Raw genomic sequence first — 144,179 nt, forward strand, 5'->3', positions numbered from 1 at the left:
CTACACATTCAATGCAATCCCCATCAAAATACCATCCACTTTTTTCAAAGAAATGGAACAAATAATCCTAAAATTTGTATGGAACCAGAAAAGACCCCGCATAGCCAGAGGAATATTGAAAAAGAAAAGCAAAGCCGGTGGCATCACAATTCCGGACTTCAAGCTCTATTACAAAGCTGTCATCATCAAGACAGCATGGTACTGGCACAAAAACAGACACATAGATCAATGGAACAGAATAGAGAGCCCAGAAATGGACCCTCAACTCTATGGTCAACTAATCTTCGACAAAGCAGGAAAGAATGTCCAATGGAACAAAGATAGTCTCTTCAACAAATGGTGTTGGGAAAATTGGATAGACACATGCAGAAGAATGAAACTGGAGCACTTCCTTACACCACACACAAAAATAGACTCCAAATGGCTGAAAGACCTCAATGTGAGACAGGAGTCCATCAAAATCCTAAAGGAGAACACAGGCAACAACCTCTTTGACCTCAGCCGCAGCAACTTCTTCCTAGAAACATCGCCAAAGGCAAGGGAAGCAAGGGCAAAAATGAACTATTGGGACTTCATCAAGATAAAAAGCTTTTGCAAAGCAAAGGAAACAGTTAACAAAACCAAAAGACAACCGACAGAATGGGAGAAGATATTTGCAAATGACATATCAGATAAAGGGCTAGTATCCAAAATCTATAAAGAACTCATCAAACTCAACACCCAAAGAACAAAGAATCCAATTAAGAAATGGGCAGAAGACATGAACAGACATTTTTCCAAAGAAGACATCCAAATGGCCAACAGACACATGAAAAAGTGCTCAATATCGCTCGGCATCAGGGAAATCCAAATCAAAACCTCAATGAGATATCACCTCACACCAGTCAGAATGGCTAAAATTAACAAGTCAGGAAAACGACAGATGTTGGCGGGGATGCGGAGAAAGGGGAACCCTCCTACACTGTTGGTGGGAATGCAAACTGGTGCAGCCACTCTGGAAAACTGTATGGAGGTTCCTCAAAAATTTGAAAATAGAGCTACCATATGATCCAGCAATTGCACTACTGGGTATTTACCCCAAAGATACAAAAGTAGGGATCCGAAGGGGTACGTGCACCCCGATGTTTATAGCAGCAATGTCCACAATAGCCAAACTGTGGAAAGAGCCAAGATGTCAATCGACAGATGAATGGATAAAGAAGAAGTGGTATATATATACAATGGAATATTATGCAGCCATCAAAAGGAATGAGATCTTGCCATTTGCAACGACGTGGATGGAACTGGAGGGTATTATGTTGAGTGAAATAAATCAAACAGAGATAGACATGTATCATATGATCTCACTGATATGAGGAATTCTTAATCGCAGGAAACAAACTGAGTGTTGTTGGAGTGGGGGGTGGGGTGGGAGGGATGGGGGTACTGGGTGATAGACACTGGGGAGTGTATGTGCTCTGGTAAGTGCTGTGAATTGTGCAAGACTGTTGAATCTCAGATCTGTACCTCTGAAACAAATAATGCAATATGTTAAGAAAAAAAGAAGAAGAAGAAGAAGAAGGTAGCGGGAGGGGAAGAATGAAGTGGGGGAAATCGGAGGGGTAGACGAACCATGAGAGACGATGGACTCTGAAAAACAAACAGGGTTCTAGAGGGGAGGGGGGTGGGAGGATGGGTTAGCCTGGTGGTGGGTATTTAGGAGGGCACATTCTGCATGGAGCACTGGGTGTTGTGCACAAACAATGAATCATGGAACACTTCATCTAAAACTAATGTTGTAATGTAAGGGGATTAACATAAGAATAAAAAAATTAAAAAAAAAATAGTCACTAGCTTATATGAAATCATATGAAATCAATAGGGACAAATAGCAAATAAAACATTTACAGAGCACATCTAGGTGTATGATAGGCACAGACACAAAACAGGTAAGAACAAAAATGGAGAAGAACTAAACAAAGCACCCAGATCAAATAAGGCAGAAGTTTTTCTTTTTTCTTTTTCCTTGCCTTCCCTCTTCTGCTTTCTTTGGTAGCCTGATTGATTTACATTGGAACAGAAGCATCCAAGAAATTTCACTTGTCTACAATGTCAACTCAAAGTGTCTCAGACAGGCTTTCAGCCATGGGCCAGGTCCAAGCTGTAAATGCTGGGACCACCATACAACATACTCATGGGCTCAAGGCTTAGATTAAGTTACAGTTATAGTACAGGGATATGATCTTTCTATAGGAATGTGGAAGATCACAAATGGGAGCAAGGGGGCGGGGAGGACCAAGGGCTCAGAAACCATGAGTTGATAAAGAATTTCTACATTTTATTCTGAGAAGGATGCTTGGTTTTAAGTAGACTGACTGGCTCTAAGGCTCAAAGTTTAACCCACACAAAAAAAATTTTTTTTAAATGTTTCCAGCCAAAAGATTTAAAGACCCCAAGCTAAACAATGCAGGTGAAGAAGCTCAAAATGGTGAGCCAAATTCAACTGTGGGAAACATGAGATACCAAGCGAAAGAAATTCAGGTATAAGGGTTACTTGAAATAACAAGATCCCAGACATGGTCCAGGATATATCAAATGACAGTAGCTATAGGTTCATTGGTGTGGGAGTCTGAAAAATGATCTTCAAAGATATCCAAATCCTAATCCCTAGAATCTGTCAGTAAACTGCCTTTCCTGGTAAAAGGTGCATTGAAGATGTGACTTAAATTAAGGATTTTGAGAGGGGAGATTATCCAGGATTATTTTGGGTAAACACGAATCTTATAAGAGAGAAGTAGAGGATCAAAGTCAGAGGAGATGATGTGACTATGGAAGGAGAGGGAGGGAGATATATATAGAGGCAGGGGTCAGAATGATGGAGGGCCACAAGCCAAGGAATATGGGGAGCCTCTGGAAGCTAAAAAGGGCAAGTAAGCAGATTCCTTCCAGCACCTCCAGAAGAAATGTAGCTCTACCAAACCATTTTAGACTTCTGATCTCTAGAACAGAAAGATCCAGCATTTGTGTTGCTTCATGGTTTTTTTGTGGTAATTTATTACTGCAACAACTGGAAACTAATACAATAGGAATGGTGTGACATGAGTCAGAGACCCAGGCAGGGAGACACAGAAATAAAGGTTGGAAATCACATATTTGCATAGAGGTAATAATATAGGAACCCAGGTACAGTACGGTCTGGACGGTGGGTCAGTAAGGAAAAGTCAATAAAAATGATCTGTCCTCTTATTTGTGGCAAGAATTGCCTATATTTTCCCTTCCCATTGATAAGACAAAGCTAAGGCAATAGATATGCCTGAATAAAGTAAGGTTTATGGGTATGGAAGACAAGCAAGAGCCTGAGCTAGGAGTTTGGGAGGTAACAAAGTCCAAATAGTGCTCTTTTTTGTGTCATCAGCTATGGAGATATCCATCATCCACTAATTTATGAGAAAGATTGCTTTACTTCCCCATAAGGGACAGAATGACTCATCACCCCTCCTCTCTCACTTTCCTTTCCTACCTTGAGCAGCTATTTTTTCAGGTAAGTTTCCACTAAAATGCCCTTCATTATTCATTTTGTATCTTAAGAATTTAGCAAGAACACTGTCTTACAAAGCTTCACGGCAGGTTGCTGGCATGTATACCTTTCAATAAAGACTCACTAACCACACACTAATAACCATGATATAAATAATTAAACACTCCCAGGGCACTGGCACCCTGTTATTCTAAGTCTAGAGAGGAAAGCAAATAGGATTTTCTCTTTTTTTAAAATGTTTTATTTATTTGTTCATGAGAGTCAGAGAGAGAGAGAGAGAGAGAGAGAGGCAGAGGCAGAGGGAGAAGCAGGCTCCCCGCCTAGCAGGGAGCCCATGTGGGACTCGATCCCAGGACCCTGGGATCATGACCTGAGCCGAAGGCAGATGCTTAACCATCTGAGCCACCCAGGCGCCCACAAATAGGATTTTCTTATATACAAGTGTTTTGTTTTGTTTTGTTTTGTTTTGTTTTGTTTTGTTTATAATCTTGGTATACCCTAGGAATAACTTCCAACTCACCCCAGACATAGTATTTCTAAAGTCCTCCACTTATAACTAAAGTAGTAATAATGCCCCACTGGAAAAGAAAGGCCAAAGGAAGAATTGGCAGAGAGTGAGATCTTTGAGTAAGATTAATTATAAAAGCTTGTCTGACTTCTACCCCAACTGGCTGACTTTAAGAGTGAAGCCTTCCCTCCATTCCCCACTACAGGGTGAGCCCTGCGTTGGGAAGTATAGTCTATATGTGGGGCAACTCATGCTCCTCATGCCTACGATGGGTATTTCCAATCAGAATGCAATTTCTGTATAAATCTACTACACACAGTTCAATTTTCCACTCAAGTGGGTGCACAGCCACTTAACCATTTTCATTATAGCAAACTAGACAACTATTACCATTTGCTCCCAATGCCCACTCCAGATGTAGCCTATTTTTCTTGGTGGACTTCTCTCCATGTTCAAATCTAGGACTAATCTACAACATTAGGAAGTGGGGAACTATGTGTCAGTTGTTCTCAAGCACATCCTATTTCTGTGGCTGGCTCTGAGGTGACCTTGCTGCTCTCTCCATTCCTTAGGCAGTTTTCAGTTGTGTTCTTTGAGGGTTGTCTCTGGATCCCAGTGCTGGCTATTACCAGTGCTAACCTCATCTCCCACGTTGAGGCCACCATTGGTAAAGTACCATTATTAACCAATCTGTTGAAACTGGCATTCATTCTCTCTGGTAGACCACCTTTACTGACCTTAGAAGCTCCATCATCTGCAGCCTCAGACTCTAAGAACTAAATTAGAGTGGCAATGTCCTTCTATTATTCTCTTACACAGATTCCCGGCAGAATCAGACCTGTTTGTAACCTTTCAATTCCTCCCAAACCCCTAGCTCAGTCTCACCTTTCCTAGAGTGGCCATTCTCTGACACAGGTGATCTTTTCATCAGCACCTATTGTTGATATAGCTCAGCTAACAGATAATTGCTTCATGGTTCAGGGATGCTTTAGTGACATCAAAGGGGAAGAGGACAAGAATGAAGGGACAATGAACAATTAGCAATACTTTTCAGCACTGCTGAAAAATCGTACACCGATGACCCCCTTACCTCTGAGCAAGGGGTATCTCAGGGCCTATCTCTGAGTTTTCCCCAACACTCTGTAGTTGCTGATGATTAATTAGAGAGACCTGTGAGGATGCTACTGAATAGCAAGCACTCATCTTATTATATTTGGCTGTGGTAAGAACATGAGGTTCAATGCTGTATAGTAACATTTAATTATTTTAATGACAGCGTGGTATGTGCACTGATGGTCCTTAACACCATTTTTATATGAAGTAAATTTAGCAAGTCAAGTGGAATTTTGCAGACTTACAGGCCGCTGACATCTATTTATTTACAGGAAAAAAAGATACCTTAGCCCTAGCTCATGCAGAACATCTTTATTTGATGTTGATAGTGGCCAAGGAGCAGTTGGCCAGGAAAGGTGGTTCCTGTCATATGCTCTGAAGTTCCGGACTGGTCTCACCACACCTGTTATTGCAGTTTTCAAGGGGGAATGGATAAGGAATCTTAAAGATCAAAACTAATTTTTAGGACCATCTGCCTTAAATTATTATTATTTTTTAATTTTTTTTATTCTTATGTTAATCCCCATACATTACATCATTAGTTTTAGATGAAGTGTTCCATGATTCATTGTTTGTGCACAACACCCAGTGCTCCATGCAGAATTTTAAAACAAGTTTTGTTTAAAGAAACTAGCATACATAAATACATGCATATTGATATATAAAAATATATAGAAAATCCTTGCTTTGTATGTTTTAATATGCATGAATTTCAGTTACCACAGTTTAGTGAAATAGTACCACTCTCTTAGCAGTCCAAATTTCAGTTACCAATGTATATTAACTATAAGTCATTACATCAAGTACAAACTTCATTGCTGGCTCTTAAAGTCCACAAATCATTATATGAATGACAGATATACATCATCATCAGTGACTAATCACATCACTTCCTTCCAGATTTGTCAATAATTATTTACTGCCCATTTGCTTGTTATTCAGTTTACACACCCAACAAAATGCATAGTTGGGTTGCCTCTGTGTCTTCCAGTGACAAACCCACATATAATTTTTACAAAAACAGGTAATTGGAAAAGGGCACCAGCCAACAATGATGGAAATGCAACCAAGAAATGAAAAATAACACCAAAAGTGAAACTCAAATGGAACATAAATGGATTTGGAGAAGAAATGCTGGCTATGGAAATGTTTTTACTGCTCCTATTCTAGAGGTAGCTGGAGGAAATTAGTGAAGGCAGACTTATCCACACAAATGAGGAACATAGTTGTGATAAGGATGAAAATATCCTAGTGGAAGAAACACTGGAAAAATACTTTACAGTAAAAGACCTCTCAGAGATATCTTAGAATGTTGAACACACAAAGGATAAAGTGTTAGAAGTTGATCCCAACTTAAAAAAGAACACGATAATTTACCAAGTCATAGAAAAGGTGCTTGTTCTGTAACTGTGTAACAAGAAGGCAAACACTATTCAAAGCATCCTTGACAGTTCATTTCTTTTTTGTTTTTTAAAGATTTATTTATTTATTTTAGGGGGGGCAGAGGGAGAGGAAAAGAATCTCTAGCAGACTCCCACTGAGTGCAGAGCCCCGTTGGGTTCAATCCCACAACCCAGAGATCATGACCTGAGCCAAAACCAAGAGTCGGACACTCAACCTACTGAGCCACCCAGGTGCCCCTATGGGATCAAGACCTACCTCAGGCTTCATGCTCAGTAGGGAGTCTGCTAGAGATTCTCTCTCTCTCCCTCTCCCTTTGCCCCTCCCCCTCCACTCTCTAATAAATAACTCTTTAAAAAAATAAAATAAGATACCGAGTTCTCAATGTTACTAATTTTTAAAATTACAATGTACTAAATAAATATTAGTTTTACTAATTTTTAAAATTCCCATACATTTATAACCAACAGTATGAGAGTTTTTGATGTTTGGAGAAAAATATCTATAAAGGTGACAAGACATTTTAAATTTTGCTCGTTGATTATTGAGATTACTTTATACAGTTTCAGCTTGCATGGTCATTTTATAGTCCTGCACTACCATGCTTAAAAAGCAAGGACCGCTTCTACTTAACACTATATGTTCTCACTTGGAGATCACATCACTCAGGTAGGTTCAGTTAAAGGATTCTTTTTTTTTTTTTAAGATTTTATTTATTTATTTGAGACAGAGAGAATGAGATAGAGAGAGCATGAGAGGGAGGAGGGTCAGAGGGAGAAGCAGACTCCCTGCCGAGCAGGGAGCCCGATGCGGGACTCGATCCCGGGACTCCAGGATCATGACCTGAGCCGAAGGCAGTCGCTTAACCGACTGAGCCACCCAGGCGCCCCAGTTAAAGGATTCTTAAATCTTGAGTTGATGGCAAGATAACTACATATTTTTTTTAACAAGTAAATAAGCTGCAAAATCTTGAGTTCTAAAGGGCAGAAATAGGGCAGGAATAGCCGAAACCACGTGACCTACCATGAATCAAGAGGAAGAAATTGTAAAAACGGCTCAGCCTCATAGACTGGAGAACTGAGGTCTATAAACCTGGATGGAGAGAGAAGAAGCTGGAACCCCACTAATGAAAGTATATATTTATATAAGTATGTGGAGTAACGGAGAGACAAATACTTCTGTAATTATGCTTGGGCCCTCATTCTTCCCTATGTTTGATATCCCCTGAGGGAAAAAGAGGAAAGAATGTGGGAAACATGTCCCTCTGTCTCTCTCTCTCTCTCTCTCTCTCTCTCTCACACACACACACACACACACACACGTGTGTGTGTGCACATGCACAAAAACACTTACAATGTGTTACTGACCTAACTTCATGCTCCATATATTAAATGAGTTTATCCACCTGGATGCCTTAAAATCAGTACATCAATTTTGTGTTTTTATTTAATGGGAAATTAATTTTGGATTTGGAAATATAGAGTCAGTAAGAAAGACACTGTAGACATGTTGGGATGAAAAGTTCTGAAAAATTACTATAATCACATCCACAGTGAGTGAATTAATATTATCTCTTGATCTTTTGTGAGGCTTCATCTATTTGTCCTCCTTTACTACACAGTGAAAAATGAGACAAGGTCTACCTTTGTTTTGTGAATTGCATTATCTTGAGTATTGTTGAGGGTTTTTTAAAAACTAATTTTGATGTATTCTGAATAATTTTCTATGTGCATCCAAGGGAGTAATCAATATACCTTCCTTTTAAATTGAAAGCTGTGCTCAGCAGCTCCCACAGTTCTGTAAATTCCAATTTTATCTCTGAATTCAAATAAGAAGCAAAATCTCGTAAGTGGACACAGTGTACAGAATAATAAATGACCTGCTAGAGAGGAGCATCGCTTGTCATGAGGATTCTATTCTTCATGGTTTGGAGAGGAATTGGCCTGTAGTCATCATTCCCACTTACCTTTTCAGAATTGCTGACCTGATCTATTCTCTGAAGCAAGTGATGTGATGAGATAACTCATGGGGTAAGTCACTCCCTTGCCAAGGCAGCCACCAGCAGGCATTGTATGGCTGAGCACCTTCACCTGGAACTTTAGCACAATAAAGACTGTAGTTAATACTCAGTCCAGGAGGACTCAGGCTAGCTAGCATTCTTCCAGTTCATTCCAAGCCTGTCTATGTTGGGTTGTAGAAGGTATTACTTCTGACATGATCTGTGTCCCTGGAGTCAAGCCACTGTCCTATCTCTGAGTCTCAGTTCTTTCAACAGTAAAATAAATGTTTGATGTATTTTACCTCTAAGGTGAAACATTCTCTGATTCTGAGTTTCACTTCAGTCATACATATATATGTATGTGGGTGTTATATGTATATTCATAAATATGCATATATACGTACATTCTTCTAAGGTTTACATTTTTTACTTCATCTTTAAAATACCACTTCCTATTAGTTCATAGAGAACTTCATTATTTTTATGGCTGCAGCATGCTTTATTGTGTCTATGCATAAGAACTGATTCAACTCATCTTCTAATTTGAACATTTAGAAGGTTAAAAATATTTTGAAGTTTCAAATAGTACTGAAATAAAAATGTTAGTTCCCCCATACCATATACCAAGATAAAGTTCAAGTCCAAACGGGTTAGAGATTTAAATTTAAAAAATGAAAGTATACAGTACTAGAAGAAAATAGGAGTGAATTTGTCTTAATCCAGGTATATTGCAAGGCTTTGACTCTTCTGAACACATAATCTGCATAATATGGGGACGTTTAGTCTTTGAGAGACATTTAATCATAGTGAGTTCATCAGTACAATAGATGTTAGCTGCCTTTCTTTTTTTTCACACACATGGTACTTCTTAATTTGGGGTATCTTTTACTTGTTTTAAACAGCTAGTCACCTGCTCTTCTGTGTCACTAAAGCACATAAATATCATCATGTGATATGGTAGTTATTTGTCTATATGATTTCTTTACTTAAACCAGGGATTCCTAAAACCAAAGTGTTCATTTTCCTTTTCCATGCACACCTCCTCCCACTTTCTGGTTCTAATCCATCTATGCTGATGGCCAGAAATCTGCATTTTAACCAGACCTCAGGAACTTTGACATAGGTGTCTTCAGGAACCATGTTTTCCCAATTATATTAGGTTTTGAGCTCCCTGAAAGCTAAAACTATGCCATATTTATTTTTCTCCTATAATTATCTCTCTAACACACACATAAACACCAAGACGTAATAAGTACACAATAAATGTTTTTGACGGATAAAAAAGTAATTAGCAGTTGATGATTTAACAAGAATGAATTAAAATATGTTTAACAGTGACTGTCAAGCTTTCAAGACAATATAGTTTAGATTATTTTCTTTCTTCATAAAATTTAGTTAACTCTGGAAATACTTTGCCCACTGTAAGAGCTAATTTTATATGTCAACTTGTCTGGGCCATGGAGTGCCAGATAGTTGATCAAACATTATTCCCAGTGTGTCTCAGTGAAGGTATTTTTGGATGGGATCAATAGTTGAATAAAGTGAGCAGAGCACATTGCCCTCCCAAATGTGGTTGGACTTGATCCAATCAAGTGAAGACCTGAAAAGAACAAAAAGGATGAGTGAGAGGGAATGCCTCCTGCTTAACTACTTGAGCTGGGACATTGATCTTCTTCTGCACTCAGACTGAACTTACACCATTGGCTCTCCTGGTTATCAAGACTTTGGGTGACAACTGAAATTATACCATTCACTCTACCAAGTGTCCAGCTTGCCACACACAGACCATGGGGGACTGCTCTACCTCTGTAATTACATGAGCCAATTCCTTAGGATAAGTCTCGCCCCCTCAATTATTTATACTTATATTTATATAACCATCTCCATTTTGGAAAACCCTAATATACCCACCCAGGCCATTTTAATGGAGATTGAGTTTAAAACAACCCCAAACAGCAAAAATAACAAATCTATGCTTCAAATTATGTTTTTGATGTTGTTTCTTTCTTTCTTTAAAACTTCATGTCTTTTCAGGGCACCTGGGTGGCTCAGTTGGTTAAGCGTCTGCCTTCGGCTCAGGTCATGATCTCAGGGTCCTGGGATCGAGCCCCACATCGGGCTCCCTGCTCAGCAGGGAGTCTGCTTCTCCGTCTGACCCTCCCCCGCTCTTGTGCTCTGTCTCTCTTTCACTCTCTCTCTCAAATAAATGAAGTCTTAAAAAAAAACCTTCATGTCTTTTCTAGAATAGATACACTATTTTATAGTAAAAATAGACATACTATTTTATACTATATGCGTCACTAAAAATAACTACCTAATATCTCATTTGGGCTTTGCATACAAAAATCTCACTGAACTTTTATTTTTAATTTCCAACATGGTTATTATAACATATGTATACTATATATACATATATTTACATGTATATGAAATAATGTTTGTGTACATAGAGATAAATAGGTAGATAGTATATTAGAGTTCTCCAGAGAAACAGAACCAATAGGATGTATGTAGGTATCTACGAAGAGATTTATTATAGGATTTGGCTCACGTGCTTACTAAAGCAGAGAAGTCCCATAATCTGCCTGCTGAAAGCTGGAGAACAAAGAAAGCAGTAATATAATTCAGCCCCAATCTGAAGCCCTGAGGACCAGAAGGCCACTGGTGCTAATCTTTTCCAGAAATACTCTCACAGACACACCCAGAAACAATGTTTTACCGGCTATCTGGGCATTCCTTAGTCCAGTCAAGTTGACACATAAAATTAATCATCACAGATAGATGGATAGACAGATTTTTCATGTTCTACATATATACACTCAACACTACTCAGAGAAAAAGAAATGTGTAGAAGCTTTTATGTGAGACTAACTTTTAAAATCACTGATGTATCCAGTTCTGTAAGTTTGAGGATAAATGTATATAGCCCCTATCTTTAGAATCAATAGAGAAGAAACCCATTAGTATAATTCTTTGAGGAAAAAAATAACATTTTTGTCTGGAAATATCAAGGAAGTCGACAAGAAAATGAATAGCAGGGAAAACAATAAATTTATTTGATGCAGCCAAATGTTGGCAGATACAGGGAATTGTAAGGCAAGACTGACAAAAATGTGATGGCAAGAAAAGAAAGATGTTAACTTAGAAATAAAAAAAATCAACCTCTGCTGGTGCCTGTGTAGCCTGAACAACCCCATAAAAGAATCTCATGCAGTGGTTTCTTATTACTGGCTCTGTTTTCAGAGTGACACACCCGTCCTTGTGCTGCAGACTGTGCTCATCCAGGCAAAGTAGGAAAGATATGATTGAATGATTAACCAATAAATGAGATTCATGCAAATGACCTCTTGGAAAATTCTCAAGTCAAAATAAATATTTTATGTACTGGGCAAATTTTGTATAGTTAAATAATGTTCATGGTCTATAATTTGCTTCATCTGTCTGCACATACATACACACGACTAAGCCAAAGCAGAGTGGACAAGTGCATTTCTGACATCTTCCCCTTTTCTGGCACCCACATGCCTTTTTTTTTCATCCCTCTGCCATCCCAATTCATGGCCACCCTGATCTTTTCAGAATGTTATATGGTTGGAATCATATGGTATGTAGCCTTTTCATAATCATTCATTCATTTAGTAATACATGTTTAAATTTCCTTCATGTCTTTTTTTTATTATGTTATGTTAATCACCATACATCATTAGTGTTCCATGATTCATTGTTTGCGTATAACACCCAGTGCTCCATGCAGAACATGCCCTCTTTAATACCCATCACCAGGCTAACCCATCCCCCCACCTCCTCCCCTCTAGAACCCTCAGTTTGTTTCTCAGAGTCCATTGTCTCTCGTGGTTCGTCTCCCCCTCCAATTCCCCCCTGTTCGTTTTTCCCTTCCTGCTTTTTTTTTTTTTTTAACATATAATGTATTATTTGTTTCAGAGGTACAGGTCTGTGATTCAACAGTCTTACACAATTCACAGCGCTCATCATAGCACATACCCTCCCCAACCTTCACGTCTTTTTATGGCTTGATAGCTCATTTCTTTTTAGAACTGAATAATATTCAGTATCTGGATGTGCATGGTTTATTTATCCATTCATCTACTGAAGGACATGGTGGTTGCTTCCAAGTTTTGGCAGTTATGACTCAATCTGCTATGAACATCCATGTGCAGGTTTTTGTGTGGATGTAAGTTTTCAACTCCTCTGGATAAATACCAAGGAGTGGGACTGCTAGTTGAGATGTTAAGAGTATGTTTAGTTTTGTGTCAGAAACCACCAAACTGTCTTCTGAAGTGGCTGTACCATTTTGTACTCCCACCAGCAGGAAATGAGAGATCCTCCACATCCTTGCCAGCATTTGGTGTTGCCAGTGTTCTGGATTTTGACTATTCCAAGGGTATCTCAATATTCTTTAATTTCACATGCACTTTTAATGCCCTTTGCTGGTTCCATTTCAGGGGGACTGGGTTTTGTCTTGCTGTCAACTGCCATCCTTAGCTCCTCTACAACCTGAAGTGTTGCCTGTTAAGATTTTTCATGTTCTAAAGTAATTTTATTAAAATTAGAGGTTTCTGAGCCAAGAAAACAACAAAAGAAATTGTGCTAGGAGAGTGGAGTTTCAGGTAGGTATATTAGTCTTTATTTTTCAGGCAGAAGCCTCATACCATATCGAAAGCCTGCCTACTTTGTTGACATTTCATGACACTTATGCACCGCGATGCTTTGAAGGAAAAAGTACAGATGTTGATACCAGAACAGACCGAGTTTGAATCCTGACAGTCCCATCTAGTGGCTGTTTGACCTTAGACAAATTATCTAATCTTTCAAAGACTCATGCTCTATAAAATAGGAGCAAATATTTCCATGATACTGTTTTGAGATTAAAATTTAAATTAGGTAATACATTTCAAACACATAGTAAGCACCTGGTTTAGTACTTGAATGGCAGGTACTTAAATGGGTTGCTATTCTTCTTATTATTAGTTATTGAGCAGCAGTGTTAATGTTAGAAGTGATATTTTTATTTATATGGGTTGTTTGAGGATTCAATTAAGTTATATTTGAGAAATTTTCTGTCACAGTACATGGCAGATGCATCCACTGAAATGGATCTTCCATTTACAAGAAGCACGGGGTGAGATTGCTTTTAATCTTACCGTGTGCAATAGTTTGTAAGCAGTTTCTGAGAGCTGAACTGCAAACCAAAATAGCCCCTTTACTACAGGGATTTATATTATTATGCCATGCTTTTGGATTTATCTCCCTTTATTTCTTAGTTTCCTCCAATCTTTCATTTCTACTTATTAAAAAAATTCAGACAAGGTAGTGGTTTCCTCTAAGCTTCTGGTGACCAGGATCAAAGATACTGCTTGAGTCTAAACCAAAAAGGAGGGTGAGTTTTTGTTCTTGAGTTCTTTACAGAAAACATAATTTGAGATCTCTTTGTATTACGACCTTCATTTATAAAGAAATAACTATTTTTTATATTTAGATAAAATACATTAATGTTTTCTATATCATAACTGTGTTCAAAGATCTTAAAAGGTAAAATTAAACTATTAATAGTGGCCATCTTTAGTTGAAGGAAATATATTTAATTATCTATACATAAATGTTACAAAATGGATAATATTTTTCTTATAATCAAGGAAAAAATTCTGACATCACACATTTTCAGGAGTTGCTCTCTCTTTGCTACAGACTTTTGAGTTTTGAGTGATTTCTGAACCAAAGGGATTCCTAGATACCCTCTCAAAAGGTAAACATTCCTGAAACCTCACTATATGTAAATGCTAAATTTTAATATTTAAAGGCTATGTTTGTGGCACAAATATTCTTGTTTCTGAAGGCTTTATTAATGTAATTAAAAAAATTTACCCTGACATTTGCTCAGAATTATAGTTCAACTAGATCTAAATATGAAACTTAAGTAGTCTTAGTCTATTAAACATATTTTATATATTTCCAATTTTCTCAAAATATTTGCAGCAGTATTCATTCACTTTTCTATATAGCATATTCCTTTTCCCTTTATCCTTAAAGAGCCTCCCAAATTACTAACTTCCTAACGTAGACATGAAAACATCTGGTTTCCTCATCTTATGTTTTTGTTTTCAGAAGATAATCAGATTTTAATCATTAACTTCTAAGGAAGGATTGAAGGAAAATCAGATTATTCAGATATTCATGTGAAGTTTACTAAAATGGAGATGATAGTTTAAGTAGTTGAATTGGTATCTAACTTTTTTCTTTTTATTTCATTGATTTGTATGTGTCACCATAACATTACCAGTGACTAAATAAATCAGGTTCATCTTAATACACCTGTATTTCAAAAAGGTCATTGAATTGTCATTGTACAATAAAACATTCAGGAAACATGACCTTGGGAGTCCTTTTCTCTTCTCTTTGTGTGGAGATGAACAATTTTAGTTCATATTGTAAAAGGGCAAATTTGCATATACTCAATATTTTGGTTTTGGGTTAAGATATTAGGCATCCCCTCACCCTCTACTCCCTGAAGAAAGAGCAAGGCATCTTTCCTCTTCAATTGCTCTAGCCTAATAAAAGCGAAAATTGTAACTGCTGTGAATCATAGACAGGGCTTTTACCACTGCATGTATTCTAAACACATCTTCAAGTTGGCTGGCAACCTTGTTCCCTAACCCAGAGCCTGCATACTAATGTGAAAAGTCTGACATTATTCAGGCCACATAGAGACTGCTTCCCCCCGAGCCGAAATACCACCTTGTAAAGATACCAAACACAGTAAGTTATACGTAAAAGGTAAATATTAAAAATAATGTCGCTGTCTCACTCAGGAAGGGTGTCAAGTTTTCTGGATCAAAATTTAGTTGACTGCATGTGAGAATGACATATTGCATATCAGAGTTAGTCATATACATAAACAAAAACAGGTGGACATCACTTGAGGGATACTGTGTTGTTAGCTATCTATACCAAGCCTCCATAAGCAATGTCCCAGATTTCCTGAATTTCCTTTTTCTGGAATTATTCATTTGGGTTATTATTTTCTCTAGAGAGTTCTTATTAAAAAGCAATTGTTAGCTTGCAAAAGAGGGTTGATTCATTACAATAAATTATTTATGAGGTTGGTTAGGTTTTACTTTGGGGAGAAGGAATAAGGATGTAGATGATGTAAAACAGAATCTCCAGGAAATTATGTTTAGGGTTTGTGTACAAGATAATAACTTCCACCACATGGTAACTCTTTGAAGGCAAAGCCCTATCCAATTTATTTTTATATGCTCCATTTTGCTCATTAGAGCATAATACATCTATTTCAATATAGAATTTAAGAAGCAATTTCAACTGATAGAAGCATTAACAAAGATGAAAATTTTTCTATGCAAGGACTGCTTAAGAACATCTTGAAAATGATGATGGCCAAGCACAGGCATAGGCAAGAATGAGGCCATCTACCATATAGTCAGCTGTTCTTACTTTGGTCTTTTTTAGGAGCCTACCCAGATCCTTAAATAATCAGTCTCCAGTTGGGGGAAGAATCCAGTTCAAGGGAAAATAGATTAGCTTCATGCTCTGCTTACAGTCATACTGCGATAGAAGGAAAGTGCTTAATCCCTTTGCAAATGCTCAGGAAAATCTACTTTTGGTGAAGTAAGCTAATTAGAATGGATTGATGGGGCTGGATAGTGAGGTAAACAAAGATTTTGCAGTGTCTCACAATGGGGCATTTGTGGGGTAGCAAGAGGAGCATAGGCTCTGGAATCCCAAGATCTGAGGTTAGTATCTTGGCTACATGGGTCTTTGGAGGTGTGCGTTATCCCCAAAGAGAATCCGTTACCTTTTCAAAAATGGAAACACTGACATATATGTCACCAAATGAAACAAAATGATCTTTGTCAAGCACCAAATCTGGCTTTAAATAATAATGGCTTCCACTCTCACCTCCCCCAGCATGACACTCCAAAGAACACAAAATCCCTGTTCCACTATAGTTATGTGCAAATTCAAGGAACTTCAATTAAAAAAATATGATTCTTAAAGAAATTCTGTTTTCTTTTTGTTCAATAGCAAAATAAAGAAAGATCAAACAAAGATTGCCTCCATTTCTTGGCTTCCCAAAAAAACGTTCATTTTCCTTTCTATTCTTTTCCATCTCTATCATAAGTTTACGTTAGGGCCACTTAACTCGCTAATTTCTGATTTCTCTAAAGTCTATAACATATACATGACCAGGTTAAAAAAACAAGTAGAACTGCTTTGAACAGACTAGGAACTGGTTTTAAATTGGGCGGCAGTGCAGGTGTGTTATGCATTTTTTTCTTGTTGCTGTTTTGTTATTGTTGTTGTTGTTGTTTGTTCTATTCTATTATTTTATCTTATTATGTTATGTTAGTCACCATACAGTACATCATTAGTTTTTTATATATTGTTCCATGATTCATTGTTTGCATATAACACCCAGTGTTGCTGTTTTGTTTTTAACAGATTTCAACCATATTCATAAACAAATAAGCACTGGAGTATATGCTGCTGGATGTTTCTGGTAAGGACAAGAAACAGAGACAGAGAGAATGCTAAAAGTGTTGATATAATCACTGGAGAATGTATAGAAATAAACTACACACAAAAAAAATTCAAAGCCAGAGCTCTTCCTCTGCAAAATAGCATTGTAATTGGTATGACTTTTGATGCCTTTCCATCCTACTTTCTCTGTTCCTTCTTTCAAGACCAGCCCTACCCCAATACAGATAGACAGATGAACGTGCACACGTGCACACACACACAAACACACACCACACACACAACTGATGTTTATAATAAAAACTCACTTGGCTTACTTTCTGTTTCCTCACAAGGCCTTGCTTTTTATTGGGCTGTTTTAGTAATATCTCTTTAAACTAAAAAAAAAATAATAATAATGTATAAACAATCAAAGAGCAGTGGAATGAGTTTGGGTAATGCTTCCTTTAAACTTAACTCACAACATATAAACAGTTAAAAGATCAGTCCAGCATCCAGCACTATCACTCTACAGCCCAGATCAACTTTGATGAGATGCCATTTACAGAAGTAGGATCTCTGACCTCCTGAAATGAGGATGAAAATCCCATATCCTGGGAAAGCTTGGAGAATGAGAAAGGGATTAGTATGGGGAGAGTAGGGTGATCCTTTGTAACTAGGACACCTCAATATTTGTTCTTCCAGGAATCCTTTAAAGATGGAATTAATGGTAGGAAGGTGAAAGAAGTAATTGAGTGTTGGATGTTCTGGATGATACTGATGAATATATACATAGATATACATATGATCTAAAACAGAAAAATAATTAGCTATAGAGATGTGATTGCACATTTGGGTTAAGGGGGATTCAGAGACTTCCCACAAGCTGCCTATTTCTTCAGGTACAGGAAGGAGATTGCTACTTGCCCATGGTCATATCTTGGCATAACAGCAGATTAGGGATATAAATGCAAGGGTTTTTGACTCAGAACAGTTATTTTATTAATGCAATAATCTAAAATTTTATAAGTCAAAAAGTTATTTACTTTAATTCAGTTCTAATGAAGCTAAAGTAAAGAAAATTCTGCTCCTCCTGTCGTGATTATTCCCTGTAGAGAAAGAAAGGACTGTTTCATAAGTACTTTAATTATATGCAGCACCTTCCTAAAATAGAGAGGGAACTTTAGCAGGGGATTTATCATGACTTTCCCATTTATTTAACCATACTGATTCTTTGACGAATGTGGCAGTGTGAGCTCTCCCCACCTCTTCATCTCAAATCTACCACCAAGTCTTCACATTTAATTAAGTTTGTATTTACGAAGCCCTCCTGTCCTGAGCAATTCAAAGAAGACAGAACTAATACAAAATCGCTAAATGTCAGCCTCCAGAGAAGTGAGATTTCTTCATGAGAACCAGGCTCTCTGCCCACATTCCTCAACCCACACTGATACACCAAATGACACCAGTTATATTGCTGATCTTATGAAATCTGTCTTAAAATAAATGCATGCAAGACCTTACTTTTATTTCTTTTCATCTATGAAGAAACCAAATTGCCAATTTTCAATTTTGTATTTGAGAAAATGTTCCCACCAATTTATATACAGACTTATGTTGAAAAATATTATTAGGTCCCTGTCCCTTTTCATTTGAATATGCCAGATGTCCCAGATGAGGCGACTTTTGAGTCACTTTTGGCTGGCCATTTAATACCACTCCATCTAGAGTTTAACTCTATTTTGTCTCCCATTATTTGCATTCTCCTACTTTTCCTTTTCTCCCTATTTGCTCACTTTCTCTTATTCACCCATTTTTTAAATCACTTCCTACTCACCCCATTGATGAGGGAGGGTTTCCCATCCTACGGCTATGGGGATGGCCACGGTCACACACACAACACCAATTATTAATCACCATAATTGCTACTAATTGCCAATTTATTAAACACATATACTCTCATTCTGGGGAAGAGGACACCATACACCATGCAGGGCCACATGGGGTTGTACTTGGGAACAAAGTGAACAAGCACTGTGGGAGGCAGGCTTTGTAGTATCAAGAGGGTGAGGTGACTCCTGATTCCCACAGGATAATGTAATTAACTTGTCTGAATAATTCAAAGGGCTGGCAATGAACAGAAACCTGAGATATGTTCCTCATGAGAGGAGGGTTGTTTGGCTAGGGGACCTTATCCGCAGAGCAGAGTAGGGAAGGGAACTTATCATTAGGCCATTTGTAGCCCCCTTACATTTACCAGATGTCAAGGCAGCACATTAATATAGGGCTTTAAATTTAGGCTTTACATGACATCCATCTTCTCATTTAAGTTAGCAAATATTTACAGAGTACCACCATGTCCAAAATAAGAGGCTATATCATCTCTGTAATAGCTACGGTCTTGGGCCATATATTACCCAATTTTAGTTATTTTTTTATTTTTTTAAAATTATTTTTATTTATTTGAGAGAGAACAAGAGGAAGCACGAGCAGGGGAGGAGGGGCAGAGGGGCGCTGAGCAGGGAGTCTGATGTAGGACTTGATCCCAGGACCCTGAGATCATGACCTGAGCCAAAGGGAGACGTTTAACCACTTGAGCCACCCAGGAACCCATATTACCCAATTTTAAATATTATTTGTCTTTGGGGTGCCTGGTGGCTCAGCATGGAGTCAGCCTGAGATTCTCTCTCCCCCTCTACCTCTTCTCCCACTTGTGCTCTGTCTCTCTCTCTCTCTCTCAAATAAATAAAATCTTTTTTTAATTGGGTTTGTCTTTTTATTATAAAAGTCCTTTATATATTCTGATTACAAGGCCTTTGATGGACATTTGTTTTACAAAATCATTCTAGTCTGTGTCTTGCTATTTTCTTAAATAAAATCTTTTTAAAAAGATAAATAATATTTGTCCTCAACTGAGTTATACCAATAAGGCAAATATCATTTCACCCATTTTATAGATGAAGAAAAATTGTATTTAGAGAAATCATGCTTTGTCTAAGATTCCACAGCTAATAACTACTTGTATGTGGGTTTGAAATTAGGTCTTCATTCATTAGATTATCACACTTCTTTTCTTCCTCTATTTGTGCTTCGAGTGTATCCATGGTTGCTCAGTGGACTTAGTCAGCTTGTTAGACTTTGGGTTAAGAACATTCTCATGCAATCACCCAAACATGAAGAAGGACTGACAGAATTCCATTTTAGGAGATGCTGCTCAGGGTGCCCTGATCTCCTTTTTTCTAGCAGCACACAAGTCCCTTGTTATACTAAACACCTGGGCTGGGATTCGTGGAGAAGTATACACGCCCGGAGTTGAACATGCCATCATATATTCAAATCTTCTGCTGGACAGCCAAGCACTCTGGTAGAAGCAGTACCCCAAAGGACAATAGGCAAATATATTTTGTTTCATTTTTTAAAATGGTCAGGTGGCCTTGTACCAAAACTACAGAAGAACACACAGGCATAATTCTGGCTGCTTGTACTCAGATATACATGATCTCGTACATGATCTTTGAATGCCTGAGAAAGATCTAAATTCTTCCAGAACTGCACTGCCAGTGTGTCTTGAGCTGGATTCAGTGTAAAGGTAAAGAGGAGCCAATATAACACTTAGAAAACATAAAGATTGTCTGAAAGCTTCAGTGTCTTTAGTATCTCTTGAGAAATTTCAGAATTTAAATAGGTCAGCAAATAATGAGTCCTTCAATTGTAAAATCTGGAAAGATGGCTTCCTATGCTTTTCATTGGATGAGCCAGATACTTTAAAAAGGAAAGTTCATTGAAAACAAATTTTTAGGTTTACCCAATACTGATGAACATGACAATCTCTAGGAGAAAAGGCTCTCTTCTCTTATTTACTCTGTGTGTGCATGTGTTTGTGTATGTGTGAAGTGTGTGTTTTCCTTATGAGGTAAATAGAAGTTTCTGGATTTATTTCTGTGACTTCTCCCAAAGCAACAATTTTTTTTTTTTTGGCTTCTCATGCCAAAACCAAATGGAGAAGACCGTGGAAAGCTTTTCCAAAATTGCTTATGGGGGAGAATAAATAGAGAAGATTTGCAGCAGATTTATTATTTATTATTTTATTTTATGCTGGTTTGTGGAGTGTCTCCCTTTTGAAGCACTTCCCTAACCAATTGGTTTTCCAATTTTGAACGAGACTAAGAATATAGGAATTGACATATATATTTTATCCTGGGCATTTTAATAAGTCCCAGAAGAAAAGCAAAGGTCCAAATAACTATAATATGTAATTCTAATTCAAATAAAATACCTGAGTTCAGTTTCCTTTAGGATTGTTAACCACCTTGTTAAAAATAACTTTTGGGAAATAAGCTGTCCTCCTGTGTATGCCATTTTCGCGTAGCACGGATGAATATTAACAAATAATATGTTTTCAAATATTCCCCAATCTGTAAAGAACCCAGATGAGCTTTTTAAATTAATACAACTTCCAAATTTCTATTTACATGAATTCAGACAGAATCTTGAAGCTTGGACTACTTCAGCTGTTTATCTATAGTTTCATTGACTCTATTGCCTATGTCTTGGGAATGAGGAAGGCTCAATTCTTTTAATTTAAATATAATATAAATTAAAACTCGTGATAATCCTGAATTCAGTTTTCCTGATCATCACAGAAAAAAAGAGGGTTTGTTTGTTTGTTTTTGGTGTTAGGGTGTATGTGTGTGTGTGTGTGTGTGTGTGTATGTTCAGAAGTAGTATTGGCAAGGGGATTCTCAACACACGTGACATCATTCAATGTAACTAAAGTTCTCCTACACGTTACTTTTCATACTACAAACATGCATGTACCCATGCACATGCACGCACACACACACACATATGCACTCACATTCACACACCCCATGTAAACATCCCCTGGAGTACACATATCTATTAAAGATTTCACTAGTTAAAAGGGACAAAAGGTTTTCTGCAGGGATAGCTGAGATTAGTTAGTAGTGTCAGATGATAAAGAGAACCCAAGTCAAGTCCTAATTATTTTTTAAAGACTTATTTATTTATTTGAGGTAGGGAGAGGAGCAGAGGGAGAGAGAGTCCCAAGCAGACTCTGCACTGAACACAGAGCCCCACACAGGGCTCCATCTCACAACTCTGAGATCATGACCTGAGTGAAAATCAAGGGTCAGAGGCTTAACTGACTGTACCACCCAGGTCCCCCCAAGTTGAGTCCTAATTCTTTGCTCTTCTAAGATTGGTGATAGCTCACAACATCATAACTCTCTAAAGGCAAGATTTTTTTTCTTAATGCTTAGTGTGAAATAAATTTCTTATGTGATAGGAATTTCTTTTTTTGCTCCAGAGAAACAGATATACTTTTTCTCATGGACTGGTATGGTTTCCCATTATAGTTTGTCTGCTGGGAAACTTGGAAACACATCTGCTGCCCAGTACCAGTTCTTGAATTGAATCTCATGGCCTACATGTTAACTTTCCCTGTTTGGTTTTATCTTTTATAGTAGCCATATTTTCAATGCTCTAATAATATGCCTAACTCACTCTATTTTGTTTTGGAAAGTTGTAACAGACAATCAATGCTATGTCCCTCATTTTTCTATGCTAAAGACATTGGATCTCAAGACACGTATTTGTGCTTTAATGTGCACAAACTGAAATAACTGTGTTGGTTTAAGATACTTAGTTAATTTCTTGATCATAAGACTTGTGTGGATAAAACTGGTAACTTGCTAGAAATATATGATATACAGAAAATTTAAATTTTCTTCCAATAAAATGGATACTATGATCCTCTAAGATATAAAGATAGCACCTATGCTTTAAAAGCAAAATAATAGTATATATTTTACTGGAAACCTTTAAAAAAAATCCCCGAGTCCTTATTCAAGCCATGTGATATAGGGATTATTATGTCTACAATAGAAATAACAGCTACTTTTACTGAATTATTTACTTGGCATCAGACACAATACTAAATGATTTTTAAAATCAGTTATCTTATTTAATCCTCACAGTAAACTTGTATATTGGGTAGTCCATTTTTATTCAAAAGATGAGAAAACTAAGGACCATATGTTAAATTTATGTGCATGTTCATAAAGTTAACAAATGACAGAGCTTGGATTTGAATCTATATTTGTTAGGAATAATTTTATTTATGGTTATTACAAAATCCTCAAGTGATAAAGTTTTAAACAAGATACGGGTTTATTTTCTTTTTACTGTCAAATTCTAGTACTATGTAGTTCAGAACTAGGATGAAGAATGTGCTCGAACCATCGTCAGAGCTCTGGGCATCGGCAACTCTCTATTATCTTCAGGTATAGTTGGTGTCCTCCTGCATTATGTGTCAGGGAGCAGGACTGCAGGAGAGAATAGACTAAGAAAGGACAAAAGATATACTCCAGATGTCTCCTAAGGAAAGTTCCAGGAAGCTGACTAGTAACATTTATGCTTATATCCCAGTGGCTGTAATTGGCCAGATGGTCCACTACTAACTGAGCAGATGACCGCTAAGCAGGCCTGTAGCCCACGTTACATCCTAAGAAACAACCCTTGCCAAAATGACATTCACTGAGGGATGCTACTTAGCTGGATTTCCCACTTGGTACATCAAGATCTTAACTAGAGGAGACCATATTTTTTTCTATAATAATATTTGAACTTGTTTCTTACTCAACTTTTTATGAAGACAGCAGAAGAGCCATATGACAGGATGATTATTGCCCAGTGGTGCTCAGTTTACCAAATGAATGGCTGAATGCATTCATAAAATGAGAACTGTGTAATTTTCTTCACAAATTAAACATAAACATATACAACAAATTAAAAAGAATGAACAGAAACATTTTAATGTGAGCTGCTGGTTTCTCCACACTAAGCAGAGAGTGAAAGCCCCTTTAACACATAAAATATGCATTTATCTATTCATTCATTCAAATTTTTTTTAAAGATTTTATTTATTTATTTGAGAGAGAGAATGAGAGACAGAGAGCACGAGAGGGAAGCGGGTCAGAGGGAGAAGCAGACCCCCGCTGAGCAGGGAGCCTGATGCGGGACTCGATCCCGGGACTCCAGGATCATCACCCGAGCCGAAGGCAGTCGCTTAACCAACTGAGCCACCCAGGCGCCCCCATTCATTCAAATTTTTAAAGAACCTATTATGCACTGGCCCTTTTCCAGATGCTGGATATCTGAACAACAACTAAAGAAAGACCAAACAATCACTACTCTTGCATAGCTTACATTCTAGCAGGAGAGACAGTAATGCCACAGTACGTGAGATACTTATAAAAGCACTATGTCGAAAAATAATGCAGGAAGAGGGATAATAGCAGCTAGGGGAATATTCTTCGGTGGATTCTGAACGGAATGGATTCCCAGCAAACAAAAATAATGAGGCCACAACAGTTCCTGTGAAAAACTATAACGATTTCTCCTGGATTCAGCAATTTGAGAATGGAATGGCAGGAGGACAGGGGCTAGGTGGGAAGAGGAAGGCATCCTTTTTCTCACCAGTTTGTGAGCACTTTCGCATAAGCTTTTGGATTTTAAGTGCAGGTGCAATGCTATTGTTTCCAAGGACTGTCTCGACCTCTTGCCTTCACTGATTTGAAAAAGCATTTGACCTGTGCTTGCAAGCTTGTTTCTACCTTCTACTGAAGTATGTATAGGGTATCTGAAACCCTAGCAAATAATACTTCTCTAGTTTTGCCAAAGATATTTCGCAGGGAACTTGGACTGTCTTTTAGATTAAATAAATCAGGAAGAACGATATATGGAGAAAGAGCTGCTAACATACATTGTTTTGAGGCAAATGATACCTACTTTTTAACTTACTTACGGTTAACTTTATGAGCCCTGATAAAGGGAACAAACAGTTCATTTGAGTGCTGTGTTTGCAAGAGGATGACTGCTGACTTTGTTGGAATGTAACGTACAGGTGTGGACAGCAAGGGGCCTTTTTCTAAACATGCTTTAGAATTTCATCAGGCTGAAATTTTTTCATGTTCTAGTAAAATATAAACACATACACATTTATATATATAACATATATTTTAATTATTATATATAATACATGATAAATATATATCATATATATATAAAACTTTAATTGTCTTAGAACAATTAGAGTATAAAGCATAGGTGAAGATCACAAAGCTGAGGATCCCATTTTGTCCCAACTCCCTCCCCTGCCACGAGCACTCATCGGAGTGTGCCTCTCCCTAGTCCCAAGATAATCTTAGGTGAAGGCATTGTTTCTCAGACTTTCAGTACCCTCACAATGCCCCTTGGTTCCTCAGGGACAAACAAGAATATTCATTAAGAAAATTTCTATGGCTGGGGCACCTGGGTGGCTCAGTCGGTTAAGCATATGACTTTGGCTCAGGTCATGACCTCAGGGTCCTGGGATCCAGCCCCGCACAGGACTCCGTGCTCATCAGGGAGTCTGTCTGTCTTTCTGCTCTTCCCGCCAACCCCGCCCCTCCAGCCAACTCATGCTGACTCTCTCTCAAATAAATAAATATATTTCTTAAAGATTTTATTTATTTATTTGACAGAGAGAGACACAGTGAGAGGGGGAACACAAGCAGGGTGAGTGGGAGAGGGAGAAGCAGGCTCCCCACGGAGCAGGGAGCCCGATGTGGGGCTCAATCCCAGGACCCTGGGATCATGACCTGAGCCAAGGGCAGATGTTTAACGACTGAACCACCCAGGCACCCCTAAATATTTTTTTTAAAAGGAAAAATTCTATGGCCTAGAAGCTGTGGTAAGTGTTTTCCTTTGTATAACCCTTTTAAATTATTAAACTACTGCATGTGCTAAATACTACTGTCCTCTTTTTGTAGAAAAGAGTACAGAGAATGACAAGTATAAGGAACAAATTTCAAGGAATATTTGGACTTTATAGATGAAGAAATTGACATATACTTATTTGTTAAAACCCCACAATTAATCATTCTTAAATCCAAACAGTTTGAAGTTATGTCTGATTTTCTTTCATTATGCCATAACATAGAGACCACTAGACCATTTAGGCTATTCTCATTTACTTTAGGCCTACTGGGCAACCAGAACTGGACCAAGCCCTGTAAACGATATGAAAATGCAGAACATTGTGGTTGAGGACCTCCTTTTAGAGTATGTAGTTGTCTATTTGAATCTGAGCTCTACATGTTGACTGTGTGTCTTTGAGGAAATATCTTAACCTCATTGAGCCTTATTTCTCCATGTGTCTAATCAGAATACTTAACTCCCAGAGCTGCTTTGAAAATTTTGATTTATGACCATGAGACAGATATTTCATGTGCTCTATCTTAATGAATCTTCCAAAGAACTCTGTGACATAAATCTTACTATCCTTATTGTATAGAAGCCATTTCATACTGGGAAGAATCCTAGTGTGGGAGTCAGTTGGGACTACTTTCAAGCCCCCTCTGCCAACCGCTAGCAATTTCTGAAAATTAGTAGCAATGTATTAATAGAAAAGACACTTATACAAGGCATATATTATAAGGAAATTTCCAATAAGTACTAATCCATCTTAGTTAGAACCAGGATTAGAGTTTGGAGGCCAGAGAGGTATTAAAACAAACAAAACAAAGTTTTCATCAAAGGTTGAGGGAAATAAAGAGAGGAAATGAGGAAGTTAAATTATTTTAAAGATCCCATTTCATTCAGGTAGGGGGAGGCAGGCAATAGTTAGTGCATCGTGGAATGGAAACAGTAGGTTTCAAAGTTTGATAATGACAACAATAATACCACTGCTTGACAATAACCATATCAGAAATGGGAAGGAAAATCAGCAGTTGATCTCATTCGTGCATATGGATATACTTTTTTAAAAAAAATCTGAAATTAGCCATGTACAGAAAAAAATACTACATGATAATTTAGTAGCATCCTAAAAACTGGTTTAATACTAGGGAAGTTTTGAGCCCAAGTTTGTACCTGAGCAGACTAGAGATTAGAGAACACCCTTTGAGCATCCCAATAGATGCACCAAAACAGTGATAAAATTAGACTCCCATTTATAACTAAAAATATTCACAAGCTAGGAAGCCTGAGGGATTTCGTTCATTTGATAGAGGTATATGTAAAAACAACGCCCTTGCTGCAGCAGTCTGCTACTGTTGGCTATGACAAAGGGGCTGGAACTGGATTGTCTTCCCAGCATCGGTAACATCGGTAAAAGGTCAGTTTGCAGCCGGGAGGAATAAAGAGTACCAGAAAAGCAAATATATGGGTAACTCTAAATGACTACTTTTTAAAACTCCAATAAAAATCACTTAACCATAAAAATAATTGATAGCAGTAGTAGACAAAGCATGTAAGTGGCAAAGTTAAAATTTTTGTGAAGTCTTCCCACTGAGTGAGAAATAGCAAAAATCCTACCTTAACACATCAGTGCTGTGTATTGTCATTTCTTGGAAAACCATTAAATGAATAGTAAAGAATATATTTCTTAGAAGGTTATAGAGGACAGATTGGAGAAATTTTTTTGATTAGTTAAAAAATTAAAAAAGAAAAGAATAGAGAGAAAGGAAAAGAAAGCAGGTGCTTAAAATAGTAAGATTAAAAATATAAACTCAACTACATTTTAGTTACATTAGCTATAATTGCAAGTGAAATGAAATATAATCTGATTAGATGCAAATTTTAAAAACACTATACACTGCTTATAAGAAACATTAAATAGAAGGATGCTGAAAGCTTGAAAGTGAAAGAAAGGAAAAGAATATTCCATGAAAATACTAATTAAGGAAAGGTCTTATAAAAGCAATAAGAAAACTGATAAATCCCGGAAAAAAATCAATACTCAAGGAAAAATAGCAAAAACCAAGTTGGCCAGTATGAAGTATTAAAAAATGTGACCATCACCGCAGATTTTCCCAACATTGAAAAGATAATGAGACATAATGTATAGCTTTATATTAAAAAAAGTTGACAAATTATACTGAATGGAAAAATTACTTTAAAAAATGTAACATCAAATATGTCAAAAGAAATAGAAACTCCAAATAGTCTATATCTATTAAATAATTTGAATCTATAATTAAACTTTATAAATTTCTTGCCACGTTTAAGTGTCTTCACTGATTTCTCCAAATATACTTTCCCAAACTCTTCCAGGGAATAAAAAGGGGTGGGGTGGGGATATGGTAATTTCTTCTAGGAGAAGAGCATAACCTCAATAGCAAAATCTAAGGACAACTCAGTAAAATTTTAGATCAATCTCTCTCTTGAACAATGATGTGAAATAATTCAGTGATATATCCAAACGATTAAACATCATGAATGAGTGAGCAAGAAATAGAAAAGAACAGAAAAGTCACTCAAACTAGATTAAGAAAGGGAATTTGTTTAAGTATAAGAGCTAATCTCATATTCTTCAAGAAAAGAGATAAGATGTACTGAGATCTAGTAGAAATTGAAACTACTGGAAAGCCAGAACAAGAAAGGCCTTAGCTTTCTGGCTTTCCATGAATTCTGCCCCCCCTTTTTTGTTTCTTTCTATAAGTATCTTTTTAGCAAGTGCTTTTAAAAAAAATCATAATATTTGATGTATGCAAAAGAATATATGAATCACATAAGAAAACTAAAATATTATAAAATATAAAATATATAAAATGATAATGAATGAACTAAACCCAATGTATGAACTAGAATATTATCATGTTCCTGTCTCTGCCAAAGAGGTAAATATTGCCCTAAATCTCATGTTAATAATGTCCCTGCTTTTCTCCTTGGCTCCATTGCAATTTCAAACAAAATTGGATCCTTTTGAAAACAGTATGGCAGTTACTCACAAAATTAAAGATAGAATTACCATCTAATCCAGCAATTCTACTTTTAGGTATGAATTCAAAAGAATGGAAAGCAGGATCTTGAGATTATTTGTACACCCATGTTGATAGCAATGTTATTTGCAGTAGCCAAAAGGTAGAAACAACCCAAGTGTCCACAAATAAACAAAGTGTTGTATGTATACATATGATAAAATATTATTCAGCCTTAAAAAGGAAGGAGATACCGACACATGCTACAACATGGATGAACACTGAAGACATGATGCTAAGTGAAGCCAGCCAGCCACAAGAAGATAAATTCTGCATGATTCCCCTTTTATGAGGGACCTAGAGTAGTCCAATTTATAATGACAGAAAGCAGAATGGTGGTTGCCAGGGACCGGTATTAAGGGGGATGGGGAGTTGCTGTTAAGTGGACAGCGTTACAGTCAGGCGAGATGAAAAGGATTCTGGACATGGTGGTGATGATGGTTGCACAACCATATGAATGAACTTAATGCCACTTAACTGTACACTTAAAAATGGTTAAGAAGGTAAATTTTATGTTATGTGTATTTTACCATAATTTTTAAAAATTAAAAAAAAAAAAGGTTTTCCATGGAGGGCAGGGACTGGGTCTCTTTTGTAAAGAATAAGGAATTAATAAATACTGAATGAGAAGCTAGCAGGTTCTATCATGTGGGATGATTTTATATTACTTTCTTAGGGTTTAATTTTGAGGAGCAGCTAGGTTCCACCCACAGTTTAGTCAATCAGCTGCCTGCAGGTAGGGTCAGCAGCCAGTTCTCAATCTTGGCCTGGGCTTTAATGCAGATTTACAGAGCAGCCAACGTATTGATAGTTTGGCCTGCTCAGTTGTGGAGTGTCCAGTATATTTTCCTTTACAGACTGAGAATGTATTTCCATAATTTCTTGGTTGCTTTTTTTTTTTTTTTGCCCAGCAACCCCCTCGCTTGCCCTTTTAAAACTAACTTCTGTTCTCAGTTCTTTGAAACTCTTTCTTTGATCATCTTCAAGATCTATTTATTGACAAACCTAATAGACTTATGTAATTAATAAATGTGGCCCTCATATAAATTGGAATATTATAACATATTCTCTTTATCATCTGAGCTTTATATAACCTTGTTAGCTATTCCATTTTGCAATTTCTGTTCTGTATGGAGTCCAGCTACCTGATTCATACCCTGGTTCTGCAACTTCTTATCTATGTAGCTCTGCCACATCACTTGCCTTTCTTGTGCTTAATTTGTCCTACCTGTAAAGTTAGAATAGTAATGCTTCCTATTGTTGGGATAATTAACTTTACATAAAATTCTAGAAGAGTACATGGCACATAGTAAGTATATGATATGTTAATTACTATTGTCATTTTTATCTATAACATTATACTCCCAGCAATTTTCTTCTATTTCCAGCCATTCTTTACTCTGTATCTTAATACACCCAGTTGTGGGTATCGCTCAAGTCAAGAGTTTCTTGACCAAGAATGTGCTTAGTCTCATGGTTTTGTCTCTTGTTTGCTCCTCCATTTGGAGAACTCATTCATTATCATTTTAAAACATCACTTCTAAGAGAAGTTCTTTCTTCTCTCCTTACTCAGATTTTACCAGATGTAAACTGATCTGATTGGATACTTCCCCCCACCCCTTTGGTCTATTGCATACCTCAAGCCTTTGACACTTTCCCACAGAAAGGAAAATAAAGGACAAGGAACAAACTGTCCTAGGATTAAAATAGCTGTTTGGGGGGGCACCTTTAACTTGGGGGCATATGTCTTATTGACTGAGAAAGATATGTTCTGAGCCTGCTCTGAATCATGTGACTTTCTTTGAGGTAAAACCTTTTACTCATCTGGGTTTACCATCCCTCAGTCCAACCTGTCCCTTTATTTTTTTATTTTTTTAAAGATTTTTTTTATTTATTTATTTGAGACAGAGAGAATGAGAGAGACAGAGAGCACATGAGAGGGGGGAGGGTCAGAGGGAGAAGCAGGCTCCCTGCCAAGCAGGGAGCCCGATGCGGGACTCGATCCAGGGACTCCAGGATCATGACCTGAGCTGAAGGCAGTCACTTAACCAACTGAGCCACCCAGGCGCCCCAACCTGTCCCTTTAAAATGAAGCATTTGCTGGCACCATCTCTGCCTCTGTGTTGCTCCAATGTCCCTTCTTGGTAAACTCTGTCCTGGAGTCATTCACACCCCATCCTCCACTAGCCTTATCCTCTCACAGGGGCTCTGGTCATATGACTTCAGAATGATGGAGTGATGTCTGGATGTGCAAGTCTGTGTTCAATCAGCTCAGAATGTACGCAGACTAGTTCACCTTCCCTACCTTCCTTTCTTCTGAGGGAAGTTCATGATTCCAGACAGCCAGATACAAAATCCTGGCATCACCTTCCCCTCAGCATTCTTCGTGAAAGTCTCATTAGTACCTATCACTACATCACACTGCTAATTGTTCTTCCATACCTTCCTCTCAGTTCTAGGGCCGGACACCCATCTCAGAGTGAGAGTCCTGCAAAGGCCTCTGCTCAAGCCTCCATTCTGCTTTGGCCTCTGCACACCCAGCTTCCTTAAATGCTGCTCTTATAACACCAGTTCTCATCTCAAAACCTACCAGCCCCTCAGTTTCCCACCATTCAAAATCCCTGCCATATCTTCAAGGTCTTCTCCAGGGTATCTGTTTCTACATATAACATTAATTTTCATGAGTGCTCAGCATATTTCTCCCACTTCTGCCTATTCTGTTTTATTTCATATACTCTTTTATGCTATTTTATAAACTCATATACTACTTTTCTATCTATTTTAATTCTCCTTTACTACTAAATGCTCTATTCTCTGCCTCCCTGAATTTGAGCACATTTTCAAATCTCAATGCAACATTCACTTGTCCACAGGTGATAGACAGTTTCCTCTTCCTCAAAGTTTTATTTATCTCTATCCCCTCTGAACCATCATCTACTATTGGTAAAAAAAAAAAGAAATAAAGAAAAATAGCATTCAAATACTGGCACCTGAATATACTCAAAATGTATTTGTTTACCTAAATGGATAGTTAACATGAAAATGCATCATTCTTTTGGTGTAATATGTGTTAGTCTTGTTACTCTTTCTACACTCTAAATTTGCAAAGGATGGGACTTTCTTTATAACTAAATAGATAAATTCACACTTCAAAAAAAAAATCACAGATTGCATCTAAAACAGAGCCAATTACAGATGGCTGCTGGATGGTTTTGTTAATTAACACATAGAGTATACACAATTTTTCATCGAGGAATCTGATGTACATAAGTCAGTCCATATTTTTATCATAAATAAACTTGATATTTAAAAACACTATCTTTGATTAGCTAGTGTTTATCTTTGAGGCTACTGGATGGGAGAGGGCAGAAAAAAGCCTCCGGTCTCCCCAGTTCTAAATCTTGATCTGAGTAGTTATTATATAGGTGAACATGTATGGAAAAATTAGATTTATTTAAAACATAAATTTGCGGTAGAGAATGTAATATGGTAGAAACAATGACAACCTACCCCATTCTGTTATTTAAGTTAGAATTGCCATTTCTGTAGCTTTTGAAGCACCCTATAATCATTGAATAAAGATCTAAAATAAAACTAAATGTGATTGTGTATGTAGCTTCCAAGAAAATATTTAAGAATGTAATGGTATGAAATATGGAACGCACTTCTGGTAAAAAGTAAAGGGAAAGTAATAGTTATCTTACATTTATACAACGCTCTAAGGCATAAGCAAGCATGCTGATATTTCTGTTTGGGTGCCTATAACCATTCTATGAGCTAGTCAGGACAAAGAGTTTTGTCCCTCCTTCAAACAGAACAGTGAAGTCTACAGAGAATATGTCATTAGCTCAATGCCTTATAATATGTTAATGGTTAATTCACATAATTAATGTATAAATACATCTCTCCAGAATATCCCTTTATGAGATCATAAAAACAATTTCATAACCATTTCTAAATGTGTATAACCCTATGTAAACTCATGTGAGGAAAATCTAAGCAGAATGGTGTTTCTTTTAAATTCGTTTTATATCACCTCTCCCATTTCCCTCCCTCTCCCCCTTGTTACCCAATGCTACCTAGAGTTCCATTCTTGCAGTTTTCCCTGGGTGACCATGATTTCACCAAAATATCTCTAATTCCTCTGTTTTTTTTTTTTTTTTTTTTTTTTTTGACTCTCCTGGTCTCTTTCACAATCTGATTTCTTACATCTGTGTGTGAGGCCATGTTTGCTTAACCATTTTGGTAAGAAACTCATTATGAAATATTTAAAGTTAGTAACAGTGTATTGTGCTGTGCTTTTCATTAAGGTATCTTGGTCTCCTGAACTTAAAACTGCATGCTGAGGTTTTTTGAATCAGAACATAAGAGATCTCTATCTCCAGGATATACATCGTTCCTGGAAAGAGTTTTTTCCTCAGTCCCTGGCCCCTTTGTTAGATTGAAGACAGAGAAGAACCAGTACAGAGAAATGCCACATTTCCTTGAACTCCACTCTGATCCCAATAGCACTCCAGAATAAAAGGCGAGCCAAAGTAAGGAGCACTCCTGCCCTGAATGAGATTGGGGTGGAAGAGGAGGGCAGGGGAGAGAGATAAGAGTAGACACATAAACTTTTACATTCACTTTTACAATATCACACATCACATAGCTTGTGGAAAATTCCATCGTACCCTTGTGAGAGAATAAGAGTGAAAATAGTGAAAATAGTGCCTTAATATTATTATGAAAGTATTTTTGACTTTGTAAACCCTTGAGAGGAGCCACACCTTGAAAACCACTTGTCCATGATAGGTATTTCATGGGCGACCAACAATTCTCAGTAGCATAATTATATTTTCTTATGACCTTAAGAGCCTTAATCAGAATAACACATTAATAAATTTTGGTATTCTATAAGTATTCACTTTATAATAGGAGGAGTCCTCATCTAGCACACCTTCCAAAAAACTCACATTAGTAGTTGACACACATAGTCAAGTCTGTTGGATACATAAATGTCACAAAAATCTCTAAACCTAACATGTAAAAATTATCTATCATCTATCTAGCCATCTATATCTTCTAATTCTAATTATATAATTACATATAAATTATATAATTATAATTATCTACATATTTACATATAGTTGGAATTTCAGTAATAGGGGCTCTTGAGTATGAATGATTACACACCAATTTATTTTTTCAATTTATAGCATCAATTAATTATCATACCTCTTTCTGTACACACATAATCACAAATGGAAGCATTTTCATAACAAAAAAGTCCATGAGAGAGAAGGGCAGAGGGATGCTCAGGAAAAAAAAAAAAATCACTTGGACTCTCCTTACTGATAACATAACTCCAAAGGCTGGAACTACTTTTTGCATAATGCTGCAGAGTTGCCAAGATATTTCTTTTTTTTCCCTGCTAAAACACGTTCACTGTTATTTCAGACTACGATCTGTTAGTGCCAAGTGTCTGCATTCCTCAGTTGCACACCAACAAATGTCTGTTCTTAACGGATGTTTTACCCAGCAGGGGCCATTATAGCCCTCAGCTCCAGATTGCAGACCAAATCCACAGAGCATATGGCATTTGGGAAAATGAATGTGAACTGTTCTTCATTCTTTCTCTATGGGAAGCTTATTTCCCTCCCCTCTGGATATTTTGCTTTGACATGGAGATTTCAGAAACTAAGAATTGCATTTTAGTTTAAAAGTCATTCTTTGTCAAAATAAATTGATGAAATCATTTAGAAAAATAATTGTACTGCTGTTTTACTGGAATAGTCTTAGTGGGTTGACTGAGAAGTTGATAATGTATATACACCCAAACAACAGAAAAGAGGAGTATAGAAAAATGTAGTCAGACCCTGAGCCTAGCCAAGGTAATATCATCTTATGGGCCAATCAGTCCTTAATATGTTGGCTCTTGCATTATCAGTCAGCCCAACTTAGACTCAACTAGAATTTCTTTTTATGTTTATCATCTAGAAAATCTTATACTTGTGAAATCCGTTTTGCCTAGGACATAAATTATAAAATCTACATTGCTTAAAGAAGACACATATCATTTTCTTTCATATTATGGACAGAAGTCTTTGCTCATATTTTTGAGAAAAAGAGAAAACTTAATTGCTGACTGGCATAAAAATAGGGTTCTATTTTTCTAAGTCCATGCTGCTACTAGGAAAGTGTCTTTTCTTTTTCCTTTTTTAAAAAAGTTGTTTTATTTTGGTAAAAACACTTAACAAGAGTTCTATCCTCTTTAAAAATTAAGTCTGCAATATCATAGCGTATTTTTGACGGTAGGTACAAGGCTATACAAATCTCTAGAACTTACTCATCTTGTTTAACTGAAGCTTTATGCCCACTGATTATGCTCATTTTCCCTTTCCCAGCCCCTGGTACCCATCATTCCACTCTTTGATTCTATGAATTTGACTAGTTTAGATGCCTCGTATAAGTGGAGTCATGTAAAATTTGACTAGCAAATCATGGAGCATATCTTCAAAGTTCATTTATGTTGTTGCATAATGCAGAGTTTTCTTTTTCAAGGCTGAATGCTACTCCATTGTATGTATATGCCACATTTTCTTTATTTATACATCTGTGAATGGACCCTTGGGTTATTTCATTTCTTGGCTATTGTGAATAGTGCTGCAATGAACACAGAAGGGCTAATATCTCTAGAGATCCTGATTTTAATTATTTCAGATAAATTCCCAGAAATGGGATTGTTAGATCATATGGTAGTTCTAACTTTTTCAGGAAACTCTGTATTATTTTCTATAGCAACTGCACCATTTTATATTCCAACCAACAGAGTGCAAAGGTTCCAATTTCTCCACATCCTCACCAATACTTACTGTCCTTTTTTAAAAAATAGCCATTCTTATAGCTGTGAGGTGATATCTCATTGTGGTTCTGATTAATATTTCCATGATGATTAGTGATGTCAATATTTTTTCCATATAACTGATGGATGTTTGCATGTCTTCTTTGTGGAGAAATGTCTATTCTAGTCCTTAGCCCATTTTTTAATTATGTTATTCTTTTTTTTCCCTTGCTATCAAGTTGTAGGAATATCTTATATGTTTTGGAGATTGAATCCTTATCAGACAAAATATTTTCTTCCATTCTGTAGTTTGTCTTTTCACTCTGTTGATTGCTTCCTTTGAAGTGCCACTTGTCTATTTTCTTTCGTTTTCTGTGTCATATCCATGCCATCCATTGCCAAGCCCAATACCATGAAGATTCTCCCATATGCTGTTTTCTTTTAGGAGTTTTATTGTTCCAGGTTTTATATTTAAGTCTGTAATCCATTTTGAGTTGATTTTTGTATATGGAGTAAGATGAGGGACCAATTTCATTCTTTTTTCATTCTTTTTATTATTATTTTTTTCTAATTTCATTCTTTATATGTGGATATTCAAATTTCCCAGCACCATTTGTTGGAGACTATCTTTCCCTATTGTATGTTCTGAAAGCTTTTCCTCTAAGATCAGGAACAAGGCAAGGATGCCTACTCTCACCACCCATATTCAACATCGTATTGGAAGTACTAGGCAGAGCAGCTAGGCAAGGAAAAATAAATAAAAAGTATCCAAACCAAAAAGGTCCCTGATATGCAGATGACATGATCTTATATATAAAAAACCCTAAAGATTAAGACAAACAAACAAAACCATTAGAAAAAACAAATTCAGTAAAGTTGCGGGGTACAAATAAACATACAAAAAATTAGTTATGTTTACATACACAATGAACTATCTATAAAAGAAACCCCAATTTTAGTGAATTGTCTTACTGTCTCACTTCCCTTTTTATCTGGGAGCAAATAAGAATGTGAAGTAACTGAGGACACATTCAAGGAGTAGTCATCTTTTCTTTGACAAATGTTTATTGAGTACTTGTTATAGGGCAGGCTTTGGTTTAGAGGTTGAGGATAATTAAGCAAACAAGATAGAAAAATTATTTGTCTTCATTAAACTGACTTTCTGCTGAGGAAAAGTGTAGGAAATACACTTTTACTGGTAGGAAATAAGTTCAGTGCCTTTTACTGCTGATAATCAGTTATCAAGGTCAACAAAATAGAAGAGGCTAGTGCAAGAAGGAAATAATGAGGTGATCCTCATTTTGAAGTTTGCTTAGGAGCAGTGTTGATATTCTGATGCTGTTTAGGTTATCTTGCTCAGTGAAACAGTCCCATTGTCTCTGTTGAATGATTATTTTGAGACACCTCCCTTCTCAATTCAGTGCCTTTCACCATTGTCAATCTCCACCACATCACTCAAATCCAAGCCTACCTTAATTCCTATTCATTCTGTCTCCTGGCTTGACCACTTCTCTTGGCAGTCTCTTGGCTTGACCACTTCTAATTACCTCTTCATTAGCTCTTCTCGTCATCCCAGTACCGCTACACTCAAATATTACTGGGTTAATGCAATCCTTATAGTTTTATACTTCTATCTACTTCTCTCCCCATTGATTTTCTTCTCTACAACCCATCTAGAATTGATCTTTTTTTCTGAAACACAGCTCCAGTGAAGTGCTTCTCATATTTAAAATCTTTAATGATTCTACCATCACTCTTGGATAAAGGGGAAGGAATCTTTGTACTATAAATTCTTATGTGAATTGTTATGACATAATTCTCACTTTTACCTATGCTCCTCTGCTTATCATGCTTCAGCTACTGTGGCCTTCTATCAATTTCATAATACTACATTGCCCACTTATACTGCTGAGCTCTTGCACATGTTCTCTCTGGGCAGATTGTACTTCCCTGTTCTCTTTGTCCAATTAACTTCTAAATCTCAGAGCTTTATTTTCTCAGCAAACACTTCTTTTACTAACTCCTTTAGAAATATATTTAATTAGTAATTATGTATTTTTAGTGTTATTTGAATTATTTTGCTTTTTCTAGAAAGACTATGATCTCCTTGAAAGAAGGAAGCAAGTCAGGTTTTGCCCATCACTATGTCCAGCACAGAGCCTATTGCTGAAATAAATAATAAATTCTAAAGAAATATTTGTCCTTGAACAGACATTTCTGCAAAGAAGACATCCAAATGGCCAACAGACACATGAAAAAGTGCTCAACATCGCTCGGCATCAGGGAAATCCAAACCAAAACTTCAATGAGATACCACCTCACACCAGTCAGAATGGCTAAAATTAACAAGTCAGGAAATGACAGATGTTGGTGAGGATGTGGAGAAAGGGGAACCCTCCTACACTGTTGGTGGGAATGCAAGCTGGTGCAGCCACTCTGGAAAACAGTATGGAGGTTCCTCAAAAAGTTGAAAATAGAGCTACCCTACAACCCAGCAATTGCACTGCTGGGTATTTACCCCAAAGATACAAATGTAGTGATCCGAAGGGGCACGTGCACCCCAGTGTTTATAGCTGCAATGTCCACAATAGCCAAACTATGAAAGAGCCTAGATGTCCATCAACAGATGAGTGGATAAAGAAGATGTGGTATATACAATGGAATATTATGCAGCCATCAAAAATGAACTCTTGCCATTTGCAACAATGTGGATGGAACTAGAGGGTATTGTGCTAAGCAAAATAAGTCAATCAGAGAAAGACAAGTATCATATGATCTCAATGATATGAGGAATTTGAGAAACAAGACAGAGGATCATAGGGGAAGGGAGGGAAAAATGAAACAAGATGAAACCAGAGAGGGAGACAAACTATAAGAGACTCTTAATCTCAGGAAACAGATTGAGGGTTGCTGGAGTGGAGGGGGGTGGGAGGGACGGGGTGGCTGGGTGATGGACATTGGGGATGGTAGGTACTATGGTGAGTGCTGTGAATTGTGTAAGACTGATGAATCACAGACCTGTACCCCTGAAGCAAATAATACATTATATGTCAATAGAAAAAATAAAAAATAAAAAAATAAAAAAAATAATATTTGTCTTGACAATTCTCATACTTCTGTGTATTTTTATGATCTCCTGTTATGTGCATTAATGCAGGTAGTCTACATCTTCACAGAGCTCCAGGGTGAATACTCAGAAGAATCATGGCAAGTGACATATACAACCATCAAATAAAATAATGCCTATGTATGTGATCTGTAAATTAGAAAAAGCTATTCAAATATTATTTATAATTATGATTACTACAACTACTCATGAATGCTCAAAGGAGGATTAGCCAACGAATGCAAAAAGTTATTACTTCTTTCAGAGCTTTTTATCAGTGTTTTAGAGGACACCAGAGCTGCTGCTACCCTCAAAGTCTCAGTTCTACCATAGAACAGTTCTATCTTTGAATGTAGATGATTGGGAGGATAGTATCTACAAGGTGTTCTGAGATGGTCTCAAGAATTGGCTCTCCATATGTTCCCCATTCAGAGTATATTGGATCTATAAGTCAATTTGGAGAGTATTTTCATCTTAATGAGTCTTCCAGAATACAAAAATGGGGTGTCATCCCATTTATTTGTTTTACTTAATTTTCCTTGCAATTATTTTGTAGTTCTCCACTTCAACTCTTAACTTCTGGTTATCTTTTATTAAAATTTATTTCTAAGTACTTTTGATGCTATTGTGAATCTTTATTTTGCTAGATGTTCCTAGTATAAAATATATACATAAATGGTTTTATATATTGACATTACATTATGAAACCTTGCTAATTTCATTTATTAGTTCTAATAGCTTTTTTTGAATCTCTTAGTATTTTCTACATGTATGATCATTCATCTGTAAATAAGAGTTTTACTTATTCCTTTCCAATTTGTATGCCTTTTATGACTTTTCTTTCCTTACTGGATTTGTTAGAACCTTCACTATGGTATTTCATAAAAGTCATGAAGAAGTTTACCCTTGCTTATGCCTGATCATAGGTACTAGGCACAGAGCCTTTTAGAATTGAATATAATGTTAACTGTAGGATTTTTGTAGATATCCTTAATCAGGTTGTGAAAGTTTACATCTATTCTTTGTTTAATAGGAGTTTTATTTTTATCATAAAAGAGTAATTATTCCAAATGTTTATACTACTTCAATTGAGATTATTGTAGATCTTTCTTATTCTATTAATATATTATATTCATATGATTTTTGGATGCTAAACCATCCTTGCATTCTTGGGAAAAATTCCATTTGGTCATGATATATCTTTTTATAGATCACTGAATTTAATTGACTAATGATTTGGTAAGGATTTTTTCACCTAATTTCATGTAGGATTTTAATATAACTGCTTTTGTTTAATCTTTGCTTGGCATATTTTCTATTCATTTACCTTCAACTAACATGCATTTATGAACAGCATGTGCATTTTTAAAGTTATCTATTCTGATATCTCTTCCTTTTAAATGGTAAGTTTTGTCCATTAATATTTAATGTAATTATTAATAACTATATTTTTTCTACTCATCCTCTCTGTTTTTGGGTCCTTATTTTGTGCTTTTTTATTACTTGATTTTTTTTAGAATTCCATTTTATTTTTTGTTGGTTTTTTAGCTATTGATTTTTCCTTTTTTAAAAATAATGGTTCCCTTAGTAATTGCATATACATCCATCCATCCTTAATATTTCATAGTCCACTTATTATTAATAATGTATCATTTCATGTAAAGCATACCATGAATCCTGATTTTTTTCATGAGTGTAATATCACAAAGCCATAGAAGTTATATTCAAGGAAGCTGCTATTCACTATGCTGTTTATGCCTTCTAATCAGCTTATTCTGAAAGGAAACAATGAATTTTCTGAATTAAGTGAAGCCCATTCTTTCTTTAGTAACAAAAGTGTAGTGCCAGATAAATTTAAAAAGCAATTTCAGAATAACACTTTAGCAGGACCTAACAAAGCTTCTCATTTCTGTTGCATGTTGTAGGTAATTGAATGCTATATTTTATAATGAACTAATGGTATTTGTCAGATAAAATGATAATATTGTGCACTTACATAGCATCTTTCTTCTAATGAGCTCAATAATGATTCATTGGCTTATTTTCTACTTGCAATAATTTGGAAGCATTTACATGGGTAATATCTTCACGCAAATTTTTTTTTTTTTTTTTTTAAGATTTTATTTATTTATTTGACAGAGAGAGACACAGCGAGAGAGGGAACACAAGCAGGGGGAGTGGGAGAGGGAGAAGCAGGCTCCCCGCAGAGCAGGGAGCCCGATGCGGGACTCGATCCAGGGACTCCAGGATCATGACCTGAGCTGAAGGCAGTCGCTTAACCAACTGAGCCACCCAGGCGCCCTCTTCACGCAAATTTATTCCTCCTGATGAGTAATTAGATAGTATCAAAGGTAAGATGAAAAGTTTATTTTGCAGTTAGAGTAACAGATAACACCAACCAAGATGAAAGCAATTGTTAAAGTTAATCAGGATACTAGCTATACCATCTATAAAGGGGATACTTGCTGTACCATCTATAACAACATAGCAATGAAATAGGTAAAGAATAACAATATTCCTTAGAGAAATAGTATAGATGATTTTGTTAGCAACACATAAAGCCAGAGAATAAAATATTTCATATAAAATAGTGTACTATGTAATTATCTCTATGGATTATTTTAATGTATTATCTCTTATATAATTCATGATTGAATTCTTACTACAAATCTCCTCCCTATATATGAAAATGCATAATGTAGTCCCTTAAATATGATTACTAAAGTTGTCTAGATACAGATTTAGCAAGTAGGCTAAAGATGACATTTTACAAAATAACAATGATGTGATTTCAAATACTGGGCATTTCCATGGTATCTTTGTAATTCCTTTTCTAATATTTCATTACTTCCCTAGTAACAAATCCTTGGGAGAAAATACAAAGAAAAGTCATTTCTATTATGGATTCTATTATGGATGGTTATTAATTATTCTCAAAAAGAATATACTAAATGAATATTTTGGCTACCAGTTTCTGTGATCCTATGTATATCACTTAAACAATACTTGACTCTGTTTTCTGATTTATGGATAGCAACAATTATACTATCCTTATCTGTCTCAGAGCAATATTGAACCAAATGTCAAAATGATAAGAAAATTTTGAATATATAAGTAAGAAACATATAATCAAGATATTACCAGGAATATCAGTGAGATATTCTTAATTATTTACCAGTGACAGTTAACAGAACTTGCTTCTTATTGGATGAATGTAGCTTGATCCCATGTGAATGCAACCCCAGGTTCTTAATGTCATTGCTAATATATGGAAATCATACTTTGGGTGCAAAAGAAAGATGAAAAAGAGACTGCCAGTGTAGTAAAATCTCTAGGAAATAGTGACCCTAAAAAATTTGCCAAACTTCTGACTTTTAAAATTTATTAATATCCACTTATTCTATTGTGTCTAGCCTGCTTATAAGGTTTTAAGCATTCAATAGTTAACTTGACTTGGGTGGCTTTATGTAAAAATTAGTGGGTTAAAGTCACCACATAGAAATCTAGTTAAAAATATAAGACAAGCCACATAGAAAATAAGTAACATCTCTAATGAAACATAAAATAAAAACTTCAAAACACAATAAAATGTGGGATATGTGCCAAATAGAGTATTAATTTGTCCAGTTTGAAGAGGACAATCAGATATGATTAATTCTAACACCAGAGTAGAGAACAGATGTCTCCTGAAAGACCTTACCAATTATCCTTTGCTTTAATCAGTAGAGTCTAAAGACATCTATAGGAATTAAGCAAAGTCAGGAATATCCCTATAGTAATTACTCGACCAAATTCCACGGGAAGTTGGGCTAGAGGATAAACTGCACAAATTTGGTGCCTTTGTTTTCTCTAATCCAGAGTTCTAAGCAGGAGAAATGATATCAAGAGGAGGAAAGTTAGAAGAAAGAAGGAAAGCAAGTGTTGATACTTCAGGTAGGCAGAGATAAATAAGCATCACATCATCATCAAGCAGCCTATGGCATTAGACTAAACCACAGTGGCCTTATGAAAAATGTGAAAGTGCAAAGGAGGCAGCAATGATACAATGAGCAAGTGATATCCTAATTGAAACAGTGGCAATCCCCAATTTATCATGTCCCTCTCTTAGCCTTGTATTCTTGAACCATTGCTCGCTGTCTGGACCTGGAAGCACCAATTCTATTCAAAGAAGAGCAATGTACAAAGAAAACTAATATGAATGCTATGCATGTATTACTATATAATTGTGTGAAGAGGACTATGTAGAAGAAGCAGGAGGAAGAGGAGAAAGAGAAGAAGAAAGAGAAGGAGGAGGAGAAGAAGGAGGAAAAGGAGAAGAAGGAGGAGGAGAAGGAGGAGGAGAAGGAGGACAAGGAAGTAGCAACATGAAAGGCCAATGGCAGTTAGAGTCACTTAGAAAAGGATTATTTCAAATATTCATCTTAAATAAAAGATCAAGCAGCTTCTAACATTACTATCATCATCATCATCATCATCATCACCACCATCACCACCACCACCACCACCACCAACACCACCACCACTAACCAAAGCAAGAATATGAGAATTGAGCTGCAACAGCTCAGGAAAGAAAAGGAAAAAAAAAAAAAAAAAGCCTTTATAACATTCCTATTTGTACATGTAACCTTATCTTAGATCATTCTGAGGATGTGTTATTCATATATAGGAATATTTCTATAATCATATTCCCCACAATGCCTGATTGGGGTGAGTTTTGTCCCAACCTAGATATTCTCAAATATCCTATTATGATTACAATCCTTTTAAACAACAGTGAGTTTTAAGGAAGTATTTTTCAAAGTCAGAAGTAATGAACTAGTAGTGGTGCTGATGGCTTGTTAACAAAGCATGAAAAATTCCTGAATAAGCCATAGTCACTGAACTAGCTCACTGCTGAGGCAAGGAGATAATTGTTTCCAATGATCCACACACAAATAAATAAGCTTTGACCTCATGTTTGTAGAAGAAAGTGCCAATCTTCAGGTGCATTAGTGTTTTGTTTTGTTTTGTTTTTAATTCCTGGAGATTCCAGGCAATTATGTAGACCATCTCATAAAGGAATTGCAAAGATGATTTAAGTTGGTCTATAGTTCTCAGAAATTGGTATAAAGGAAAATTAACAATTTCAACTCCCTCAATTTCCATTTCTTCACCCAATTTCAGCTCTTGTTCCCACTCAGTTTTTTTTTAATTTTTTATAAGATTTTATTTATTTATTTGAGAGAGAGAGAGAAAGAGAAAGCATGAGCAGGGGGAGGGGCAGAGAGAGGGAGACAAGCAGACTCCCCACTGAATGGAGAGCCCAATGTAGGGCTTGATCCCAGGACCCTGAGATCATGACATGAGCCTAAGGCAGATGCTTAACTGACTGAGCCACCCAGGCACCCCTCCCATTCAGTTTCTTACAGGAAAATTAGTAGAAGACAAAAGAAAAGACCAGGAGTAGATAGCCAGAGAAAATCAAGATAGATATGGATTTAGGACCTAAATGAGGAAAAAGAGTATATGGCTTAGAAGATGAGAAAAGATTAGATGAACTGTTAAAAGGTAGCAAAGGATATAAAATTTGGTCAAAGACACGGTGAAAGAGGTCAACTGAAGATGGCCAAAAGTGAACAATGGGACAAAGAGACATGTGACTGTATTTGGAGATAGGGACTTTATGCCTTTATGTATGTATATACATACATAAATAAAATAGATATTCATTAAATGTGGAGTTACAGTCACTCTAAAAGGATTAAACAGTAAACAGTAAAAAAGAGGAAATAATTGTACTTAACCTATATTGAGTAAATGGAATGCTGTAGCAACTGTTGTATTGAATGATTCATATTTTAGTACAGTCATATGATACAATGGTATTTTTGTAAATTTTATTTGTTGTAATTATTTTAAAGATAAAATAATTAGAAATATAGAGAGGTTTAGTAGAGTCCAAGTCACTCAGCATGTAAACAAGGGAGAGAGGATTCTATCCCAGGTATTCTGACTCACAGTGACATTTAAGTTAACAAAGGAAGGCCCTGGGATGGGAAGGGTCATGGGATTTCTCTTTGCTCAAATTTAGATCTGATAAGAAATTTTCATTTCACATTGAGGTACATTTGTTTAGGAATTTGGCTTTTTTTGTTTTTCTCTAAGTTGGTTACTTGAATTTAAGTGATAGTATTTCAAAGGAGATATTCCTTTGAGGATTATTATTTGCTTCAATAATTCCCTTCAACAAAGGGAAGCCACTGCATAGCTTAAAGCACGAGGTGATATAATAAAGTTTACTTTGGATATATTACTTTGTTAATAGTGTAGCAATATAAAATGGACATGGAAGGTTAAAACTCTGGACAGTATGGGTGAGGTACATGAGGAGTTTTCAAATCTGGTAGAAGGTATGTATACATGGGGTCATCTTTATGTTTGTTGTAATGGAACAGGAATTTTCAGGATTGAAAAACATGGTTGTAGAGATTCATTTATTTAACATTCACTATGGTTTCTACTGTATCTTTGGCACTCTGTATGGTGTAGTGGGGATCTTAGAATAAAATAAAATAAATATGTAAAATAAAAATAAATAAATAAAACCATTTCCTATCTAAAAATACCTGAAGTCAAATTGGGGAGGTAGGTGTGAAATTACAGTAGAATCTTGCTATTTGGGGGAAGGGTTATAGCTCAAAAAATTTGGAAAATGAATTGCAGAATCCCATTTATTTAACAATCTTTTTAAAAGATAGTTCCTACAACTCGAACAATCAATATAGGAAGCATAATGCAATGCTATGAAACCTCAGGAAATTTCTTTAGCTTTTCTTTCTAAACTAGCCTTTTCTGTTTGCAGATCCCCATTTTCTTCCTTTCCTGAATTCCTTTGATTAACTTTTCTTCCCTGCCATTTCATGATTCTTGTGACAATCTTTGCTCCTAAACCCACTCTTTATTCTCTTTTTCTTTCATAGTCTGCAGCCCATGAGAGCCCTGTTGTACTTCTGGACCCACTTTCAGTTTTGGCAGTCCCAATTTAGATAAAGCTCCAAGACACCAGAATGATAGTATGGCAATTTGCAGAGTTAAGGAAATACAACTTAATTTTTCATTGATGTTTTAAGGTTTTTAAGGTGTCAAGAAAAAAAGCAATTATTAGAAGGGAGAGGTATCTCATTATTAAAATCAAAGTTCCCAGGAAGCATTCTATGATTGGAATTACATGTGTTCATTCTGTGTGTGTGTACATACATATGTATTATACATTAAATTATAATATCACATACACATATTTATGCCTTTCACAGAAATTAACTCAAAATGGATCATAGATTTAAATGTAAAACATAACTATAAAAATTCTAGAAAATACGCAGGGAATGATCCCAATCTTTTGGTACCGGTTGAGACCTGATTTGTGGCCTAGGATGTGATCTATTCTGGAGAATGTTCCATGGGCACTAGAGAAGAATGTGTATTCTGTTGCTTTGGGATGGAATGTTCTGAATATATCTGTGAAGTCCATTTGGTCCAGTGTGTCATTTAAGTCTTTATTTCCTTGTTGATCTTTTGCTTAGATGATCTGTCCGTTTCAGTGAGGGGGGTATTAAAGTCCCCCACTATTATTGTATTGTCAATGTGTTTCTTTGCTTTTGTTATTAATTGCCTTATATAATTGGCTGTTCCCATGTTAGGAGCATAGATATTTACAATTGTTAGATCTTCTTGTTGGATAGACCCTTTAAGTATAATATAGTGTCCTTCCTCATCTCTTATTATAGTCTTTGGTTTAAAATCTAATTTGTCTGATATAAGGATTGCCAGCCCAGCTTTCTTTTGATGTCCATTAGCATGATAAATGGTTTTCCACCCTCACTTTTTTTTTTTAAAGATTTTATTTATTTATTTGACAGAGAGAGACACAACGAGAGAGGGAACACAAACAGGGCTAGTGGAAGAAGGATAAGCAGGCTTCCCATGGAGCAGGGAGCCCGATGTGGGGCTCAATCCCAGGACCCTGGGATCATGACCTGAGCTGAAGGCAGACACTTAACAACTGAACCACCCAGGCGCCCCTCCTCACTTTCAATCTGAAGGTGTCTTTGGGTCTAAAATGAGTCTCTTGCAGGCAGCATATCGATGGGTCTTGTTTTTTTATACAATCTGATACCCTGTGTCTTTCACATTCAGGGAAACTATTGAAAGATATGAATTTAGTGCCATTGTATTGCCTATAAAGTTACTGTTACTGTACATTGTCTGTGTTCCTTTCTGGCCTATGTTACTTTTAGGCTCTCTTTGCTTAGGGGACACCTTTCAATATTTCTTGTAGGGTTGGTTTCATGTTTGCAAATTCCTTTAGTTTTTGTTTGTCCTGGAAGCTTTTTACCTCTCCTTCTATTTTCAATGACAGTGTAGCTGGACATAGTATTCTTGGCTGCATATTTTTCTCATTTAGTGCTCTGAATATATCATGCCAGTCAGAACTATTGGGACTTCATCAAGATAAAAAGCTTTTGCACAGCAAAAGAAACAGTCAACAAAACCAAAGACAACCGACAGAATGGGAGAAGATTTTTGCCAATGACATATCAGATAAAGGGCTAGTATCCAAAATCAATAAAGAACTTATGAAACTTAACACCCAAAGAACAAATAATCCAATCAAGAAATAGGCAGAAGACATGAACAGACATTTTTCCAAAGACATCCAAATGGTCAACAGACACATGAAAAAGTGCTCAACATCGCTTGGCATCAGGGAAATCCAAATCAAAACCTCAATGAGATATCACCTCACACCAGTCAGAATGGCTAAAATTAACAAGTCAGGAAATGAAAGATGTTGGTGGGGATGCGGAGAAAGGGGAACTCTCTTACACTGTTGGTGGGAATGCAAGCTGGTGCAGCCACTCTGGAAAACAGTATGGAGGTTCCTCAAAAAGTTGAAAATAGAGCTACCCTACGACCCACCAATTGCACTGCTGGGTATTTACCCCAAAGATACAAATGTAGTGATCCGAAGGGCTACGTGCACCCCAATGTTTATAGCACCAATGTCCACAATAGCCAAACTATGGAAAGAGCCAAGATGTCCATCGACAGATGAATGGATAAAGAAGAAGTGGTATATCTATATACAATGGAATATTATGCAGCCATCAAAAAGAATGAAATCTTGCCATTTGCAACAACGTGGATGGAACTGGAGGGCATTACACCAAGTGAAATAAGTCAATCAGAGAAAGACATGTATCATATGATCTTACTGATATGAGGAATTCTTAATCTCAGGAAACAAACTGAGGGTTGCTGGACTGGTGGGGGTGGGAGGGATGGGGTGGCTGGGTGATAGACATTGGGGAGGATATGTGCTATGGTGAGCCCTGTGAATTGTGTAGGACTGTTGAATCACAGATCTGTGCCTGGAAACAAATAATACATTATATGTTAAAAAAAAAAAAAAGAGAGAGAGAAGATAGTAAGAAGGGAAAAATGAAGAAGGGGAAATTGGAGGGGGAGACGAACCATGAGAGACTATGGACTCTGAGAAACAAACTGAGGGTTCTAGAGGGCAGGGGTTGGGGGGATGGGTTAGCCTGGTGATGGGTATTAAAGAGGGCACGTACTGAATGGAGCATTGGGTGTTATACGCAAACAATGAATCATGGAACACTACATTAAAAACTAATAATGTAATGTATGGTGATTAACATAACATAATAAAATAAAAAAATGCAAAAAAAATAAAAATAATAAATAAATGCCTGAAGCCAGGGGAAAAAAAAATTCTAGAAAACACCAACTACAGAAAAGCTAGGTATTCTTTGGCTTAGTGATGACCTTTTAATACAACAAAAACATGATCCATGAATAAAATATTTGATAAGCTGGATTTCATTAAAATAAAAACTTCTGCTCTACAAAAGACACCCTTAAGATAATAAAAAGACAAGTCACAGAATAGGAGAATTTGTTTGCAAAACACAGATTGGGTAAAAAATTTGTTTCCAACATATACAAAGAACTCTTAAAACTCAACCATAAGAAAGCAAACAATCCAATATAAAAATGAATAAAAGAGCTGAACAGATAACTCACTAATGAAGATATCCTAATAGCAAAAGAACTTAGGAATAGATGCTCCATGTCATTTTTCATTAAGGAATTGTAAATGAAAACAGCAAGGATTACCACTATGCACCTATTACAATGGCTAAAATCCAAAAAGCTGATACAACCAAGTGTTTATGAGGATGTGGAATAACAGGAACTCTCATTCATTGTGGGAATGATCCACTTCGGATCAGCTGGCAGTTGCTTACAAAGCAAAGCAAAACCTGGTATTGCCATATAATACAACAATCACACTCCTAGATTATTTACCCAATTGAGCTAAAAACTTACATCCATATGAAACCTGCACACTTAATGTTTATAGCAGCTTTATTCAATAGGTGAATGGACAGAGCAGTGGGTGATATATATAAGTGATGAATCACTAAATTCTATTCCTGAAACCAGTATTTTACACTACATGTTAACTAACTAGAATTTAAATGAAAACTTAAAAAAAGAAAAAAATGCTGACAGACAAAAAATAATGGTTATCTATTACCCAGTGCAAAATGCGCTATCTTCTGAATCAATACAATGTTAGTCTAAATTTTTTAAAAAGGTGAATGGATTAACATGGTGTTACAGCCATACAATGGAATATTATTTACTGCTCAAAAGAAATGAGATATTAGGATATAAAAAAAATGAGTAAACTTAAATGCATATTGCTAAGGGAAAGAAGCCCATCTGAAAGTCTACATACTGTATGATTCCAACTATATAACATTCTGGAAAAGGCAAAACTGTAGAAGCAAAAAAACTCCACAAAAACTGTAGTAAAAAAAAAAAAAGAGTTACTTGAGGATTAAGGGATGGAGATATAGGGAGATGGGAGGGATCAGGGGTGAAGTACAATGTTTTCAGGGTGGTGAAAATATTCTGTATGATACTGTCATGGTGGAAACATGATATTATACTTTTATTAAAATCTACAGAAATTTACAACACAAGTGAACCTTCTGTGTGCCATTTAAAAAATCATCTAGAATGTTGAGAAATTCCAGGAAAGAATGTAGATCATAACAAGAAAATCTAACTGTATTTAAAATTTAAAAACATTACTAAAATTGGTGAAAGAAAGGGGTAGCCTAAGTAACTTTGAAACAGAATGGAATCCGTAAAACTAAGACAAAAGGAAGTGCGTATAAGTACTTTAGTGATAAGGGTGGCTTCCATTGGCCATGGGTTAATAATTCTGATAACTGTTATTCATACCTACTGGAGAAGAAGAGTTGGGTCAATGTATGGTGGATAGTAGGAGCCAGATTTCTCACTGTGACAGTGAGAAATTTAGAGATCATCCAGGGCAGAAGGCTAGGAAAATTCATGTCATAATGGATAAAAGTTGGTGATAATCAGTAACAACTCATGTTTAACTTGATACAGATGCTTGTAGATAGAAATATTTAAGATATGTGTATGTGTTTGTTTTATTATATACAAACATACATTGCTTTGTCAAATGGCAGAGAGGAGACAAAACTCTAATGCAAGAGAGATAAATATAAATTACATAGCTACTCTACCCTAAATGAGATGAGCATAACCCCCACTCCTTAAGTGTGGATTAGTCATAGCTACTTCCTTCCAAAGAGTACAGTATGAGAAGGGGAAAAAGACAAGCTATAATGGAGAAATCTGACAGATACTTCATCCAGGTAATCAAGAGCAACATCAACAGTGATAAGTCATGTTGATAGTATGTAATTTTTATATGATGTAATAATAAAAATGTACTTTACTTCTGTGTTCTCCCTCCCCAAAATCCATAACCTCAGTCTTACATGAGAAAACATAGGACTAATTCCAAAAGAGTGACAACCTATGTAACAACTAAGCCAATAGTCCTCAAAACTGTCAAGGTCAACAAAAACAAGGAAAGTCACAACTATAAGAAGGATAAGGAGACATGAGGAAGAAATGTAATGTGGCATCCTGAATGGGATCCTGAAACAGAAAAGAGGTATCAGGTAGGGGCGCCTGGGTGGCTCAGTCGTTGTGCGTCTGCCTTCGGCTCAGGTCATGATCCCAGGGTCCTGGGATCGAGCCCCGCATCGGGCTCCGCGCTCCGCGGGAAGCCTGCTTCTCCCTCTCCCACTCCCCTTGCTTGTGTTCCCTCTCTCGCTGTCTCTGTCTCTGTCAAATAAATAAATAAAAATCTTTAATAAAAAAAAAAAAGAGGTATCAGGTAAAAACTAAGGAAAAATAAATAACCTTAAGATAACAATATATCAATGTTGGTTCATCAATTGTGACAAATGTACCATATTAATGTAGGATGTTAATAACAGGGGAAGCTTTATACACAGGTTGGGTACATGGACACTCTACTATTGGCTCAGTTCTTTTGAAAATCTAAAACCATCATGAAAAATAAGGTCTATTAATTTTAAAAAATTATCTCTGTTTCTGAAGTGTCTGCCTACTTATCCCATGCCATATGCTTGGCAATAGTATTTATATAGAAGGTATGACAGTGAGGGCAAGGCATATAAATCTACCCGGTATTTTTAAGATAATAAATATTCATCAAAATACTAAATAAAATATGAATCAAGCCTGTAAATAAAAATAGCTTTTGCTACATCCGGTTAATCCATACACTACAAAATATTTTAGGCATGTTATGTTTGAGAAACAGACTTATTGCTATTTTATACTCTTTATACTTAAAATTTCTATTTTTTTCTTAGCTTTAGCTATTCCCACATCTTTTTAAAATATGAACTTTCACTGGCCACATATTCACACATTCAGTACATTCTACATATTATTCTGTATTCTAATTCTGCTGAACAGGACATTAGGATTGGTCTTCCTGAGCTTTTAGGGGATGGGCCTTTACTACCTACTGATTTTAGACAATTTTCTGAAGGCTATCATTTCTTTATTTGCATATGCCTATTTCTCTCACTCTCACTTAGCTACCTGAAAGCCCTGCATTTATTTTAAGTGAGAGGCTAGTCCTTCGTTTATAAATGCAGTGCACAAATATTCATCACTGAGCATAGATTCAAAAATAAAGCCAATTCTTCCACCCAGCAATGAAGACCATCTTTTCTCTCTAATTTTATCTTCAACTGGACTACACAAATGAAAACCAAAAACAATTCCTTCACTAGCTCCCAAATATTCCTAAACCATGTCGTTCTTCAAGCCATTTCTCCTGCTTAGAATTCTTTCACTAAGCCTTATGACATTGTATAATCTCCCTGTTTTCAAAAACTTAGGTAAATTTCCTTCTCTTCAACCAGTACTTCCCAGTAACTTTCCACACTGATTTTTCCTTCTATCCTACAATGGGCAGCACTGATTTTGGGTCCATAGTTATCTAACTTTAGGCATATTATTTATTATCATCCTAACTAGAATGGGTATGTCTGTAACACAGGAATATGACTCATTTATTTTGTAATTCTGATAACTTTATTAAAACCCTGTGATTATAGTAAAGAGAACCATAGAATTTATTTATTTTTTTAAAAGATTTTATTTATTTATTTGAGTGAGAAAGAATGAGACAGAGAGAGAGCATGAGAGAGGGAGGGTCAGAGGGAGAAGCAGACTCCCTGCTGAGCAGGGAGCCTGATGTGGGACTCGATCCCAGGACTCCAGGATCATGACCTGAGCTGAAGGCAGTTGCTTAACCAACTGAGCCACCCAGGCACTGAGAACCATAGAATTTAAAGCCATAAGGCAACTTAGAAATCTTCTAATACAGTTATGCTTAATTCAGGAAATAGATACAGGTGGTCTCTGACTCCCTTTAGCCACAAAGCTAATAAATATCAGCGAGGTTTTAGAACAAGGTATAAGACCCAAATTCTCTTTATCACCTTGTGATCTTATTCAATGATTCCAGAAAACACTTCTCGCTGGATTAATAAAAGAACAATGGATCAGATCATGCAAGAACCAGATATATCTATACAACCTACTGTGAGGGTGATAATATCAATTCAAATTACATATTTTGGAAATTTAGGATTTCTTAGATGCTCGGAGATGAGAATGTATCAGAGCATTTGCAGCCTTAAGTGTTTAACAGACTCCAGAGGCTGCTATTAAGGGTGCAGGGGAGAGAACACAATTAAAGTATTCACATCCCTTCTTCCATTGACTAGATTTTTTTTTAAAAAATTATGTTTTTAATTTCTTGTGAGCAAAAAATTCTTGAGTTCGAGTAAAATATAAGTTTGATAACTACTGCTTTGGGGTATGCCACTAGAGAGAAAACAGGAAGACGAATCAGGGGATTAGAGAGCCTAAAATTTCACTCTAAGAAAACAAAGAACCAACTGAACCTGAAGTGAGCGGAAGAAAACAAATAAAACTAGAAGTAGAAATAAATAAAGGAAGAAATAGAAAAACAAAAAAGAAAAACTGACGAAATCAATAGTGACTTTTGTAGACGATAAATACAATAGACTAATCTCTAGTTAGGCTAAGTAGGAAAAAAAGAGGACACAAATTACCAATATCAAGAATGAGAGAAAGGGGGTGCCTGGGTGGCTCAGTCGTTAAGCGTCTGCCTTCGGCTCAGGTCGTGATCCCCGGGTCCTGGGATCAAGCCCCGCATTGGGCTCCCTGCTCAGCGGGAAGCCTGCTTCTCCCTCTCCCACTCCCCCTGCTTGTGTTCCCTCTCTCCCTGTGTCTCTCTCGGTCAAATAAATAAATAAAAAATCTTAAAAAAAAAAAAAAGAATGAGAGAAAGAACAACTCTATAGGACATGCAGGTATCAAGAGAACATAATCAACAACTTTATGTAATGAATTTGACGACTTAGATGAAATGGACAAATTCCTTAAATGACACAAATTAAGAAGACCCCCTCAAAAAGAAATTGATAACTAAAATCACTCCATATATTTTTAAAACATTCCCAAAATAGAATTTCAGTCCCATGTGATTTACCCAAAGAATTCTACCAAACATTTAAGGAAGAAATGATACAACTGATACAAAAACTCTTCCAGAAAATTAAAGAGCAAGGCATACTGTGCAGCTTATTCTATGAAGCTAGCATTATCCTAATAGATAGCAAGACTGAAAACAGACAAACAAACAAAAAAATCCAGGAGAGGGTATCCTGGGTGGCTCAGTTGTTTAAGCGTCTGCCTTCGGCTCAGGTCAAGACCCCAGGATCCTGGGATCAAGTCCCGCCTTGGGATCCTTGCTCAGCAGGGAACCTGCTTCTCCCTCTGCCTGCAGCTTCCCCTGCTTGTGCTCTCTCTCTCTCTCTGGGAAATAAATAAATGAAAACCTAAAACAAAAACAAAAACAAAAAACCTCCAGGAGATTAATAGGATTGCCAACTGATCTCACTGAGAGATGCACAAATTCTTAACAGAATTTTAGCAAATTTAATTCAGTAAAATAGATGAAATAGAATAATATATTATGAATAACTGAGGTTTATCCCAGGAATGCAAGGACAGCTTAGCATTCATATATCTGTGTAATCCACCACATTAAAACTAAAAAGTAAAATCATATGGTAACCTCATTTAAAGTATAAAATGAAAAAACTTGCAGGTTTTTTTTTTTTTTTTTGAATTAACACAGTGAATCTATATTTCAGTGAAAGAGCAAGGGACCTGGGAGAGCAAAAAACAACTTTGAAGCTGCAGGATATATACTATCTTATATGAAGGCATACTATAAAGCTAACATGATTAAGATAATATAACAGAATAGAGCCAAAAAGAGCCCTAGAGAGTATGTGAGAGCCAACTGAGTTTTGACAAAGTTGCCAAGACAATTCACTGCAGGGAGGATAGTCTTCAAAAACAAAAATGGTACTGGAACAATTAGTCATGGGCAACACACACACACACACACACAAAAATGAACCTTGACCCTTACACCTCACAGTATAGACAAAAATAAACTTCAAATGGATCAGAGCTCTAAATGTATAAAGCTAAAATTATAAACACCCTAGAAGAAAACGGAGGAGACAATCTTAGTGAACTTCCACTCTGCTTTTTCAAGGTGTAAGCTGACTAGTATAGGGTCTATCTGTAAATTTATTAAAGAGTGTAATAGGAAGTATTATTTTTGCTGAGAATCAAAGCCAATGTCACCAGTAATCAATAGTATTAATAATTATATTTATTCTTTATTGATTAGCACTCCTTAAGAGAATGAAGCATGACGGAAGTCTTGGAGAGATCATAGAGGTCTGTTCTGGTTCTCACTACTGTGTGAAATTTTTGAGCTTCAGAATTTTTCCAGTATTTGAAACAAGGGCAATAATATTTGTTCTGCCTACTTTGTAAGGTGGCTATGAAAGTAAAATGGGATTGTATATGAAAAGTAGTCTGTAAACTGAGAAGCAGGTATATTTTTAGGGAATTATGATAATGATGATTATGGTTCTGGAATTCTCTACAGTTCTGGGGTCAATCTGGACAAATGCCAGGTTCAAAACCAGGTCTTCCAATTACTAGCCAAATGGTTCTTAGGTTATCAAAGTGATTTTATTTTATTTTATTTAAAGATTTTAATTATTTATTTGCCAGAGAGAAAGAGAGAGAGCACAAGCAGGGGGAGTAGCAGGCAGAGGGAAAGCAGGCTCCCTGCTGAGCAAGGATCCCAATGCGGGGCTCGATCCCAGGACCCTGGGATCATGACCTGAGCCAAAGGCAGACGCTTAACAAACTGAGCCACCCAGGTGTCCCACCAAAGTGATTTTAACGTCCTAAACCACGTTTTCTTCATCACTAGAGTGACTTACACCCATTTTCGAGTTAATGGTATCTTCATAACTGCATTACTGGAAGTACGAAATGGAAGAATTCCTTAGCACCACTGCAGAATTATGGCTAGTATTTATTGACAGCTCAGTATGTGCTAGACATGATATATATGTATATAATATATATATAAATATATGATATATATATTAATTCATTTAATCTCTGAATCAACCTTGTAAAGTAGCTACTATTTTTATTACCATTTTATAGAGAAGTGACTGAGGCACATAGGGGTTAAATAACTTACTGGAGATACACAGTTAATAAGTGATATATGGGAGATGTGAATCCCATGTCAGGGTCCACAGAAGTCTTGCTTCATAGCCCACCCTTTTAAAAACTATATTGCTCCTCAACAATTTGTGCTTAGCTTACATAGTCATTATTATTGTTATCATTATTATCATTAGACAGTGTAGAATACTAGCTTAGGTTGTTCTAATCCTCTGAAGATTCCATAAAATGAACATAATAAAGTCTCTCTCTCTTTTTTTTTCTTTTAAGAAAAACCCACACAGAGGCAACAGAATCAGGTAAAGATTTTAGGCCATTAACACAGAACCCCAGACTCAAACCAAAAGCCTTGGAATTCAAATTTTGTTATTAGATTCCGTTCCAGGGTCATCTTGTGTTATCAGTCTCCCACAGGTGCCAGGAAAATAAGCACAGGGTGTCAGAATCACCCACAGCCAGGTGTTCAAATCCTAAGCCAAGAACCCAAATTAAGGCAGTCTCAGCAGATGTGTCTGGTTTGGCCATCAAGCTTGCTTGGCAAATTCCAGTGGAATACCCAGGGAAACGTGTTGGACATGAAAGATAGTTAATCGACTCTCTAAATTTGGTGCCAGGAATAAGCTGCCCATTGTTGCAATTTTAATAGAATATTATGTCTCCAAGATTTTGTCCAATTCTATGTCCATTTCATCTATTTGTGGCCTCTCATGTTTCTGGAAAGTAACACACAAGTGAGGTGAACCTCTTGATAAGGATTAGATGTACTAATCCAAGAGCATGGGACTAACTCAGCAGGTAGAATTTTATGGGTTTGGCCATGTATTAAAAAAGATGTTTTTCAATTTGGGGCTTTGGAAGACATCTGAATACAGGGGGCAGTACAGCAGCACAAATAACCAGGTGGGCTGGTTAGGTTCAAACAGTTAGAAAAGAAAAGGACATGTTCTCAGAAAAGGTGAGTCACGGTAAGTTATATTTTAATAGCCCCGAGTTCCAATACAGGACTAAAAAGGCAATTCATGTGGATATATATATAGTCCTGAGATAAACATAATAATTTTAGATGTAATAATAATAATATAGATAGTATTTTAATAAAATTATACATTTAAAAGATAATGAGTATTGAGATCATTAATAAGCCATCAGAAACGATCAAAGAGGAAACCTGTCGTGAAAGTTTCATGATAGACAAAAGCACTTGTTAGGGTTTTTGTGTTTTCTTTTGAGTTAAAAGATTAAAGAGCATAGGAATGTTTATTGAATACAGTGCCAAGTTTATAACTAAAACTTATTTATAATTTCTGTAGAGTTGGTCCCCCATCGGAGAGGTGGTTAAATCTCCAAATAGTTTATTTCTAGATTTAAAGAAATATTCAAGTACATCTCCTTTTCCAATAGCTGTAGTGAAGGGTAACTTCAGTAACAAAAAAAACTCCCACTATCTTTGCTACAGATGTGTTAGTGAGTATTTTAGTAGATTTGGAGAAACAACACACAGTCCACCTATGACGCTACCTTCTTACTCCAAGAGGTACAGACAGCAAGACATTTGTCTCTTACAGGACAACTTCAGGGAATAAAAAAATAAAATAGGAACTTCCAGCTGAAGGGACAGATTGAGACATGTTCCTGGACTCTTATCACAGATAGGAGTAGGGATGAAGACAATCCTTGTGTCGTAGATTACTTGTCACAACTGGAAGCTAGAACTCCACATTATGAATAAGGAGCTTGATTTTAACTGTTAAAAGTGAACTTTTTATTAAGCATAAAAGTATATTTTATTATTTTATATACCCCATAGGAACCAGTGCCAAGTGCATCAGAAGCATTCAGTACTGGTGAAGAGAATGATGAAATATTGTCAGACTTCTGTATATGTGTGTGTGTTTATGGGTGATTTGGAGTGGCTCTTCGGTGATTTTATGGAAAAATCTTCTCTGAGCTACAATTATCACAGAACAACACATCTGTGAGCTATGGGAGACTCCGTGATCACCATGGGTTAATTATGTGCTTTCTGACTTTATGTCAAGGAAAATATTTCCTTTTAAAAGCCTGTAAACATAAACATTTCTTATAAAGTGGTTGAGCTTGCTTCAGACATTAAGCACCCCAAAATTAGTGATTACTGGCATGTTTGTTCAGTATACTAAAGTTCTCTCCCTTCACAGTCAAGTGTAGGTTAGGTATGTGAGGCATTCACATTGAGTGCAAATTTTGCAGGGGTGTCAAAAAAAAGTCAGTAATCCAGATAAATACCATGTTACTGCAATATTTTAAAATTTCAAAATATAAGCATTTTCAATAAAGACATTCCTGTGATGAACCTTGGATCTTGAGGCAAAAGAAATGATGATTTTTTTTTTAAAGATTTTATTTATTTGAGAGAGAGAGAATGAGATAGAGAGAGCATGACAGGGAGGAGGGTCAGAGAGAGAGGCAGACTCCCTGCTGAGCAGGGAGCCCGATGCGGGACTCGATTCAGGGACTCCAGGATCATGACCTGAGCCGAAGGCAGTCGCTTAACCAACTGAGCCACCCAGGCGCCCAGAAATGATGATTTTTTAAATATATATGTAATTTTAGTTTCCGGGCTTTAATGGAAGAACATTCACTAATAATATTTTCAAAATCTACTTTTGGAAAAAAAATTAACCATTAAAAATATATAACATTATCGTAATACTTTTAGTATAAACAAAATATTAAGCTTAAAATAATGTGAGTTTCAGTACATCTAGTTTCCATTTAAAAATATTTTTCAACTACTTTAATATTCAGGAAAAATTAACCATTAAAAAAATACATAAAAACATGTGTATAGGGGCATACAGTTTTCTTTTTACCTCAGGATCAACATGGTCTGGCACTGTCAGATCCTGTCTTTATTTTTAATATTTTGTTCGTCATGGATTTTTTTTCTAATTACCTTTTGGGGGGGCACTCTTAAGTTTTACGCCCAGGGTGAGTGCCTCTCTTCACCCTAATCCTGTTACTATATTGAATGGGTGGTCCATCTTCCCATCATTTGGTACCAGCAGATGCTGTCAAAATTGGTAAATTTAGTAAGTGACTCTCTTTAAAAGAAAACACATCTTATTTTGCATTTCTTCACAAGGATCAAAGAAACCTGGTGAATAATTACTCCTTTAGTGTGTTACAGGTCATTTTGGGGAGAAGGATCAAACCTGAATGCTAAGATATTTAATACTTGTCCTGTTATAAGAGGGATTTAATTAAACCAAATTTTAATAAAGTAAACAAAAAATAATTTCTACCACTTTGATGAAGATGTATCTTTATTCTCAGTCCTAGGATATTCCTATTTCACCTGTTATTATGTATCTTTGCCAATTCTAATGAGAGTGTGAGCTCTACTACAGTTTTGAATCCTGCTGTCCCTCAAAAAATAAATTCAAAATTTCTGAGTCAAAATTACATATAAAATAAAGAACATTTTAAAAGATTATTTAATTAATTTCCTTCTTTCCTTCACTGCCTTTAAAAAAAAATTTAAAAGAGGGGTTTTGTTTGTTTGTTTGTTTTCCTCCCCACTGATACGATTTTGGAGAACAGAGAGAGCACATCATGGCCTCAGATTTTCTTTGTTTAGGGAAAGGCACTGGAATGGCTAATTAGTCACTCAAAGGTGAGGCACAAATAAAATAACTATTTTTGTGGAAGCCCAGGCATTAATGAAGAAATTAACCCAAATTAGCAAATATATCAGATCAGACATTGAGATATAAATTCTAATTGTTGGCAGGAATCCTGGTTTTAAAGACATCATGAGATGGTTTTTATTAGTAAATATTGAACCACCTTTCACCTCTTACATGAAAACAAATAAGGGGAGGAAGGGAGGGAGAGATACAGGGAGAGACAGGGGTGGGGGGACCACTAGGCCATCAGAAGAGTGGAGGGGAATAGGGTGGAGAAGGACAGGGAAGAGGGGAAGGTGGAAGGCAGCAGCCTGGAATGGCTGAGTGAACAAACTGCAAAGGTATTCAAAGTTCGGAATTGGGGAACCTTAGTATTCATCCCAAGGATAGCAGGCTTTGTCCAAAAAACAGCTTCTAGGATAGATCTGAAGATTACATTATGTCTCTTTTTTGTTCTCCTATCATTTTTCTGGAATGCCTTTTGTAGGGTGGGTGCTAATATACTGCTGTGAAAATGGAGTCTACCTAGCCAGCAGATACCAGGTCATTGTAAATCCATAAAATTGTATCATATTGAACTGGTAGACCTACATAAATTTTTTTTTCACATACCTATACACTACAATGAACAAAAGGTTATGCAAATAAGAAAATTAAAAATTATGTATAAAGATATACATAAACAAAAACACAAACCAAATACATAAGCACATGTAGTTTCTATTTAAAAAAAAGGGGGGGTGATTGGGTGGCTGGGTTGGTTAAGTGTCTGCCTCTGGCTCAGGTCATGATTCCAGGGTCCTGGGATGGAGCCCCACATTGGCTCCCTGCTTAGTGGGGAGTCTGTTTCTCCCTCTCCTTCTGTCTGCTCCTCTATCCTGCTCATATGCTCTCTCTCTCTCTCAAATAAAGTCAGTCTTTTAAAAAATAAATAAAATTAAAAAAAAAGAATGTGGGCTTAAATTGGTATATTACTCAGTTTAGAAAGACACATCTGAAAAACAGAAAAAGCAAAATCAAACAAAAAAAAAGGACACACCTGCTTTCCAATCTAGTCAAATAAGTAAATATATCTATCTCATATCTTAAATTTTCTTGAGTATCCAATATCTTTCAAATAAGCATGCATTCACCCAACAAAAATTTTTGAGGACTACTATGTGATTGACACTTTTCTATAATCTGGAGATTAAATGGTAAAGAAGGCAAGCTCCTGCTTTGTACGTTCTTTATGCAAAAGAAACAGGGAATTGGCTAACAAAACTCGAATATGCTGTTAGTAATTTAGCTGAAAATATTTTATTGTGTTCAACTAGATGACAGAGTCATTTTCATATACAACTGAGAATATACATGTTTAACAAAATAAATGGAATGCCTGCTGATTTTCAGTTACTGACTGAAAGGTAGATAGCATGAAACCAAACAAGGCCCTTTATGTGACTGTATGGTTTGTATTGCAGTAGATGGAGTGGGGAATGAAAATTTAGACTTGATCTGGGCCCTATCCCTAGATGCTTACTGAGAAGTATCCATTAGCATTAAATCTCAGCCAATATATAAGGATCAAAACATAACACTAAGAAGATATTTTTATAAATTGCAAAGGCAAAGAACGCTTTGAGTCCAGAGAATAAAGGAGACCAAAAGCCCAGAGGGTAAAATTTTCATGCATAGAAGAATAAGAACTTAAGACCAGTTTTTAAAAGTTGATTAAACTTAGATTGGCAGAGAAAAAGTCCAAAAGGAGAGGAGATACTAAGAAGAGAAATGGAATGAGGAATGAGCAAAGGGTGTGTGTGTGTTTGTGTGTATGTGTTTAATTTCATTTCCTAAAGTGATAGCCCATTTAAAAACTAGAAACAATTTAAATCCCAATAGTTTGGGCATTGTTAAATAAGTCAAGCATATCTGCTTGATGCATAGTTCTTTGTACTTTAGGAGTGATAGCTATCAAGATGGTTTGCAGCAAAGAAAATATATCATAGAATGATTGTTTTGTAAACGATTTTCCATTATCTGTGTATGTTATTTTTTCTCTCTTTATATGTGTGTGTAAATGTCTTTATTTTATATAACCACCCGTATCTATATCAACTACGCCGATCATTCACTAGGCATTAGATCAGACAATTCTAGGTTTTTGTCTCACAACCAACATTTACTACCTATGTGATCTGAAGCAAGTTATTTTATAAATCTGTGTCAGCTATAGGCCTGTCAACTTTACATTAAAGAGAAAACCTCTCCTCACAGGGTGGTAAATGTTAAGTGAGTTAATGTACATAAAAGCACTCAGCTCAGTATCAACACATTTATATAAATGGAAGACTCAGTTACTCCCTCATCCTCTCCAATCAGAGGAATATAGAAAAGTAAGAGTGGAATGTGAGCATGAAATGGGGGAGAGGGGGCACAAGTGTGTGGTAGTCGGAATAATGGCCCCCAAAGATGTCCATGTCCTAATCCCCAGAACCTGTGAATGTGTTAGGCTACATGGCACAGGGAAATTAAAGTTGTAGGTGGAATTAAGGGAGATTAGCCTGGATTATCCAGGTGAACCCAATATAAGCACACAGACTCTAATAAGTAAATGAGAGGCAGAAGAAAGAGAGCCAGAGAGAGCAGTATGAGAGGGACTGGGACTGATGTTGCTATCAAGGAGTGTGGGTGGTCTCTAGAAGCTGGAAAAGGCAAGGAAACATTCTCTGCCAGAACCTAGAGAAGGGACACTACCGTGCCAGCACTTTGATGTTAGTCATGTGAGAACAATTTTGGATTTCTGACCCCCAGAATTATAAGATAATAAATTTACATTGTTTTATGCCACCGACTTTGTGGTAATTTGTTACACCAGCAATAGGAAACTAATGAGAAAAAGCCCATGTTCAGCAGAAGAGAAAGGAAATGAAAGAGGGCCCTTTAGCAATGCTTTGTATTCCGTCCTCTCCTGCCTCATTAGAAACCCAGTCCCGTTATCCTCTTTATCTTCAACTTTCCTCTCTCTACTGACACATTCCCATTAGCATTTAAACAAGCTCATATTTCCATAGTCTTAAAAAAAAAAGAAGGTTCCCCCACACTTTGTGCCTTAAAGCACCAATAATATCAGAATTTCTTAAATTATGACAATCACAAAACTTGTGTGTGTTATTTCTCTGGGGAGGGTCCATGGTGTTTATCAACTTTTCAAGTAGGTGAAATTCAGTGATGTTCTGGTAACCACCAACTCTCCATGATTTCAATAATTCCATCTTGGCTGACAGCAGTCTACCAAAGGTTTATCAGGACCTCAAAATGTTACTGAATATTTAACAATTGGCTCCTCTGAGCCAGTAAGTTCTGGCTCTGGCCCAACTCTAGGTACATTAGAAAAAAAAAAAAAAAGCATCATGGAATTGCATGCAGGTATAATCAACATATAATTTAGATATCTCTACTAAAACTCAAACTTGAATATTAGTGGCCCTTTAAAGTCTCCATAACTGTGTGTCTATACTCAAAATAAAATAAAAAAAAATCTCCATACTGATGTGCCCAAATATTTGAAACTCAGTTTATCCCAAACTAAATTTATTACTTTCTCCTCACATCAGTTCTTAGATATTTCTGATAGTTCTAATTTACAAACCCTCCATAATCTTACCAATATTTTCTCATTGTGTAATGATAAAACACCAACTGCTTACTACTGTAGTGAGTTGAATAATACCCCCTCAAAATTCATGTCCATCTGGAATCTCAAAATGTAGCCTTATTTTCAAATAGCATCTTCACCTTGGTTTTGTACTTCCATCCTTTATAACAGTGAAAGAAAACATTTCTGCTGTTTTAAGCTACCCAATGTGTGATAATTTGTTATGGCAGACCTGGAAAAGTAATACACTACTATGGTCTGAATGTTTGTGTGCCATCCCCCCAAATTTATATATTGAAATTTTAATCTACAAAGTAATGGTATTAGGAGGTGGGGGCATTGAGAAGTGATTAGGTCAAGAGGTTGGAAACCTCATGACTGGGATTAATGCCCCTATCAAAGAGGACACATGCAGCTCTCTAGCCCCTTCCACAGTGTGAGGAGGATACAGTAAGAAGTCAGCAGCTTGCAATCTGGGAGAGGGCCCTCACCGGAACCCAACCATGCGGACACCTTGATCTTGAACTCCCAGACTTGAGAAGTGTGGGAAATAAATTCCTATGGCTTATTAGCTTCCAGTCTGCAGTATTTTGTTGTAGTAGCCTGAACGGAGTTAAGACAAACACTTAACTGTGGCACACACATGTCTTCAAGGGTCAGGCCCTGTTTATTGCCACAGCCTCATTTCACACTTTATATCCTCTGTGTTCCAGACCCTCTAAACTACTTGCGAGTCCCTCAATATACCATGTCTCTTCTTATTCCTCGTTGTTTGTTCTGTTTGCCCATTTTACCTGAAAGACATCACCAGCCCTTCTTTTGTGGCCACTTCCTTCAGTATACTTCATTCTTGTTTGTTTGTTTATTGAGAGAGAGAGAGTGTGAGAGAGAGTGCGAGAGAGAGCGAGCAAGCGCATGAGGGCAGGGGCAGAGGGAGAGGGTGAGAGAGAATCCTAGGCAGACTCCTTGCTCAGCAGGGAGCCCAAAGATGGCTGAATCTCGCAACCCTGAGATCATGAGTGGAAATCAAGAGCGGGCCACTTAATGGACTGAGCCACGCAGGCGCACCAATATACTTCATTTTTAATGTCACTTCCCCTGGGAAGTCTTTCTGGGCAAGATGTGTTAAGTTCCAGTGGATTCTTACAGTATTTTGTATTTTGTGTTTATCTCACCTATATACTGTGTTATAATCACTGGTCTATTCTGCACTGTTCTCTGGACTGACTGGCTCTGGAGGATAGAGAACTTGCCTTAGTATCATTCCAATTCCAGTGACTACCACAACAAAGGCATCTAGAGACAACTCAATAAATATTTGTTGAATGACTTAATTGAAGATCACTGAGAGATAATGCACAGAAAATCCCAGAGAAGAAACCCTTGATGTTGGAAAGTATCAGCATATTGATATTATCAGGAGAAAATAAATCATCAGAGTATGTCCAGATAAGTGTCGTCAGATATATAAAGGAAAGATAGAGCATTTTCAGTGAGGAACAATGGAGGAAATGGGCAGGCAAAGCTAAAGATGGAGCATTCAGGTAATTTCAAAAGCAATCATATAGTGAAGGCAGTAAATCTATTTACTGTACGGTTTCCAGTGTCACCATGCTATCAATGGGAAGCAGGAGTTATTAAAAAAAAAAAAAGTCCTTTGTGAGAAGAAATTCTCTAATTATTAGATTTATCCAAAAATGGAATGACCTTTTTTTGTGAAGAGGTGTGTATTCTCTCATTAGAGGAGAGAGATCGGGATAAATAACTTTGAGGATATTTATGTCAGTGCTGTTCAGCAAGAGGTTGGACTAGAAAAGACACTGGTCATTTTACTTTAATTTCCACTGAGGGACTCAGCAATACATTTTATTCATTCATATACTCAGCAATGCTGAAGAACACTTTTTCCTGAAGCATTATTGCTCTGTACACTTTAGAAATCTGTTACTATGGGTGTTGACACACTAATAAGAATCAGAGCAATTTAGTTGATTGGTTTAATAGATCGCACTGTCATCAATTATGTGTGTGCTAAAGTGAGGCAGTCCCAAAGTACAAAGTCATCTCATTCAGTTATATTGATCTCTCACCATGGGATCATGTTTTGTTAATTATTGAACTGCATCATATTCTCACTGAAACACTGAATTTATATTTTAATTTGCTTATGTTTATTCTGTTAGAATAGATGATAATATTTAGGAAGAGTGAAATCTGGCCCTAGTCTCTTTTGGGGGGGGATACCAATCCATATGTTTTCACCTTCAGAACCAATGATTCCTCCAGGACTCTATTAATGGTATAAAGAACGAGAGATTTTGTTATAATTTATGTCCTTGAACATATATGAAATTTGGCAATTGCCTTTCAGTGCATGAGGAAAGCCTCTCAGAACATTTGTTTCCAAGTACCTGATCAGTAAGAATAGTATTTGAAATTAAAATCTGAGTCAATAAAGCATAGAGCTTTTCTGCTAAGTACTTGAAAAACAGTTTCTCAGCGGGCTATAGCCAAGGGAGCAACAGAATTCAAATGCAGTGAGACTAACAGAGGCATCAGCTGCTGAAATAGAATTAAATTGAGGGTCAGGAATTAGACTTGACAGAAAGATTAATAATTCAGTTGGGAACATAGAAAGCAACATGAATGGTTTCAGCTTTTGCTTGGTGATTGTGTCATCTGAAAAAAAAAATAATAAAATGAAATAAAATCAATCACTCTTTGGACCTTGATGCTTTTTGAAGTGGAATACCAACTGTCTGACAGAGCCCTGGAAGTTGATATCATAGGTCCCTTCAAAGGCTGCTTTTACCAGATTTTGCCTTGCCTGATCAACAGAGTGGCCATAGCTTGCAAGCATCTGAAGGGAAAAGGAACTTACAGACAAAATTTTAACAAGGTTGAACCAAAGACAACTGCCTTTCTTACTGGTGTGGTTCTGTTACTCCTTATCAAAATGGTGGTCAGTGTCTCTGCCTAGGATTTTATAAGACTTCATTTTCTTTCTATTATAGTGTGTGGGAAAATTAGTTGCAAATAAGTACATACTCTATCTGCTGATAAAATATGCCATGCAAGTTTAGAATATATAAATACAAATAAAAAACCCAACTATATAAAATATGTAGCTATGAGTTGAATAATGTGTCTTGAAGTTATAAGGATATATGAAAAGAGAAATCTATAAAGGCAAACCAGAACATTTCAGAATTCTCTCCCCAACTCCCACCATTCACTACTCATTATTTAAGAGTTATTGTTGTTAGAGTGCACTCTAGATTTTTGGCCCACCTCGGACAGTATATTAGTTTGCTTGGGCTCCTATAACAAATTGCCACAGGCTGGGTGGCTTACATAACAGAAACTTATTTTCTTACATTCCCAAAGGCTAGAACTCCAAGATCAAGATGTTAGCAGGCTTAATTTCTTCTGAGACCTCTCTCCTTGGGTTGTAGATGACCATTTTCTACTGTTGTCTTCACATGGCCTTTTCTCTGTAACTGTCTATGTTCAAATTTTCTCTTCTTGCTACATCTGATTAGGGCCCATCCCAGTGACCTTACTTTAACTTAATTACCTCTTAAAAAGCCTATCTCCAAATGCAGTCACATTTTGAGGTATTAGGGGTTAAGACTTTAATATATGAATTTTAGGGGACAAGATTCAGCCCATAAGAGAGGGTCTTGAGTTTGTTCAGGTAGAAAGGGGGCTTCCAACATCTCAGTAGGAGTCCAGCTTCCCTTCTCCCAAGACTTGGACAACTGAGTGTCCTGGAGTGATGTGACAGTGTTTTCTACACAAGGTTATTTGGAAGTGGATCAATTATTTTTCCTGGCATAATCACTATTCACTCTTTCTGGACAGTCAATGAGTTTGGTGCTAGATGTTGATGCATTTACACTTTTACAGGTCATTGAAAAGAGGTACAGTTTGTGTATTTCGTGGTCTCATGGGCAGTCTATGGACACACAATGACAATCTTTTCCTCTTATAAGGCTGTGGTGTTTATCTTTTTGTTAACTGATATTTACATCTCTAAAAATAATCCTTCTAGTATGTAAAGTTAGCCAAAGTTTTAACTTCAACAGTGAGAGAGATTTAACTCGAGAAATTCTGGGGTAGGAAAATGGGGAGGTTCTAAGGATGTCATAATGTATATGTAACTACGGCAAAGATATATCTCAGTAGTTTCTACTTTCACCATACACTTGGAATAATGGATTTCTGGGATCCAGATATATCTGAGTCACAGGATATCCTCTTTAGCCAGCTTAAAACACCACTTTACTCTTCAATATAGTCTCTTGGTTTTGTTGGGGTAGTAAAAGTCACTGGGTTATTATTAACTACCTCTATGTTTTCTAAGTTAATATAGGACTTTCAAGAAGCTATGATTATTAGGGAGGATAGTCCTAGAACTTATGAAGTTTTATTTAATTATTTGTCATTTGAAAATATGATGTCACAGAGTACAAAAAATTATTGGGTACAACAGTAAATGGAGAATGCAATTAGAATTTTTGAGCACATATTATGATGATGAACAGAACTAGATGTTTGCATATAGCATCTTAATCTTCACAACAACCTTATAAATAAATGTTACTATCTGCATTTACTGATGTAGAAAGAACTGTCAAAGTAATTAAACAATATGCTCTAAGTCATGAAGATAGTAAGGACCAGAAATAGAACAATTCTACTCTTCTCTAAATCCATGCTCTTTTCATTACACATTAATGCAGATGTCACTAGTGAATCTGCCAATACAATGTGTTATGGTTCTCCAACAAGTATATCCATTGGAATAGGGTAACATTGCACTGATTGCTTATTGTTTGTCTACTCCCACTTTCCAGTTGCAGAGTTAGAGTTAGGAGATTTTAGTAGGCACTAAAGGATACCACCCACATGACTTACTTTAAGTTTCATGTTAAATACTCTAATCAGAAAATAACAAATTTAAACTCAAGGATGATTCCATTAGAACTTGACTTTTCTTATATTTGGGGCTTTGTGTCATCCATATTCAGGTGTCAGATATCCACATGTGTATACACATCATCTCTTCACTTAACACAAATCTTCAAATCAATTTAATCCTAGTACTGAGAATGTGTTTATATATATATATATATAGGCAAGTGAGGGGTTAAGGAATGTCCTAGATCTCTGCTGCAATCACAGGTATTTTAAAACTCTCAATCCCTAGTTCCAACCTATGTCTTTCCATGTCAGGGAGCTACTCACAACCAGAGCCAAGAGCGGTTATCTCTGCTCTGGATCGACAGCCATACAGTTTTAATATTAGATAGATTTATCCATATTCCTAGATTCTGAAGTACTTGCTCTAGTTTCCTAGCTGGCTCTCCATTCCCTTTCTAATTTCTCTGTTTTCTCCTTCCCAGCTTGACCCTTAGATGATACTAGTATATTTAGAATGACTGCTCTCTGTTTTCTCTTGCTTTAATTCTTTCATTTATTCATTCACTTATCAGTAAAGAGTTATTAAGAAATTGCAATGTTTCTGGATGTTTTTAGTTGCTATGGATATAATATTTTTTTAAAAGACAAAGTTGCTGCCTTTATTTAGCTTATATTTAATTGGGCTAAGTAGATAAAAATAATGGTGTACATATATAATGTCAGGTTGGGATTTGAGCTCTAAAGAAAAAAAAAAAAAGAGTATAAGAGGATAGAATGATATCAAGGCTACTAATTTGTTGAGGTGGCCAGGGAAGGTACTCCTAGGGAGGTGATATTTGAACAAAGACCTGAATGGGATGAGGAAGAAACTTGACAGATATTTGGAGGGAGAGTTCAGGTTAGAGGTAGGGGAAAGTGCAGGTGTCCTGAGGCAGGAGGTGGTTGGGATCTTTGATGAACAACCAAGAACACAGTGTGACTGGAACATTGGGAGAAAAGCAGGATATGGTAGGAATGTGAAAAAAAAAATGAAGTTGTAGAGATAGCAGAAGCCAGAATCTGTAGCCTTTGCAAGCTGTGGCAAAAACTTTAGAATTTACTTCCTGTATATGAGAAGCCACTGGAGGTATTTGACCTACTTGGAATACTATGACTTGATCATCCCTTAAAAGATTATTCTGGAGTGGAGGGAAGTGGGAGGGATGTGGTGGCTGGGTGATGGACACTGGGGAGGGTATGTGCTATGGTGAGCACTGTGAATTGTGTAAGACTGGTGAATCACAGACCGGTACCCTTGAAACAAATAATACATTATATGTTAATTGAAAAAAAAAAAGATTATTTTCGCTGCTGTAAGTGGACTGGCTGAGAGTTGTAAATGTTGACAAGAAAAGCTGTTAAGAGGCTGTTATAGAAATCTAGGTGAAACACAGGTGGTGGTTCAGACCAGATGGTAACAGTGCTGGTGGGCAGAAAGAGTTCAAATTCTGAATATCAGTTACACACATATCTAGTGCTAACAGCATTTGCTAATGGAGAGTCAAGAATAACTTCAAGGTCTCTGATCTCAGGTTATGCCATTCATGGAGATGGTGATGATAACAAAAAGAGCATGTTTGGGGAGTAACACAGAGGTCATATTATATTTGAGATGCCCACCAGAAATCCAAATGAATATGTCAATCAAGTAGTTATATGAAAATGTGAAAATATGGGGAGAAGTCATGGTTAAACATCTGAATTTGAATCAATATGGAAATGGTACTTTTAAAGTCACAATCTTAAATGAGCCCACCAAAGGGGACAGTGTAGACACAAAACAGATTAAGTTTGAGGACTGCATTCTGGGAATATCCAAGTTTTATGGATTGGGATAAGAAAGAAATTTCAGTAGAGGAAGACTGGGAAGGAGTGGTGAAGCAGTAGGTGGAAAACAAGGAAAGTGAAGTATCTCAGAAGCCAAGAAGAGAAGGTGATTCAAGGAGGAGAATATGCTCCACTATGTCAAATGTTACTGAGACGATGAGTACAATGATGACTAAGACTGTTGGTGATGTGTGGGCCTTTGGTAAACATCTGCAATCTCAGTTCCAAAGGACAAATGGGGACACAATGCTGATTGGAGAGAGTTCAAGAGATAATAGGAGGAAAATAAAGATAATAATGAATATCAACACTTCCTTTGAGGGGGAAAGAGAAATGGAGTAGCACATGAAGGAAGATATGGGAATCAAAATACATGTATTTTGATGGGAAAGATATAGGATAGAGGAAAATTGCACATTTAGAAAAAAGAGAATTTTATTATCTACATCCTTACCTAGGCAAAAGGGGATGGGATTCAGTTGTACAAGGGAAGTGTTCTTTGGACATAATCAAAGAACATCCATCACAACTGGGGAGAAGATACAGTTGATGAATTCACATGTTATGGGAGTAGGAACAGATTTAAATTGCAGTTCTTTTCCATTTGCTTTTCCTTTCCCACTAAAATGAAAATAAAGGTCACCTGCTGAAGTGTGAAACAGTTGCCTGGGACGGGAGGAGAATGGATTGACAAGAAAAATGTAATAGGAGTGTCAGGCAGCACAAACTCTCTATTTGAAATTTAAGACATTGATTGGTAATGAGTCCAGTTAGGTCACCCTTTTTTTCTCTTGTTTTTTTGAGGTTGTTGGGTTTGACTGCTGAGTAGGTAAAGGGTAAGCTATACTTACTTAGGCTTTGCCAGCAGAATATGATGGAGGAAGAAAGAAACCAAGAGAGTTGAATATGTCTGAAAATGCATTAGTATAAAGATGACTCATGAAAGTGAAGTGGATATGGTTGGAATTGAGGACATGAAGAGAATAACAGACAGAGAAAAGTTGGTGGGTTCAATGAGTCCAGAGCAGTGATAGAGTTGGGGGTCTGGGATTTTAGCATGGTGAGTTGGAAAGATAGATTGTACCATAGATGGGATAGTGAAATGAGTATTATGAAGTACAATAAAAATTGGAAAAGACACCATCTAGTCAATGACCTTGGGAATGATCAATTGGGATAGGATGGAGGGTAAAATCATTGGCACTGAGGAACATAAGGATGAGAATAACAGGGAGATGGATGAATTTTTAAAAGCACCAAGAACAATGACAGAAGTCAGAGTGGAGAGAGCAGTAAGCCAAATGCAAAAAAAAAAAAAAAATTCAGTGAAAGAATATATGTCCAGGAAATAGAGAGGGGACTCTAAAGGAGCATATATGATGTATCTGATGGCATATAATTTAATATGCCTTTTATTGTGTTTTGTTTTAGGAAAGAGGCAATGAGAATTGAGGAGAAACCTCCCCCTACAAGTCTCGTTGTGGGTGGGTTATTGGAGAAAACAGTGTATCTTCAGTAGTACATTCACTGAACATCTACTTTTCATTAGAGAGAGATTAAAAAGAAAAAGAAAAACCAGAGGCAGTTGATATGTTTTGCTGATATTAGGCACTGGGGTCCAGAGAGCTCGATGGAAAGTATAAGACCCTGAATTAGGTAATTGTATGCAGTTTAATGGATATGAGAATCAGTGATATGGGATGACCTAAAAGCTCAGGCTTCTGGTGGTGACTTCAATATAGAGGGATACGTTTTAATAGTCTCTAAAACAAATGTAGGCAATCAGTTCTAACAGCAGCCTTTTGGTGGGACTGTTAGGAGGTTGAGACTACAGGAGGGGTCTCCCTTGAAATCCTCCTGAGGGCAGAATTGAGAAGGGTGGAGATGCAGTCTAATCATTATCACTTGACTTTGGAACAGTGCTTGCCCACCTCCATTCTGCTACCATAACCACATGGGAAAATCTGTCTCATCTGCCTTTTCTTTTTGTGGATATAGTGACTATGTCAGAAATGATTAAAGTATATGGCTAACACTTTAACCAGTGCAATAGATTATCACCACCACAGGTACCTGCTAGAGAATTCAATCATGAATTTACTACAATTTAACACCTGCTTGCTTAAGACGTATGATATTTGAGAGGAGGACTAGCTGGATGGAGAGACTGCATGCCCATTAGGCTCTTTTAATATAGTATTCTTACATTAATCCAGATCACCAGAATACAACAGAAACAAAGGCACAATTATCTCTGCCTCTCACTGAGCTACATTTAATAATAAGCCCTCTCCTTTATAAAGATTCAGTAGTAGATGCATGCATTTGAATGGCAGTTCTGGCTTTTATTAAATCATAGATTATCCACTGTGTTAATCTGTGTCTCTTAAACCAAGATGTTTGACATAAATTTCTCCTTAACTTTATTTCAAGGAAATCACTTAATTCTATAAGGGAATTTGATTTAAAGATTTTGTCTGAATGCAAAATTTATATAGTGAATCCTGTTTTCCTTTTTTTTTAGATCTTAGAAGACCTGGAACCTAGAAAGGTTAGGGTCATCTGCAATGCCTGATTCTATCTCATCTCAAGTATCTGGAAATAAGGCACATGCCATGTGTTCTTCTTAGATATTCTCTCTTGAACCTCAACTATACTATTAAGTTTTATGACAAAAGTTTAAGTTATCTCAAGTTCTTTAAGAAGTAGGCTACATATAAATACTGAAGACTATGTGAAGGATATAAATTCCATCAATTTTTACTCTGTATTTAGAAAAAAACTCACATTGTTCTTTATGTGTGACATAAGCATAGATTATCTATGATCCCAGATAAATTTAAAAAGAAACATGCATTAATGAGAATGCATAGAACTTAGAGTAGCAGAGGAGATTTGTAATGTTAATAATATGTTGAGTAACATGCAATCAATCTAATTCTGTGTACTTGTTTATAACTTCTTTAATTGTCACAATATTATGATTTATGCATTATTATTATTATTAGAGGAAATTGCAGCCTAGAGAGAATAATTAAAATTTTTATTCTCAGAATGCCCACAGCTACCAGAATGGGGATAGGAATTCATGGTTTAACCTCAAAGCCTGTGCCTTTTACCCCACACCTACTGCCTCCCAGCCTCATTACATGAAATTTATGCTATCCTACATTCACATTTTTATTGCTTTAGCTTCCAGTTAAAGTTCTGGTAAAGCTTGTTGCTAAGGGGCAGAGCAAGCCCATATTACATCGCTGGTCCTTATGATTACAGAACAGCCAACCAAAATGCCACGGAAGCCTTGCAATGATCAAGGGTCCTACAAGGCTCAGTAAATATCAGTAATAGCAGTTCTGTTGTATAGGACTAATACAGGATAATTTTGCCCAAGTGTATACGTTACTTTGAAAATGTGATCAGTTATTTTTTTCTGCAATGCTCTATCCTAATTTTTTAATATTTGTATGTAGCTTTCCTTGAGTCTAAAATGTGTATTCAGGGTGCCTGGGTGGCTCAGTTGGTTAAGCCTCTGTCTTCAGCTCAGGGTCTTGGGATCAAGCCCCACATCGGGCTCCTTGCTCAGCAGAGAGCCTGCTTCTTGCTCTCCCTCTGCTACTCCTCCTCCTTGTGCTCTCTCTGTCAAATAAATAAGATCTTTAAAAAACTAATAATAAAATGTGTATTCATTGTAATGTAAGTTCCAGCAACAGGTTTTTTATTTGTTCTTTAATTTGTATGTTTATTGTTTTTGGTTTTTGGCCTGTTTATCCACTGCTTAACCCCCCAAGATCTAAGACAGAGTTTAACACTTAGGTGCTCAGCAAATATTGCTGATTAAATACATGAATCTGTTTTAATTTCAAAAATAAACTCTATGACAATTATTTCTTAGCACTTTTCAGCTCGACAATAATGGGCTCGTACTAGAGTTCAACCCAGAATGAGGAAATGCATTGTAATTTCCTAAGGGAAGCTGGTAACAAGGCAAAGGCAAAAGCCTATAAGAAGTGCTGCCTTTTGATTTGACATCAATGGAGATTAGTTAAAAATAAAAGCAGCTGCTCTGCAATAATAAACAAAAAATTCCAACATCCCTCTTTCCCTTGCCATTCTGTCACTCTAGTCTTATCTTTTAATTAAACCTGAACTTTAAAATAAATGTGTCTGGCTTGCTAGTTTATTAAATGGAATATCAATGGAGAGCTTCTAGATTCAGCAATTGGTATGCTATAGAATGCCTTTTAAAAATATATGGCCACATCAAAGCTCTAATTGTATTGAGAGTCCAAGTTTATAGTTCTCCTATTAGAAAGGCACAAAAGAAAAGTGTGACAATTGAAGTGGTTTGATTTTAGACTTCTATAGTACGTTGAAGTGCTCACATAGCTGTATTTAAGGAATGATTAACTTTTATTAAGCATGGAAATTTTACCAAGAAATGTAAAGTTCATTATGATTTTTACAATGCAAGCCAACTTGAAGCTTCTGAATTTATACCTACTGAGTTTTGCATACTTTGCCCATTTTTGTATTTTGCTTAAAATCCATCATAATCAAATTCACTGTATACTCTCTCAATCACATAACATTTTAGTAGTGGTGAGTGTTTGCTTTTGAGCTGTTATTTCATAAGCCAATGGCATGACCTTGTCAATAATAAGAAAACCAAGGTTAATAGTCTTGCTTGCATGCATATACATAACATTCACACATACTTAAATCCTGGTTATGCTATAATATATTTAAATATCACAGGGAGTCAAGAGTATGATTCTTAGTCCTGAATCTACCACTCTGTGTGACTTTGGCTTTTTGGTATTTTATGACTCAGCTTTTTTTTTTTAAGTTTTATATATTTCTTTGAGAGAGAGACAGACAGACAGACAGAGAGGTGGGAGAGAGGCAGAGGGAGAAGGAGAAAGAGTCCAAAGCACACCCCTGGCTGAGCACAAAGCCTGATGTGGGGTTCCATCTCACCACTCTGAGATCATGACCTGAGCTAAAACCAAGAGTCAGACATTTAACTGATTGCACCACCCAGGCACCCCGACTCAGCTTTTATTTATAAAATAATGGTATTATTTGGCCTCTGGATAGGTGGAAAGATAGAAGATGTATGGAAATGTTTCAGAATTTTTTTTTAAAAGTGAAGGCAAAGCATTAAATATTAATAATAATCTTTCAGAAATCAGAATTTCAAAACAGGGGATATAATAGCTTTACTATTGTTATTTGCCATTGTTATTGGCTCTATCAATTTGATTTTTTAAAAATAATCTGTGTCTGTATGTTAGCATATATACTCAGGTATGAGTGATAGTGCCATATTTACATCTTTAAATGTTCATTGTACTATTCATAACCATTGGGTAGGAATAATTTTTTTTTTAAGGCAGGAAGGGGGTACCTGGGTGGCTTGGTTGTTTGAGCATCAAACTCTTGGTTTCAGCAGGGGTGGTCTTGGGATCGAGCTCTGAGCCCAGAGTTAGTTGGGCTCTGCACTCAGCATGGAGTCTGATTGTCTCTCTGCCTCTGCTCCCCCCCACCTTCCAATTAAGAAAAAAGAGGCAGGAAAGGGAGAAAAGATGCAAAGATTAATTGGGGGAATACAGATCTTTAATCCTACAATAGATCATTATGGGAGTGGTGTTGGTCATTTAGAAATGAAATATGTAAGTAATACATAGTATGACAGAAGAAAAATGTAAAGTTGGTTGTTATCTCTTGGTCTAAATCCATAACACAAATTTAAACATAGATAAATGCTATTACCTAAATTTGGTAATTGGATAAAGTTTCTATGAAAAAAGACTAGCAAGTATTTTTGTTAGAAGTAATTTTTTAGGTTACGTCAATAAAATACATTACAGTGTTCAGTTACAGTAGATGGTACATCTGCATTGCAGTATTAGGTTTCTTTTTAACTCCTTCTTAAAACAGTTGGCAATTTAGAAAATATCTGGAGTATATCCATAAGCCACATGTGAGGAACATGTGAGGTGCTAGATGGTTAGATGCCCTCCCAAGTACTGCGTACAGTAGCATTTCATCCTAATTTACTGAACTGTTGGCTTCCCCTTTAACCATAGTGAACTGTAAACTCTGTAATACATCATGTGTCTTATTCTCTGTAGAATCCCTAGTGTCTATCACATATTAATTCTACAACAGTTTTCTTCTTACATGGGTGAATACTGGTTTTTGTTTTTTTTTTTTTTGGAAAAAACATCTAAAGGATAATATGTTCAGTACATTCAAAATAGGAATAGGTAGAGCAAAAAGAACTAAAATTAATATGGAATGCTTGGAACAAATTAGAACTGATTAGAACGGATGATTCAGTGACATGAATTTCAACTGTTTAAGGGAAGATGTTATAACCTCTAGATAAATGCAAATATTGAAAGGGATGCTTCCAAAACTAAAACTGATTCATCATCAACAACATTCAACCAGATACTGGATAGCCACTGATCAGGATTATTCTGAAAGATTTCTGCCCTGGGGTTGAAGTTTGAATTAAATTACACCTGTAAGTCTTTATAGCCTAAATCTCTGTTGTTATATAGGTCAACTTATAAAACAAGAGCAGACAGAATTAAGTAATATCCAAAAGCAGTGATTACAGGATTTCCCCATCAAAGATGAGTCCTATATAAACTGGCTCAGGGCTACAAAAGATGCCTGTGAGGAATGGTCACTTCTACTTGGTTTCCTGATTCCATAGAAAAGAGGAAGCCGCCTCCAGCAAATCCTGGCTTATCTTGTGCTCACCAGGTTTATATTCTGCTTCTAAAAAGTGGCATACTTGCCTTTCCAAACCCCTTTCCTTGTTCTGCACTAGCATCATATCTCATTCTCTTTTATAGGATCATTAAAATGAATAAACAGAGTAATTACATTGCCAACAAGTAGGGCTAATCTCATTGCATGTATCCTAAATGTCTTAACTATTTTGAAAACCAGCTGGTCTGTGTCTCAAATGCTGAAAACAAAGGTAATGGCTTTTACACCTAGACAAGCCAATGGTTTTCTTCTATAGGTTTTTAGATTTGCCATAGGGAAAAAAATTGTAATCACTTATTTCACAATGGTAATAGCTTAATGTACATCAATTATTGTGAGGCAGCTGAAATGGCTGTGTAGTTCAGGACTGTGTATTATCTCTCAGGGCCAGAGCAGGATTGCCATTTTTGGCAAGAAACAGCTAGCTATCCATTTACTGCCACTTGATTGGAATAATATAGAGATTCCTTTGCTTGCCAGAATTTTTTTGGCTGTGAAATCTAGGAAATGTGTTCTGTGTTACTGCAGTGATGCTCATTTTTGATTCCATGTTTTTTTGTTTCTCTTTTCAGTGCTTTCTCTCACCTTTTTACCTAACCTACAACCCTCCAAGGAACTGTAGGGAAATCTTTCAGTTCTCCCACTTGGACTTGACATTGAAACATCAATAGGAGAATGAGATGGAAATTACTCAAAAAGGTTGGGGGGTGATATGTGAATTCAGTTGCCTCATGCTTATTAGTGGTGTAACTAATATGCCATGTGGATTCTGGCTCTATGCATTCTCAAGCCACCCACCTCCCTCTATGGTAAGGCCTATATAGCCATGTCAACATCCATGAGAACATTTGAGGGCATATTTATACTTAGCATCAGGAAAGTTGGATATCCCCCTCCAGACAGAAAGCTATAGTCAATAATTTGGTAAGTTACAATGCCTAAAGGAACAAATTATCAAGCCTATGGTTGAGGGTTGAGAGTATTGGAAGATACAGTTATTGCCATAGTCTAGTTTGAAAGTGTGATTTTTTATCAGACTGGCTGAGTTTCAATTTTTATTCCAGTTCTTGTTAGCTGTGTGACTTCAGGCAATATAATAAATTCTCACTGAAATAGAATTTTTAATAGCACCAGCATCTAAGGATTGATATCATTCATCATGTTTAATAAATTATACACAATTATTATTATTGTTACTACTATGGCGAGTACTACTATGGTAGAGCAAAATTATTTAATCCCTCACAGATAACAGAGATAGAGAGCTTCATAAAGAGATAGGGATGCAGGAAATTAGTTACCAAACTCAACCATAGTAAGCCTCCAGTTAGATTTCTGGTGGAGTAATTCTTATAAGCAGATTTACTTTTGATCAGCTGGTCATGTAGCATGACCACAGCTGTTTGGATACTTAAATGACAGTCTTAGCCAGAATAAAATGAGATATAGAGGAAGGTTTATCTTTTTCGTCATTGTTGTTAACTTTTGTTATAGCTGGTTTTATTTGTGTTAAATCCCCTGCCAAAGTTCTAGGGCTTGTCAAGTCCTGAGCCAGCTGGGAAGAAAAGCTCCCAGAAGTACTTATTTATCCACTCCCAGTGTATAACATCCTCAATATGTTGGAGGATACAGGCAAAATAAAATTATAGGGTGCACTTCGCCAAATATTTCTGTCATTTCACATGATAATTTTGGCTTTTCTTGCCATCAAACTAATACATCTAAAAATATGGACAAATCGTCCATGAACAAGGCCACTCAGTTGGAGCTGTCTTAGTAGATTTTGGAGCCAACCGGATGCCCAAAGTTTATCTAGTTTCCATCTCAAGTATGGATTTTTCAGTGTCATTCATACTGAAATGTGTCTGAAAAATGGATGCATAGGGAGTTGGTAGAAATGGTATTTCCTCCAGGGAATGTTCCCTTTGCAGTAAGACAGTTGCATTTTGGAAAGAACTCTATTTGTCTTACTGTATGACAATAACCTGTTTGGAATCTTAACAAAGAATTGCCTTTATGTGTTTGTGTCCATGCTGACTCTGATATATGTGTGTGTGTGTGTGTGTGTAGTGTTTATATATGGCTTCTCTTCCTAAAATTACTTTTTGAAATAAAAAGTAAAAGTAAACAAAAGGCTTATAGTGTTTTTACTAAGCTTTAAGAACTGACCCATATTTCCATGGAGAAAAATGGATAAAATAACATAGAACTGAGAGTTAGGGAAACTGTATCCATTAGTAATGTTATAGATCAGGCAAATGTAGTGATAGCTGAAAGCACTAGGTTTCTTAAAATTAACAAATAGACTCAAACAGGTGAGCATTAGATAATGTTTGCTACCATTGAAAAACTAGGGGGTGGTAGTAGGGATGGGAGGGAAGTGAAAAGATTTTCACTGGGTTTAGACATACATGTTTGAAAACAAAGTGATTTGTTGATGTAAGAAAAAGAATGATATTTATTCCAATTTACAAACTGAAAACTGCCAGGAGGATGTAATTGTGGAGTTGTAAGTACATAAGTATAAATTGGAATTTCAACTATGAATTTCTTTTTAATCTGATCTGGGCTATAGCAAATGCAAACGGAAGAGAGGGTAAGATGCTATTTTTTGAGATGGAACAGTGTTATTAACGACTTTGTCAGTTCAATATTTTTGAGGCTGCTCAGTTCATTCTTTCTCTACTATTGTGGGAACTCCTGACAATCAATCTTGCTCAAAGTCTGATCCTCCCCTGTATTTCCTCCATCATATTAGGCTACAGCAGGGAAGATGTCCATCAACACAAAAGGATCAGGAAATAATTCAAAACTTCTGTTATACTGAGTTTCTGCTGGAATGTCAATGACTGAGGAAGGCACGGGGCAAAAATAGTGAAGTTCATCCTCTGGGCAGACTGGAGAATCATGTGATTAAAAAAAAAAAAAAGAATAGTGGAGCCAAGAGATACAATCATCTCTATCAAATTCAACACTTGAATCACAAAAATAAACATGCAATTGTTTTGGGAGCTTCTTCCTCACCAGGATTATATAGAAGTCCATTTCTATATGACTTCTGGGAATTCAGTGATACCTTTTGAAACTCAATGGTTCCCCTTGAAATGGTCCTTCTCCAGTAATATTCAGCCTCAATCGCCTAGCAGCAACACTTACCCCAAGCTTTTCAGGAGATCAAGTTCCAGGAAACCCAAGTGTATGTTCCTCTTTCTTTAGGTTTCCTCATAGTTCTCTCCTGTATTTGTATAATGTGTCCAAGGACTTTCAATGATGTCTTGTTTGTATTAGAATTGTATTAGAATGCAATTCCTAAATGCTCAGGTTTATGGAGGTAGGGACTACTTTCAAAAAACAGAGATATTGGGGCCCCTGGGTGGCTCAGTCGTTAAGCATCTGCCTTCGGCTCAGGTCATGATCTCAGGGTCCTGGGACTGAGCCCCGCATTGGGCTCCCTGCTCCGTGGGAAGCCTGCTTCTCCCTCTCCCACTCCCTCCTGCTTGTGTTCCCTCTCTCGCTGTGTCTCTCTCTGTCAAATAAATAAATAAAAAATCTTAAAAAAAAAAAAAGAAAGAAATCCTAGTCACTATACACAAGTTAGAATCTTAGCTCCTCTATAGTCCATGTGTCAGGAAAGATGGTCAAACAAAAAGCCACTAATGTGCTTCTAGCTATGTACTAGGCATTTTCATCTTGGATCTTACTTTCACTAAAAATTGTGTCTCTTTAATTCAATTATTTCAATACTCATCTGAGTAACTTAATTCTGACATTTGAATCATTTCCAGTTGCACCTATATGAAAATTTGGTTCATATACTTAAGTCTTCCCTCTTTCACATGCAGGATTTCAATTTTCCTTCAGTATTTCCTTCAGAAGTTCCTTCCATTTGATTCTCTCTTTTGATATCTTTTAAACATGTTAAGGTCTTTTTTTTCATACAGAAAAATATTTAATATATAAGTAACAAAAACAGTTCTTTAATTTTCACTTGTATACAGTCTACAACAGATTGATTATCCTACGAAAACTTTCTATAACTCCTTGTTATTGACAAGGTAACACCAAACCCCTTCCCCAGCATTCAGGGAACTCCAATATCTGGGTTCACTGACCCAATGGTGAGCATACTCTTCAGATCTTTGATTTAGATGTTGATTATGATGGCTAATAACTAGAATATTTAGTAATTTTACTTTTGAAGTTGATCAATGGCCTGACACTAACTATTCAATAATTAACTTTTCTGCAAGAAAATTCTGATCCCATGAATGATTTATTCCATGTTGAAAATTATAAAATAAGAAAAAAAGTTATCAGATTAGGGTAAGTGGTATTAATAGTCAAAGATGAAAGAATTTTTTTTAAGTTCTCTGTACACCCAATGTGGAGCTCGAACTCACGACCCCAAGATCAAGTCTCATGCTCTATCAACTGAGCCAGCCTGGTGCCCCAAAGATTAAAGAATTTTGATAGAGAATATGGAAGAATGAGTCACTGAATTTCTAACTAGTTCTCTATAGTTTGCAACAGCAAAAAATAGAGAAGTAAATTATAATTAGATTTTAAGTGCAATTAAACATATTTTATGATCAATTAGATTAATGGTAGTACAACTCTTATCCACAGAAAATTTCTACTATTTTGGTATGAATATGTAAATGTTACATATAAAAATTTTTTAGATCACATGAAATGACTTTATTTTATATAATTTTGTATACAATTAGATAATTAAATATCTGGGGTAGCTCTTTTAATACAGAGGAAAATCCCTGCTATCAAGGCAATTGAACATGAAATAAGATGGAGAAAGTGGGCAAACAATGAGACATGATTTCTAATCTCAATTTAGCCACTAAATTGATTTTTGTGAAAACTGCCATCTCTCTCTTTCTCTCTGTCTCTATCTCTCTATATATTTTTGTCATCCAATCTTCTTGCCCAGGGATGTTTGCCTTATTTCAGCTTCTGGTAATTCTATTGTAATATCTCATTAACAGAAAATTGGAAAATGGAGAAGAGAATAATATATAGCAAATATCATCCATTTCAATTCTTTAAAGCACCAGATGTTGTATGCAAGTTTTGAATTACTATATTGTATACCTGAAACTAATATTACACTACACTGCATGTTAACTAACTGGAATTTCGATAAAAACTTAAAAAAATAATAAAAAGCAACTGGGGGAAGCAATTCTATAGGGAAAAGACTTCTGAAAATCTACTCTTCCATTAAAAAAAAATCCTGAGAACACTGAAAGAACAAATTTAACTTTTTCAGGACTCTGGAAGTTAGCTAAAGATTTGAAACAATTCTAGGAGAGCTACTCTAAGGAACAAGAACAGTAATGGTTTAACTTTGTGGCAATTTCACACTTTCAAATTCATTCAATAAGACCAATCTTACCCTCATACTAAAATCAGACCAAAAAAAAAAAAATCACACACATACACACACAAACTACAGACAAATATCTCTTTTGAACGTAGTTCTAAAAATCTTCAACAATATACTAGTAAGCCAAATCTAGTAGTCTATTAAAAGGATAATACACCATGACCAAGTAACCTTTATCCCAGGAATGCAAGGTTGGTTTAACATATGAAAATCAATCAATGTATTATACTACATTCATAGATTAAAGGACAAAAACACATCATCTTAATTGACACAGAAAAAATATTTCATAAAATTCAACACTCCTGAAGAACTTCCAAGGAGATTCACAGATTAGGAAGATCCTAAGTTCACCTGACACACATATCAATGTTTGGGCTGACACACATATCAATGAGAATAACCTAGAAAATGACTGAAATACTGGCAAAACAGACTCTCCACAGCTAAATGTAGAGTAGAGGCCACATCAAAAATGGTAGGAAGGGTGGAGACCAGTCAGGAGCTAAAGGAACCTGCAGGATTGGGAGGGAGGGATGCCACAAGTACAGAGAGGGGAGAGAGAAGACCCCATGCCAGGCACACAGGCATGGGGAACCCACACAGGGAAGATGAATTCCCATAATATTTGGCTTTGAAAACCAGAAGGACATAATTTAGTGAGTTCTTACAATCAGCAGGGCTTAACACCTGGGAATTTAAAAATCAGCAAGCTTGCCTCTGGGAGAGGCAGAGGGTGATAGGAAAATGAGTTCCCAGCCTTAAAGAGGCAGCACAACAAACAGCCCCATGAAGATAGAGAACAGAGGTAGGAGTTTGAAAAATGCTGGGGTATAAGGGAAGGAGACTTATTTACTAATCTCAGAGCACATGCTGGAGGGGCAGGGATCTTTGGGAGAATTCTCCAAGAACAAAAGAGTTGGTGGGCACCATTTCCCTCCCCTACCCCCCAGCCTAGACACATGGACACCTGCAGAAACTAGCAAAACTCAGTACTATCCACCTACTTGCTAACAGTGTGCCCCAACCTTGTGATCTCCCAGAGATATGTACACTCCAGCTAGGCCTTTGTTCCAGGTCTCCTCCCACAGCAGACCCAAGGAAACCTTGCTAACACCACAAGCTCCACCCCCATATTTTCCTGTGGACCAGACCCTCCAATATGCCCTTGGCCAGAGCCCATCCAAAGCAGTGCCACAAGCAAGGCAGTGCAACCGACCCTGATAGGGCCAGCATCACTCGAAAGTGACTCCTGCCCAGGGAGAAGAGAAGATAATCACACACACCAGTCCCACTACAGCCCCAGCCATGGGCTGGGGGCAGACATTGAGTCTGACTGCAGGCTGACACACTAAAGAAAGATTCTCAGGGGACAACATGGGGAAAGTGTCCTGCAGTTTGGTGCTACTGGATCTCTGGCCAATGCCTGGTATGACTCAACTCAAGCCCAAGGAGGCCCAAGACTGGCCCACTAACAATACAGGGAACCAACTCTGCCCACAACAGGCAAAGAGAGTCATTATAGATGAATGGACTGAAGGCAAAAGCAGCATATCCACAACTGTAGGGCACATGTAACACACACAGGAAACTACCCTGAATCACTATGTTCAGAACAGGGGACAGTGCACTGTAGGGCACTACAGGACTTCTTCTTCATAAGGCCACTACTTTCAAGAGCAGGAGACATAGCTGACTTTTCTAAGACATAGAAACAGACACAAAGAGTTAGACAAATTGAGGAGACAGAGGAATATGTTCCAAATGAAAGACTAGGACAAAATCACATCAAGAGAGCTAAACGAAACAGAGATAAGTAACAAGCCTGACAGAGAATTTAAAGTAACAGTCATAAAGATCTTACTGGACTGGAGAAAAGAGTGGAGGTCCTCAGGGAGACCCTTAACAAAGAGATAGAAAATATAAAAAGAACCAATCAGAGATGAAGAACTCAATAACTCAAATTAAAAATATACTAGATGGAATAAATAGTAGATTATAGGAAGCAGAACAGATCAGTGACCTGGAGGACAGAATAATGGAAAGCAATCAAGGTGAACAGGAGAAGAAAAACAAAATGAAAATAGCCTTAGGGAATTCAATGACACCATCAAATGTAATAACATTTGCATTATAGGGATCCCAGAAGAAGAAGAGACAGAAAGGGGGGCAGAAAATTTATCTCAAGAAATAATAGTGGAAAACTTCCCAAATCTGGGGAAGGAAACAGAAATCCAGATGCAGGAGGAACAGAGATTCCCCCCGAAAAAAGAAACCAACCCAAGGCGGTCTACACCAAGACACATGGTATTTAAAATGGCAAAAGGCAGTGATAAAGAGAGAATTTAAAAAGGACGAAGAGAAAACAGTCTCATACAAGGGAAATCTCATAAGGCTATCAGCTGAGTTTTGAGCAGAAACTTTGTAGACCAAAAGAATAGCATGATATATTCAAAGTGCTGGTAAACAAACAAAAAACAAACAAAAACCTGCAGCCAAGAATACTCTGTCAACCAAAGCTGCCATTCAGAATAGAAGAAGAGATAAAGAGTTTCCCAAACAAAAGTTAAAGGAATTCATGACCATCACACCAGCCCTATAAAAAATGTTAAAGAGGGCTCTTTGAGTGGAAAGGAAAGACCATAAAAAGAAGTAAGAAAGAGAAAGCACAGAAGCAGTAAAATTAAGTATAACTATAAAAATCAGTCAAGGGATTCACAAAATAAAAATAAAAGGATGTCAAGTATGGTACCATATACATAAAATGTGGAGGGGGGAGGAGTAAAGAATGGGTTTGAAATTAAATGACCTTCAACTAAATAAAGACCACTATATGCATAAGATGTTAGATACAAACCTAATGGTAACCACAAATCAAAAACCAGTAATGGATATGCAAAAAATAAAGAGAAAGGAATCCATGTCTATTGCTAAAAAAAGGCAACAAACTGTGTGAGAAGAGAGCAAGAGAAGAAAGGAATAGAGAAAAATTACAAAAACAACCATAAAACAAGCAACAAAATGGCAATAAATACATACCTAATGTAAATGGACTAAACACTCCAATCAAAATACATAGGGTGACAGAATGGATAAAAAAAGCAAGACCCATCTAATGACTCCCTACAAGAAACTAATTTCAGACCCAAAGACACATGAATACTGAAACATGAAGGGATGGAAAATCATTTTTCATGCAAATGGAAGTGAATTTCTGGGGTAGAAATACTTATATCAGACAAAATAAACTTTAAATTGAAACTGTATAGTTTTTAAAATAAAGACATTTTAGGTAAAAAAAAAAAGACTGTAATGAGACAAAGAACACTCTATAATCATAAAGGGAACAATTCAACAAGATACACAATTGTAAATATTTATGCACCCAACATGGGAGTGCCCAAACACATAAAACAACTAATAACAAACATGAAGGAAGTAGGGAAGAGTAATACAATAATAGTAGGGGACTTTAACAGCCCACTGATATCATCCAAACAGGAAATCAACAAGGAAACAGTGCCTTTGAATAACACATTGGGACAGATGGATCTAACAGAAATATTCAGAACATTCTATCCTAAAAGAGCAGAATACATATTCTTTTCAAGTGTACATGGAACATTCTCTAAAATAGATCATATTAGGCCACAAAACGAGTCTCAACAAATTCAAAAGATCAAAGTCATATCATACATCTTTTCTGACCACACCATGAAACTAGAAATCAAGTAAAAGAAAAAATCTGGAAAGAATACAAATATATGGATGCTAAACAAAGTGCTACTAAACAATGAATGGGTCAACCAAGAAATCAAAGAGGAAGTCAAAAAATACATGGAGACAAACGAAAAATGAAAACACAATTGTCCAAAATCTTCGGGATGCAGCAAAAGTTATTTTAAGTGGGAAGTTAATATCAGTACAGGCCTACCTCAAGAAGCAAAACAAACAAAAAACGAAAAACAAAACAAAACAAAACCCTCAAATAAACACCCTAGCCTTACACCTAAAGGAGCTAGAAAAAGAACAAACAAAACCCAAAGCAGAAGAAGAAAGGAAATAAAGATTAGAGCAGGAATAAATGACATAGAAACCAAAAGAAAAAAAAAATCAATGAAATCAGGTTCTTTGAAAAGATCAACAAAATTGATAAACCTTTAGCCAGACCCATCAAAAGAGAGAGAGGGGGAGAGAGGACTCAAATAAACAAAATCAGAAGGAAAAGAGAAGAAATAACAACCAACATCACAGAAATACATGGAATTATAACAGAGTATTACGAACAATTAAATAAATGCCAACAAATTGGACTACCTAGAAGAAATAAATAAATTCCGAGAAACATATAACCTCCAAAAACTGAATCAGGAAGACAATTATCACAACAAAATTGAATCAGAAATTAAAAAAAAAAAATCCCAAATCCCAATAAACAAAAGTCCAGGACCAGACATCCTCATAGGTGAATTCTACCAAACATTTAATGAAGAGTTAAACATTTTCTTCTCAAACTATTCCAAAAAATAGAAAAGGAAGAAAAATTTCCTTATTCATTATATGAGACCAGCATTACCTTGATACCAAAACCAGATAAAGACACTACAGGGGCGCCTGGGTGGCTCAGTTAGTTAAGTGTTTGCCTTTGGCTGAGGTCATGATATTAGGGTTCTAGGATTGAGCCCCGCATTGGGCTCTCCACTCAGTAGGGAGCCCACTTCTCCCTCTTCCTCTGCCCCTACCTCTCTCTTCTCTCTCAAATGAATGAATGAATGAATAAATAAATAAATAAAATCTTTAAAAAAAAAAGACACTACAAAAAAAGAGAAATATAGGACATTAACTCTGATGAATGTAGATGCAAAAATACTCAACAAAATATTAGCAAACCTAATCCAACAATATATAAAAAAATTATTCACCTCGATCAAGTGTGATTTATTCTGGGGAAGCAAAGGCAGTTCAATATTTGCAAATCAATTAACATGATACATCATACCAGCAAGAGAAAGGATAAATACCATATGATCATTTCAATAGATACAGAAAAGGCACTTGACAAAGTACATCAATTTATGATAAAAACCCTCAACAAAGTAGGTTTAGAGGGAACATAACATAATAAAGGCTTTATATGAAAACCTCACAGCTAACAATATACACAATGGTGAAAAGCTGAGAGCTTTTCCCTAAGATCAGGAATAAGGCAAGGATGTCCATTCTCACTACTTTTATTCAGCATAGTACTGGAAGTCCCAGCCACAGCAGTCAGACAAGAAAAAGAAATAAAAGGCATTCAAACTGGTAAGGAAGAAATAAAATTGTCACTATTTGCAGATGACATGATATTATATATAGAAAACCCTAAAGACTTCACCAAAAAAACTACTAGAAGTGATAAATGAATTCAGTAAGGTCGCAGGATATAAAATCAATACACGAAAATTGGTTGCATTTCTATACACTAATAATGAAGTTCAGAAAGAGAAATTAAGAAAACCATCCCATCTACAATTGTAGCAAAAATAATGAAATACTTAGGAATAAACTTTTTTTAAAACCTAGGAGTAAATTTAACCCAAGAAGTGAAAGACCTATAGTCTGAAAAATATAAAAACTTGATGAAAGAAACTGAAGACAACAAAGAAATGGAAAGACATTCCATGCTCATGCATTGGAAGAACAAATATTGTTAAAATGTCTATATTACCCAAAGCAACCTACAGATTTAATGCAATCCCTATCAAAATACCTACAGCATTTTTCCCAGAACTAGAACAAACAATCCTAAAATTTGTATGGAATCACAAAAGACCCCAAATAGCCAGAACAATATTGAAAAAGAACAAAACTGGAGGTATCACAACCCCAGATTTCAGGATATATTATAAAGCTGTAATAATCACAACAGTATGGTACTGGCATAAAAATAGGCACATAGATCAATGAAATAGAATAGAAAGCCCAGAAATTAACCCACAATTATATGGTCAATTAATCTTCAACAAGAAGGAAAGAATATGTAATGAGAAAAATACAGTCTCTTCAACAAATGGCGTTGGGTAAACTGGACAGCCAAATGCAAGAGAATAAAATTGGACCACTTTCTTACACCATTCACAAAAATAAACTCAAAACAGATTAAGGACCTAAAAGTAAGATGTGAAACCATAAAATCTTAAAAGAGAGCACAGGCAGTAATTTTTCTGACACTGGCCATAGCAACATTTTCCTAGATAGGTCTGAGGCAAGAGAAACAAAAGCAAAAATAAACTATTGGGATGACATTAAAATAAAAAGCTTCTGCAAGGTAAATGAAACCATCAACAAAATTAAAGGCAACCTACTGAAATGGAAAAGATATTTGCAAGTGACATATCTAATAAAGGGTTAGTATCTAAAATATATGAAGAACTTATACAACTGAACACATACAAAAACAAAAAATGGGAGAAGATATGAACATTTCTCCAAAGAAGACATACAGATGGCCAACAGACACATGAAGAGATGCACAACATTACTAATCATCAGGGAAATGCAAATCAAAACTGTGATATCACCCAATACCTATCAGAATGGCTAAAACAAAAAAGTGTGGGAAACAGCAAGTGTTGACTAGAATGTGGAGAAAAAGGAAATCTCATGCACTGTTGGTGCAAATGTAAATTGGTGCAGCCACTGTGAACAACAGTATGGGGGTTTCTCAAAAAATTAAAAATAGAATTACCATGTTATCTAGTATTTCCACTACTGGGTATTTATCCAAAGAAAATGAAAACACTAATTCAATAAGATATATACACCCTTATGTGTATAGTAACATTATTTACAATAGCAAAATTATGGAAGCAGCCCAAGTGTCCATTGATTGATAAATGGAACAAGAAGATGTGGTATATATATATACAATGGAGTATTGCTCAGCCATAAAATAGAATGAAATCTTGCCATTTGCAACAGTGTGAATGGATCTAGAGAGTATAATGCTAAGTGAAATGCTAGGTGAAATGCGGTCTGTCAGAGGGAGACAAATACCATATGATTTCACTCAAATGGGAAATTTAAGAAACAAAACAAATGAACAAATAAAAAAGAGAAACTAGAAAACAGACTCGACTACAGAAAACAAACTGATGGTTACAGGGGCGTGGGGAGGGAGGTGGGTGTGGGGATGTATGAAATAAGTGAAGGGGATTAAGAGAACATTTATTATGATGAGCACTGAGTAATGTATAAAATTGCTGAATCACTATATTGTAAACCTGAAACTAATATTACCCTGTATGTTAACTACACTGGAATTAAAATTTTTCAAAAATTCAGCATTCTTTATTGATAAAAGACAAATAGCAGACTAGGAATAAAAGAGAACTTGCTCAAGTCGATGAAAGGCATCTATTAAAAATCCACAGCTAACATCATGCTTAATGATCAGATACTGAATGCTTTGTCCCTAAGATCAGGAACAAGATGTCTGCTGTTGCCCCTTGTACAGAACATCATACTGGAGGCTCTAGCCAGGAAAATTAAGGAAAGGGAAAATATAAAGGGCACCCATATTGGAAATGAAATGGCAAACTCTCTCTATTTGCAGAGGGGTTGATTGTTGATACAAGGAATCCACACATACAAAATAACTATTAAAGTTAATTATGAATTTAGTAGTTTGGGAGCACGTAAGACACTGAACAGCATTTCTCTAAGACTGACAAATTGCCATCAAGCACATAAAAAGATGCTCAACATCATTAGTTTTTAGAGAAATGCAAATCCCTCTATATTTAGAAATGCACAATAAAATAGGACTGCATATAATTACAATGTGCAATTGATGGTTGAAATGAAAAGACAAGCAATCACAAGTGCTAATGTTGATGCAGGTAAAATGGAATGCTTGCTTATACATTACTGGTGGGAGCATAAAATGGTACAATCACTTTGAAAAAAAATTTTGGCAGTTTCTCAGAAAGTTAAAGGTAGAGTTATCAAATCACTAAGCAATTGCTCTCCTAGAGATATACCCAAGAGAAATAAAAACCGATGTTCACATAAAAACCTGTACATGAATGTTTATAGCAGTATTCACAGTCAAAAAGTGGAAACAACCCTAATGTCTGTAACTGATGAATGAATCAACAAAAAGTGGCATATCCATGTAATGGAATACTATTTGGCAATAAGAAGAAATAAAGTACTGATATACTACCACATGGATGAACCATGGAAACATTATGCTAAATGAAAGAAATGAGTCAGAATAGATCATATTTTGTATTATCCCACTTATATAAAATGTCGAGAATTGGCAAGTCCATAGAAATAGAATTTATATTGATGGTTAGCAGTAAATTGGGAGTAATAAGGAGGAATAAGGAGCTAATAGGTATGGTGGTTCTTTTAGAAGTGAAAAAAATTGTTTTAAAATTAGGTAGTAGTAATGGTACAGTTACAAAGTAGTAATACACAATTCTTTGAATATACTAAAAACCATTTAATTCTATATTTTAAAAGTATGTATTTTATTGTATGTAAGTACATCTGAATAAAACTGTTCTAAAAATAAAATTTTTTAAAAATGCAGCTAGGTTGCTGAAAAATGAAGTCCACGCAGATCATTATTTTCAGGGTTTATATTCATTTAATTTTCTAATCATTGATTTGGGACCTACACTCTTTTAGGTACTCTATGGATGGGGTTATAAGGTGTGGATCTTGCCCTATGGCAGCTCAAAGTTCATACAAGGATAGGCATGTAAACAAACCACTAAATGAAGTTTCCTAAGTGGTAATGTATGCTTACAAAGTGTTCTGGTGGACCAGGGCAGAGAAGAATTTTCTGTCTACTTTGGGAGTTGGGGAGTTGTCAGATAGGCTTCACAGAAAAATTGACACTGAGATCCTAAAAGACATACAGCAGTTCACTGAGGAAAAGAAAAGGGTCTTTCAAGGCAGTGAGATGAGTTTAAGTAAAATAGCATTACCTACATAGGATGTCCATCGTCTACACTACTACTATAGTACCTGGGGCTAACTCTTTACAAAGCATTTCTTTACTATTCTCCATTCTCTTATTTAATATATATCATCCAGAACAGTTATGTACTTATAAAAATAATTCATAGGTATTTGTACAGGTGTACTGAGGCAAATTTATGCTTGGGAAAAGAATCTCACACACAATCACCACACACACACACACACAGGCATTTTTCTGCCTCTCTCAAGTCATTTTAACCATTCCACATCACAGCTGTCTTTGTTCTCTCTCAGTTTAGTTTCTGTTCCAGAGATGCCTTATATAAACTTTCTTCATCTCAGAAATAACTGCTAAAGTTCAGCTCTTAATTTTCTAAAGGAAAAATACTACATTTTTAGTACTTTATGGTATCAATGAGATTGCATTAAAGTATTCACATCGTGTCCTTCTCTTAAGACTGTACTTAATATTGGAAACCTTATGCCTTGAAAAAAATACTTAGACCTCCAATAATAAAAACAATTCCCCTAAAAAATAGCATTATAAAAATGTGTGACTTGTTTGCAAAATAGAAGAATATGATGTCTTCCCTAGTCCTGTATGACCTCTTTCCATAATCATAGAAGACTGCCATTTCTAACTTCCAGTACTAGATTACAGCTATCATGTTTAATGGAATAGTGTAGCTCCTGAGTTACTTGGAGGAGAAAAGATCATTTACAAATACAAATTGTTTTCGAAATGAGTTAGAGTTCCTTTTCATGAAGAATTTATAATAATAAAGCACTCAAAGTTTAAGCATTAAAATGCCTAATGAAGCTACTTTGGAAAATATGAAAGAAAAGATGAATAAATTTTGTGGAAAGCTCAAAAGACCATAATCTAATTGAATTTATCCTGTAAATTCCACATCTTGGATTATATTCTATTGTCAGGAAATCTCCAGAGAGCGCGGGACAGTTATTCAATCACTTATGTGCAATGGGAATTTTTGCATTTGATTGCATTAAATCCCATTTTTGAATTAAACTAAATGGGTAAGACACTGAAGTATACCCTACTCTAATCTTTAATTTCCCTAAGAAACTTCTTTAGGAGGTGGCATGTAATAGATGGTAAAAAGGAGTAAATAGCATTTCCCTTTACTCACTGACCATAACTTGTTATGCACCAAGTTTATATTCTTTTGTGCCATTGCTCTTCTTAATAAAATAGGAAACTGTACTCATGTTGCCATTTCTCTTTCTACACTAAAAGTGTGTAGGCTTCTATGGTGGATTTCATGTTCTCTAAAGAAGTATAATAATGAAAAATATGAATAAATTATTTACTATATTCTTTCTCTAATGTAATTTTTAAAAAACTGAAGTATAAATTTACCTATAGTGATATGCACAGGTCTTAAATGCTAAAATTAAAGAATTTTTATAATTGAAAATATTCATAAAGGACGTAAGTCTAAAAAACATTCTTGTTACTTATTACATAATTTTTCTGATTTTAACAATAATGTTGGTCTCATTAAGAGACTTGGGAAGTGTTCCTATTTTATATTCTGAAATAGTTCTATAGCTATTGTTGTTCCTTATCATTGTTCTCAGGCAAGGGTTTTTTTTAATCTTTGCTTTTCAACAATTTGACTAAGACATGCTAGCTATGGTTCTCTCATTGTTTATTTTTGTTGAAATTCATTGAGCTTTCTGAATTTGTGAGTTAATACTCTTTATCACAAGTGAACACTTTTAGCATTGTTTCTCCAATTTTTTTCTACTCTTATTTCTCTATTTCTGATATCCAAGTCACTGAAATGTTAGACTTTTTGGTATTTTCCCACAAATGACAAATTCTGTTTATTTTTGCTAGTTTTTTTTCCCCTCTAAGTTTCTGTTTAATTTTTCATGCTGTGTCTTCAACTTCATTCATATTTCCCCTTCACAGTTTTCCATCTACTCTTTTTTCATTCAATAAATTTCTTATTTTTAAGTATTTTATGCTTTAATTCAAGAATTTCTATTTTTTATTTTACCATTTCCATTAATTTATTGGGAATCTATTTTTCAAGCAGTATATCTTTTATATAATGTATGACATATTGATGCTTTTCATCACTTGTGTTATAGCTCAAAAGTTTATTTGTGGTTCTAGTCACATTGTTTTTTGGTTTTCTTAATTATAGAAAATAATATCCTGCTTTTTTATATGTCTAGCACTTTTTAATTTCTAAAAATTATTTTGAATGCTACATGTTTAAAGTCTAGATTTTGTTGTCTTCCTTTAAAGAATAATGAGTTTTGTTCTAGGAGGCAATTAATTTACTGGTAGATTAATGTGGTACTAAGTAGCCTCGATTTAAGCTTTGTTAGGTTAAGTCTAGGTTAGGCTTTACTAAATGGCTCAGGTAGTTCTCCTTCTGAGTTATGACCTTTTAGAATCTCAGTTGAAAACCTGAGGTATTCAGCATTATCTCTCTACTCTGTCAGGATGGAATTCCCACATCTCCTTGTATTTTTTGACCCATGGGGCATCTGTTTAGTGCTCAGCTTCACAGTAACTAGACCTTACGCAATTTCATCTTGTATATGTGTAGCTTAGGTTTGTCCAAAGCCTTAACTAGATGCTTCTCTGTACAGGAACTTCCTTCCCAATAACCTACACTTCAATTTCCAGCCACTATACTTAGCTGAGCACAGATTTCTGCTTCCTCAGCTCAGCAAGATTGCTATGCTTTGATTAGACTCCATTTCCTTCTATTGTTTTCTGGAAAGTAGCTTAAGGTAGAAAACTGGAATAATGGTAGGGATTACCTCATTGTTTCTCTTCTATCAAGAATCACATTCTGTCTGTTCTCTGATGTCCAAAAAGTGTTGCTTAGTATATTTTGCCCTGTTTTATAGTTGTTTATGGTGAAAGGGTTAGTCTGGTATAAGTTATTCTGTCATAGAAACAATCATAAGACATTTAGTTATATTTGAATACATTACTTCAAGTGTTGTGTCTAATGAGCCCGTATTTAAGGTTGAGTACAATAAATCCACTCTAGTCAGAACAATTCATTTTGATGGTTACTAACGATGACTGTCAACAGATGTTTACCATAAGCATATATGAATCCATGGAAGAGCTTGGCAATGGAAGTCAAACTAAAGAACATAAAACTAGGAAGAGCATCTATTCCCCTTTGACATGCTATCTGGTTGTTCTTTAATCATCTTTAAACATCCATCAATAAACTGCCCCAGTAAACAATTCCAATAAAATGGTTATTTTATTGAAAATGTGATGAAGTTATTCTCCATTGGTCTTCACAGTTAATGAGAATATAACCATGTCTAGCTCATCCTGGAATACCAATATTTTCACTACCTTTTTTAGAATTCAGAGATAACAGCAAATAAGAACCTTAAAAATCCTTAAAGTATATCTCATAAAATATAATTATAATTTAGTTACAATGATAAGATTTCACTATCAAGTATAACTAATTCAGTCTCATCATGGACAGTTTCCAACCTTGAAGCCAAACTCATTTTGTTTTCATTATTTACAAAAATTAATAAATATAAATAATGCTTTCAGGATTCTTGCTCTCAGGATTCTCTTATCAAATTAGGTTTTAATGTGTCTATTTTTGTATACCCAAACACATGTCCTATAAGTCAAGACTTCTTATTCTAATCAGAATAATATGAGTTAACATTTTAGTACACATGCTAAATCAGAAGATGTTTAACTAATTTCCCAATGTGGACAGAGATTTATGGTGTCCTTCATAGTTGTATACCAAAGAGGTTTACAATTAAAGAGATGGACACATCATATCTTTTTAGAAGACAGAATAGCAAACATGCTTTTTTGCAGTTTATGAAGTAATGACTGATGATAATTTTATTATTTTAACTAATAAGCTATACCACTTAATTATAAAATGCACTGGTTTTTCTTTGTGGGTAGAAGGTGGCAATAATAATCCTAGTGATAATCATATTGTCCAATAACTTATTAGTGGAACCTATGGGGAATAGTGAATGGTTTTAAGTATTAGTTTGAAAATTACAGAGACTTGGAACCTCAAGAAATTATTTGATCTAGTCTTCATTGTTAGGCTAGTGAGAGGCAAAGCTTTCAAGACAGGTTGTCGTTGAGTATTTTCCATGTTTCAAAAGACAACGTTTCCACATCCCCATGCATCTACAACAAAAGTCTCGATAGATTGTGATTGCTTTAGTTTAACCTATGTCTTGTTTGGAGTATTTATGTACATATATGGAATACAGGTATCTGATATTCCTTTAATTATGGTTTTTCATTGGGGCTATGGGAAGGAGGGTGCGTTAACTTTTACCTTTTTCCTAACTTAAGGAAAATTTGGAATTACAATTATTTAAACATGTATATTATAAGCATATAAGCAACACCTGAGGGGAAGCATAATTTTCTTCAATGTCCCAGGGCAGTTTTAGACTCATTATTTTCTCCTGAATCTGTGGACTGATTTCTCTTTCCTTTCCTTTGTGGCCCTTCCTTCTGTCATCAAAGCCCTATTATTATAACCCTCCATCCTTCTAGTATAGTCCCTTTTTCAAGAAAGAGCCAGCTAAAAGTATTACCCCTTCCATACCCTCATTCCCCATACTCACACTGGTAGACTAAAAGCCAGAGAAAAAGATACACACATTACAATGCCTCATAAACTCTAATCAGGAAATGACTGTATAAATTCAAGCTCACATATAATAGTCAAATAAAATGACCTTAATTCAAAATTTTCCTTCTGTACTTTTGTGTTATGTTCACAAGTAAACCTGTGAATGAGGCAGAAATAATTTCATGATCATTCTTTGTGAAATGAAGATAACAGATCCTTACCTTTGTGAAAATGAAAATAACAACCATAGAAAAACATATGGATCAGCAAATGCTCTGGTCTAAATATTCTTCTGGTGTTTACAGCACAAAATGCCTCCCTGTTCTGGCATTTAGCTTTTTTTTTTTTTTTTAATAGCACACAAAGAAGCAATGTGCCAGCTTGAAGAACCAAATAAGGTATTCATCCTGGGGTCTAGTAGGAATCGGACAATGCCAGACCACTGGGCACCACACAGAGTTGTGTTAGTACTCATATCTTGATGTACAACTCTGGGAAAACCAGAAAGCCAAGGTTTCTGGTTATACAAACGTGCCTTTCCAGGATCCTTTTTGACTAGTGAGAGGTATTTCAAGTACAGGAAAGTGCTATAGTCAGACCAGTGTATAAGATAGCAGATTTTTTTTTTCTGTGAAATTTAATAATTCAAAAGACAAAATGAAGTTTAGGGACCAAAGGTTGAAATAAAGCAAAGATATCTAATAAAAGCAAATTACATTATTTAGAAGGATATATGAGGAGGCTCTAAATATTTTACAGGTTGAAATAAAAATTCAAGGCTATGCCAGTTTTTCCCCATCTCAAATATAATTGCTAAAATTCTCTAAATATTAGTAAAAAAGAAAATGAAGCAATCCCATTGCCTTTGCAGAGGGTTCTCTCCTGTGTCTCTGTCTCCGGCTGCTATGACCACTTCCTTTACAACTGGCACTTCTACTCCCCGGTTTCAGTAGCATCAGGCTGCCATTCCCAGGGATGCAGATTTTCACAGTCTGCTTTATAGATTATCCTTCAGCGGAAAGGGGAATTGCTAAGACAGTGGAAAGAGGTAGGGAATGAAATAAGTGGCACCTTCCATTCTGCTGAGACCCTGTCAGCCAGCCTCAGAACACACTGTTCAGTCCTACAATGATGACAGAGGCCATGCTTCCCAATGAGATGCAAAACGGAGGTTCTGACCTCACACACCTGAACGGATTCCTAGCTCTTTTTGACAGAGAAATGATTCTGCTATCTTGGCCAGAATCCAGTATGGTAATTGCATTTCTGTTCACCTCTCCCCTCTCCCAACATTTTTTTCTATTATTGGAAATTCTTCTAATACATTATAAAGTGGCACAGAAAAATTTAGCCACCACATTCCAAGGAGAGTATGTTCGTAAAATAGGAAGGGGGAAATTAACAATAATCAAACACTCTTTTATTCTCTCTGTACCCATCTTTTGATGTTTGTGATGTACTTTGTGTAACATTCTTATAAGAAACCTTTGTTGTTACTAAGAAAAACACTAAATAGGAGTAAAAGTATTTATTCAAAGTGAAATGGGCAATCAGTAAAAAACCCCCAAACCAAGGTCCTTCCAGAGAAATGAAAAAAATAAGAGAGTGCCTCTGGTTTTAGTTATTTGGAGGAAATGGATTATTTATCTAAATGCATTATTTAGTATATAATACTTTTAAATAGTTTTTGATTACACAAGAAATGCACAAAGCCATTTTCCTTTTAAAAATAACATGCCATTACCTCTATTCTGTTATAATTCTCAGAGAAAACCAAAGCTATTAGTTTGTTTCAGAAAACATACATGTGTGAATGATCATTTATATCCAACTATATGAAATATCATTTGTATGTGTATAATTTTTTCTTTGCACAAATGATATAATATTTTATCTGGGCCCTGTGTATTTTTCTCACTTAACAGCATTTCTTAAAAATCTGCTACATCCTTATATTTGCCACCTTGTGCATATAGATTAGTGTTTCTCAGGCTAGTTACTGAAACAGAATTGCTGAGTCAATAGACATGCAAAAGTTCATTCTCTTTCAAACTGTCTTTGGATGCACGTTCATTTTGATTCTTGTAGATTTCTGGGCAATTGCCTTTAGGCCTTTGTAGCTCTTGATGTAGAGCACCCCGCCCAACTAATGCTACAGACTCACTCTTCAAAGTGCAGCTCAAAGGCACCTTCTATTAGATGCATCCTATCTCTCAACTCTAATTGACCTTTCTCCCAGGTGAAACTGCACGGCACTTTATCTGTAATTCTGCCGTAACACTTAACTATGTGGTTCATTGCATTATAGCTATTTATATGCAGAGCTTGTCCCCCACCTTGTTCCCCACTAAACTGTAAGCTCAGCTCTAAGGGCAGGATTCATACCATCATTTTTATATTTGAATACCTATGTCCTGTATCTGTGTGTCTTGCATAGGTCATTCTTCTATAACTCTTTATTAAATGAGTAAAAGGATGAATACATGGGTACATGATATAGCACTTCATGGCAGATCAGTGCCTAAGAAATCCCAGGCCATGTCTGCTGCATTGCCTATTGTCAGTTCCATGGAAGCTTGCACTGAATTCTAGTTAACATTTTTTATCTAATCGCATACTGGACCCCATCATACATCATGTATTTAATCACTGATAATGGAAATGATGCTATACTTTCAGGGTAGTCTTTGTTCTATTTAGAGAAGAAAGTTGGTAAACCCTTTTTGAATTGTTTCCTTTCACCAGCACTATTCTCAGCTGTAGTGAGAGATGAACTTAAGTATCCCAAGTACGTATTTATATTCCACTTGGTGATATGTCATCACAACACCCTCCTCTCTGACCCCAACCCAATCCGGTCAGCAACTGGGACAATGAAAACCACTCAACATCTGGCTATCAAGAGTATGATATAGGCCTTGGCAGATGCAGAGAAGCCCTTTCTTCCTTCCCTCCCTCCTTTCTTTTATTCTCATTCTCTCACTCTGTCTCAAACTGGAATCAGTAAGAAAGGGTATGAGTTTGGAATACATGAAAATATTATCACACTCACATTAAACCTAAGGTTTTATAAGCAACTTACATGATTTTTAAGGGAAAAATAGTCTACCATTCAAAAACGCATGTAAAGGGCGCCTGGGTGGCTCAGTCGTTAAGCGTCTGCCTTCAGCTCAGGTCATGATCCCAGGGTCCTGGGATCGAGCCCTGCATCGGGCTCCCTGCTCTGTGGGGAGCCTGCTTCTCCCTCTCCCACTCCCCCTGCTTGTGTTCCTGCTCTCACTATGTCTCTCTCTGTCAAATAAATAAATAAAATCTTTAAAAAAAAAAACAAAAAAACAAAAAGCATGTAAGGTAAATATATATATGCATATATGTGTGTAGTGTGTGTGTGTGTATATTTATATATATATATATATATATATATATATAGCCATCAGCTAAAGAATTTACATACGCATACAGTATTTACAACGAACTCAAATCAGTTTTATGCAGACCAGCAGTCTGGCTTTCAATATCTCCTGTCTGCAATCTCTACTGAACCTTTCAAGCCTTTTTTAAATGAGTTCCTGAAATAACTCTCATAGTCTCGTCCATCTATAGAAACAATAATAGCTTCTTTTTATTATGAAACAGTCAATATTTGTTTAAGGACCTCTGTTAATTCTGGTTTTTATCCTTAAAGAAATTTCTACAAAGTATTTCCAATGTGTTTTAAATCTTAAATCTCTAATACGAAACCTTGCTTAAATGGTCAGTGTATAATGGTGGCATTAATGCAGAACAAATTAGTTATTCTAGATCCCATTCTCTTTTCTGAATTTATTGCAGTCATCAAAACTCATTCTATAGTTTTCTATGGTGAGTATCTTAATTATGAAATTGTGTTTCAAATGTTCTACAAATAGGGGTCACTCACAGACGTGGTCCTGAAACATACATTCATTGAAAATTAGAATAAGCATGTTCACTTGTGTAAAAGATCGTCAGATGTTTTCTTCAAGAGTTTTAGAATTTTTATTAAGAATAAGATTTTAACTTGTGACATTACTGTTTCTGCTTTTTGTGGTGCTATTAAAAAAAACATATTTAATTTTTGAGATTTATTTCTTTCCTGTTTATATACCAAGTTCTTCAATTTATTTTTATTTTCCCAAAGAAATTTTGAAACATTCTCAACTAATGATAACATTGGCATCATAACACCTTGTTACAAAAAACTTCCCTGTATGAGTATTATGATAATTAGATCTTCAATTAGATTAGCTTAAAATTAATATTGTGTCAGTTTTCCACATTGCTAGTTTTAGAATCACAATATTCTGCAACAATTCTGCTTAGGGATAAATTAAAGGCTAGACATACATTATTTACAGAATGCTATAATATATAAAAATTTTGTCTTGAGTATCTCAAAGGGGAAAAAAAAGAAAACTTAGGCTTTGCTTCAGGAGACTGGCCTTGGTCTTTGAAATATTTCTAAACATTTCTTGTTGTGAAATAATAGGTATATATATGTATATATATATATGAATATATATAGGAAATGATAGGAATAGATAGATGGATAGACAGACAGACAGTTATCTGCTCCCAGTTCCTGCACAGAGGGCCTAAAATCCTTGTAATTTCCTAAGTGATAAGAATGGTAGGAGCATCTTTTGTTTTAATATTTGGTCTTTTATTTTTTTAAGATTTTATTTATTTATTTGACAGAGAGAGACACAGTGAGAGAGGGAACACAAGCAGGGGGAGTGAGAGAAGGAGAAGCAGGCGTCCCGCTGAGCAGGGAGCCCGATGTGGGGCTCGATCCCAGGACCCTGGGATCATGACCTGAGCCAAAGGCAGACGCTTACCAACTGAGCCACCCAGGCGCCCCAATATTTGGTCTTTGACCCTGGCTCCTGACACAGAGTTCCTTAGTCCCTTGAAATTTCAGGTGTGACAGTAGTGTCTTTTGGTCTAATGAGGTGATTCTTGGTGGGCTCCTGGGCAGTTTCATAAAGGGGGCTAGTCCCCAAAAAGACCAAGCCATGATTAGAACCTTGGGACTTTCCACCCAACCACACATCATCCAGGAAGAAGAGACTAGAGACTGAGTTAATGGTCGATCATGTCTGCATAGAGAAGTTTCCATTAAATTCCCAAACGTACAGGCTTCAAAGAGCTTCTGGTTGGCAAACATGTGGAAGTGTTCACAGAGAAGGCATGGAAGCTACTTCCCACATACTTTGCCCTATGTATCTCTTCATCTGGCTGTTCATTTGGATCTGTTGTCATACCCTTATAATAAACTAGTAAAATTAAGCAAGAATTTCCCTGAATTCTTTGAGTGATTTTAGCCAATTATTTAAACCAAGGAGAGTGTTGTGGGAACCCTAATATATATATAGCCAGTTTGTCTAAAGCACTGGTGACAATCTGGGACTTGTGATCAGTATCTGAAGTGGGAGCAGTCTTACAGAACTAAGCCTGTAACTTGTGGGATCTGATGTTAACTTGAGGTAGATTGTGTCAGAGCTGAACTGAATTATAGGATAGAGTCACAGCTGGTGTCACAAAGAATTGCTTGGTGTGGGGAAATCCCCTGACATATTGGGTATTCAGAGTGTCTGAAGTGAAATGTTCTTTGTGAGTAGTAAAGGAGAAAAACATAGGCGTGTGTTTTTCCTAGATACCTGTGCAGTGTCTTAGAGGAGGTAAGCAGGGGTCTTCAGGTCAGCCTTCAAGCTACTTTTTCAAGAACTTCATCTTTCAGATTCTTGACTTGGAATTCAAGTAGGCACTAACCTTACTCAGCACAGGTCTCTGTTTATCTTAATAAAAAACTTCCTTTAAAATAAGGCTTGCCTTTGCAGCTGCCAGAAATATTTTTCAAAAATATTTATTGACTGCTTTATAAGGTTAGTTGAAATGGAAGGATGATATGTTTTCCCATGAAAAATAGTGGGCTTTTGACCTCTGCTTGCAAAATAAATAACACATATTTTATGCCTTTTTGATTTATCAGACAGATGAAATTGTCTTCCCTTCCTTTTTAAAAGATATTTTTTCCTCTTCTGGTGGACTCCCAAGTTTTAGCCTGTATTAGCTTTTCATTGCTCATTGCCTTTGCAAGACAATTCTGCTCTGTGCAACTAACCGAATACTAGCCTTCGTGCTATTGTTTAGAGACAAAGAGAATTCTACTGAGGGTGGAAATGTCTACAGCTAGCTTAAAACTTCTAGAGAAAGGAGCCGAAAATATTTTCACCACTATAATGGTAACACAGACTTTGACTCATTCCAGCACTAAGCTATCTGCACCAGCACTGGAGAAATATGGAAACTTAAAAAAAAAAAAAAAAAAAAAAGATAAAGAGGGTATCAATGCAAGTGATACAGAGGGAAATAATTGGCATATTTGCATTTGGGATGGGAGACATCCTTAGAAAAGTTAGGAGGATGAGGAGAAATTGCAAGAATAAAGCATTCTTTCCACATCAAGATTTAAATAAATTATCACATATATTTCCTTCCCTTCTGTTAGTTTTTCATCTACAGAATGACTACTCTGGGTTAGTTACTACATGATACAGCCTCCCCCGCTTCCTTCCCGTCACTTACTTCATGTTGCTTCATCTTTTAACTCTCCTTTCCAAACATCCATTATTCTCTGGTCTCACGTTGTCAGGTAAAGTCTGACATCCTTGCATGCTCCAGCTCACTAAAACAACCACGTTGGCATAGCATGACAAATACTTCATAGCAATTTACTTGCTCATAGCTAGTGGCAAAAATTAACCCTAAATCAAGATTTATTTTTTTAAAAGGTAGGAACCCTAGAATTCTGAGTTATGACTCCATTATTGTATAGTTAATTAAATATATTTATCTTCTTTCTAGCTTTTCCTTTCTTCCCAGTTGTATCTTCCTATTCATGGGAAAAATAAAACGTGATAGAGATATTAAACAAGGAAAACAACTGTAATTCCTGCATCCAGTTACCATTCTCAAGTTGTTTTTTTTTTTTTTGATTAAATATTTTATGAAGTGTCTTGTCTAAATACATATTGGATATTTGAGATCACTTATATTGGGTGTTTTTTAATGAGTTCTAGTCTAATATCGTCAATGAGGTTATGGTCGTTGATTTGGTTCAGTATGAGTAGCTCAAGTTTTGAAACTGTATTTCTATTCAAACTACTTGTAACTACCTGTATATAGGAGATGACACATCTCATTTCCTTTTCAAGCAATATATGTGAAGTACTATCCATTTGGTATGAGGCTTAATATTTTAAGGTTTTGAACATACATTTCTCATAGTTTTTTACTCAACTATAGATTTTTATGTCTTATACCATAGGAAGCTGTCAACACTCAATAATTTATGTGAAAGGTTTGCAGACTGAAAGCATGAGTCTCCTTGAGCTGTTGTTCAGTTTCTGTGTCTTAGATACATGGTAATGTTTGACATGTAAGGAGAATCTCCAACCCATGATGTTAGTTCTGAGTAATCTAGCAACATGTCTTCTCTCCATACAAGGAAGAATTTCATTGCATTCCTTGAGGAAAAACAGAATTGGATGTGTTTTTACACAGCTACATATTTTATAATAGTCACTACTGATTCATGGTATACTGAACCTTCTCTCCACAGTCACGGACTGCCCCCCCACCCCCGCCCCTGCAGAAGCCAAAAACCCATACACTGCTTGAGTTGAACACATGCTCAAGAACTATTTCAGTGCTGGGCGCCTGAGCGGCTCAGTGGTTAAATGACTGCCTTCGGCTCAGGTCATGATCCTGGAGTCCCAGGATCGAGTCCCACATTGGGCTCCCTGCTCGGTGGGGAGTCTGCTTCTCCCTCTGACCCTCTCCCCTCTCATGCTCTCTCTCTCTCTCTCAAATAAATAAATAAAATCTTAAAAAAAAAGAGAACTATTTCAGTGTTGATTCCTAGTATTCTGTTATTTCTCTCCTTGTATCTAACTAATCCCTCCTTAGCTGTGTTGTAAAACCACCAACTAATGTATATAAAATGCTAGTCAGGTGATATACTAACTGCTTGCATAAAATACTTTAATCTTTGAAACATATGGTATGAAGGAGGAAGAAATACACATTGAATTCAAAGACTAAACTGTTAGAGAAAATCGTATGCACTAGAACTTTTTCTTCTTCCTTTTCTTTTAATTTCATGCCATGGGCATCTCTGACATCATGTCAATGCTTTTGGAGCTGCATCTGCTTTAGAGTCCTTCACAGGACACTGGAGTAAGTGCTGTGGTCTGGCATTTCCACCACCAGGGAACATTACAGTAGAATTTAGCAGGGCATGTCCTGGCCAGTAGGACAGGAAGCAAGTGGCATTGGGATTTTTCAGAGAATCTGTTGTCTGGAAATCTATCTTCAGGAGTAGTGATGTCTAAGCAAATTGTAGAGACTAGAAATAACATGGACATATACCAAAAAAACCAAAATGGCCCAAGGACAAATCTTATACTGAGTCACAAAGAGGTGTTCAAGTAAAATAAAAGGAAGAAAAACACATGTCAAAAATATTTCAAAACCAATTGTTATCTGTGAGACACCATTTTATCAATCAAAAGGGTCCACCTTGTAATGAACCTGTTGTCATCATCAAAAGAAAGTAAAATAACTTCCCAAGGAAGGATTGCTACTAGTTCCTCCATTTTGAGTTTTATTAACTATTTTTACTTAGGATAATTTAAACAGAAAAATATGACAACTATTATAATTACTCCTTACTACTTTTAGTTGTGTAGGATTCCTTTGATTTATTGTGATTTCCATCTACTCTTATTAAGTTCTAGATCAAACCTAGGAAATTATGGCCACAAATCAGTTTCCCTACAAGGCTAGGTTGGAAATGCACTTGATTAATGGTGATCTCCATTTTTGTCAGCTCTCAAGGTTTTGATAATTTAGTTAATAGCTTGCCTTCTGAAGTGGGAACATTATCATACATTTGAAAATAGGTTGAGTTCCCGAAAGAAAATTAGATCATGTTACAAAACATTACTATATTACTTTTGGTTGTGGATTGGTAACTGACATGTTGCCATAAAAAATAATGAAGATTATATATAACAAAGTAAAAGTAAAGGATAAAGGGAGACACGTGGCCTTAGATGATTTTCACTAACCAAAATGATGAATGACCAAGAAGGGATACTATTCTTTTCCTCTTTCATTCCTTTCCTTTCAGTGCTCAAATTCTTTCTTGAAAAAAGTATCTTTCAGCCCAGTGAAGTTTATTAATATTATACTTACCATAACTTTGTACCAAATACTCTACAGTAGCTTTCTTTTCTAAACCAATAGCTGTGTTCCTGGAAACTTTTGGAGTGATTTTTTTTTTTAAATACATTGTATCATATCTTTAATTCCAAGGAGTTTAAGTAGTTTGTTATTGATAAATATCTCCTGAGAATTCTACAATGTAGCAGAACAAAATACTTAGAAAAACAAATATGACTGTATCTTCATTGTATTATTTTTGTTTTTTTCTCTATGTTTGAAGACTTGATGGGCTATCAAGGCTTTACAATGCTGGTAGAAAGCAGAGCTCATGGCTCCTGGGACCTCATGATTTAATGGAGGATAACAGTGACACAAATATAACAATAAACTTGGGATACACATGTACGTGTGTGTGTGTGTGTGTGTGTATTATATGGGGAGGTAATCTACTGCCACACCATTAGTTCAAATCACTTTGCTCTGGACTCAATTGTTGCAACAGGTTCTTACTGACTTCCTTGCTTTCCTCTCCTGCCTCTACCTCTATCATTTCTCCATTATTGCCAAAGCAATCTAAAACACAAATATCATATCTCCCATGTGTTTACATTAATGGATCTCCAATTGCCCCAGTGTTCACCCTCCTTAACAAGGGTTACAGGACCCTTCATTGCTTGGCTCTCTCACACCTATACCTCCTCAGCAGCTACCAGCCACTCCTCTTGTTTACTCTGCACAAGTTAAATTCAATTACTCCCAATGTCCTGAACATCTGTAGCCTCCCAATACTCAGCCTCTTCATGAGTCATTCTCTGAGCAAAGCATTATCCTCCTTCTCCTTCTCCTCCACCATGTATTTGGCTAAACAGGTGTATTGTTAACATCTCAGCTTGTATGAGTAGCCTTCCTTGATTATCACTGTTAAGCATACCCAAGCACACATGGTAAATATTGAAGTGCTTCTCCCTTACATGTCCTCCCATGGTATTCTCTATTACCCACCAGTAGACCTCACTGCTTTATATTATTATTTCCTATTTACTCATCTGGAGATGTCACTAGACTCTCAGTGTAATGAGGCAAGCATAGTTCTGATCCCATTTATCCTTATACATAAGGTATCTAGCACGGTACATAGTACATAGTAGAGTACAATAAATGTTAAATGAAGAAAAATGAAGTATTTAGGCAGGTGTTATTTATAAGTCATATAATACTCATAATTATGAAGGCAATTTGAGAAACTATAATATAATGATCCTTTTTCTTAGGAAGAATTTTTACAACAGAGAAGCTTGCAAGTGTAGGAGAATGAAGCCACAAAAATAATTTATGAGTCCCAGGGCAAAGTTCAATATATGCCAACCTCATCATGTAATTTGCATGGTAAAACTGTCTGCCAGTAACCCCAAATCCAACCCTCCTTTTCCTTATACCACAAGATACTCTTCTTTTGGTTTTCTGTTTTAGATATTTTGCGAAAAATTGCAGCATTAGTATTTATAATGGCAAAACTAGATAGAAAACCACTAGTACTATTATCAATTAATGAAACCTACAAATAAGCAAGCACTGAAGAACTTAATAATGAAAGTGTTAATCTACAATTGCCTTGAAAAGTGCCTGTAAAATTTTCTCCTTCAAATTCTGCAACCGACAATATTATGAGAGAAATAACACGGTGTTACAATAAGAAAGGTTATAAAATGTTAGAGCCCTATATTTTAGAGTGTCTTGGGTTGTAAAAAGATACAAGGAATTCTCAAAACTTTTTACTGCGATATACTGGGAGCTCTGTATGAAATTGGTAAAGTATTATTGATAGAAAAGAAGATAGTTTCATTTTTTTATATGATGTTTATGTAATTCTACCTGCCATTGATATTTATCTATATAATTCAGATTTATAAATATAACAAATGAATTAGAAAGAACCACATTTCAATTTCCAGTTAGATTTGTCTACCAAGACTTTGCAGTAGTCTATCACATATCCTTCAGACTCAGAGTCTGTCATGTTTACCTCTTAGATCTCATAGACCTGTATTTCTTGCACAATGTGTTTGTTCAATTAGGTTGAAATCAAATCTACAATAAGAATTAAAAATGTTTCTACAATGATTTATATCTTTTAAAAAATGTATTTATAAAAATATTTAGAAAATGTGACCTCTATGGTTCATATGACCCAGCAATTAAAACATAGAAAACAGTCATCTGAGGGCGCCTGGGTGGCTCAGTTGGTTAAGCGACTGCCTTCGGCTCAGGTCGTGATCCTGGAGTCCCTGGATCGAGTCCCGCATCGGGCTCTCTGCTCAGCAGGGAGTCTGCTTCTCCCTCTGACCCTCCTCCCTCTCATGCTCTCTGTCTCTCATTCTCTCTGTCTCAAATAAATAAATAAAATCTTAAAATAAAATAAAAATAAAAATATTAAAAAAAAAAGAAAAGAAAACAGTCATCTGAAACAATGCACAAATCTAGAGGATGCATAAACCTAATTTAGCAGCTTTCACAAAAGAAAAAGGGCAAGTGTATTCAAGTAGTTCAGATCATAGGTACTGGAGTCTGATGGCCTTGTTCTAATCCCAGCTCTATCACTTAATAGGCAACTTTATAGTTTGTAAGCATCAGCTGCTTCATTTGAAATAAAAGTAAGTGTCCATCAATAGATAAATGGATAAAGAAGACGTGGTATATATATGCAATAGAATATTATTCAGCTATAAAAATAATGAAATCTTGCCATTTGTGACAAGACCTAAAGGGTATTATGCTAAGTGAAATAAGTCAGAGAAAGACAAATACCATATGATTTCACTTATATGTGGAATCAAAAAACAACAAAACAACCAACAAACAAAAAGCAGAAACAGACTCATAAGTAAAGAGAACAAACTGATGGTTGCCAAGGGGAAGAGGGTGAGGGATATGGGCAAATGGGTGATGGGGAGTGGGAGGTACAGGATTCCAGTTATGGAATGAATAACTCATGGGGATGAAAGGTACAGCACAGAGAATAGCCAATGGTATTGTTAAAAATAATAAGTATATGAACACTGACCCCACCCCACAGGTTTGTTCATATAGTAATGAATGCAGCATGTTTAGCACAAGACCTAGCAGTCAGAAAGTTGTTAGATATACTCCTTTACCTTTTTCTTTTTCAACTTGTAGAAGGAATATTGTCTATAGATAACAAAGGTAACAAAGCTACTGTGTAGCATGCAATATATTTTTGAGAAAACAGGTGTCCTTATTAATATAGGTATTAATACCGGAAAGTTTGAAGCCCAAACTAGGAGACCCAAAATAAGTCATTTAAAATTTGTATTTTCTGTTAATTGGAGCAAAAATAGCTATTTTGCCTGAATTAAGTTAATTGCTATTAGAGAGAATTTTAAAATATAATAGCAAATGAAATGGACACAAAGCCTGCTCTAGACTGTGCCAGTTTGTACTCAGTGACTCTCAATGTTAAATCGCTACAAGATATCACAGGATATTGAAAACATGGAAGGTAAGAGCCAGATAAGTGGAAAATTAGTTCTTGAAATAATGTTTGTTCAGACTGTTAAAGCAAGTTCATTTTTTTCCCCTCAGGCAGATATTTTGAAGGTTGTACTAGCTTCATTTTCTAGAGAGACATGTAGAGAACAGGAAGTTAATCATATCTGTTCATGTGTCATGTACCTAAGGAGCTGCTCAATAAATATTAATTGAGGAAGATGATATTGCAAGGACTACGTTTTGTACAATTGATTCATAGAAGTCAGCCCTAGGCAGCTATACCGATGTGATTGGATGCTTCCAGCATCTTTTATTTAATTCTCTCTTTGCAAGATCATGTCAAAATGCACATGCTCAATTGGGATCCTGAGCATCTTTTCCCTTCCTTCCTTCCTTCCTTCCTTCCTTCCTTCCTTCCTTCCTTCCTTCCTTCCTTCCTTCCTTCCTTCCTTCCTTCCTTCCTTTCCTCCTTCTGTCCCACCTTCCTTCCTTCTTTCCCTTGCTCTTCTTCCAATCTCTTTTTGTCTCCTTCCATTGCCTGTTTATATAGTGTATAATGAAATCATAGTCCTCTTGTATGGAGAGAACAATTAGACCAGGTTTAAGACCTGTTCTCTCTTTATAGTTAGACCTTGAAAATCCTTACCTCACAAAGCTAGAAAGTAGACGAAGGGATCTGAGCTAATGTTCTCTCCTCCATATTGTGACTTACCATTCATAGAAACTCAGGGTTCCGACAGTCTTTTTGAAAAATCTTACTTTGTGGAAAGTTACATGAATGTCACAAATTACAGACACCAGCAAGAGACACTCAGCGTGGAGAGAAACTGGCCCAAAGGCTGGTCGGAATCTTTATTTCTTAAAAAAACAGCCTGACTCCTTGGAACATCATCTCAGCCCAATCTATGCTTCAACCAGACCTGGAATAAATTCCTGCCTTATCTGACTGCTTCATTATTCCACACCCCTTAGGCTCACACACAAAGGAATACTTTTTATCACATAAAATCATGATCTGAATAACTGATTTCTTTTTAAACTTTTTTGTTTATCCCAAAGTTTTATTTTTCATGAAATGCAATTAATTAGGGAGGCAAGTCATAGAACTCCAAAATATAATGTCAAAATGTTTACCATGGGGCTGTAGCCTTGGTTAGTGGACAAAATAAACTTTGGCTAGTAACATTATATTTCATTTTTATATAATTTAATATTGATTTTTTTTCATGTTTTCTTTTTCGTAAAAGCCTAGGTTTTGGCAGGTTTCTTGAATTATCAGCAATTTTTTAGAGCCCCAGATTTCTGCAATCACAAAAATAAATCAATTCAGGAATTCAAGGAATTCCAAGGAAGAGGGGTCAGCATGAATAAGGTAGCCTGAGAAGGGAGCTCAGGTGTGGAAAAGGAAGTCAAGCCTCACAATTAACTATGATACCTAACAAAATGCTTCAGGCTACAGGAACAACCCAAGTTTCTAGAAGACTAGAAAAGGAGGAGATATTGTTTTTTGGCTTAGACTAGTTTTCTCACTAATTTCTTAGTAATACTAGTGCTTTTTTGTGGAGTATCTAGTTGAAAATTTTCTTTATTCACTCTATGGTAGTTTGTCTTAGATTTTCTAGGTCCCCATCTTACAGCAGGGAGTTTTTTGTATGTAGATGTTGAGAATCGCCTATTTTTATTTCTTCCTGGATATGCAAGAATCTGTCTCTCTATGTCTGTCTGTCACACAAATACATCTTCAAAATTGTAACAGTTTACCATGAAATATCTTGAAACTTATCATTTTGTATCAATTGTTCTGAAGACTTGGTGTATTCCTTCCTTCAAACTTGGATTCAAATTTTCTCCATTTCTAAACAGTTTTCTCAATTATACATTAAAACATCTGTTATTTTTTTAACTCTCATCTTTGTGGGGGCCACATCTCTCATTTTATGCATTTTTAACTTCTTATTCATTTTCAGTTATTTTGTTGTTTTTCTCTGCCTTGTCCTCTCTGGTACTCACTATTTATTCAATTGTGTAGCAGTCTCCTCTTTTTATATCTCAAAGGGACCTTCATTTCTGTGCCATTTTATTTTCCTCTTCACTTTCTTTTCTGGACAATGTCAGCTTATTCTTCATGCCCTTTCCCTCCCTGCCATGTCAGATTTGCTTTATTGTGTGTGTATGACTTTTCATAATTCCATCTCTTCACTAGTTGGCTTCATATCTGGATAAGCCCTTCAATGATGGGATGTCTGTAAATTCTTTTGTCTCTAATCTGTAATATCTAACAGGGTCCAGAGAACTTCATGCAGCACCCCATGTCCCCTGATGTCATTGTTCCTAACAATGGTGTTGTTTCTGTCCCTCAGGGTGAAGCACATGGTCTGGAACTCTGTGGGGTCTTCCAGTCCTGTCTGCACCTGCAGCAGCAGGCCTGTCTGGTCTAAGCTTGATTGGACAACTCTCCTCTTAGATTGGGCCTGTGGTTACAGTGTGTCCTAGATTGATTGAAGAATTTATGTATACTTCTCACCCTCCAAGTTCAGAGATGAAAAAGGGGTACACGTCCTTATCTTGACATCTTAAAATGTAAAGTCCCAAGAATCTTTCTTTAAAGTTCTCCCTAAATTTTAGGACATTTATTGGGATAAAATGGTAAAAATAGTTGTCAGTCTCTTCAGACAAAAATCTTCCATAGGATTATTCATTTGTCTTGAATACTCTGCACTATGCAAACACAATGCAAGAAAAACAACAGTAGCTATGGTTTCAGTGTGCTTACAGTACATCAGGTACTGTCCAAAGCTTTTACATACACCAACTCATTAATTTTCACCATCATCCTATGAAATAGATGTAATTTGAGGTTGAACTATCATTCAAGATTAAGAAAATAGATAGGGACTTGCAACATGCAATGTAACAGATATTGTGCCATATGTATAAAGATAACTGGGTCAGAGTTCTGTTTAGTTTTTATTATTGCTAAATGTGTTTCTTTGAGTCAGACAAAGTGGTGGGATCAATAAGAAACACACCTTCTCTTTGCAATTAAAAAAAAAAAAAATGCCAATAAGTACTGGCCAGACTTGAGAATGGAGAGATCAGGGAAAATGTAGTGCTTTTGTAACTGACAGGAGCTCAGGGGGTGAAGTTGTATGGGTCAGGCGAGTGCCCGTTGAATGTGTGCTTTGCTTTATCAGAAAAAGCACTGATGTACAACTCAGCTGCCTATGATCTCCTTGATGAGAAAAAGCCTGACAACTGAAACAGAGGCCTAGATCAGCATATTTCTGGTCTAATACATACAAATAACATCTGATATACCAGCTATATCCCAGTGTTCTCAGTATGATAATCTTCTATCTTGGGGGAAGGAATGAGCAATGAAGCAAAGAGGAGATTGGGATCATAATCATGTATTCTTTTAAAATATTTTCCATTTATGGGGGAGGAGCAAGATGGCAGAGGAGTAGGAAACCTAAATTTCATCTGGTCCCAGGATTTCAGTTAGATAGGGATCAAACCATTCTGAACACCTACGAACTCAAGAGGAGATCGAAGAAAAGAATAGCAGCAACTCTCTGAAAAGAAAAGCGACCACTTTCTGGAAGGTAGGATGTGTGGAGAAGTGAATCCAAGGCGATATTCGGGAAGATACACAGCGGGGGAGGGGGACTCCATAAGCCGCTACTGGCAAGTGATAGAGCCCCAGAGCACAAAATCGGTAATTTTAGAAGTCCACTCTGCTGAGGGACGTCGCTCCAGTGGCTAAGTGGGAGGTGGAACCCTCACTGGGACAGTGTGGTCTCAGGACCCTCGGGGTCACAGAAGGACCGGGGGTGCCTGAGTGCAGCAGAGTTCCCAGGTATCGGAGCAGCGAAGCCGGCTGCAAAGACGGAGGTGAGGAGTGGGCTGTCAGCTCAGAGTTGCCATAAACCATGATCCGCAGCACAGTCTGGCCACTGTTCTTCCAACAGGGACCCAACAAGAGGCAGATCCAGGGAGACTCCCCTTCCTGCCCCGGGAGGAGTGGCGTGGGAGCACACTGCAGGAATCTGCTGGGTTTGGAGACCCCACACGGGGGTCATGTGCCAGAGTCAGAAATGCTCTGTCATAGGCCGGGTGAGCAAGGAATGCGGCCGGAGAACAGGGAGACAGGAATGATTGCTTGCTTTTCTCTGGGGGCTCACTGAGGAGTGGGGCCCTGAGCTCTCGGTTCCTCTGGGGCAGAGATTGGGAGGGTGCCATTTTCACTCTTGTCCTCCAAAATTGTACAGAAAGCTTGCATGGAACAAAAGATCCCAAGAGCAAACCTGAGCAGATTACTTAGCCCAGCCCCTGGCAAGGGCGGGACAATTCTGCCTCAGGCAAAGACATCTTAGAACCACCGCAACAGGCCCCTCCCCCAGAAGATCAGCAAGAACAGCCAGCCACGACCAAGTTTACTGATCAATGAGAATGGCAGAACTCCAGCGCTAGGGGAATACTGCACATAGAATTCATGGCTTTTTCCCCATGATTCTTTAGTCTTATAAGGTTAATTTTTTTAATTTTCTTTTTTTCTTTTTCTTTTTCCTTTTTTCAACCAACACCTTATCAATCCCTTTTTTAAAAAATCTTTTTTATTTTTCATTTTTAGAGTCATATTCTATCCCTTCATAGTAGTTAACCTTATATTTGGTGTATATATATATATATATATATATATATAAGTTGTTCTCTCCTTAAAATTTTGGGATACAGTTTTCCTAACAGACCAAAATATACCCTAAATCTCTAGTGTATGGCTTTGTTCTAGTCTCCTGCCTAATCATATTCTCTCCTTTTTTTTTTTAAATCCTCTTCTTTTTTTCAACCAACTTCTGATCTTATCAATTCCATTTATAAAATCTTTTATAATTTTCATCTTTAGAGTCATATTCAATCCCTTCACTGTATCTACCCTTATTTTTGTACATATGTAAGTTTTTCTTTCTTTAAAATTTTGGGAGGTACTTTCTTCTAACAGACCAAAATACGCCCAAAATCTAGTGTGTGGCAATGATCTATGCACCAGCCTGATCATATTTGATCATATTCTGGTTTTGTTTGTTTGTTTTTATCTTTTTCTTTCTTTCCCTTTCTTTTCCCCTAGTCTCTTCTGATTTCTTTACTGTATATTTTTCTGGGGTCGTTGTTAACCTGTTAGCATTTTGTTCTCTCATTCATCTATTCACTGGAAAAAATGACAAGACGGAAAAATATCATCTCAAAAAAAAAAAAAAAAAGAACAAGAGGCAGTACTGACTGCCAGGGACCTAATCAATACAGACATTAGTAAGATGTCAGAACTAGAGTTCAGAATGATGATTTTAAAGATACTAGCTGGGCTTGAAAAAAGCATGGAAGTTATTAGAGAAATCCTTTCTGGAGAAATAAAAGAACTAAAATCTAACCAAGTCAAAATCAAAAAGGCTATTAATGAGGTACAACCAAAAATGGAGGCTCTAACTGGTAGGATAAATGAGGCAGGAGAGAGAATCAGTAATATAGAAGACCAAATGATGGAAAATAAAGAACCTGAGAAAAAGAGAGATAAACAACTACTGGATCACGAGGGCAGAGTCTGAGACATAAGTGATACCATAAGACAATACAATATTAGAATAACTGGGATCCCAGAAGAAAGAGAGAGAGGGGCAGAAGGTATATTGGAGCAAATTATAGCAGAGAACTTCCCTAATTTGGGGAAGGAAACAGGCATCAAAATCCAGGAGGCACAGAGAACCCCCCTCAAAATCAATAAAAATACATCAACACCCTGACATAAAATAGTAAAACACAACTGTTCAAAATCTTTGGGATGCACCAAAGGCAGTCTGAAGAGGAAAGTATATAGCAATACAAGACTTTCTCAAGAAACAAGAAAGGTCTCAAATACACAACCTAACCCTACACCTAAAGGAGCTGGAGAAAGAACAGCAAATAAAGCCTGAACCCAGCAGGAGAAGAGAAATCATAAAGATCAGAGCAGAAATCAATGAAATAGAAACCAAAAGAACAGTAGAACACAACAAAACTAGGAGTTGGTTCTTTGAAAGAATTAACAAGATTGATAAACCTCTGGCCAGACTTATCAAAAAGAAAAGAGAAATGACCCAAATAAATAAAATCATGAATGAAAGAGGAGAGATCACAGCCAACACCAAAGAAATACAAATAATTATAAGAACATATTTTGAGCAACTCTATGCCAGCAAATTAGATAACCTGGAAGAAATGGATGCATTCCTAGAGATGTATCAACTACCAAAACTGAACCAGGAAGAAATAGAAAACCTGAACAGACCTATAACCAGCAAGGAAATTGAAACAGTCATCAAAAATCTCCCAACAAACAAGAGCCAGGGCCAGATGGCTTCCCAAGGGAATTCTACCAAACATTTAAAGAATTAATATCTATTCTTCTGAAACTGTTCCAAAAAACAGAAATGGAAGGAAAACTTCCAAACTCACTTTATGAGGCCACCATTACCTTGATCCCCAAACCAGACAAAGACCCCATCAAAAAGGAAAATTACAGACCAATATCCTTGATGAACACGGATGCAAAAATTCTCACCAAAATACTAGCCATAGGATCCAACAGTACATTAAAAGGATTATTCACCACAACCAAGGGGGATTTATTCCTGGGATGCGAGCTTGGTTCAACATCCATAAATCAATGTGATACAATACATTAATCAAGGAAAGAACAAGAACCATATGATCCTCTCAATAGATGCAGAAAAAGCATTTAACAAAGTACAGCATCCTTTCATGATCAAAACTCTTCAGAGTATAGGGATGGAGGGTACATACCTCAATATCATAAAAGCCATCTATGAAAAACCCACAGCGAATCTCATTCTCAGTGGGGAAAAACTGAGAGCTTTCCCCCTAAGGTCAGGAACATGGCAGGGATGTCCACTATCACCACTGCTATTCAACATAGTATTAGAAGTCCTAGCTACAGCAATCAGACAACAAAAAGAAATAAAAGGAATCCAAATAGGCAAAGAAGAAGTCAAACTCTCACCCTTTGCAGATGTATGATCCTTTATGTGGAAAACCAAAAAGACTCCACCCCAAAACTGCTAAAACTCATACAGGAATTCAGTCAAGTGGCAGGATATAAAATCAATGCACAGAAATCAGTGGCATTCCTATACACCAACAACAAGACAGAAGAAAGAGAAATTAAGGAGTCGATCCCATTTACAATTGCACCCAAAACCAGAAGATACCTAGGAATAAATCTAACCAAAGAGGCAAAGAATCTGTACTTAGAAAACTATAAAATACTCATGAATGAAACTGAGGAAGACACAAAGAAATGGAAAAACGTTCCATGCTCATGGGTTGGAAGAACAAATATTGTGAAGATGTCAATGCTACCTAGAGCAATCTACACATTCAATGCAATCCCCATCAAAATATGATCAACTTTTTTCAAAGAAATGGAACAAATAATCCTAAAATTTGTATGGAACCAGAAAAGACCCTGAATAGCCAGAGGAATGTTGAAAAAGAAAAGCAAAGCTGGTGGCATCACAATTCGGGACTTCAAGCTCTATCATCAAAGCTGTCATCATCAAGACAGTCTGGTACTGGCACAAAAACAGACACATAGATCAATGGAACAGAATAGAGAGCCCAGAAATGGACCCTCAACTCTGTGGTCAACTAATCTTCGACAAAGCAGGAAAGAATGTCCAATGGAAAAAAGACAGTCTCTTCAACAAATGGTGTTGGGAAAATTGGACAGCCACATGCAGAAGAATGAAACTGGACCATTTCCTTATACCACACACAAAAATAGACTCAAAATGGTTGAAAGACCTCAATGTGAGACAGGAGTCCATCAAAATCCTAAAGGAGAACACAGTCAGCAATCTCTTTGACCTCAGCCACAACAACTTCTTCCTAGACACATCGCCAAAGGCAAGGGAAGCAAGGGCAAAAATGAACTATTGGGACTTCATCAAGATAAAAAGCTTTTGCACAGCAAAAGGAACAGTCAACAAAACCAAAAGACAACCGACAGAATGGGAGAAGATATTTGCTAATGACGTATCAGATAAAGGGCTAGTATCCAAAATCTATAAAGAACTTCTTAAACTCAACACCCAAAGAACAAAGATCCAATCAAGAAATAGGCAGAAGACATGAACAGACATTTTTCCAAAGAAGACATTCAAATGGTCAACAGACACATGAAAAAGTGCTCAACATCGCTCGGCATCAGGGAAATCCAAATCAAAACCTCAATGAGATACCACCTCACACCAGTCAGAATGGCTAAAATTAACAAGTCAGGAAATGACAGATGTTGGTGAGGATGTGGAGAAAGGGGAACCCTCCTACACTGTTGGTGGGAATACAAGCTGGTGCAGCCACTCTGGAAAACAGTATGGAGGTTCCTCAAAAAGTTGGAAATAGAGCTACCATACGACCGAGCAATTGCACTACTGGGTATTTTTCCCAAAGATACAAATGTAGTGATCCGAAGGGGTAGGTGCACCCCAGTGTTTATAGCACCAATATCCACAATAGCCAAACTATGGAAAGAGCCAAGATGTCCAGCCACAGATGAATGGGTAAAGAAGAAGTGGTATATATATACAATGGAATATTATGCAGCCATCAAAAGGAATTAAATCTTGCCATTTGCAATGACGTGGATGGAACTGGAGGATATTATGCTGAGCAAAATAAGTCAATCAGAGAAAGACATGTATCATATGACCTCACTGATAGGAGGAATTCTTAATCTCAGGAAACAAACTGAGGGTTGCTGGCTTGGTGGGGGGTGGGAGGGATGGGGTGGCTGGGTTATAGACATTGGGGAGGATGTGTGCTATGGTGAACGCTGTGAATTGTGTAAGACTGTTGAATCACAGACCTGTACCTCTGAAACAAATAATACATTACATGTTAAAAAAAAAAAAAAAAGAAGAAGCTAGCAGGAAGGGAAAAATGAAGGGGGAGAAACTCAGGGGGAGACGAACCATGAGAGACTATGGACTCTGAGAAACAAACTGAGGGTTCTAGAGGGGAGGGGGGATGGGTTTGTCTGGTGATGGGTATTAAACAGGGCACGTACTGCATGGTGCACTGAGTATTATATGCAAACAATGAATCATGGAACACTACATCAAAGACTAATGATGTAATGTATGGTGATTAACATAACATAATAAAATAAATAAATAAATAAATAAATAAATAAATAAATAAATAAATATTTCTAAAATATTTTCCATTTATTCACTGCACCTGATAGAGAAGCCTCCCCTTCTTTTTTAGTTAGATGCCTGGTGATTATAGGTGTTTAATTTGGTTGAAACTTTCAGGTGTTCCAAGAAAAATTAAAATTGGCTCTCTGTTCATGACGTTAGCCCAGAAGCTATTCTGTAATATTTCTTTTCTGCATTATTTTTAATATCAAATTCATGGTGATTTATGTGGTTCTTAGCGCAACAACTCTTACATAGTAGAAAATCAAGAAATGGGGGTTATTTGATTGAATGTAAATTACAGTATGGGTTAATTTAAAATATTACTCTCTTTGTGATATTCTGCCTAATCAGAATTTTTGAACAAGTATAAGACTTATCGTCATTATATGACTATAGAGATGAAAACCAATTGAGCAAAGACCACAAATAGCTTCTTAGACTTCTTGCTATAGGATATAATGCAGTGGTTAAGATCATAGGCTTTAAAATCAAGCTGACCAATGTTTAAATTCCAGATCTCCCATGCCTTATTTTGAGAATTTAGATATGTTACCCAAATTCTTAGAGTCTTATTTTCTTCATCTCTAAAGTAAGGTTAATAATATTTATCTCCAAGAACTTTATAAGGATCATCAGAGGAAAAAAAATGAATTAAAACACCTTTCACTGAGGTCATACATTTGCTAGGGGAGTGAGAGAGAGGAATACTATCTAAAAGAACTTGAAGTTCAAAAGTCTGAGCAGTTCAAGCTGAGAACAGAATCAATGAACTTCTGCTAATACCCTTTTGCTCTTTATTGGGCTAGAAGCACTTTTAATTGGGCACCTCTAAGATCTCTTGCTATACCTTAAGTAATTTATGATGCCATCCTGATAGGATGACTTACTTCAGCAGTAAACAGTTCATTACCCTTTCTCATACATCTATTAGGCAAATCAAAGTGTGTTCTTATAATGACCAAGGTAAGAGTAGATATTTACTAGTGAGTGGGAGAGGGTATTAAAAATTAGACAAAATACAGGATTCATAGCCCTATATCTTAAGATAAAATATCCTCATAATCTCAAATATGATAGGCAACGCATGTGGTCCTCTTACCTTGTCTTGGACAATGAACTGGCCTCTCTGGAGCTTCTTCTAGAAGTTTCTAGGCCTTTGTCTCCAAAAAAGCTGAGAACATCTCCAAGATCATTTGAGAAAAGGGTGATCAATATACTGAGAGTTAGAGCTCTAACCCGTAACCAGATCTGGTTCTTTCCATATCTCAGTTTCCTATTGCTGTCACCAGTAATGGAGTCTGTGAATCTCTAGTCCACCTTGCACAACATTTCTTCTTCTTTTTTTTTAATGAGTATAACAAAAGCAATCTTTATTTTTTTTTAAATTTTATTATGTTATGTTAGTCACCATACAATACATCATTGGTTTTTGATGTGGTGATCCATGATCCATTGTTTTCGTATAACACCCAGGGCTCCATGCAGTACGTGCCCTCCTTAATACCCATCACTGGGCTAACCAATCCCCCCTTCCCCCTCCCCTCTAAAACCCTGTTTGTTTCTCAGAGTCCATAGTCTCTCATGGTTCATCTCTCCCTCCAATTCCCCCCCGCATTTTTCCCTTCCTTCTCCTAATGTCCTCTATGTTATTCCTTATGTTCCTCAAATAAGTGAAACCATATGATAATTGACTTTCTCTGCTTGACTTATTTCACTTAGCATAATCTCCTCCAGTCCCATCCATGTTGATGTAAAAGTTGGGTATTCATCTTTTCTGATGGCTGAGTAATATTCCATTGTATATATGGACCACATCTTCTTTATCCATTCATCTGTTGAAGGGCATCTCGGCTCTTTCCACAGTTTGGCTATTGCGGACATTGCTGCTATGAACATTGGGGTTGCCCAAGATTTCTGCAAAGAAAGTATAAATTTATTAACAATTATCTTGATCATTCTTAAGGAAAATTTATTACTAATGATTTCTTATGTTTGCCACAGCTTTATCCTTTATTTTTAAAAAAAGACTTTATAACAAAAAACAAACAAAAGGCATATATAATTCCTGATTCACCAGAGTACATTCTAAATATAAATATTTTTAGTCATCTCAAGAGGATCATTTCCTTTTTTTCTTTTGGTAAAATAATTATATATTCTTAAGATAGCTCTTTAATCAAAATCAAACTTGATACCTGGCATTTAGGGCACAATCAATTAAGAGTAACTGTTATTATTATTTGGTGTTTTGGGTGATAGGGCATTAAACAGAAATGGTGTTCCTCTAACTGAAAACTAAAGTGATTTATAAGTCTTTCCCAGTATCACACTAAGAATAAACAAAGCAAAAGAAAGAAAGAAAGAAAAAGAGAAAGAGAAGCAATCCCTAGACAAGTCACAGACAAGTTCAAAGTCAAGCTTTGCCACTTATCAGCACTTTGATCTTAGGCAAGTGTCTTAACCAGTTTGAACTCCAATAGCCTCACCCAATATTCTGTATGTCAGGTATATTGTAGTGATTAAATTAGATAATTTATATGAGCATTTATCACAGTGCTTAAGAAACACAGGCACACAACAAATCTTAGTTATTTTTATTTTGACTTCCCTCTTCTTCTATAGCCATGGTCCATGACACTTGCAAAACTAGAGAAATACCTCTATGGAAGCTTGGGATCCTTTTTACCCTAAATCCAAATAACCCATTTATATCTTGATAAGGGGCAGGGGACAGACACCCAACTGAGATGTGTCTAACTTAAAATTCCATCTAAAATCATGGTGCCTAGAATGGATAAAATGAATAGCATCATTTCAATGTGGACCAATTAAAATTCCTTTCTGTTAAGATCACATATGCACATCAACAGTGTTGAACCTCCAGAAGGGAGGCAAGGTGACAACTGTACTCCTCATGATAGGAAAAGAGACTGTTAATGGGGTTTCAGGGACTTTAGGAAAACAATGGTTACCAGTGGCTTTTAAATTTAATTCTACTGTTCTTACTGTACCAAAGTTAAAGATACATCTTATACTTATTCTGTGTATCTTTTTACTGTGAAAAGCTACTGGAGAATACAAGCTGCCATAGACATCCAGATACTGGGAATAGTATGTCTTATAGAATTATTTGTACTGGGCTAATCTTGTCTTAAGTTTCAAGTGAAAGAACAGCCACAGACAAGCAAGAGGCAAAAGAACCTTGGTCAATAAAAGCACACGAAGATCAACACTGATTTTAGTATATCAGGCAGCTATCGAAAATATTACTCTTAAATATATTATTCTTAATAGTGCCATCCCTTTGACCTCAGGTATCTAATGCTTGGATTGGGAGAGCAGGACCAACCATGTCATTATATAACTTCTGCAGTAGGTTCTGGAAAGCCTGACAGCAGGAAATGACTGGGAAGAAAATCAGTGTCTTCAGGACAGTAACTAACATTGGCCCTTCTGTACACTGAACATCAGCAACCTCACAAAAGGCAGGGCCATCAACAAGAATAGTGACATCCTGAGAATCGGTAGCCCATTATTGCTTTAGATGCAGCATCACACAGGTTTTAAGGAAGAAAAGTATAAAAGTAGATTTCACACAGTAGACAAGAAAAGAATTTCACAGAGGAAAGTGAGGTGATTAATGAAGGCTTTCAGTACATTTTAGAAAGAGGAATTTGATTGAGGCTGAACTTCTCATTGAGCATGAAGGGCTAGACCTATGTCGATGCCATTTAATACTCATTTTCGTGCTTCCTTCTCAGATATACGTAGGGGAGGAAAACATTTTTTGAGACCTTCTTAGTGTTCTTAGAGTGGAAAAGTAAACTTACAAAGACAGATTAACAGAAGAAAAGGACTCACATTTATTTAGTATATGTTTTATGTGATAAGAAAGCCTGTATAAAAAATGTAGAACTGGAGAAACAAGTAGACCTGAGTATTTTTATGCTAGGTTTGATGAAGAGTGAACATCATAGGAAAATAGGAGACAATGAGGAGTATGAAGTGTATAAACTGGGGGAAACTTAGCAAGGCCTGTTTGTGAGGATTCTTCTGGGTGTGCCTTTGTCTTCAGGGGTAAGGAGGCTCCTCTGGGAATAGGCGGGGCACCTTTCCCAGGAGGGGTTTAGGACCTGGCTCAGGGAAGAAGGGCAGGGGGAAGGTAAGATTGACCTGCCTGCATCCACTGTCTTCCCAAATTCCTTCAGCTTAAAATATTCAATATTCCAAGGTGCCATATTTTGAGATAGCATGTGCTGAATGCCATCATCTAAATCTCATCCCTAGAACAACTTAAAAAAAAAAAAGACAACTTAAGTATATTATAGCCTAAACTAGCCACATGCTCTTCCAAGACCACATGTAGATGTTCATAAGTGGGCATTTCTCATATTTATTCATTTGTTCTATGAGTATGATAAGAGAACATAGAGGAGAAAGAAAAATTAATGAAACAGAAATACTTTAAATTGTTGTACTTTTACTGCAATCATACCTTAGGCTTTCTAAATGACTCCCAAATACTGAATTTTACTTGGAAAAAAGTTAGTTAATCTAAAGCTAATGTCAAAAGGACAGTTGCCTTTTTTGGCAAGCAGCAAGTATTTCTCTTTAAGTGTTCACCAAACAGCACTATTTAGAGTGAGGAAGCAATTGATACTGCTTTTAAAACATGTTCTCAAATAGATATTTTTAACACAAATTCAATTTTTGTAAACTGGATTTTCTCCTTTTGTAGGAACGGAACTACAGACAATTGTGAGTTATTTTTAAATTTCATCAGAGAAAATGCCTTGTACTCTTTACAATAGAAAAGGCAGACATTTCCCAAACTCAAAGAGAGCTGTCCTGGTGTCATTCCATCATTTTGAGGCAAGAGCAACAAATCTGAAATAACCTGTTATTTATGATGTACTTTTTTTTTTAGCCAATTTTTTGCCAGTGAGTTGACTGCATTAACTGATACTTTACTGGCATAGCATCTAATGTGTCTACTGCTTTGGATATTTTGCTTGAAAATAACCAAGCCTACCCAGACAATAAGAGATGATTTTTTAATAGGGTAAAAATAGTATATTCACTATTCTATTTCTTATTTAAAAACCTGTGATTTAGGGAAAAGTGTGCAGTGGGTCATGGAAGCCAATCTGCAAAATCAAGTCACTGAGACCTTGCAGGAGCCATAAACGGTGCAGAAACCACATTATGGCTTAGATACAGTTCAGATCCTTAGCAAACTTTATGAGATCATGCAGCATCTGGGTCAGCTTGAATCTGGGACTGGAGTTTTAACTTCATCATTTGAACTTTTCTTCTTCTTAACTACCACAGTGGTTAAGGGTGTAAGAATTGTAATTAAGCCCAAGCCTGACCTTCCCTAGTTGTGGGTCCTCCAACTCATAAAGCATCAGTTTCCTTATCTTTACAATGAAATGAAAAAATGATAAGTATCTCCCAGGGTTGCTATAAGCTTTAAAGGAGTTAACACAGTGGAGAATGTTTAACATAATTGTTTACAATTCAACACTCAGGAAGTGCTAGCAATTATGATATAGCAGGGGCAGGAATCCTATCATAGAGATCCTCTGCCCACTGTGAGTGTATCTTAACACCCCTTTCCTCATTCTTCTGGGATGATTTCCCCCTCTACTACCACAAAATAGGCTGCTTATCACTCTTTTAGATAGCCGGTAATCTCATTAATTATGAAAGGAAATATACCAGGAAGAAATTCAGGTTTATTTTATTCATTCATTTAATCACTCATTCATTTATTGGCTTTTAGGTGAAGGGGAATAAATGAAAAATATTGGCATTGGTTGTATTATGTTGGCAGTTCTTGCATGTGAAAAGAAAGGGAGAGATACATGGATTCCTAACCTGAATGTTTTAAGTGAGCTTTATCACTTAAATCATTTCCATGGCAAGCAACAGATTAAAAATGAATATGAATAGTGAGTATCTACATACATAATAGTCTTTCAGTTTATAAATTAATTTTCTCATGTATGACATCTTTTAATTCACATACTCTCCAATTTAGCTATATTATCATTCTTATGTACCAGACAAGAAAAAGTGTGATTCCAAAGATTAAGTGACTGGCTCATTATCCCATAACTAGGGCTTTTAACTTGAAATTCTATACTATTTTCATGCCTATATTACACATAATATGCATATATATGTACATATTTCATATGTGTATTCGAGTATATGTATACATGCATACATCTATCCATTTATGTGTATGTACACATTAAGTATGCACATACATCTATATATAAAGAGAGCATATACTATGTATACAAACATAGTGTATATAAACTAAATATATTTGGCAAGTGTGAACACAGGACTTGGGACTAGCATGAAGATGTCAGTTTTAAAAATAAAAAATTCACATAAAAATTGTACAGAAATTATTAAACTCATTTTCCTAGCTGTCTTTGTCAAATGAGTTATAAAATTTCTTGTATGTGATTCAGTTGATTCTCATATAGAAGCAAATGACTTATTAGGTTCATTTTATTTGTATCCAGCCTTCTCAAAGAATACAAGCAATTTTAACAAATTGAATTCATTACTTACTCTAAATTGAATTAAAATGATTTCTTGCCTATCTTACGTGGAAGAGGTCACTGGGGTTTTCTTTCCTCTCAAACGCAAGTTATGAATCCATTTTCTTTCTTAGATTGATTATATGTGTAATGAAGGGCTTTGAAAATTCAGAAACCATCTCAAAAGAAAATTAACATTTAGATATTATTTTAAGTAAAAACATGAAATTCATTGCTACAGTAGGAAACGAAATTACAATTACTGAGCACTAATATGTGAGGTGCTTTCACTTATATTGCCTAATTTAATCCTAACAACATAACAATAAGGTAACTGTTGTCCCCACTTGAAAATGAAGAAGTCAGTTGCTAAGTTATTCACTAAGCGTACAACCAGTAAATGGCAATTTGGCATCCAATTCCTTATTTTCCTGACTCTGAAGACTATGTAGTTTTGTTACACAAAATTGCTAGCTTCCTTTTTATTTGGAATTGTCAACACATAACCGTTTTTATAAACCAAACAGATGAAGGATTACCATTCTCATATGGCTACTTCTCTATTCTTTCTGGGTTTCCTACTCTGAGTTGTCAGCTCTTCAAGAATTTCTGAGTGGGTGTTACTCGATATTACAATGCTATGTGGCAGTTGGAGACAATACCCACTTAAGTTAAATTCAACCTCTACCACTTATTAGATTGAGGACTTTGGAAAAATCTCTAGATTTCTTTGAACCAGAAAACAAAACAAAACAAAACAGAAAACAAACAACTAGATTTCTCTGAACCTCACTACTCCCACATTGTGGTATTTCCCAGAGTCTAGGGTCATTTAACAGTTTTGTCCCATACCTACTATGAGTTTTATGTTTCTCACATAGCTTGCTTGACCACACTTTATAAAGTAGATCCATCCCTCCCAAACTTCTATTATTTTTTATCTCAATCCTGGGATATTTCTTGCCATAATTACATTTTAAAATTCTTTCATTTATTTATTATTTTTTTTCTCCATGGAGTTAGGGACTTTGTATGATCATTATCCTATGCCCAGTGCTTGGTACTTTTCCTGGCACACAATCAATACTCAAAAAATATTGAGTGAATGGAAAAATGATTGAAATTGCTGGTGTCCTTGGGCGCCTGGGTGGCTCAGTTGGTTAAGCGACTGCCTTCGGCTCAGGTCATGATCCTGGAGTCCCTGGATTGAGTCCCGCATCGGGCTCCCTGCTCGGCAGGGAGTCTGCTTCTCCCTCTGACCCTAACCCCTCTCATGTGCTCTCTCTCATTCTCTCTCTCTCAAATAAGTAAATAAAATCTTAAAAAAAAAAAAAAGAAATTGCTGGTGTCCAAGTTGATCCAAACCAAAGAGATATTAATAGGTAATCTCCTTAATCTTATTCTGGTCTGAGTGTGACACATATTATAACTCATTTGTCTGTAAGTGAGGTGAAACATTTATACTGATTTAAAGTGTTAAGATCTGTGATTTTCCTGATGTAAATCTGTTTCTTAATGGTGTGACCACACAAAAAAAATTTTCTAAACGTTCCATGAAAAAACAAAATAATCCAAAAAGTGATGTATAATATTGATATCTCTTAGAAAAATAAAAGAATAAAAAAGACAGATGTTCTAAATAAAACTAATTTGTTATGTTGAATAGAGAGTATTGTTTGAGAGTTTATTTCTGAGCAAAACTAAGTAACCTCTTCGAGATATAGTAACAGGATATTAAAGAGCTTAACATTTTAAAGACTTGCAGGCACCACTCTTATTCAACATAGTATTGGAAGTTCTAGACAGAATAGGCAAGACAAAGAAATAAAAGGTATCCAAATCAGAAAGGAAGGCACAAGATTGTTATTATTTACAAACGATATGATCTTACATATAAAAAAATCCTAAAGATTCAACCAAAAAAAAATTTGGAACTCATCAGCAAATTCAGTAAAGTTGCAGGATATAAAATCAGCATACAAAAACCAGTTGTGTTTCTATAAGCAGTAACCACAAAGAAATAAAGGAAACTATCCAATTCACAATAGCATCAAAAACAATACACTTGTAGGAATAAATTTAACCAAAAAAGTGAAATATCTTTATAATGAAAACTACAAGGCTTTGATGAAACAAACTGATGAAGACACAAATGAAAAGATACCTGTGTTCATGGACCAGAAGGATTATTGTTAAAATGTACATACTACCCAAAGCTCTCTATAGATTCAATGCAATCTTTGTCAAAATTCCAATGGCATTCTTTACAGAAATAGAAAAAAAAAAAAGGCATCCAAAATTTGTGTGGAATCACACACACACAAAAACAAATAGCCAAAGCTATCTCGAGAAAGACAAAACCAGAGATATCACACTTTGTGAGGTCAAACTATAATACAAAGCCATAGTAATTAAAACTGTATGGTACTGGCATAAAAATAGACATACAGATCAATATAACAGAGCTCAGAAATAAACCCCTATATATACAGTAACTAATATTTGATAAGAGAATTGAGAACATTCAATGGGGAAAGGATAGAATCTTCAACATATGGTGCTGAGAAAACTGGACACCTACATGAAGAAAAATCAAACTGATCCCTATCTTATACCACTCACAAAAATTAATGCAAAATGGATTAGACTTAGACATAAGACCTGATATGATAAAACTCTTAGAGAAAATCATAGGGAAGAATCTCCTTGATATTATTGATCTTAGCAATGATTTTTTAGATATGACGCTGAAAGCAAAAGCAACAAAAATTTAAAAGTGGGACTATATCAAATTAAAAAGCTTCTACACAGCAGAAGAATCAATAAAATAAAAAGGCAACTTACAAAATGAGAAAATTTTTGCAAACCATGTATAGAAAGAATTCACACAACCCAATAACAAAGAAAGCAAACAATCCAGTTAAAAAATAGGCAGAAGAACTAAACAGACTGTTTCCAAAGAAGACATCCATGTGGCCAACAGGTACATGATTAGATGCACAGCATCACTAATCAAGAAAATGCAAATCAAGAAAAGATAACATATCACCTCGCAGCTGTTAGAATAGCTATCATCAGGACAATAATGACAAGTGTTGGTGAGTGTGTGGAGAAAAGGGAACATGCAGTGTTAGTGGAAATGCAAATTGGTTCAGCCACTATGGGAAACAGTATGGAGATTCCTCAAAAAATTAAAAATAGAACTACGATATGATCCAGTACTCCTATTTCTGAGTATATATCCAAAGGAAATGAAAATAACATACTGAAAAGATACCTGAACTGTTATGTGCATTGCAGCATTATTCGTAATAGCCAAGATTTGGAAACATCCAAAGCACCCATCATTGGGTGAATGAATAAAGAAAATGTGGTATATGTACGATGGAATATTATTTAGCCATAAGAAAGAAGGAAATCTTGCCATTTGCAACAACATGAATGGATCTTGAGGGTATTATGCTAAGTCAGACAGAGAAAGACAAATATCACACAATATCATTTATATGTGGAATCTAAGAAAGCAGAACTCATAAAAACAGAAGAAAATGGGGGCAAGGAGGGAATAGAGATTTGGAGAGAGATTATTTAAGTGTACAAACTTGCAACCAGTAGATAAATAAGTCCTAGAGATCTAATACACGTATAGTGATCATGAAGTTGCTGAGACTAGATCTGACTTGTTCTCACCACAAAAAAGAAATGATAATTATGTGATGTGATAGTGGTGTTAGCTAATGCTGTGATGGTAATCATATTCAATATATAAATGTATCAAAAGAACATACTGTATACCTTAAACTTAGACAATGTTATAGGTCAAGTGCATCTCAATTTAAAAAGATAACATTGCCAACATCTCTCAAATCATTAACTGTAGCTTTAAAATACTAAAGCTGGGGGCACCTGGGTGGCTCAGTCGTTAAGCATCTGCCTTTGGCTCAGGTCATGGTCCCAGGGTCCTGGGATCGAGCCCCACATCGGGCTCCCTGCTCAGCGGGAAGCCTGCTTCTCCCTCTCCCACTCCCCCTGCTTGTGTTCCCTCTGTCACTGTGTCTCTCTCTGTCAAATAAATAAATAAAATCTTTAAAAAAAGATTAAAAAATTAAAAATAAGAAAAAAATAAAATAAAATACTAAAGCTAACTTTCAGAAAGTTAGCCAATTCAGTCAATAGATGTGTGAAATCATTTTTAGAACTACCTGAATAAAAATAAGTTAGAAGTTTTAAAGTGTTAACCTGAAGTAGAACCAGAGGAAACTATATTATCAAAACCTGAAAGAAGTAAGATGGTCCCTCAGTAAAACTAGAGTCATTACTGTCCCGGTATATAATAAGTTTTCTGAGGTGAAATAATTATTGACTATCTTTATATAGTAAGACACCAAACAATGTCAAATACATCCATCTTAAACGAAGGGACTAAGTGAAGCACTGTGTTTGAATTAGGCACTTCAGCAAAGTGAGGGATATAGAGTTTATTAATTGTACTTGGAAATCTTGAACGAACCTATAAATTTGATAATTTGGTTACAGGTAAAACAAATTTTACAATAAATAGTCCAAGGGATGACTAGATTATTTTTCTACAAAAACAATCATAATAAGTCTGTGTATTCCTCAAGTTTCAGCTTTATTACTGAGAAAGATTAGGTAATGGTTTAGAAATGTCAATTTGAATTCCAATGGGCTCAGCTTCCATTATTCTACCAATATCAGTAGATTCATTTGCCCATAATTATTTTGGAACTTGAGCTAATTCTCAATAACTTATCAATTATTTCTTGAATAATATCTGCTATAGGAAAACAAATACCAAAATATCAACTATAAAATGATCAAAGGTAGAACATTTTCTTGGGAATTCTGTATACAATTTTTCAGTTAAATATTTCATTGGACAGTTTCAGTTGTAGAGTACAACTCTATAAAATTTGATACTAAATTTAATAGGCTAGTTTCAGAGAAGAGAAAGAAGTGTTGTGGTGGTAGTAGTCACAGAGGGACAGTTAGAGGTTGAGACATGGAGAACAATTTGGAATTATTATACTTTCAAACGACCCAAGTATGAAATAGTCCAAGAGATTTGCTCTTCTACAATAGTGGGATTTATGATAGAAATAGTGGCACTTATATCCACAAGAAAAAGACATTTGTATTGTTATTTCTTGGTAATTCAAGAGGAGAATTACTGAGGGCTAAAACCTTTAGAACAGTGGCAGGTTTGGTAAATTAATACTTTTTTGGGTGGGTGCTCATTGTGATACTGTCTTTCCCAATGACAATTTGCTGATAGAATCTGAAGTACACTTATCAATAGGCCCTCAGGTCTGAGAGTAGGGAGGACCTTTAAATTCTCTTTCTATTGGGAATCACTGTTATCTGAAAAGTGATATGTTATCTTAGATACTAGCTTTTCAGTTTTTCTAGGTCCCTTCAAAAATATTCCACTCCATTATGGAGCTATACCAGATCTATTATTTCCCATCTTGATTTGGTCTTTCTGACAACACTTCCGTTTTAGGCCTTAGATTATTTACAAAAATAAAGGATAGGGGTCATTTCATGAGCCGCTGGGTCTAAATCAGTACATTATCTGAAAATATCTTAAAGCCAATATTTAATGTCTCCTACAGATTCTTCCGTTCCTTCCTTAAAGCCTTATGTTTTTCCTCTAAAGCTCACTTGACAAAATTCAAGGAATAAATGTAGCATGAAATATACAGTTTTGCTATATCTCTCTTGAGAATTATATATTTGGAATTACTAAATCCTTTTCAGTTTCCCACCCTGTAGCCTTCAACTATTTTTACCCATCGGAGGGACTCACAAATAGATGTACTAATCTGTATGAGTCTTTCAGTTCTACAAAGCAGATGTCAAATAGCATTTGAACTTATGTGGCAAATTTCTTGTCTATCCTCTCGATTGTTTTCTTCTGCTGCTGCTGTTTTGTGTCTGTATTGTTTTAACTTTGCTAGTAATATCACATAAATGGAATCATATGATATATAGAATTTTGTATCTGGCTTATTTCACGTAGTATAAGTTTGAGGCCCATCCACATTGTTGCATGTATCAATAGTTTGCTCAGCTTTATTTCTGAGTAGTGTTACATTGTATGGATACTTGTATTTTGTTTATCCACTCACCTGTTGTTGGGCATTTGAATTGTTTCCAGATTTTGGCTAATAAAAATAAAACTGTAAGTCCTGGATGGCTCAGATGGTTAAGTGTCTGCCTTCGGCTCAGGTCATGATCTCCAGGTCCTGGGATCAAGCCCCACATCGGGCTCCCCGCTCAGTGGGGAGTCTGCTTCTCCCTCTCTCTCTGCCTTTCCACCTGCTTGTGCTCTCTCTGTCTCTCTCTCTCAAATAAGAAAATCTTTAAAAAAAAAAATTAAAAAATAAAACGGTAAGAACTACTTGTATAGAAGTCTTTGTATGAACATCTCCTTTCATTTACTTGGGTAAAGATGAAGGATTAGAATAGCTGTTTCATGTGGTAGGTGAATGTTTAGCTTTTAATGAATTGCAGAAGTTGTTTTCCAAAGTAACTAACATTTTACATTCTAACTGGCAATGTATAAGCCTTCAGTTTTTCTACATTCTTGCAAAACTTGACCTTGTCAGATTTTTTGTTATAGACATTCTAGTGGGTACAGAGTGGTCTTAAATCTTGGCTTTTAATGAGCAAATTAATTGGTCATTTTCTCATGTGTTTATTAACTATTCATATATATTCTTTGGTGAAATGTCTATTCAAAACTTTTGTCTATTTTAAAAATTGTGTGGTATATTTCCTTTTTTAGTTTTAAGTTGTTTCATATACAGATACAGATTCTTCATTAGATATGTGATTTACCAATTTCTTCCAAGTGGCTTATCTTTTCATTTACTTAATAGAGTTTTTCAAAGAACAGAAGTTCTTATTTTTGATAAAGCACATGTTCACATTTAAAAAAATGGATTGTGCTTTTAGTAGCTTATCTAAGAACTTTTAGCCTAACCCAAGATCCTGAAAATTTTCTCCTGTTTTCTCCAAGAGGTTTTACAATTTTAATTAATATATTTAGATCTTTGATCTATTTTGAGTTAATTTTTATGTATGGTATAAAGTAAAGTTCTAAGTTAAGCAAAAGCAAAATAGACAATTTGGCTTGATTAAGAGTAAAAACTTTTGCTCACAAAAGTATACTATTATTAAAAGAATATATAAGCCACAACAGGGAGACTATATTTATAAAACATCTCTCTGGGAAGGGCTACTGTCCAGGATATAAAGAGAATTCCTACAATTCAATATTAAAAGGGTAAATAATAAAAAATGGGCAGGAGATGTGAACAGATACTTTACTTAAGAATATGTATAAATGATGGTCATTGGTTAAATGTAGATTAAAATTGTAATGATATACATACCCAACAAAATGGCTAAAATGGAAAAGATTTAAAACACCAAATGCTGGTGAGCATGGGAATACAAAATGATATAACACTTTGCAAAACGTTCTGAAAATTCATATGAAAATATACACACACCAGGCCTTCTTACACAGAAATACCACACCCAAGTATTTACCCAAGAAAATTAAAATACATGTCCTCAAAAATACTGTACAAGGATATTCATAGCATCTTTACTTTAATATCCAAAACAGAAAACAGTCTATCCATAGAATTTCATAAATATACTTGATATACTAATATGATACCATACTACTCAGTAATAAAGTTGAACAAATCACTGATACATGTAGCATCATGGATAAATCTCAAAAAATTATACTACATGGAAGAAGCTTTACCCTAAAGAATAGGATTCTATTTATATGACAGTTTGCAACAGCCAAAATAATCTATACTGCACAAAATAAAAGCAGTATTTGTTTCAGAGTGGTGTGGGAGTGGGAGTGACTAGCATCCCTGACAAAACACTGGGGTGAAGTTAGTGCCTATAAACTGATAAGGGTTTGAATTGCAGAGGTATATGTATGTATTAAAACTCAGTGAATGTATGCTTAAGATCTGTGTATTTCACTGTTATGCATAAAACTATGCACAAAAAGTAACAAAAACTCTAAGTAAATTTTGAATTCTAGTTGATAAAATCCATGCTGAATGTTGAAGTATTTAGGAGCGATTTTTTTTCCTTTTTCTGAGCACTACTTGCAATGATTCTCAAGGGAGTGCTCTCAACCTGGGGTTCCCAGTTGTGTGTTCATATCTCTAAGAGTATATGACATTGTGCTAGCATGAACACAACAAATCTGTCTCTATAATCAATTTCAATCAATACCGAGTAATTTTAAACGTTCATTTTCAGAAAACAGAAATCTATTAGAAGAGAATGAAAACTTCCCAAGAAGGTTTAAGATAAAACATGTGACTACAAAGACAGTGTTGTGTTAGACTGCTTCAAGCTCTACCTTGGTCCTTCCTGAAGGCACATGTTCTATCTCCTATGTTGAGAAGACCAGCAACTGAAACAAAAGATCAAGAATGGAATTATGTGAGAATTACGTGGAAATCTTCTAGTACAGATTTCATCTTAATGTGTACAGCTTGGTAGAAAAAGACACTTCTCTCCTCAGGCTCAGGCTGTGTTTCTGCAGGTGGCACTTTGATGTTAGACTTATTTGTCGTACTTAAGGACATCTAGAAAGGTGTTTAACATCTGGTTCCAAATAACACATGGTTCTGTTGTTATTGATTGTAAAGTGCCATTGTTGCTCTGTGAAGGAATACATACAACTCACCAAGAGAATCTGAAGTGATTTCAGCATATGTAGTTGTAATAATTACTTCTGGAAAAAAAAAGAACTATAGAAGAAATATTCAAGTAGGTTAGACAGGATTTACTCTGAGATCAGAAAGTGTAATTCCTCAACTCCATAAATACAGAAGAAAACTAAACTTGGGGACAGTTCCCTAGAGTCAAGCTCGTTCACCTCTTCCACCTTTTGATGAAGTATGTCCAGTTAAGGGCAGGGGTGGACTAGCAAGATAAGAGAAGGATGATTAAATACATTTTTGGCCAAGCTGAGCTTGCATTTATACCCAGAAAGCAAAATCCGAAGTTGTTAAAATACAGTTTTATTTTTGGGATACGCACACACACACACACAGTAGTTAGGTATATGTATCAACACATTACCTCTCATAGGAAAAAATACTGGTGGTAAAAAAACAAATCCTTGTTGTTTTCTGAGACTTAGGAAATAGGCAATGTAAATGGAACTGAAAAAGAATCAAGGAATGAGCTGCCTATAAGCCTAGAAGGCAATGGATATAATAGAGTATCATGGCAAACACATGAAATTAGGAGGAGAAATAAGAACAGGTCAAAAATCCTAAGGACTACAGAGATGTACAAAAGAAAGAGGTCTGAGAAAGAACCATTGAATTCAGCAAACTCTTTACCTATTGGGCAAGAGGAGGTTTGTTTAAACAATTCTAAATCTTGAATTATCAATTGCCTGTCTACTTCAGAACATTACTTTGCTGGTCTTGGAACTGTGCATAAATCTATCATTCCTAAATCATTTGATTATGACAGTGCTATTCTTGTCTAAGAACTCACCCTGAGTTTTGCCTCTAGAAAGAAGGAAAGAAAAGAGATATATACTCTTTTTTTGTGTAGTATGTTATCTCTCCATAACTGAATTCAAGTATGCCATAAATCTCTCAAGAAAAGTTAATTCGGACAGTGGCATTCCTTAGAATTTTACCAACCAGCGATCCCATCCTAAACATCCATTCCATTAATTTAATTAATTTGAGCCCCAAGCAGGGGAAAAACAAAAACAATTCATACTGATAAATATCCACCCATTAGTATTTTATCTGACACAATGTTATGTAACAAACAAAAAAGAAAATGTTTAAAAATGACTGCTCTGACACATACCCGTTTTCTATTATAATAAAATGGAAGACCATTTACCTATGGAATTCAACAACTGCCTATCAAAAAAACAAAAACAAAAACAAAAAAACACCATTTATTTCAGTTGTCAAAGCAGGATCTCCTCCAGTGTTCCATATGAATGCCCATGCCAAAAATTCCTGTCTCTACTTGATACATTATAAAATAGAACCGTCTGTGTTTGACAAATAGTCCCATTCAAAGCAAACTCTATCAATATTAAAAACTATAAAACTAATGGCAGAATCAAAACTTCGTTAGCATTCTAAAAAGGCAGGGGTTGGATTTCTCTACAAGCCTTTTCTAGAATGCAAATCATGTGTGCCTGTGTTCAGTCACAACAATAAACAGAATATAGTGAGTCCTAGAAAATTATCAATTAAAATTATTCTCAGCTTCTTTGTAGAGAACAAAGATTTCTCATTTTCTTAAAGCCTTGTGATCAAAGGAGGCCCTGACTAGGACATTACTGGCTGCTGTGAAAGCTGAGGTTTTCTTACTGTATATATTCATAATTTAAACATAAATTCGTAATCCAGTCATCTAGTTCTCTTCAGTTTTTCTTTTCTTCTTTCTTTCTCTTCCCTTCTTTCCTTCTTTCCTTCTCTTTCAATAAAGTTACTAAGCATCTGATAAATGCTTAAGAAGCGTTGTCTCCATTGTCATGAGCCCGTAAGGAAACCAAAATATTATTTTTAAAAGCCCCAATGAACAGCATTTGGTCAGAATTAATGCTGACAAATTATGCAGAATTTTAAAATTCATGAATAAAATTTCCCTAATTTTCTCCACTTATAGTCAGATTTAGTTGAGTGTCATGTGTATTTGGCTGCAATGGACCAGGGGTGGGTGACTTTTAGTTTCCTGTATATCCCCTTATATATTCCACTTTAAGTTCAAATTCAACACCCTTAAAAACAAAACTTACTTTTTTTATACAAAATGCTTTTATCAAACTAGACTTGACACTTTGAATCAATATTTAATTTCTATACTCTCACTATTTCTTAGTATTTAAATACTGTGTATATTTCTATTTCCTTTTTTTATCCATTTTCCTGCCTCCTTCTTAAGGTATGACCTCCATTGTTCCATGCTAAGATGACTAAAATATCTTATAAATGGGTCTAGCCAGAATCTCCCTCATTTTCACCTTCAAGTTAGTTTATATATCATGTATGGCCTATATTCTAGAGGAAAAAAAAACCACATCATTCCATTGTTACACATTTTTAGTGATCCCATTTTTTAAAGAAAACAAACACTGTAATTTTTACAACATCCATTAATAATAAAAGCTCTTAAAAGAGTGGGTTTAGAAGGAACATACCTCAACATAATGAAGGCCATATATGAAAATTCACAGCTAACATCATACTCAGTGGTGAAAAACTGAAAGATTTTCATCTACGATCAGCAAAAAGACAAGGATGTTCATTCTTGCCACTTTTATTCAACATAGAAGTCTGGGACACAGCAATCAGACAAGAAAAATAAGTACAAGGTTTACCTTGTATTTACCAAACTGGTAAAGAAGTAAAACTGTCACTATTTGCAGATGACATACTATATACATAAAACCCTGAAGACTCCACCAAAATAAAAAAAAAAGAAAACTATTAGAACTGAAATATGAATTCAGTGAAGTTGTAGGATACAAATTTAATACACAGAAATCTGTCACATTTCTATACACTAATAACAAAGTAGAAGAAAGAGAAATTAAGAAAACAATCCCATTTACAGTTGTATCAAAATGAAAAAAAAAATATCTAGGAATAAATCTAACCAAAGAGGTGAAAGACCTGTACTTCAAAAACTATAAAACATTCATGAAAGAAATTAAAGATAACACAAATAAATGGAAAGATACACCATGCTTATGGATTGGAAAAACTAATGTCATTAAAACGTCCATCCTATCCAAAGCAACCTACAGATTCAGTGCAGGCCCTATTAAAATACCAATAGCATTTCTGACAGAACTGGAACAAATAATCCTAAAATTTATGTAGAACTACAGAAGGCCCTGAATAGCCAAAGCAATCTTGAGAAAGAAGAACAAAGCTGGAGGTATCATAATCTCAGATTTCAAGATGTACTACAAAGCTGTTACAACCAAAGCAATATGGTACTGGCACAAAAAATGGGCACATAGATTGATGGAACAGGATAAAGAGTTTGTAAATAAACCTACACCTACATGGTCAACTAATCTATGACATAGGAGGCAAAAATATACAATGGGGAAAAGACAATGTTTTCAGTAAACGGTGTTGGGAAAACTGGACAGCTATATGCAGAAGAATGAAACTGGACCACTTTTTTCCACCATACACAAAAATAAACTCAAAATGGATTAAAGCCTAGCTTTGAAACCTGAAATCACAAAATTCCTAAAAGCAAACATAGGCTATCATCTCTTGGACATCACCCTTAGAAACATATTTATGTATATGTCTCCTTATGCAAGAGACACAAAAGCAAAAACAAACAGCTGTGACTACACCAAAATAAAAAAAAAATTTTGCTCAGCAAAGGAAGCCATCAATAAAACAAAAAGACAATCTACTGAATGGGAGAAGATATTTACAAATGATATATCTAGTAAGGGATAAATATTAAAAAATATAAAGAACTTCTACAACTCAAGAACAAAAAAAAATCTAATTAAAAAATGGGCAGAGGACCTGAACAGATACTTTTCCAAAAAAGACATACAGATGGCCAATAGAAACATGAAAAAGTGCTCAACAGCACAATCATCAAAACCACAATGAGGCATCACCTCACAGCTGTTAGAATGGTTATCATAAAGAAGACAAGAGATAACAAATGTTGACAAGGATGTAGAGAAACAGGACCACCAGTGAACTGTTGGTGGGAATGTAAATTGGTACAACCACTGTGGAAAACAGTATGGAAGTTCCTCAAAAAATTAAAAATACCATACGATCCAGCAATTCCACCACTGAATATTTACCCAAAGAAAACAAAAACACTAGTTTGAAAAGATATGCAGCCCTACATTTATTGCAGCATTATTTACAATAGCCAAATATGGAAGCAACTTGTGTACATTGATAGATAAATGGATAAAGATGATGTGGTCTATATACTTATATAATGGAATATTACTCAGCCATAAAAAATAATAAGATCTTGCCATTTGCAACAACATGGATGGACCTAGAGGATATTGTGCTAAGTGAAATAAGTCAAACAGTGAAAGACAAATACCATATGATTCCAATTATATGTGGAATCTAAAAAACAAAACAAATGAACAAGGAAATGAACAGACAAATAACAAGAACTGGTGGTTGCCAGAGAGAAGGTGGGTGAGAATATGGGTTAAATAGGTGAAGGGGATTAAGAGGTATATACTTCCCACTATAAAATAACTAGGTCATGGAGATGAAGAGTACAGCAAAGGGAATATTGTCAATAATATTGGAATAACATTGTATGGTGACAGATGGTGACTACACTTATCATGGTGAGCACTGAATAATGTACACAATTGTCAAATCACCATGCTGTACACCTGAAACTAATATTATACTTCAGCTGAAAAATGTGTTACTAAAAAAAGACACTATAACTTTGTATTTAATGCTCTGCTATCTGGCTCTCAAAGATTTAATAGAAAAAAGAACAATTCTACTTCAAGCTGTTATCTTTCACCCAGTTTATTATCAAAGTTAGTGTGTTGACCTGCTATCTGGAGGGCTATCCTCCCTTCACATCTCATCTAACTCTGTTGTGGAAGAGATAGGCCTATGTTCAGTGAAGGGCATGGCTGTCCTCAAGCTCTTCGTCCCCCCATGAATCTTTCATTAACATACCTATCTTCTAAAATTTTTTCAGAAAGTTCCAACCTTGGGTCTTTGTTAGCAAGGTCATGGGATGACATAAAACTTGTGATTCCTCTTCAATGCAGTCACTTACCCAATGTGATACTGACCATGGTTACTCTTTCAGCAATATTGCCCCTAACTTCACATTCTGATATTTTATTCCTTCAATGTAAAGACCTCATTCAGATTGTCCTTAAAGATGGTAGAATGAACATATGCATTAGATTCCACTCCTTTGTGAATTATAGTCTAACCAAAATTATAATATACCTCTCCTTGGAGGATGGCAGAATGAAAAACTTAGGTTTCTATAATAAGTGTGCATATGTCTGTGTGTATGTGTGAAAGGGTAAAACCTATGAAAGAAAGCAAAATCTCTAGTTCTATAGATAATCACTAAAACTGAAAAGTAAAGAAGTGGCAATATAAGCATTTAGTTAGAGAAACAGAGGCAAATACCAAAATAACTAAAAGATTAAAAAGAGCTGCTGACCACTTGGCAGCAGCAAATGTATGTGGGGCACAGAAAAATGACTTCTGAACTTTATTTACGTATGAGTTTTATAAAAATAAATAATATAAATTATAAAATACCTCATTTTAGAAAATAACAATGAAAAACATACACACACAAACACATACAAAACCGATGTGATTTGTGTTGGGAAATACTGGACAGCTGGCTGTCTTCCACAAGGCTGATAATATGGCCAACTGTGGTCAGTGTATCATGGTACAAGATCTGGCCCTCAGCACTATGAACTCTGATTCCCCAACATGCCAAGAGTAGATGCCATTCTCAATGGCAGATTCAGGTGAAACAAATTCATGAAACTGATATATAAAATCCAAATGCTGCTTTTTAAATATTCCATGAGAAGCATAGCCTGTGAAGAGACCAAACATTTTTTTTTTTTTTTTGAGGTGGAAAACAGTTTGGTATTTTTTTTTTTTATTCTTATGTTAATCCCCATACATTACATCATTAGTTTTAGATGAAGTGTTCCATGATTCATTGTTTGTGCATAACACCCAGTGCTCCATGCAGAATGTGCCCTCCTCAATACCCACCACCAGGCTAACCCATGCTCCCACCCCCCTCCCCTCTAGAACTCTGTTTGTTTTTCAGAGTTCATCGGAAGAGACCAAACATTTGAATCCATATAACCAGTTGTTCTCTTCTTACAGCCATATTTACCTGCAAAATTACCTAAAGTAAGAATGTCACTCACCTAATGTACAATAAAAAATAAAGAGGGGGTGGAAATGGACATTAATGTTTTACATTTATACAGACCAGGGATGTCCAAAGTAACTATAATATGAACCACATGTCTGTACACAAGGGCCCCAAATGTAATTTGAATTTTTTTGGAGGCCATATCAGAAAATAAGAAATAGGGGCTCCTGGTGGCTCAGTTGGTTAAGCGTCTATCTCTGGCTCAGGTCGTGATCCCAAGGTCCTGTGATGGAGCCCTGTATCAAGTTCCCTGCTGAGTGGGGAGCCTGCTTCTCTTTCTGCCTCTGCAGGTCCCCCTGTTTGTGCTCTCTTACATGCTCTCTTTAAATAAATAAATAAATAAATAAATAAATAAATAAATAAATAAATAAACCTTAAAAAATAAATAGGTGGAATGAATTTTAAAGATTTTTATTTTTATTTATTTATTTATTTGAGAGAAAGAGAGAGAGAGATGGAGAAACAGCATGAGAGGGGAGAGGGTCAGAGGGAGAAGCAGGCTCCCCGCTGAGCCGGGAGCCCGATGTGGGACTCGATCCCAGGACTCCGGTATCATGACCTGAGCCGAAGGCAGTTGCTTAACCAACTGAGCCACCCAGGTGCCCAGAAATGAATTTTAATACTATATTTAACCCAATATGTGCAAAAAGATAATTAAAAAAAATTAAATTTCAACATGCAATCAATAAAAAAGTTACTAATAAGATAATCATGTAGCTTTTATACTATGACTTTGAAATGCAGTATTTTACACTTACTGCACAGCTCAACTTGGACTAGCCACTTCAAGTGGTCAATAGCAACATATGGCTAGTAACTAGCATATTGAACAGACCTACTGCAAGACTCTTCTTGCAAGCATACAAGAGAATAGCTGAAAGCTGCTTTTCAATCTTGGACTCAGAACCTCTGGAGTTAGTTATAAAATATGGATGCTTAATTGTCTCAGGCTAAGGTAACAAGGCATACATTTTATCTACAGTAAGTATGTATTTTTCCTAGGGAGAGCACAGTTTAGTGCTTGGACCAGGGCTGTCTCTTTTCTCTAAATAGTATCTTGTTGGATGCAGTCCATGTTTACCTCAATGATTTTCCTTTTTGTTTTCTAAGTAAGCCAACTAGTCCCGTGGATGAAACATTCTTTCTTTAAATATGCTAATCCTTTTAATCCAATCAGAGCTAATTTCTTCTTACCTAAGGTTTGCCTCTTTTTAGGGACCTTGCATATCTTTCCTATATTCCACTATGTTTCAGTGTGGAGAAGAACTTCCTTTCCTCTTATTTTCTTATTTTTGGAAAGCATTTCATTGCAACCCTCAGATACGGGTAAATAGAATCCATATTCCACGCGTTTGATGGGTGCATCATCATACAACTTCCTGTAGATATGAATCTCTAATTTAGCAGGTTAGCAAGCTGAAGATTATATATCCTCCCAATTCTTATATTTGAAAACATTATATTTTAAGTCCTGCCATAGCAATTATTTTATACTTATTAATAAAACATATATTCTTTGGATGTTTAAAACATAATTTATAAACTATATAAAATAATAATTGTTCTGTACAAATGTCCTGGAATTCAATGAGATAATATGCAAGATATAAAAGTTATGAAAAGTATTTTATAAATGGATTTATTTAGTACCTCTATACATTTGTTTTATGTTTATAAAAATGTACAAAATTATAATGTACATTGGCATGTGTCAGCAGAATGTTTACAGATCAGGAATATATATATCATAAATGAAAGTCATACTTGGATAAGAAGCTCCTTTAAAAGATAGCAAACAGGTCTGTGATTCAACAGTCTTACACATTCACAGTGCTCACCATAGCACATACAGACCTGTACCTCTGAAACAAATAATACATTATATGTTTAAAAAAAAAAAAAAAAGAAGATAGTAGGAAGGGAAAAATGAAGGGGAAATCAGAGGGGGAGATGAACCATGACAGACTATGGACTCTGAGAAACAAACTGAGGGTTTAGCGGGGAGGAGGTGGGGGGATGGGTTAGCCTGGTGATGGGTATTAAAGAGGGCACGTACTGCATGGAGCACTGGGTGTTATACACAAACAATGAATCATGGAACACTACATCAAAAACTAATGATGTAATGTATGGTGATTAACATAACATAATAAAAAAAATCCTAAAAAAAATAAATAAAAGATGGCAAACATTTATAGTGATAATAAATAAGTAAAATTGTAAACACAAATAAAATTTTCCATTCAACTCCATTTCTCAATTTCTTGTCAGTTATTTTCAAAACAAATTTTTCGGCAGGACCTATTTTCCACATTATATTTGATAAATAATACAGAGATTTTTGTAATGATGAGATTACTGATTAGGGGATCTGGCTTTATAAACTCTCCTAGTATAAATTAGGAACAATGTTTTTCATCATCTGCAAAATGAGAGGTCGGACAAAATGATCTTTAGGCTCTTCCTCAGCTCTAACATACAAACAGACGGACTTATGACTGGGCTGCAGAGGTTCTTGGCACTCACTGTGGCTATCCCTTTGAAACTTAGTCAAGATTTTATAGAGCCATTGAGAGAATGCTCCCATTTCTTGGAATAATATTGCAAGATTATAAGCATAATCTAGGGCATAACCATGAATCTAGGGCTTTCAAGGCTCCAGAAAATCAGAAGTCCTGGGTTTGAGTTACACTTGTATTAAGTATCAGACCCTGGACAAATTGTTTAATATCTTTGTACCTTCCATATCCTCTTGTATAAAATGAAGATGATAGCTCCCATCTTGCCCTTCTCACATGGTTATTGAGATTGTGTGTGTGTGTGTGTGTAAGTATGTGGACATGTAAGTATTAAAGCTAAGTAATAATCAAATGAACAGTATTAGTATATTTTCTCCAAACAGAAAAGCATTCCTTCACTTTTACTATCAATTATGAGCCAGATGCGATGCTAAGAATTTTATTTACATTGCCTCTTCTTATCCCTATGAGGTAGTACTGCTGTTCTCATTTTATAGATGAAGAAATTGAAATTTGAATTGTCAAATAATTGCCTAAAATTACAATGACAGTAAATAGTAGAGAAGGGATTTAAAAATGGGAGTGTAGTCTAACTTCAAAGCATGTTTTTAAAGACATTTTCTTACTTCTTTAAGTACACTTACACTCATTTCAAAAAGCAATTACTCAGCTCAGCAATGGTCTAGTTTTGTATAAAATAATTCTGAAACTGTCACAGCAATTTAGGGTTTGGACTGACTCTAGGTAATGCGAAAAAATAATTATACACACACACACACACTCATTCACTCGCTCTATTGCTTAGGATTCTGTGACACCATTTATCCTGGGTATCCTTCAACATCTTTGCCTGTTTCATCTATGACTCTCTGAGCTTCCATTAGCTCATCAGCTAAATTATTTAATAGGATTAGAATCCCTCCAACATTCTTTACCAATGTAAATATCTATTTTTCTTTTCTCTTGACTGGTTTAGGTCTCTTTATCACTGCCTTCTAGCACTAAATATTCGCTGAGTTTGGACTCTGTTTCTTGTCCCTCTATATCCCTTTGTCTTTTCTTTCTCCCTCCAACTCCATTCCAACCCAGTATCTTCATTTCTCACTTCAACAGTAACAATAACTGAATCTTCATGCTCCACCTTCCAAAATGACATAAGGCCTCTGTCTTTTAAAATCTCTAACTGTGGGGAGCCTGGGTGGTGAAGTCAGTTGAATGCCTGACTCTTGGTTTCGGCTCAGGTAGTGATCTCAGGGTCATGAGACTGAGGCCCGTGTTGGGCTCCACACCCAGTGTGGAGTCTGCTTGGAGTTTCTCTCTTCCTGTCCCTCTGCCCCTTCTCCCTGCTCCCTCTCTCTCTAAAACAAATAAATTCTAAAAATTTTTAAAAATAAAATCTGTTAGGGGCGCCTGGGTGGCTCAGTTGGCTAAGCGACTGCCTTCGGTTCAGGTCATGATCCTGGAGTCCCGGGATCGAGTCCTGCATCGGGCTCCCGGCTCAGCGGGGAGCCTGCTTCTCCCTCTGACCCTATCCCCTCTCATGCTGTTTCTTGCTCTCTCTCTCAAATAAATAAATAAATAAAAATCTTAAAAAAATATTATAAAAAAAATAAAAAAATAAAATCTGTTAAAAAATAATAAAATCTCTAATTTTGTTCTAAACATTTCTGCAGTTAATGCCTCCATACCTCCATTACATTACATTTAGTTTTCCTTCTGCCTCTACTCCCTTCCATTGCACTTGAAATTGCTCTTTCATGGTCAGCAATAGCTTGTGAAAGGCTAACTCCATTCAGCTTCCTCCTCTTTCAGTTTACTTAAACTTTCTGTGGAAATTAACACTGTTAGTCTCCCTTTCCTTCTCAGAAATCTCTACTCTCAACTATTGCAAATTCCTAAATCTCCTTCTAATTTCTCACTATTTTCAATAATCTTCATTGAATTACTTGCTCCTTTAAAGAAAGATAGAAGAAAGGAAGATTGGGAGATGTGGAGAGAAAGGAAGACCACCTAAATGAGAACCTGCATAAGGTATTTATTCAGAGCTTGGGATAGCAAAGAAGTCAGCCATCATCACTCTTGTCTGATGGAAACTCAAAGGCAGGTAGACAAGTGGGAAAACTTTATAGTTAGGGGGGGAGCAACACTCCAGGTATGTCCTGATAGCCTCACTGGAAGAGGTTGGAGTGGGTAAGCTGGAGGTGAGCTACTAGAAATCTGACATCCTATGTAATTAGTATAGGTAGCATGGTTGGCTATCTCTGGT

Source organism: Mirounga angustirostris, unplaced genomic scaffold, assembly GCF_029215605.1.
Source record: "Mirounga angustirostris isolate CCGP_5_RB_7025 unplaced genomic scaffold, mMirAng1.0.hap1 SCAF_10, whole genome shotgun sequence".
NCBI classification, from domain to species: Eukaryota; Metazoa; Chordata; class Mammalia; order Carnivora; family Phocidae; genus Mirounga; species Mirounga angustirostris.